At 47.9% G+C, this 129,434-nt stretch overlaps 4 protein-coding genes across 6 annotated transcripts; 2 read left to right on the plus strand and 2 right to left on the minus strand.

The window, feature by feature from the left end:
* The first annotated feature begins 9,429 nt into the window (after window positions 1-9,429).
* Window positions 9,430-60,658, plus strand: CSNK2A1 (casein kinase 2 alpha 1). The gene is given in 14 exon segments (XM_004612599.2): window positions 9,430-9,568; window positions 36,220-36,429; window positions 40,289-40,400; window positions 41,571-41,672; window positions 42,174-42,224; window positions 44,861-44,920; window positions 47,040-47,123; window positions 50,135-50,245; window positions 51,006-51,107; window positions 52,954-53,054; window positions 53,848-53,996; window positions 55,938-56,024; window positions 57,782-57,852; window positions 57,854-60,658. Coding segments are annotated over 13 exon segments (1,203 nt in total). The 5' UTR covers window positions 9,430-9,568; window positions 36,220-36,328; the 3' UTR covers window positions 57,926-60,658.
* Window positions 60,659-70,955: 10,297 nt separating this feature from the next.
* On the plus strand, window positions 70,956-91,444 carry TBC1D20 (TBC1 domain family member 20). Its single transcript, XM_055140128.1, has 8 exons — window positions 70,956-71,159; window positions 79,908-80,093; window positions 82,662-82,742; window positions 86,341-86,527; window positions 86,669-86,770; window positions 87,735-87,876; window positions 88,667-88,854; window positions 89,113-91,444. Exons 1-8 carry the CDS (start codon window positions 71,090-71,092, stop codon window positions 89,366-89,368), a joined length of 1,212 nt encoding a protein of 403 aa, XP_054996103.1. The 5' UTR covers window positions 70,956-71,089; the 3' UTR covers window positions 89,369-91,444.
* A 4,589-nt stretch (window positions 91,445-96,033) lies between these two features.
* On the minus strand, window positions 96,034-108,856 carry RBCK1 (RANBP2-type and C3HC4-type zinc finger containing 1). Of its 3 annotated transcripts, none has more exons than XM_055140105.1 (13): window positions 108,778-108,856; window positions 108,316-108,401; window positions 106,929-107,073; window positions 104,934-105,027; window positions 104,628-104,826; window positions 102,636-102,760; window positions 102,384-102,557; window positions 101,542-101,702; window positions 100,922-101,033; window positions 99,481-99,660; window positions 97,641-97,739; window positions 97,207-97,350; window positions 96,034-96,540 (listed from the first exon to the last, which is right to left on the minus strand). In XM_055140105.1, exons 2-13 carry the CDS (start codon window positions 108,335-108,337, stop codon window positions 96,460-96,462), a joined length of 1,536 nt encoding a protein of 511 aa, XP_054996080.1. In that variant the 5' UTR covers window positions 108,338-108,401; window positions 108,778-108,856; the 3' UTR covers window positions 96,034-96,459. The 3 variants fall into 3 exon arrangements, with proteins under 3 accessions (XP_054996080.1, XP_004612655.2, XP_054996082.1); XM_004612598.2 differs by having other exon boundaries at window positions 108,754-108,831; XM_055140107.1 differs by lacking the exon at window positions 108,778-108,856 and adding an exon at window positions 108,600-108,664.
* A 2,548-nt stretch (window positions 108,857-111,404) lies between these two features.
* TRIB3 (tribbles pseudokinase 3) lies at window positions 111,405-117,402 on the minus strand. The gene is made up of 3 exons (XM_004612597.3): window positions 117,103-117,402; window positions 113,621-113,913; window positions 111,405-112,443 (listed from the first exon to the last, which is right to left on the minus strand). The coding sequence occupies exons 1-3, from the start codon at window positions 117,391-117,393 to the stop codon at window positions 111,957-111,959; spliced, it is 1,071 nt and encodes a 356-aa protein (XP_004612654.1). The 5' UTR covers window positions 117,394-117,402; the 3' UTR covers window positions 111,405-111,956.
* Window positions 117,403-129,434: the final 12,032 nt, after the last annotated feature.

Here is a 129,434-nt window from a genome sequence, read left to right on the forward strand (position 1 = left end):
CTCTCTCAGCGGCAGTTACTTGGAGTTTGACTCCAGATAACATGGGCCTGTGCTGGGCATGGCTCCAGGCTAGGTCCCCTGTGTGTGTCTTTCATTCTTCTAGGTTCAACTGGCTTGATGATGGGATTTGGACAGAAGCTATTGCTTCCTTAGATTGGCACAAAGTTCTCTTCCTGTTTTGCAAAAGGTACAATTGAAAACCAAATTCTAGGAGCCAGAGAGAAAACTCGGTGACCGAGTGCATGGCTTTCTGTAGGCCACCCCAGGTACCACCACATAGTGCCCTGAGTGCCACCAGGAGTGAGGTCCGAGAAAAGAGTCAGGAGCATACCCCAAAACTTCTCGATATGGCCCGCCAAGCAAAACAAAAGCCCCAAACTCGACAATACAAAACAAAATTTGGGATTGGGGGATGTTTTATTTTCAGTGCTAAGAACCAAATCTTTCATATACGAGGCATCCATTCCACTCTACTACCGATTCCCTAGCTCCCAAATATTCCTTTTGTGAGGGGCCTTTTTGGTCCACACGTGGTGGTGGTATTCAGGACCTATTCCTGGTTCTGTGCTCAGGAGTGACCCCTGGCAGTATTTGGAAGACTAAGCAGTGGTAGGGATGGAGCTGCCTCCTGTACTATGATTCTGCTCCTCTGAAATGCTCTTGGGGCTAGAGCGATAATACAGCAGGTTCGGCATTTGCCTTGCCCTCAGCTGACCCAGGTTCAATCCTCAGCATCCCATATGGTTCCCTGAACACCGCCAGGAGTAATTTTTGAGTGCAGAGCCAGGAGTAACCCCTAAGCATTGCTGGGTATGACCAAAAAAAATCAAAAACAAAAAAAAATTCTTATCCCAGACTAGACTTTCTATAGCAACTTCCACTGGGATTGTTTCCAAGAATGCAAGCCACTAATGACTGTCTCATCCTTAAAGGCCAAAAACTCTTTTAAATTTTTTTTTATTTTATAAGGTAGTTGACAATATTTGATTACATTTAATATTTAAACACCAATCCCACCACCATTACACCTTTTCCACCACCAAATTTGGGATGTTTCTGTCCCAAGCCCCAATCCCTGTCCCAAAGCAAAACCGAAATAATATATTTTGTATTGTCGGTTATGAAAAAACACTGAAAATGCTACAAAAAAGTATCCATAGAGGAAACAGTGTGAAGATTGTTACCGCCTTGAGCATGATGGTGGTTGGGTTCTGGAAGGTTCTGGAAGTTTACGTCTGCTGGGGCTGGGTCCCTTCAGGTGGAAAGAGCTCTCACCCGTCCCCGCCCCCATCTGGGGTGCCCCACAGGCTGAAATTTCGAGAGTGATAGTTGAAAGCATGAGAGATCTCTTGAGTCCTAGGTTGAAACTGGCACATTGTGACATTTGTATCTATTCCCCTGACCAAAGCAGTTAAAAGGCCAAGGCTTATGTCAATGGAATAGAGAGTAGCAACCATTTCTGGATGGGGTGGAGGAGACATGGAAGTCATTCAATAGTGACCTTCTTTACCACAAGATTTGTATTATTATATTGGTCTTTTTTCCCTTCTGTCCTTCCTTTCTCCCTTACCTTCTTTCATTTCTCCTTCCCTCCTCTCTTCTTTCTCTTTAACAGATAAAGAAGCATGAGCTCAGGAAGGTCAAATATTTGTTCTACGGTTATACTGCTAGTAAATAAAATAATTGAAATCTAATCAAGTTGGAATGAATTTTATAGATGCTGGAACTGGGTTAGTACCCTATAGAGGGTGGGGCACTTTCCTAGCACTCAATGGCTTGATCCCCAGCACTCCATATGATCCCCCTCACGATCAGGTGTGGTCCCTATTCAGAGAGTCAGGATTAAACCGAAGCCAGGAGTAAGCCCTGAGCATCACCAGGTGTGGCCCCAAAACTTAAAAAGAAAAAAAATGCCATGTATACTTAGCCAAGAGACTTAAACTTTCCTCAAAAGCAATGCCCCTGAAAACTCTTAAGCAAGAAGGGAACTTGGCGGCTAATCAAATCTGGGGGTGTGCAGGGTCCCTGGGTGAAAGAGAAGAAGAGCACTGTCTACTAGTCCCAAAGCCCCAGGCCAAAATTGTTAGCATTTTGGTTTGGGAGCTACATCCAGAAGTGCTGAGGGCTTATTCCCAGATCTACATTAGGGGGTCACTCCTGACTCAGGAGTGCCAGGGATCAAACCTGGATTGGCCCTGTGTAGGCAAGTACCCTACCCACTGTCCTATCATTCCTGCCCTTCAGGCCAAAACTGATTAGGGGTCAGTATGGGGCAGCATCAAGGTGGGGGAAAAAATCAAGACAAATAAAGGGAAACAGTAAAAGGCAAACAAAAAGACAGGGGAAGGGGTGTGGTACCACCAACAGGTCAACTTGTACCCACAGGGGGAGTACATCAGCAGCCTGATGGTACCTGCAGGCTTCTTGGTATCCCAAAATTGCCGCTGTGCCACTGGCCAGACCCCAAAAATGCAGGACCAAGTTTCTTGAGAAATTAAATATATAAAAGTTATATGGGAGTCATGCCCACAACCCACCTCCAGCTCAGCTATTTAACCTCATTTATTGACCTTGCTTCAGAGACTCATAAATAAATCTCTAAAGAGATCAAAAGCAGAAATTAACCTTGGACCCATGCAAGGCTGAACAGATCAGGGTAAATCGGAGGGGTGGGGGGGTGTCAGCCTGTTGCTTACCCAAACAGAGCCCCTGCAGCCATTTGATTCCACAAACCAAAATTGCCACCATGCCCCGGCCAGACTCCACCATCTTAGGACAGATCTTACCCAGATATAATCTGCTGAAAATTCGGGTATGCGGGTTTTGTGACTGAAATCTCCAGACTTTTGGGGATCGGGATGGGCTACCTTCCACCACCTCCTTGTACTTCCAGAAGCCTCGGCAGTCACATCCACACCACAAAGCTGCCACCCAGTTAAAAAAGCTACTCTAGCCTTACTGTTCTGATAAAAATACTGAACACCCTGAGCAAGCACTACGACCTCTTAGTACCAATATTGCAAACCATAATGCACAAAAGGAGAGAGAGAAAGAAGAAAAGTGCCTGCCATGGAATGTAGGGGAGTGGTGGGAGGGAAATGGGGACATTGGTGGTGTTAAATGTGCTCTGGCAGAAGGATGGGTGTTGGATCATTGTATGACTGAAGCCCAATCCCCAGCAGCTTTGTAATGGTCTAACTCATGGATATTCAACAAAAAACTAAAAAACTGAAAAAAGGGGCAAAAAAAAGACAGAAGAGAAATTCTCTATTCTGGAATTGAGCTTTCCACCTCAAGGTATATCATTTCTCTTACCTTACTTTAAAGTGCTCTTGAGGGCTGGAGAAATAGCACAGCGGGGAGGGCGTTTGCCTTGCACGCGGCCAACCCGGGTTCAAATCCCAGCATCCCATATGGTCCCCTGAGCACCGCCAGGGGTAATTCCTGAGTGCAGAGCCAGGAGTAACCCCTGTGCATCGCCAGGTGTGACCCAAAAAGCAAAATAAATAAATAAATAAATAAATAAATAAATAAATAAATAAATAAATAAATAAAAATAAAGTGCTCTTGGGGGCTGAAGCGATAGCACAGTGGGTAGGGCGTTTGCCTTGCACGCAGCCGACCCAGGTTTGATTCCCGGCATCCCTCATGGTCCCCTGAGCACTGCCAGGAGTAATTCCTGAGTGTAGAGCCAGGAGTAACTCCTGTGCATTACCAGGTGGGACCCAAAAAGCAAAAAAATTAAATTTTTTTAAAAATAAAGTACTCTTGGGGCTGGAGCAATAGCACAGCGGGTAGGGCATTTGCCTTGTACGCGGCCGACCTGGGTTCAAATCCCAGCTTCCCATATGGTCCCCTGAGCACCGCCATGGGTAATTCCTGAGTGCAAAGCCAGGAGTAACCCCTGTGCATCACCAGGCGTGACCCAAGAAGCAAAAAATAATAATAATAATAAAATAAAATAAGAATAAGGTACTCTTTCCCTCTCCTTTCTCATATTGCCATAACAAAACTACTGATTTATTTTTGCCTTTTGGGGCAACACCCACATGTGCTCAGGAGTTACTTCTGTACTTGCACTCAGGAATTACTCCTGGCAATGCTCAGAGGACCATACGGAATGCCAAGGATCAAACCCAGGTTGGCGGCATGTAAGGCAAATGCCCTAACTGCTGTACTATCACTCTGACCCCTACTGTTTATTACTTTTTTGTTTTGTTTTTGGGTCACACCTGGCGATGCACAGGGGTTACTCCTGGCTCTGCACTCAGGAATTACTCCTGGCGGTGCTCAGGGGACCATATGGGATGCTGGGATTTGAACCGGGGTCGGCCGCATGCAAGGCAAATGCCCTACCCGCTGTGCTATCACTCCAGCCCCCTGTTTATTACTTTTTTAAGATAGGAGAGAAATAAGAAAGACAATTAAAAACAACTTATTGTTTATGAGTGTTGAAATTAAAATTCATATTGGTATCAAAAAACTCAAACAAAAATTTGCACAGTGTAGAAATATTTAAAGTAACAGTTTCCCCTCCTTCCTTTCTACAGAGATATGCTCCATTACTAGTTTGTGGTAAGCCCTTCCTGACTGGATCTTACTTTTATCACTTAACAGTAGGTCAGAATGAATGTTCCATATCAGAATATTACAATGTCCTCATTCCTTTTTTCCCATTATTGTTGCAATCCCAGATGAAACCCAGGCCTCACACAACTGAGGTATACACTCTACCACAAAGTCACATCCTTCACCCTCCATTCTTCATGACTTGGCTACTCACTAACCTTTTTTTTTAAATTTGGGCGGCCCATTCTTCATGGTGCTCAGAACTTATTCCTGGCTCTGTATTCAGGGATCACTCCTGGCAGAGTCGGGGGACCATATAGAATGCCAGAGATCAAACTTGGGTTGGCCTCATGCAAGGTAAGTAGCCTACCCACTGTACTATCACTCTGACGGTTGTTTAATGTCTTAAGGTGCTCAGCCTCTTCATAAAAGCATAAGTGCCACATCTTGTGCAGTGTCTGGCACATTCTAAGTACTCAAATAGATTAGCTCTCCTGGTTGTCCAAGTTTAGCTGCATCATATTTTATTTTGCTAGTTTCCCACATATGGTCACTTAATGTATGGTGTGTTTGTAAAGATTTCCACAATAATTCTACTGCTCTGCTGGAATCTGACTCTAAACTATCATTATGATGTTTCCACCATTAATAGACAGAGTGTTTCTACTTCTCTTGAATGTCATTTGGCCACAAAAATGACTTTGATCAATCAAGCATAGTGAAAGGGATGCTTTAGCATTTCTGCCTCAAGAGGTCATGCTACTTTTGTTTTTCCCTTTTAGAGGCCTGATATGAGGAAGCCTTGGCTGACTGACCGAAGAAGTTACATGGAGAAGAACCGAGTGACTCAAGCCAAAAGCCCAGTCAATGGCAAGACACGTGAATGAGGCCATCAAGGACCTGCCAGATAGCCAACTTGCTGACTGCAAATATAGGAGAACACTCAGCAGGAAAGGAGCCTGGACAGCAGAAAATAACCATCTCAGTGGAGACAGCTCCAAACTGCCAATCTACATATAAATAAATAGATGTTGATTTAAAGTTCTGTTTTAAGCAGCAACTGAAAACAATACATTTTGAGTGATATTTTTGTTTGTTTGTTTGTTTATTTATTTATTGTTTTTGAATCACTCTCAGCTGTGTTCATGCTTTCACCCAATTCTGCACTGAGGGATCAGTCCTGGCGGTACTCTGGGACTGTATGGGGTGCCAGGAATGAATCCAGGTCTGCCGAACCCTCGGTATGCTTAGTGCTATTTCTCCGGTCACATTTTGGTTTTCTGGCCAGTATGACTCTAGTGTCCTAGGCTGGAATGCAGCATACATTTCTGGCATGTGACCCTGAGCATATTCTGTAATCTTTTTGAATGTCAGTTTCCCAATCTGCAAAATGGGAAACGTTTTAGTTCTTAACTCATCAGGACAGACACAGGGCAAGGAAGGTCAAGACTTTTAGCAATATTTATTGTTATTGTTTAATTGCATACATTGAAGCAGATTCAAGGTTATTCTTTTAATGTCATCACCTCCCCACCCCCCACCTTTAGTGATGCTGGGACTTGAACCCAGGTCCTCACACACAGAGCAAGGCAAGCGTTCTATTACTGTGCTACATCCCTGGCCCATTGTGAATGAAGTCTAACCTGAGAGATATTATGTGGGCAAGTAGGATGAGTAAGTATTAAAGATAACAGCAATGGTATTTGGAGGCTCTGTAACTAATCAGTACTGAATACCAGAAACTTCTTGGGACTAGAGACCTAACCAGGCTGGCCTGGGAGGCAGTCAGAGTTGGGTCTCAACTATGTCCTATAAAGTTCAAAGATTGTATTACTGTGTCTGGGCAAGCACTCTTTTTTTTTTTGTATTGTTTTTGGGTCACACCTGGCGATGCACAGGGGTTACTCCTGGCTCTGCACTCAGGAATTACTCCTGGCGGTGCTCAGGGGACCATATGGGATGCTGGGATTTGAACCGGGGTCGGCCGCATGCAAGGCAAACGCCCTACCCGCTATGCTATCACTCCAGCCCCTGGGCAAGCACTCTTAATGAAGTCATGGGTGGAAGCTGGAATTGGGTGGAAGAATTAAGAACAGACACTACAGGAGGAGTGGAGATTATGGAAAAGCTATAAGGAAAATACCCCCCCTTTCCCTGATGAAATCACCTTCCCATTACCTGAATATCCTAACCACCATGCCCATCATATCACCTAACACTTTCTTCCTCTTGAGTGAGTCAACCAAACTGGTCTCTTTCCTCAAATTTATTAAGTTTCTTGTGCTGCAAAGACAGTACAGGGATTTAGGCACTTAGCTTGCTGATCTGGGTTCAATCTCGGCTGATCTGGGTTCAATCTCAGGCGCCACATGTGGTTCCCCAAGCACAGCCAGGAGTGATCCCTGAACACAGAGCCAGGAGTAAGACCCTCAGGATCTTTGTACTTACTTTGTTCTTCTTAAGAGGGCTCTCCTTCTGAACTAACGTTCTTCCCTTTTTTCTTCTTTTCCACAATTCTTTCTTTTCTTTCATTGCATTCATTACTACCTAAAAGTACATTATTGACTTGTTTACCTATTATTTGTCTTGGTGTTAAAAGGTGAGCTACAGGAGAAATTGGTATTTTTCTTGCTTATAGAAGTCCCCAGAATCTAGCAAGTTATTCATAGCTGTGAATTGAATATAAATAAAGGAGGGCGTGGGGTAAGAGCAACCGAACTGATAAGAAGACAGGCTTTTAATTTTTTCTATTTTTGGTTTTTGCACCACACCTGGCAGTGCTCAATGATCTCTGCTGGTGGAGTTCAGGAAGCCATGTGGGTTTCTGAGAATCAAATCTGGGTTGGCTGTGTGCAAGGCAATCTCCTTACCTGCTGCGCTATTGCTCCAGCCCCAAGAAGATAAAGTTCAAGGGCTGAGTGGAAGTCTAGTTCTTTCTTTGAAATGCTTCACAGGAAACTGTTATCATTTTGTGTATTTTGTTTGTTTTTAGGCCACACCTGGTGTGCTCATTGGTTACTCCTGGCTCTGCACTCAGGAATCACTCCTGGCAGGCTCGGGGGACCATATAGGATACCAGAGATCAGACTCGGCTTGGTCACATGCAAATCAAGTGCCCTACCTGCTGTATTATCACTCTGGCTGCATTTTTGTGTATTTTTGTTCTTGTACCACATTTAGCCGTGCTCAAGACTTACCCCTGGTTCTGTGTTCAGGGATTGCTCCTGGTAGTGACTGAACCTGTCAGCCACACGAAAGGCTACCCACTGTACTCTCTGGCCAATCCTTTTTTTTTTTCTTTTTAAATTTTTTCTTAATTGAATCACCATGATGCGGCCAAATATTGCCTCATCTCTTCAGCCCACAGGTGGGGGCAGCCAGAGAGCCATTTCTGTGAATTCTCAGTCCATTGGGCTCAAATGTCACAATCTATGAGTCTTCATGAGACTCAGCGAAAGGTCGCAGCCATCTAAGGCCACTGCTGTCTGTCTGAGGCCACAGACACCCCACAGGAAAGCTGTGTCTTTGGGAATAGAGGTGCCAGTCAACTGACATAGTGTGAAAGGAGGGTTGGAGAGGGATGTGGGAGCCCATCCCCAGGCCAAAGCAAGCAAAGATGATGGCAGGGACCAAAATAATCCAGCTTCCTCGCCCTTGTGAAGGTGAGGCTGACACCTGGGCCCCTCTCAGTAACACTTGAGTACATCAGTTTATAGCAAGGCTTGCAAGAGCAGTGGTGATGGTCAGACGCTGTCCTGTGCACTGGGGGTTCTGACAGGGGAAGCTGGGGAGGGGCAAGACAGGGTAGCTGCGTGTGGGGGAGGGGAGCAGGAAGATCCCTGGAGGAAACAACCCCCATCTCCCCCACTTCCAAGTCATCTGATGGACACAAAAAAGTGGGACAGTCCTAGAGGCGACAATAACAAAAGTGACCAACAGGTAATGGGAGGGAGGTAACGTAGCTCAGTTCCAGGAATAGCTATTCCAATGGGTAAGTATCAAGAATTTGAGCGGGGTGGAGGAACAGAATAGAAGATTAGAGGGCAGGTGGGAATCTGTCCAAATTGCATTGAACTTAGATGACAAGAACAGAGCGCGGGCTACCTTGGTTGAGCAAGGGAGAGTCTCAAAGTATTTCTCAAAGCCCCAATCAGCAGATTGAGGTAGAAAGGACCCCGAGGTTGGTCTGGACAGTTCGTACGTGAAAGCGGGGACGAACATCCTGAAAAGGAGAACAAGCTTTATTCTGGGACCCAGCACCAGCACTGTTGTAAGCAGCAGGGCTTTCAATCTCTAGAGAATTAGTGACGTCACTTCCTCGACTACTGAGCTACACCACTTCTTTTCCGCAACTTTCAGTCGCTTGTCCGGAACTCCCAAGTTTAAGCAGAGGGTAAAAAATGTGCCTCTAGAACCCCTAACCCTGGCCTGAAGGATCCGCGCAGGAGACTTCAACTCCCACAATGCCTCGCGCTGCTGCTCTGCAGGTCGCGCATGCGTTCTTCCGAGAAAGGCGAGGCCGCGTAAGGATGGGTGGGATTCGCCAGCTGGGAGAAGTGCGGGAAACTTAGGGACCGCCATCTTGGCTTTGGATCAAACCACTAGGATACTTGGCGGGAGATCCGTGTCCTCTCTTTAAAGAAGCTCATACAGGAAGTGAGGTAAAATGCACCTGATTGTGGAAAGTCTATTAATTGTGCTTTTCGTGACGAACGCCTTCCGTTTCGCGGCTAAGTTCCGTGACTGAACTCCCCCCCAAGTTACGATAGAACAGCCCAGTATGGCGGCCCTCTGCGAGAGTCCGCGAGGGGCGGAGTGGGAAGCGGTTTTGCCCCGCCTTCAGGTCGGAGGGGGTTTCCGCTTCCGGCAGCGGCGGCCGCAGCCTCGCTCTGGTTCCTGCGGCTGGCGGCCGAGCGGTGTGTCTCCTCCTCCGTCGCCGCCATATTGTCTGTGTGAGGAGAGGGGAGAGCGGCCACCGCCGCTGCCGCTGCCACCACAGGTACCGTCGGAGCCGCCAGGCCAGGTGGTTGGGGCGGGTACGAGTGGGTCCCGGATGGGACGGCGGGATGCGGCCGCCCCTTTCGCTTCCAAGCTGACTCCTCCACGGCCCGTCGCCTGCCCCTGCACCACCCCCCCTTACCACCCCACACACACCAGCGAGGTCCCTGCAGCCTATCGGGGAGGCCCCAGGGCGATCCCCCAGGGCGGGGAGAAGCTTGGGGACGGGGTGCTGGGAGGATGGGAGGCGGCCTGCGCGACTTGCGCGTATTGTGAGGGGAAAAGCTGAAGTGGGGCGGGGACTAGGGGACAACTTGGAGACGGGGGTTGGGGGGTCTCCATTGGGGGAAGGGAGCTGAGGGGTGGGGCCGCCCGGGGGTGCTGGGGGAGGTGGGAGGGTGCTCCGGGGATTGGTGACTTCTGGGTCGGCAGGGGGGGAACCCCTCGTGCGGAGCGTGGGCGCGGGGGTCTGCCCAGGTGTCCTCGGGGTGAGGCGGGCTTCGCACCTGCAGGCTGGTGCGCCCGGTGGAGGGAGCACCCCGGACGGAGTGGCCGAGGGGGGTCGGCGGGCGCGCGGAGTGGGTTTGGAGTCGGTGGCTAAGTCGGGGACCCCGGAGAGTGCGGAGGGGAAGCGGTCACGCGGGGTGAACGGCGGGGCCAAGTGTGCCAGTGTTAGTGGGTGACCTTTCGGAGCGGACTCGGTGGCGGTTTTCCCCGTCGGTCGGCGCGGCTCTGGACCTCTTTTTTCCTGGCCCTGGGCAAGGCTGTGGGGTGGCGGCGGTTTGGGGGTTTTATTTGGGGGGGGGTGGACGACACGCGGGGTCTCGGGATCGGAAGTTGCGGCGGGGCGGTGCGGGGGGCGGCGGGCCCGTCCGGGGGGTGAGGGCCGGGGGCGCGCGGGAGAGACGCGGACACGGGGGGTTGTAGGCGTTGGCGCCCGCGTTCCATCCCGGGAGAACGGGACGGATCCTCGGTAAGGGACCCGGCCGCCCCCGGGACTCGCGGTCCGCGCCACTGTCGCTGGTGCTCCCGACCCCCCGAGTTTAGACCGAGTGTAGGAGCCTTTGTGACGAGTAGTCGAACTCGTCGGCCGTGCTCCTAGTAAGTGCCTGGTCGGTCTGAATCTCCAGAAACTGTCGAAGGCACGTGTTTGGTGGGGGAGGTTGGGGTGGTCCCCCCACCCCAGGTAAAAGTTCTGGCCGAGAATCTGACCGTCGGGGACACTTCAAGACAGTCGTCGCAGCCTTTTCTTTGGTCATCCGTAGTCATGGCGGGCTTGGGGTGGGGGGCACTTGAGCAGATAACCTGGGGGGCGATGTTTGTTTTGCCTTCGTGCCCCTCTTTCCAGAGTTTGCCTCTGGTCGTCGTACCTGGGTAGGTTCGTCCTCTCGTGACTTTGAAATACTTGACTTTGGTTTGCTGTCAAGGTAGTGCCCGCATAGGACTTGGAAGAAGGGAAAGATTAGCGGTTTGCTTAGATTGGTGTATCCAAGGAATCACCAAATCGGGTCACTTTTTGGGCCAGGACTTGGCCTGAAAGCGTCCAGCCTTGCTTGGTTTTTTTTTTTTTTTTTTTTCTCGTGCTCAGGTTCAAGGGGAGCAGCAGTGGGAGCACTTCTGAGGGATGGGGGAACCGGGCTACTGTCTGGGAGCAGGAACATTGCACTGTCTACTTTTCGTTGCCCTCTCACTTACCACCACCCTCTCCATGGTTGAGTCCATGCACTATTCTCTCTCTGTATGCGTCTTCACACACCCTTGAAAAGGGGGGAAATTCTCTTTGGGAACTGACTTTTAAGCCGTACATAGTAGGCAGAATGATTCCCACAAAGATGTCTGTGTGCTAATCCAGAATCTAAAATGGTAAAAAGGACTTGGCAGATGTAACTAGGGTTAAGAATCTTAAAATAGGAAGATTATCCTGAATTGTGTGGGTAGGCCCAGTGAAATCACATGAGCCCTTAAAAGAAAGTACTTTCTTCAGCTGAGTCAAGAGAGATGAGGTAGAAGAGGAAACCAGAGATGAGTATCACTTGGAGCCATTGCTGGGGGGTGGGAGGGGTTACATGGAAAAATGAGAAAGTATTCCAACAACCCCTAATTGCAAAAACCAGGCCTGCTTGACAAGCCTGCAAGGAAATAGCGGCCTCATTCTTACCACAAGGAACCCAATTTAGCCAAGGATCAGACTGAGCTTGGAGTGGATTCTTAGGCTGTTTTTTTGCAAAAACATACCTTGATTTTTGATCTGGTGAGACCTAAACAGAAAACCTAAGACAAGCCCGCTCAACCTCCACCCGACAAACACTAAGAATTGCTTTAATCCAGCATTATGGCATAATATGTTATGGCAGGAGTAGAATCGTAAGTGTAGATTTTGATACTATGAGTCTAGAGCACTGTTAATTAAAAATGGGGGTGATGGTCAAATGAATGCGCTTGAAAGAAAAGGTTTCAACCAGGTCGTCAGAAGTATGGGTGTTGACTGCTGATGAGACAGATGAAGTGAAGAATTAAGTGGAGATGGAGAGTGGATCTCTTGCATATGATGGCAAACAAGCTTAGAATTGTATACTGTGGTAGAGCTTAGTTGTTGAATTTGGATATTTTGGTGAAGATTTCCAAAGTGTTAATGGTGCAGACTAATTTGTAGATGTGTTTACAGTCAACCGCTGTGAAATTACTGTAAAACCCACTAGATTCTTGAGGATTTTATATTAGCAGACAATGCCAATTGAACTTGAAGCCCCCTTTTTTTGGGGGGGGCACACCCAGTGATGCTCAAGTGTTACGTTACTCCTGACTCTTCACTCAGGAATTACTCCTGGCAGTGCTTAGTTACTGGGGATTGAACAGGGGTCAGTTGCGTGCAAGGCAAATGCCCTACCCGCTGTACTGTCGCTCCAGCCTCCTTGAAGTCTTTTGAATCTCCCAAATTCTACTGGCAGGAAAAAGGCTGGTGAAACTATTCAGATGTGACATGCTTGCTATTTTCAATAAAAGAAGGGAACTCGGGGTGGAGCCAAGAGTCCAGAGGGGTGGAACTCTGAAAGCCAAAATTTTTTGATGACTTTGAAGTGGAATGGAGTTTGCTCAGATTTTAAAACCACTTTGGGCCATTGGATCTGCTATTTCCCCTCTGAAGTGGAATGTTTTTCACGTTTCCCTGTGTTTATCAGTACCACCTGTGTAGGCTGAAAGCTGATTACTTGGGATGTTTCGTTTCTTAAGAATTATCCTCCAGGAGTTGTACTTAAATGTGCCTTAGGGTTGCATCCTCATCCAATTTAGATGATGAGATTTAGAACTTAATTCTTCTTGCTTTTGGGTGCTCCAGGAACCAAGTGGTGCTAGGATTGAACCCAGATTAGCCAGACATGTATTCTCCAGCCTTTTGAGCCATCTCCCCAAACCTTTAGCTCTCTCTTGTTTTTGTTTTAGTTTGAGTCTACACCATCAGTACTAAAGGGGCCACAAGTCTTGGTGTCGGGGATCAAACTGAACCTCACATGTGCTAAGTATGTGCGTAGCCATCTGAACTATCTCCCTGGCACAGTTTTGAGACTTTCATTTTTTTGTTATCTTTTGGGCCATACCTGACAGTGCCCAGGAATCACTCCTGGCAGGTCTCAAAGGACCATATGGTGCCAAGGATTGAACCTAGGTCAGCTGCATGCAAGGCAAGTGCCCTACCCACTGTACTATTGTTCACACCCCAAATTTTGGTTTTTGATGAAATTCAATTGAGATAGATTTATTTATTTTACTTTTGGGGTCACACTCGGTGATGCTGAGGGGTTACTCCTGGCTCTGCACTCAGGAATTACTCCTGGTGGTGCTTGGGGGACCATATGGGATGCTGGAAATCAAACCTGGGTCAGCTGTGTGCAAGGTGAATGCCCTACCTACTGTGCTATTGCTCCAGCCCCTCAATTGAGATTTTTGGACTTTGATGACCATGATTGGAAGAGACCTTAGCGTGTGCGCGCGCGTAAAAGGTCAGAAGGTGGACTCTGGCAGTTAGATGACATTCCCCAGGATGCCTGTATTCTTGGATTCTGAATATGTTAGCATTATGTGACAGAGTATTTTGTATATATAATTCAGTATTACTGAGAGGGAGGTAATCTGGATTTGTTGAATGTGTCCAGTCACATATCCCTTAAAGGCAGAAAGTTTTCTCTGCTTTCTTTTCTAAAGATGAAGCAGAAATCATAATGATGAAGAATGAGAGGGATTCAACCAGCCATTATTGGAGGGGACCACATGGAAGGCATAAGAAGGAATGCTGGAAGCTTTAGTTTTAATCAGTGAAATGGGGACCTCAGTCCTACGTCTACAAGTATCTAAATGAGACTAACAGTCTGAACAGGCTTAAAAGTAGATTGTCCCCAAATCTCCAGCAGGGAACGTGGTTCTAGAGAAACCTTGATTTGGGGCCTTGCTTACCTAAGATGACCAGCCCAGCCTCTCTAAATTTCTGGCCTGTAGAAACTTGAGATAATAAATTCTCAGGTTGTTTATTTTCAGTAATTTATTGTAGCAACAATAGAAAACAAGTAGAAGGGGGTTGGAGCCATAGTACAGTGAGCCAGTAAAGTGCTTGTCTTGCAGATAGCTGACCTGAGTTCAGTCGGCACCACGTATGGTCTCCTGAGCCTGCCAGAAGTAGGCCCAAGCACAGCTGGGTGTCACCCAAAAACTAAAACAGAAGGGTTAGTTTATTTATTTATTTAATTTTTAAAATCTTTTGCCGTGCTGGAGATTTATTGAACCCAATGTCTCACACATGCAAGGTGAGTACTCTACTGCTTAGCTTTGTTCCTGGTCCCTTGTTCATCCTAAGAATTGTGGGGGCCAGAGTGATAGTACAGCGGGTAGGGTGTTTGCTCTGCACGTGGCTGACCCGGATTCCATCCCGACACGGTTCCATCCCGCTTCACAACCCTGAGCATCGCTGGGCATGACCCAAAAAGAGGGAGGGAGGGAGGGAGGGAGGGAGGGAGGTCTTAGGAATTATTTTCTAGAAAACAAAGGCAGCAAGGAACATACCATAAAATGATTTGGTCCTAGAAGACTTCATGGAACAATGATGTTGAGTGATCCCTTTCTTGGTGTTTAAAATTTCCAGTGGTCCTTAGATGTGGAGTTCAGATAAATTGGGGGTCAGAGGAGATAGTAGTATACTAATATATTAAGTAAGGCACTTTCCTTGCATGCCTGGGTTCAATCCCTGACCTCCATGGTTCTCCAGCATTACTCAGGAGCCATCCCTGAGTGCAGGTGCTAGGAGCAGGCCCTACACACAGCTAGGTGTGGCCTAAAAAGATACTTGAAGAGGATGATAACCAGTAAAATGTAGATTTCAAAGCTCTTGAGTCATTTTGGTAGGGTTTTTATAAATCAGTGATACTTCATGTTTGTGACAAACAGCCTACTTAAATTGCATGAGTTCTTTAATATTTTTGGCAGAATAAAGCAATGCCATTATATCACAGCCTTCTAAAGACTCCATTTTTTTTAAACAGCTGAAGTGACTGGTACATTTTTAAGAATGATAACCATCCGTATATAGTGGTGATGGGTGATTGTCTGGTCTGTTCTTTCATGACTCCCACTCCACCCCAACTCAGAAGTTAAGATCTTTTTTTTTCCATTGTCATTTAAAGTTAAAAGGCATGTTTGGGAGTTGTAAATGCAGAACAGAATTCTAACTTTCAATTAGAATTTTATTTTATTTTTTTTTTAATTTTTTTTAATTTTATTTATTTATTTATTTATTTTGCTTTTTGGGTCACACCTGGCGATGCACAGGGGTTACCCTGGCTCTGCACTCAGGAATTACCCCTGGCCATGCTCAGGGGACCATATGGGATGCTGGGATTTGAACCCGGGTCGGCCGCGTGCAAGGCAAACGCCCTACCCGCTGTGCTATCTCTCCAGCCCCCTCAATTAGAATTTTAAATTAGACTAGTATTTGTTCTTAATAAATATCCTATTGTTAGATTCTCAATTTTAAGAGATTTATCAGCCCAACCGCTCTGAATCAGCTTTAGTTAAAGAATTTTTAGAGAATGGCAAAAGTGAGAGTTCCGTTTTGAGTTGGTTACCAATGCAATAGAAATAAAGTTTACAAAATTAAATAATCTTTCACTTTTGGGTTTGGGGTAAAGGAAATTGAACTAAACTACTGGAAGTCCTAACTTGAGGGGCCAGGAGATGGCTCAGTGGCTAAAGTGCCTGGTTGCAAATCCAATCTCCAGTGATTAAACACTTGAGCAGGAGCCCCAGCTCCAAAGCAAATGACTGCTGACTGTATTGCAATCAGTTATGTGTGAGATCCCCAGAGAGCACTACAAGACTATGAGCACTTCAGAGAGTTCGGTCCCTGGCAAGCATGAAGGTTGAATGTTTGAATACTACCACCAGATGTCTGAATGCCATGACTAAGCACGAGTTACACGACCCAACTAAGCATCCCATCATAATGCTCTCCTGGAATCTTGGTCTAGGAGATGGAGACTTAGAATTTTTGAATGGCACCGTCACTTTGCTGGCACCATCATCTTGCCCTTTCTAGATTTTACTATGCATAGATTCTTTACTACTCATCTTTTTGTGTTATAAGTTGAGATAAGCTTATAACAGCACAGTGCACAGAAGTACCCCCAAACATGTTAACTGTGCTAACATTTAAGGGAACTGTTTTGACTGCTGTATTACAACTTTTGCCTAAATGTTTCAGTACAATGTGTACAAGTTAGATACTAAGAACTGAGAGTTTGGCATTAGGATAAATAAGGGTTTTAGTAATAATAATGATTATGATACTTGATTTAAAATGAGAAATGATTTGATCCTTCGTCAGTCACTATTAGGTGATCTGGGCCAAGTTTGTTTCACAAGAGTGTTAGTATATTCATCTTCCTAAATTTCTTTGAACTCCTAGAATATTTTCAAAAATAGTATATCACTTAGTTATTTCGTATGGAAATGGATTTCTAATGGATAGAAATCTAGGCCACCTAGTTTTTCAGAAGATATTTTTATATCAGGTTATAGAAAATTGGTAGTTTTTCTTAAATATTGGTGTGCTCCCAGGGTAGATATTAGCCCTAGTCATTGTCCAGATGCCCTTTATTTCCTTTATCCTCACATTTTAAGCTTAAGGTGAAATAATTCACAGTGCCATGCTAGAAGTGGCATTTTACTGATTGCTATGCATTCTGTTTTTTAGTCTTAGACTTTCAAAAAAAAAAACCTACGTAGCAACAGTTACTATGGTGGGCAAGCTTTTTTTTAAAGTGTTGATTTTTTTTTTTTTTGCATTTAAAAATAATGTGTTATCTGAAGTAAAGGTTTTAGGATAAACACCAGGGTAAAACTCGGAAAATCTTTTATGATTCTTGGTGTCACTTTTTAAGAAGTTAATTTTGTGGGCCCCTTCCCAAGATGCTTGGCCTGGTGGTGTAAGTCTAATGGTTGGGTGCTTGGGAACCATGTGCTAGCGTCGAAGCCTCACAACATGGTAAGCATGTGTTCTACCACTTAAGCTGTCTCCTCGGTCTTGGCATAACATCACTTTGGGAGGGTTTTGGGCTACACCCAGTGGCGCTCAGGTATCATTCCTGGTGAGCTTTGGGACTAAGTGGGGTGCTAGGAGTAGAACCCAGCTCAGATGTGTGCAAGGCAAGAATCCTACCCTCTGTATTGTCAGACTGGCCCTGTGTATCACATCTTAAATACCTTTATATTTTTCTTCTGCACCCTTTTAAGTAATCATTTTATTATTTGGGCCGGGGGGCAGGGTTTGAGCACAGGCAGTGGTGCTCAGGGGTATTTCAGGCTCTGCTCAGGAGTAAACCCTGGTGGTGTTTAGGGAATGAAATATGGGCTAGGGATTTGAACTAGGGTTGGCAGATGGAAGGTGGACACCTTGACTTTTATGTACTATTTCTCCACTTGTATATATTTTTTTCTTATGCTTTCTGGTTTTATGGACTTTTCTGGGGTTTTGTTGTTCTTTTTTGCTTGTTTCTTAGCTGAAACATTTCGCTTGGAAAAGCAAATGCTTGAAATTTTTCTGAAGCTATGGCTAATGTGTTATTGGATGTTTCTCAATTTAGCTACTTCATTAATGTTCTTTAAGTTTTAAGAAAGCCATCTGTTTGGGCTGGAGAGATAGTACAGCTGGTAGGGTTCTTGTCTTGTACACCGTCAACCTGGCTTCAATCCCTGGTATCCCACATGGTCTGCTACTGTCTCTGGGTGTGGCCGCAAAACCAAAAGAAAGAAGAATGCCATCGGTTTGGTAGAGGGAGAGCAATGTGTGTTTTCCTAAAAATTGAATCATATCAGAAATACAAATGAGCTTTTATGAGCTATCAGTTTTATAACCATTTTATAATGAGCTATCAATTTTATAAAGAGGTTACTAATTTAATAGACCATCAATGTCTGCTTCTTTTTAGTTGTAGTAGTGTACTGTGCTAAGACTTGCCCAGTTTCCCTGACCTAAACCTTAGAATTGGCATTTGATAGTAACATATATCATTCCACAACTAAGTAAACTGAGTTGTTTCTTTATGAAAAATTTTCTTGACCTTAGGTATGGCTAGGTACAGTTTCTCTGAAAGAACTGTAGAAATTGGGGGCGGGGAGGTGACAGGTTAAGAGGGAGTTAACTCCAGACTTCACATACCAAGACATACGCTCTACCACTTAAGTTTATTCTATTTTGATGGGCACACCCAGTGGTGCTTGAGGACCTTGCAGTGCTAGAGATTGTTGGGCATGCCTCCTCATCCCTCATGCAGAGCATACACACTAGCCCTTTCATCTCTCTCCAGCCTGGAACTTTTAATTCTTAGTGAAATCCATGAGATTGCTGAGGAGCAGAAGGAGGTGGCAGAGCATAATGCTTGGGAAAAATTCAGCTTTGAAGTGCAATAGACAAAGTTTGGGGAAGGTTTCTCAACAGATGTCTCTTAAAAGTGGTTTTGTCATCTCATTAACTGGGATAACAACTGGCTTGGGCAGTTTGTTAACCTTTACTTTCTTCATCTGTAAAATGAGGATAGTTGCATCTGTTGAGCTTGCACCTCGGGTTTCTTGGCAGATAAATATACCAGATTATGTTATCTCAGGGTTGCTGTATGGATTAAAGGAGATAATTATAAAATACTAAATTCCTACTAATTCCTTGGTTCTCTTTCTCATTAGTCACAACAATGTTTTGGTGTGTTTATTGCCAATTCTGTTACTCTTTATTTCCTTTTCTGCTTCCACTGGCTCTTATTTTCTTTCCTTTTTTTTCTTTTTGGGTCACACCCGGTAACGCACAGGGGTTATTCCTGGCTCTACACTTAGGAATTACCCCTGGCGGTGCTCAGGGGACCATATGGGATGCTGGGAATCGAACCCGGGTTGGCCGAGTGCAAGGCAAACACCCTACCCACTGTGCTATTACTCCAGCCCCTCGCTCTTATTTTCTAATGAAACCTTTTGACTTGGCTTCTGTTTCTGATGTAGCCTGTGGGTGCGTGAGGTACTGCTGCTGTTTAAGAGTTGTATATACCACCGCCCAGTGTAGATTGCTTTGGTTACAGTGTACTGTGTATATTGCCAGAATACATTATCTACGTGTAGTGAATCTAGATAGTGAAGTGAATCTTCCCATCTATCTGGGGGAAAGTTCTCGAGGTTTGCTCAACTATATACATGTGATCCTGGATTAGAAGTCTTACATCCATGGATCTTCGATCATAACTTTGACAATTATTAGTGTATGTGTTAGGGATTTGTTTGGAGTAAAACTTTTCCAGCAGTTACAGCATATCTGTCCTCTCAGGAATCCACTTGCTTGCTTTGGTTTTGTTTTTTTTACATTCCTAGTGGTACTGGAAGGGGGTGGAGGGAAGATGGCTTTTTGACCCAAAGCATGCATATTGGGGGTGGGAAGCTGGGCAATTGGACCACATACAACAATATTCAAGGAGTGTTTCTATAGGTTTGGTTCTTAGAGGACCTTCTGTATTGCTTGGGGTTCACTGTCGGTGAGGTGCTAGACAAGCGCCTTAAAAAGCCTGTATTATCCTAAGGAATGTCTCTTCTGTATTATTATACTCCTTAAGCGGAATGGGCAGCTTTGTTTATCTACTCTTTAAGGTTGTTAAAGTGTTCTGTATATTTATAACATCAAGTAGAAATCATATAACCCATCTGCCTTGTGTTACTTTTGTTTCTTTTTCTTTATTTATTTTTTTTAATTTACTCAGATTTTTCCAAGGATAAGTTAAAATAAAACCTAAAACTAAGAAAATGCAAACTTCATCTGAGATTAACATCTTTCTCTCTTTCTCTTTTTTTTTAATATAGGAATATTGCTATTTATTCAGCCATTGATTAAGCTGTATTTCTTTTTCTTGGTATTGAACCCAGGACCTTGTCTATGCAAGACTTAGTTAACATCAGTGGCCCTCTTCCATCTTTAAGACTTGATTTTTGGGTAGAGGGCATTCAGAAGAATAAGGTTTTCAGATTGTTGAAACTCATTCTTCATCTTGCTTTCAAGTTTAAAACATCTTTTATTATAGTGTTTATGGGGGGGCTGCTTAATTTGCTGAGTAAGGAAAATAACGTTGAATTAATGAAAATATCCTATGTAGGTCTTTTGTTTGCTTGGTTGTTTTGTTTTTGTTTTTTGTGCCACACCCAGCAGGGCTCAAGGGTTACTCCTGGCTCTGCATTACTCCTGGCATAGCTCAGGGAACCACTGAAGCAGCCTATCACCCTGGCCCCAACCTACTGTTTTGAATCAGAAGTAGACTTGGATATAGATCTCATATGATACCTGGTTTATAAGCAGCATTCAAATGAGGGGCAGAAGAGAGAACTCAGTGTGCCAAGCACATATTTGGCATGCAAGAGACCTAGGGTTTAATCCCTTCTACAACATGGTCCCCTTATCACTTACAAAAGCAACCACCCCACCGGCACTTCCTAGTGTGACACCAAAACAAATAGAAGCATTCAAATGGTTGTAGTAATTACATACATAAGTGTTTTGTTACATTTTATTATTGTAGGTATCACTTGACAGCTTCCTGTCTTGATTCTTGATGATTGTGGTAGAGATAAAATGTTTCAGGTTATGGCTTTATTTTGCCCAGTATTCTGAACTATTGGAAACCATATGAACTTCAAATTTAATTTTGTTTGAGATAGTTTAAAATCTGTTAAGTGCTTGTGCAAATCAAATGGCTTATGTTTTCTTAACTTCATTGGAAGGTGTCCCATTTATGTAACAGTGATTCTTTTATTCATTTTTTGTCTTGGATCCACGCAAGCAGTGCTCAGAGCTTACTCCTGACTCTGCACTAAGGGGTCACTCCTGGCGAGTTCAGGGGGATCGTATGGGATGCTAAGGATCACAAACCTGAGTTGGCCGTGTACAGGGCAAACACTCTACATGCTCTACTATTGTTTCATCCACAGGTTCATTTTTTTTTTTTTTTACTTAAAAGAGGGGAATTAAATTCATACAGGGGTCCCAATTTTTGCTTACAAAATAAAACTATTATATAATAGAGAGTAGGCCACCTTAAAAAATTATAAGGGTAAAAAAAGAAGAATTATAAGGTAAAGAAGGAAAGGTAACTCTTAGTAATTTTTACCATTATTATTTTTTAAATGGGTGCTCTCAAGCAGTGCTCAGGGGCCTGGAGACCGCTCCTGGTGATGCAGTGCTGCTCAGCCTGGTGGTGCTGGGGGCCTCCAAAGGTGCCTCTGAAGCACCTTAGCAGTGCTGGTAAGGGATGGGGGCGGAAACCAGTGTACTGGGTGTACTGGCACCAGTGTACTGGGCGGGGCAGTTGGTACTAGAGAACACACTTGGAAATCCTGTGTGCAAATCACCTTGGGCCACTATCCTGTTTTCCTTTGGCTTAGCTCTTCATAGTTGAGGTTAGTTTGTGGGTTTTTTTTATTTGTTTGTCTTTGCTTTTTGGGTCACACCCAACAATGCTTAGGGGTTACTCCTGGCTCTGCACTCAGGAAATTATTCCTGGCAGTGCTTGGGCGACCATATGGGATGCCAGGGATTGAATCTGGGTCGGCCATGTGCAAGGCAAGTGCCCTACCCACTGTTCTGTCACTCTGCCCCCCCATAGTTTGTGTTGTTTCCTTTTCTGTTTTTTTTTAATGTGTACTAGCCAGTTACCTCCAGATAGTTTCTCAGAGGAAATGGTTCTCTATTCATGGTATATCTGGACTATATTTAAAAATTGAGAAAGATGGGACTGGAGCAGTAGCACAGCAGGTAGGGTGTTTGCCTTGGCATGCGGCCGACCCAGGTTTGAGCATCCCATATGGTCCCCCAGCACCACCAGGAGTAATTACTGAGTGCAGAGTCAGGAGTAACCCCTGAGCATAGCTGGGTGTGAAGGCAAAAATAAACAAATAAATAATCTCTACTAGTGATCTTAGGTCTTAAACACTTCTTTGGCTGGAGAGGTGGGAGGAGGGCAGGAGGGGTCATGTCTGGCAGTGAAAAAAAGGCAAAAATAAACAAATAAATAATCTCTACTAGTGATCTTAGGTCTTAAACACTTATTTGGCTGGGGAGGTGGGAGGAGGGCAGGAGGGGTCATGTCTGGCAGTGCTCAGAGCTTACTCAGGACTTACTCCTGGCTCTGTACTCAGAAATTACTTCTGGTGGTGCTTAGGGAGCATATGGGATGCTGGGTATCAAACCTGGGTCTGCTGTGTGCAGAGCAAATAATGCCCTACCCGCTGTATTACTGCTCAACCTCAGGGCTAAAACACTTTTTTTTGCTTTTTGGCTCAGACCCGGGGATGCACAGGGGTTACTCCTGACTCTGCACTCAGGAATTACTCCTGGCGGTGCTCAGGGGACCGTATGGGATGCTGGGAATTGAACCCAGGTCTGTCGCGTGCAAGGCAAACGCCCTACCCACCGTGCTATTGCCCCAGCCCAGGGCTAAAACACTCTTGATCAGTTGTGCCATACAAATGGTATTTTCATTTAAATGTTTGTTTTTTATGTTTAAAAATTAATCATGGTTTTGTTTAGAAAAGATCATTATTAAATTTAAAATTATCTCAGCCATATTATTATATACTACATAATTCTACATACAATTCAAGAAATAATTTAAGAAATTTTTTGGTGTCTGGATCACTCCTGGTGTGGGGGGCTCAGGGAACCATGCAGGGTACCATGGATCTAACCTGGTTCAGCCGCATACGAGGTGAGTGCTCTATCTACTCCAGCCCATCAAGGTAGACTTTAACATGTAGAATAAACATTTTTTTTTTTTGCTTTTTGGGTCACACCTGGCGATGTAACCTGGGGTTACTCCTGGCTCTGCACTCAGGAATTACCCCTAGCTGTGCTCAGGGGACCATATGGGATGCTGGGATTTGAACCCGGGTCGGCCGCGTGCAAGGCAAACGCCCTACCCGCTGTGCTATCTCTCCAGCCCCACAATTTTAAGGTTGGACTTGGGGAGAAGGTTGATTTCTTTCTTTTTTTTTCTTTTCTTTTTTTTTTTTTCCCCCCCATGCAGAAGTGTGGAAAAAAGTTCTGTGTGAAACTCTCACCTGACTCTTGGGTGCCACTGCATCTTTTCTGAGGTTGACATTTGTTTTCATTTGTTATGCTTTGATCTCATGCTGGAGTATAAGTTGAAGCCTAGGATACATTGTCTTCCAGGAATGAATTGGATATACTTTGAGAAACTTGTTTTAGTGTAAATGATTAGTTTGGGTTTTTTTTAAATTAATAATTAAAACATTTTCATCTTAGCTCACTGTAATTCTTAGTTCTACAATTTACGGATTCCTCTGAACTTATAGTAAATGTCAGAGACTTTCTTTCCCCCAGAAATGTGCCTACATGTAGATGGATTCCTCGACCTCTGTTCTCATTGATAAACTCCATTTCCAGTGCTATAATTTGTGTCCTCCAAAGAACACTGTCCTCTTTTCATTACTTTTAATACTGTAACGTTTGTCTGATTCATCATTTGTCACAGTATTATTCTTTCAATAAATATTTATGGGCCATATCCTCTGTTTTCACTTCTGTGGTAGATTACTGCAGATACAGATGCACTATTTATTTTCTGTCCTGGAGCTTTGTTTAGCTAGAGAAATGAATGTGTAAACATTCCATCATGGATTAAAAACTAAGCTTTTGGTGACAAGTTTGTGTATACGGATATAAATGTCCACATGAAACCTATAGTGTTAGGAACCATTGTTATATCAGTTTAAGAAATAAATACAAAATATTTTAACAATAATTATTAAAAATAAAACATAGGTGCTAGATGAAGAGGTAAGCAAAGAGGACTGTTGAGGTTTTTGTTTTGGGGGGTTATTACATGGCAGCCGTGGGCCAGGGATAGTACCAGAATTGCATTTATGTATACTGTGCTCAGGTGTTCATAGGATGGTAAGATACCAGAGATTGAACCTGGGCTTCCTGTGTGCATAGCATGCACTCCAGCTTGTTGAGCTATCCTTCTGACCCAACTTAGGGTTTTTATTTCTTGTGTTGGTTTGGTGATTTTTTTTTGTCCTCTTAAGAATTCCAGATTTACTGGCATTGAATTGTTAGTGTTATATCACTTTAATTAATCCAGTGTAAGGATGTAGCATGTGTGTGATCTTTATACTTCCAAACTTGATATGCAATGAAATTGATTCTGTTTTATGGGACAGGTATGTTGCTCAAGTATAGAGCACGTACTTTGTGTTTGTAGGGCTCTAGGTTTGATCACCTTCACACCTCACACTCCAAAAATACTTTTTTTGATATACAGTTCTATGAAATTTAACACATTGATTCTTTTAACTTTCAGCACACAGTACAATTATAGTACATTTCTCATCTTACTCTTGATTTTCTGGCAATATCTATTCTGTTCTTGGTTACTACAATTTACTTTTTCAAGATTGTTGAAGTTGTATATACTAAATGTTGGTATCATTTTATTGCATGGGTGGACCTCATTTTGTTTAGCCATATAGTTTACACGTTTGTTGATTATGAGTAGGGCTGCTATAAATCTTACGGGTTTATGGGACAGAGATAGTACGTACAAGGGTTAAGTTACTTGCCTTGCATGCTGACCTCCTGCACTGCACATGGCCCCCTGAGCACATTGGGTTTGACCCAGAAACTTTTTTTTTAGAAAAAGAAAGGGAAAAAGGAACAAAATACATTTTATAGTTTTAGATTTTTACTTACAGTGCTTGTGGTGTGCACAGGGATCAAACCCATGGTTTCTAGGGTAAAGTCCTTGTTTGTTTGGTTTGGGGTTTTTTTTTTGTTTTTTTTTTTTTCACTTTTCACTTTTTTTTTCTTTTTTGAATCACCCTTTCACCCTTGAATTACAAAGTTATTCACAATTGACATTCAGGCATACAATGTTCCAGCACCACTCTCTTCAGCTGTGTCCACTTCCCTCTTTCGGTGTCCCCAATTTCCCTCCTGTTCTCAGCCTGCCATAGAGGCTTCTTCCTCCCGCCGCTTTTTTTTCTTATTCTTTTAGACACTGTTACTGATAGGCTAGCATTCATCTCAGTGTAACTCCTTTCAGCATCCCAGCATCATCTAGAGTGACCCCTTCCCTCTATCATTGTCGTAGTTGTTCCTTCCCTGACCTGTCCTCTCTTCTCCACCCCCAGTGGCAACTTTCCTACTAATCATGCTGCACTTCAATTCTATTTCAGCATTAGATATTCTCCTACCATGTTTTTTTTTTTAATCCCTCGTATGAGTGAGATCATTCTGTGTGTGCCCCTCTGACTCATTTCACTCAGCGTTGATACTCTAAATCCATCCATGAAGTAGTAAATTGCATGACTTCATCTTTTCTTACGGTGGACTTGTATTCCATAGTGTGTCTGTACCATAGCTTCTTTATCCAGTCATTTGTTGGGGGTACTTGAGTTGTTTCCAGATTTTGGCTATTGTGAATAGTGCTGCAAGAACATAGGAGGACAGATGTCTTTTTTGCATTGTTTTTAGACCTTGGGGTATATTCCTAGCAGTGAGATAGCTGGATTATGTAGAAGCTCAGTTTCTAGTTTTTTGAGGAATGTTCATACTGTCTTCCAAAAAGACTGGACCATCGGTAGTGAAGGTTCCCTTCCCCTGCCCCCTTCTTACCCCATCCATACACTGGTAGTTTTTGTTCTTTTTGATGAATGCCAGTCTCTGTGGTGGGAAGTGATAGCTCGTTTGGATTTGCATTTTCCTGATTAGTGATACAGAGCACTTTTTCATTTGGCTTTTTGCCTTTTGTATTTCTTTGCATTTCTTTGAGGAAGTTTCTATTCCTCTTTTCCCTTTTTTTTTTTAATGTGATTGGATTTTTTTTTTTTTTTGGTAAAGTGATTTTCTGTACCTTGCATATTAAACCTTAGTCAAATGAATGATGGACAAATACTTTCTTCCAGAGTGTGGTGTTTGTATTTTATTGTTTCTTTTGCAGTGTAAAAGTTTCTTAGGTTGATATTCCATTTATTGATCTTAACTTCCATTTGCTTGGGCTATGGTATTGCCTTCATAAAGATGCCTTTAGCTTCTGTGTTATGGTGAGTTGTGCAGGTGTCTCACCTCTTGCACTGTCTGGCTCTTGCCCTCATATCCTCTAGTTATGATGCTCACTGAAGGGTCACACATTCTTTGTGCTTGCACACTCCTGACTGCAGTATGCTGGAGATTGCAGCACCGGGCATCGCATCTCGAATAGCAAAGCTACTGGGACTGCACTTGGAGCATGTGGATTGGTGCCAGGTATCAAACTAGCAATCTCATGCTTGCAGAACAGCCTCTTTGCCACTGAGTCCCTCATAATAGCTTCATTTTAGTGACTGTCAGGCTTCTTCTCTATAAAATTATTAGTTCCTTTTTCCATACTTTTCATTTGAAGGATATTCCTATGCTCAACAGTTTTGAAAACAAGATGATTGGGGGGCCTTTTGTGCTTAGGGCTTACTCCTGGCTCTGTGCTCTGGGGTCACTCCTACTGGGGTTCAGGTGACCATTTAAGATGCCAGGAATTGAACCCAAGACAGGCGCCCTACCCCCTATAGTATTGCCCTGGCCCCTGGAAATATGTTAAAATCACCACAATAGTTAATTACTATCCTGGAAGAGCTACTTAAGAATTCATGCAAATAAATTCTTGTTACTTTAATTTGTCATCCAAGTCCATTATCTGTGCCACTGCTGTCTCAAACAGCTCTTTCTGTGAATTTCCTCCTCCTCATGATGCACTCAATAAATGTTATTTTCTATTGTTAAAAAAATTGATGCAAATACCGTTTTTCCTAAAAGTTTTACTAAATAAGTTTAGTGTCCATCAGTGACTCTTGACCTGAAACAACTAATTATTATATTCATCTAATGGTGATTTCTATTTCTTCCAGCATGTATAAATTGGAATCTTTAGGGGATATTTAAAAAAAGTTATTGAGGGGCCGGAGCGATAGCACAGCGGGTAGGGCGTTTGCCTTGCACGCGGCCGACCCGGGTTCGATCCCCGGCATCCCATATGGTCCCCCAAGCACCGCCAGGAGTAGTTCCTGAGTGCAAAGCCAGGAGTAACCCCTGAGCATCGCTGGGTGTGACCCAAAAAGCAAAAAAAAAAAAAAAAAATAAAAAAAGTTATTGAATACTTTATTCTGGATCATGGCTATTTTGTTCTTTGGGGTTACATTCTAAATCTATTCCATTTTTTCAAACTTTGGCTTTCTGGTTGACTTCAGTATGTACCCTTTTTGTACTACATATGACTGGCCAGATATCTTGTGTATTTCCTCCCTTTATTGTGGAATCAGCCATATTTTCAAGAAACTGTCATTACTTTTATTAGAGAAAGGTATTCAGGAACCACTGTTCCTTGTTACTCCTCATTAATACTACTTCTAGCTGCTATCAGTGGATAGGCATAGGAATCAGTGGTGTACGTTTCTATGATTTTCAGTATGCTTAGAGTAATATCTTCATCTCTCTTACTGTATTTTTGTTTGTATTTGGTGGGAGTGGGGGGCACACCTGGCAGTGCTCAGGGGTTACTTCTGGCTCTACATTCAGGAGTCATTCCTAGCGGGCTCAGAGGACCACATGTGGTGCTGGGATTGAACCCAGGTCAACCACATACAAGGTAGGCGCCCTCACCATTGTACTGTTGTTCTGTCTCCTCTCTGTATTTTAGAGAACAGTTTTGCTGCCAGGGGGCAATCATTGATTTTTTTTCCCCCCCTTTGCTTTTATCTTTTTTTTTTTTTTTTTTTTCCTTTTTGGGTCACACCCGGCAATGCACAGGGATTACCTCCTGGCTTTGCACTCAGGAATTCCTCCTGGCGGTGCTCAGGGGACCATATGGGATTCTGAACCTGGGTTGGCTGCAGTGCACAAGGCAAACGCCCTACCTGTTGTACTATTGTTCAAGCCCCTCACTGATTTGTCTTATGGTTTTGCTCTTTTGGTCAACTTCACTTTAAAGTGTATTACTTGAATCAGTATCCAGTTTTCCATTGTGTGATAGTATTTTTTATCCACCTGTTCAAATTATTTGTTTTCTTTTTTTCACAATACGGTAAAGTTCATAACACGTATACAGGTTTGGCTCACAAAACTTATGATTTCTAAATACATAAAAGTGGGAATGCTGTGTTCCATGAGAAATGTAAGTTTAAATTCATAAAAGCCTTTTAAACTTTTTCCAAGATTGCTATATCATTTTGTGTTTTCATCAGGAACTAGGTGTTTCTCGGATTTTTTTTTCTGGGTTTTTGTGTGTGTGTGTGTGCGTGGGGAAGGTGGTGGTTGGGGCCATCCTGCTGTGCTCAGGGCTTCTTGCTCTGTGCTTAGTCACTCTGGAGGGGTTGTGGGACCATATGGGATGTCTGGGGTCAAACTACATCCACAACATAGTTACAGGTATGTCTGTGTGTTGCCAGGGATCAAACTCAGGACCTTACGGATGTAAGGCATGAACTCTCCTGAATCACACATTTTGGATATGGGGCTGGGGAGACCTGGATGTTGGAGGTGTGCTCAGAACTTAATCCTGGCTCTGTGCTTAGGATCATTCTTGGTGGAGAGCTCAAGGACTATATGCAGTGCCAGGGATTGAACCTGGCCGGATCAGCTTTGTTGGAAGCAGGCATCCTACCTGCTGTGCTATTCCATAGTAGGTAATGTTTTGTTGTTCCTTTTGAGGCCACTTTTGAGGCACCTGTGACACTCAGGGTTTACTTCTCACTGTGCCCTCAGTGATCGATCACACCTTATGGGGTGCTGGGACACCTCAATTCAAGTCAGCCACATGCAGTGCAAGTTGCCCCCTACCTGCTGTGCTGTCTCTCTGGTCCCTCCTTAATTTTCAAAGCGTCCTGTTCCCTGCAGGTTTTTTGACAATTTTATCTAGTTCTGTAAGCATGGACTGCCTCAGTTTTCAGTTTTAAGCCAGAAGACTATGGGTTATTTTGTATTCTTATTCCAACAGTGCTTACATTTGGAGTCTTTTCCTATAATAATAGTTTACTTTGATTATAGTAACTTGGCAGGGGGTTGGGAGGAGGGCCAGAGGGGTCATATCTGGCAGCGCTCAGGGCTTACTCCTGGCTCTATACTTAGAAATTATTTCTGGTGCACTTTAAGAACTCACTTCAGGCATTTCTGGATGTTAATGTCCCAAGAGATGAACATGAAACAGGTTCCCAAACCTGATTGGTTCACTACTCCCTTTTAAGGAAAGTGAAGACTCAGTGCCCCTCTTCTTCTTCTTCTTCTTCTTTTTTTTGGGTCACACTGGTGATGCACAGGGGTCACTCCTGGCTCTGCAATCAGGAATTACCCCTGGCGGTGCTCAGGGGACTATATGGGATGCTGGGAATCAAACCCGGGTCGGCCGCATACAAGGCAAACGCCCTACCCACTGTGCTATCACTCCAGCCCCAGAAATCATATTTTCTTTAAGTGAACAAAGAAGCAGTTTTTTGTTCCAGAGCAGGGGACTTTTATCACCCACTTTAGGAAACACTGACTTAAGATCAAAATATTTCTTCCCTAGGACTTTCACTATTCCCTACATCTTTCTACTTTCCATTCATTCTTTTTAAAGTTGAACCCTGTGTGGGCTGGAGAAATAGTACAGTGGATAGGGTGCTTGTCTTGCTTGTAACCAACCTGTGTATGATCTCCTGGCATCCCAAAAGGTCCACCAAGCCCCACCAGGAGTGGATTCTGAGTGCAGAGCCAAGAGTAAGCCCTGAGCACTGCTGGTGTAGCCCCAAAACAAAGGCAAAATTTCTGAATGTGCAAACTATAGCTGGAAAAACTGGTACTATACCTGTGTAGTCTAGGGACTACTGACTGAGCTTAAAGTCTTAAAGTGTACTGAGATTAATTCACATGAACCTCCAACCTTTCCAGGAGTGATCGTTCAGCACAGAGCCAGGAGTAAGTGCTGAATACCACCGGATTTGGCCCAACAACAGCAAAGCTATAGCCCTTTAAAGCCTTAGTCTTTTATGAAGAAGCTCTCCTATTAGGCTTAACTTTTTTGATAAGTGCCCATGGATTTGGTACTGCCTAAACACTTTTAATTTTCAGCAGTTGTAAAAAATCCTTTGAATTTCTTTGCTTTTCTACATTTATTTTTTTCTTTTCACTTTTGGCTATAGTTACTAGTCTAAGGAATATGAAGAGGAGGCTGGGGTGGAATGCATGACTTGCATGATTAAGGCAGGCCCTTGGTTTAATGCCCAGCACTACATTTCCCCTCCCCCCAGCCTCTAGTAGCACAGCTCCTATTCCCTATTCCCTCCTAACTGTTGCAGGGATTGGCCCTTGGGGCCTGAGAAACCCCAGGGAGCCCCTATTTTTTTTTTTTTTTAAAGAAGAGTATGAGTTTAAGCTATCCATTCCCTTTAGTTCTCATTGGAAGGGTTGACCTAGATACCTAGATTATTATTATTATTGAAAACAGAAAAACTGGGGGAAAAAAAGAAAAAAAACCTTGGTTTCTAGGTCTAGAGATAGCACAAAGGTCTGGAACATGTATCTGGCATGCACAGGGTCCTGGGTCCTATGCTAGGCACTGCATGGCTTCCATAGCATCTCACAGTATAACTTAGTGGATTCCAGCACCACTGTGGAGGCCCTAGAAAAATAACAGATATTTTGGTTACTTTAAAAACTGAGACATTCTAACACATATTCAGGGATCATTCATATTCTATACCCTCTTTCCAGCTGGCACCACAGGTGGTCCCCCAAGCTCCCAGGAGTAAGCCCATAGCACTGCCAGGTGCCTTATTTGCTGTACTATCTCTCTGGCCCCTATCTGAAATTTCTAAGCTTCACTTCAGGAACCCTCTGGTTCATTCCCTCATTAATTAATGAAGGTCAGCGATTTGAAACTTGTATAAAAGGGCTAGCTATAAGCAGATCATTTGGTATGCATGATAGTAAAGTGAAGCTCTGCTGAGCTACTGCAAAACATCTAGTTGTCCTCTCTGTGGAGAAGCAAGTTCACTAGTTCATAATTAATTCCCAGCTGATACACAAAGCTGCAAGGTCAGTCAAATAACTGAGATTCTCTGGAGTTTCATTAGTGATTGGTTTTGCTGTGCTCTTTACAAAGAGCTGCAAGGCCTTATACAGCATAGGAAATTTGGGTGATAACACTATGAAAGGTAACTGGATTTTTAAACGGGAATTTGGAAATATTTCTGTGTAAGCAAGTGAGGGAAAGTGAGGTCTCAATTTGTAATGTCATTTCCACATGTTGCTGTGTTTTTTATATTTTAAAGAAAAATAAAAATGGGACCGTGCCCCTTTAAGGTTTTTGCTTGGTAATTTCTATAAGGAGCTATAGCATAGTAAAGAATTTACATATATTTTGAGCCTTTTCAGTAAGATCATCTCACTTGATCTTCCCTTTAACCTGAAGTGCCATTAAAATGCTATAAGCAATTAATCTGTATAAGTGATTTATCTGTAAGTAGAAGCCTACTTGAAGGTCCTCTAGCCAGATTAGGGATTTGAACCCTGGACTACTCGGTTTTTCACTCTTTTGCATCTTGTTCACTCTTACTAAATTTGTGTTGGTTCCACCAACTTCTTTTTTTGGGGGGGATGGGGAGGAAGCCATACTTGGGACTGCTCAGGAACCAATCCTGTCTCTCTTCTCTCTTCAGGAACCACCTTTTGAAGGTTTACCAACTTGCTGGGTTTTTTTTTTTTTTTTTTTTTTTTTTGGTTTGGTTTGGTTTGGTTTTGGGGCCACAGGATTAAGCCCAGGGCTTACACTGTATTCAAGCATCACTCCTGTCAGCCCGGGGGACCATACGTGGGTCTGAGGATTGAACCTCAGGTTAACCTTGTGCAAAACAAGCACCCTCCCCACGAACAATCTCTCCAGCCTCTGTTTGCCTTTTTTTGTTTGTTTGTTTGTTTGTGTTTTAGTTTTGGTTTTTTAAATCACACCCAGCAGTGCTCAGCGATGTGGGCTCTGGGAACCAGGGATTGAACCTGGTTTCAATCAGGTTTGTGCAAGGCAAGCTCCCTACCTGCTGTACTGTCTCTCCATCCCCTAGTTTATCAACTTTTTAAGCTGAAAGGGGAAAGATTTTAAGGTCCACCAGTGAAACCAACCACCAAAATAAAATGCCTATAAATAAATACAGAAATTGAAGGGAAAGACCCTTTTACTTAGGAAAGATGCTAAGAATTTAGAAGTTGAGTGAGTGTCCTTGGGACTTGGGAGATAGTGGAGAGATAACGGGGTCCCTGGAAATAGTTTAAAGACAATTTTGGTTCAATCTTTAAGTCACCATGAAATTACAAAATTATTCATCATTGGGTTTCAGGTATATCATGTTTTAACATCAGTCCCTACACCAGTATCCACTTCCTCTACCAGTTCCCCACCCCAATCCCATTAGTCTCCTACTTACCAGTCTGCTTCTATGAGGTAAGGCACTTTTTTTTTGTTGTTTTGTTTTGAATTTTTATTTATTGTTTTTTAATTGAATCACCATGAGCTACAGCTACAAAATTTTCATGTTTAAGTTTCAGTCATACAATGATCAAACACCGGTCCCTCCCCAGTGTACATCTTCCACCACAGTGTCCTCAGTATCCCTCCCTCCCCCCCCAGGCACTTTTTTAAAATAAATTTTTTCATGGAGGTTCCAGAACTGTTGCTGATGGAGTTTCATACAGTACATTTCACCACCCTTGAGCACCACCTCCTCCTCCCACTTGAACACTTCCCTCCACCGGAGATGTTGCCCTGTTCTGTTCTCCAGCCCCTCAAGTGCCTTGTTTCCTACTGAAAACCAATTCTCATGTTGTTTCCACTGTCTTTGGGTGTTCATTATTCCACCATTATGTTTCTTTACATCCTGCATATGAGAGAGATCATTCTGGTTGTCTCTCTCCCTTTGACTAACTTCACTCAGCATAATACTCTGCAGGTCCCCCTCCATGTAGCAGCAAATTTCATGATTTTATCTTATGACTGAGTAGGTTCAATGTTTCTTAAGTATTTAAAAGCTTTATTGTTTTCTGGCCGCTTATATACTCATGGGCACCAGAAGGTTTGAGTTGAACAGAGGCAAGGTTTTTATGAATGGAAAATTCATAAGTAAACTCATGGTTCTATGGATCTCTTATGTATTGTAGGATCATTTAATGTGTTTGTTGCTCTTCTGGAGTACTTTAACCTCAATCTCAAGTCTCTTTACGCCATGGAAACCAGGACTTATTTTGGTGTGGTAAATAAGTTACCATTTACGTACAGTATTGGAAAGAGAAGCAGCTTGTAGTAAAGATGTCTTATAGCTCTCAAATAGCCATATTCTAACACTATATTTATTAAATCAGAATGCTTAAGTATATGTGGTAAATAGTTATCCCTAGTTTATAGTCTGATTGGATATTAGCTTGTGTCCATTCACAGTTTTAACCTTTCTTCAGTTTCTTCATCTGTAATCTGGGGGGTAGTAAAATTAGAATAATATAACTTTTACTTCTGTGTGATGAGGATAAAGTAAAATAATCCACATTAAAAGACATAGAGAGGGGCTGGATCGATAACACAGCGGGTAGAGCGTTTGCCTTGCACGCGGCCGACCTGGGTTCGAATCCCAGCATCCCATATGGTCCCCTGAGCACCGCCAGGAGTAATTCCTGAGTGTAGAACCAGGAGTAACCCCTGTGCATCGCTGGGTGTGACCCAAAAAGCAAAAAAAAAAAAAAAAGACATAGAGAATATGCCTATCTGGCACATATTATTTGTAGTTACAGTTTATGGTTATATGGCAAAAAAAGCAGGTGATAGGGTGCCTGTCTTGGATGTGTTTTAAGAAATGTGTTTCAAGGGGGCTGGAGCAATAGCACAGCGGGTGTGGCGTTTGCCTTGCACGCGGTCGACCTGGGTTCGATTCCCAGCATCCCATATGGTCCCCTGAGCACCTCCAGGGGTGATTCCTGAGTGCAGAGCCAGGAGTAACCTCTGCGCATCGCCAGGTGGGACCCAAAAAGCAAAAAAAAAGAAATGTGTTTCAAGGTAAAGGGCACATGGGGCTTAAGTTCAACACCCCTTCCCACCCCCCCCCCAGCGACCACCCCACACACAGCCAGTAACCCTTTGCCCAAATTTACCTGCTGTAGTTTGGGCGTTTTTGGTTGGTTTGGGGTTTTTGCCCATGAGTGTGCTTTGTGTGCACTTGAGGAATTGAACCCAGGTCTTTCATGTACAAAACCATGCACTCTACCATTGAGTCACATCTTCATCATCTATTGTAGAACTTGACCTTATTTGCGTATCTTGTATGATACCCACATGTGTGCATGTCTCCACTAATCTCCCATCTAAATTCCAGGGTTTTTAATTAATCACATTGTGTCTATATTACAGCTCTTTCTTCATTATATAGTCTAGGGTAGGACATTGCATTTAGTTGTCATATCTTTTTTACCTTGTTTTGTCTTTTATAATACTGACGTGTTTTTGAGAGCTCAGTGTATTTCTCCCCCACCACCATTCTTTTAATAAAGCTTCCTTGTTTTCTGTTTGTCCAATGTTTTCTTTTAATTAAATGGTTACATGCAGTTTTGTTAAGAAAATGGCATGTGTTATGTATCCTCAGTTTGTGGCATCTGGAGGCATTGCATTTTCAATTAAATGCTGAGTGAAAGGAATTAACAAATGCCATGGGAATTTCATAGAATGGAGAATAACTGCATGTGTTATAAAGAAGACTTACTCTACTGATTTTTCTTAAATAGGTGATATTTCTAAAAGGTTGCCACTTTTGCCTCAGATTTTGTATTTCTTATTCAGCCAAAATAAATGTTAATGTTTTCTATCCATAATTATGAAGCTTGTTCCTATAATAATGAAATCAAACATGTTTTTTAAATGGTCATGAATGTTTGTTGTTGGTTTTTTTGTTTAAGATTTGTTTTTTGTGGGGGCTGGAGTGATAGCACAGCCGGTAGGGCGTTTGCCTTGCACGCTGCCGACCTGGGTTGGATTCCCAGCATCCCATATGGTCCCCTGAGCACCACCAGGGGTGATTCCTGAGTGCAGAGCCAGGAGTGACCCCTGTGCATCACCGGGTATGACCCAAAAAGCAAAAAAATAATAATAATATGTTTTTGGGGCACAATACTCAGGAATTACTCCTGACCTGACAGTGCTCAGGGAATCATATGATGTGGCCAGAGATCGAGCCCAGTCAGCCATAGGCAAGGCAAGTGCCCTACTTGCTGTACTATCTCTTCAGTCCCTAAAAGGTCACATCATAATCAAGGGCTTTGATCTCTACATGAAGTTCTGCAAATGATTTGGATTTGTATAAAATGACATTGGCTTTGATGTATGATAACTTAGTCTTTATTTCCTTTCTGGTTTCATCAAAGTTCAGTCAGGCTGATCATTTGTACTCAGGTTTGCCACATCCTAAAACTTTTTAGCACCTCTGCTTGAGCTGTGGAAAGATGCTGACAGAAAAATACTGCTCTTGCCAATACTTTCCATAGAACGGTAATATTTATAGGTCTGTCCTCAATGCCATTTTCTCATTTTGTTTTGCTACAGGATTTTTGGTTTTGGGACCAATATTGCTGGAGGATTTATTCCTGGGTCTGTGTTTGGGGTCTCTCATGGGCAATATTCAGGAGATAATGTGGTCTCCAAAGTTGAACCCAAGCATCCCACATAGAAAGCATGTGCTCCAACTTCTTGAGCTCCAGCCCCCATCCAGTCTATGTTTAAGAGGACCCAAACTTTTCATGGGGAAATAGCAAACTACAGAATAAGATTACATCAATACCAGTTTACACTGTGGGTTTGTGGGTTGTGTGTGTGTGTGTGTGTGTGTGTGTTTGTGTTTATGTATATATGCATGTGTGTATATATATATATATGCATATACACACATATAATGGGAAACACTGGTTGACATCGTTTATATTCATTAACAGGAGAGTATAGATACAGTTAGGGCCATTTAAATTATAAGATGACTTTTGTTTTCTCTCGTATAATTTAAGAAATAATTTCTTGGCCTTTGTGAATTTTGTTTTTGCAGTTTGAAGAAAGCAGGTCTGAAACAAAGTCTAACCCCCAGCTGCCTCTCAACACGGTGACTGCCAGATCTCCAAACATCAAGTTTAGCTTTGTCCGCCAACCTGTCTGACATGTCGGGACCCGTGCCAAGCAGGGCCAGAGTTTACACAGATGTTAATACACACAGACCCCGAGAATACTGGGATTACGAGTCACATGTGGTGGAATGGGGGTAATTGTTTCTGTTTATTTCGATAATCTCCCTTCATCCAAAGGTCTGTGACACTTCTGGGTTTGTTGAGTAATATTTTTCAGAAAGCCTTCCAGACTACATTTATCAGTATCATTACTGGCATATTAGTGGTTTCATTTGAGCTAAAGAGTCTCTTCTCTCTTCCATTTATAAAGCTGGTAGTTAAGAAGCTTGTCTGAGCTCAGGGCTTTGCAGTTAGTTGAGAATTAATAAAGTATTTCTGAGGTCAAGAGAGTAGTATTGAAGCTTGGTACTACCGAATTCAAGTTTTTCAGAAAGACTGTTTATGAGAAGAAAATTAAACCCTTTTAAAAATGAGCCCTCTGTCATAAGACAAACCTTATGCAACAGAATTTAGCCCCAATTTTATCTTGAATAGTTGCAGTCTGCCTAAATAGCTGTGTGTGTTCTCCTAATTCTCTGCTGTCTCATTTGGAGGTTTGCATTTCTTTCACACGTATTTCCCTCCCCCTCCCCTCGCCCTAGATTGTATATTAAATTGGTCACAAATCATGCTTTATGATAAAAGCATTTGAAAATGATTTGAAACAAATTGAAAATTCATACTCCGTCACATACAGTATAACTGTCTTGAAATAATATTCTTAAGCCTGTAAATGTTTAAAGTGTCTCCCAAAATAGTCAGTTGAATATGTTTTTATCCTCTTGGTCCATGATTCTTAACACTGTGTATATCACCTCTACCCAGACAGCATAATTTGCTTCACAGATACAGGATCAATAACCAGTGGTATAGGACTTTGAACATGGCTAAAAGAGCTGTTGTGCATGCACCACCTGTGGGGACCCATAGGTTTGATCCCCAGCACCCCATGGCTTCTGGAGCACTGTCAAGTGACCCCAAATTAGAAAGAAAACACTGGTGGGGACCAGATAGTATGCTTCTGGTGATTTCTCTAAATCACCAGTGATACAATACCAGTAAATGTTGATAACCTAACAATATTCCTCTTAGATTATAGGTTTAAGAATACTAGTGTTTTACTACAGAAATATTTTTTTTATTTGTTCTTTTATTGAATCACCATGTGGAAAGTTACAAAGCTTTCAGGTTTAAGTCTCAGTTATACAAATGCTTGAACACCCATCCCTTCACCAGCGCACATATTCCACCACCAAGAATCACAGTATACCTCCCCCTCACCCCACCATTACTACAGAAATATTAAGCACCCTTTTAAATTTAGCCTTTTGCACTAAGGTGTACAAAACACATGGTACTAAACACTCCTTGAATTTTTGACATGGGGGTGTTTGTTTATATTTATTTTGTGTACCCTTCCATAGGAACCAGACATGCCGTGGTTATTACATTATGCATTGTCCTTGGTACCTTTTTGTCTTTGTTCACTTACTTTTTAGTTGTACAAAGGAAATAAGTAAAAATAGCTGGATCAGTTGAATTTAGTTTTCAGTTATCCTTCAGAACAAAGGACAGGAGGAAAATGTTCACATTTCTCTTAATTTTTTTTTTTTTAAAAAAAAACCTCTAATGCAGGGTTGTAGTGATAGCACAGTGGGTAGGGCGTTTGCCTTGCACACAGCCAACCCGGGTTCGGTTCCCAGTGTCCCATATGGTCTCCTGAGCACCACCAGGAGTAATTCCTGAGTGCATAAGCCAGGAGTCACCCCTGAGCATTGCCGGGTGTGACCCAAAAAGCAAAAAAAACCCTCTAATGCTTATTGATAATGGAATATGGATTAAAGTAAAAGAAGAGTGCCCCTCACCAAAATTATCTGTAGTTCCTGGTCTGGAGTGTAACTTGAAAATGTAACTGTATCTCATGGTGATCCAATTTTTAAAAAGAAGAATATGAGAGGGGGGGTAAATTACTTTCCTCAGAACTTGCCTTGAGGTATAAGTGACAACGCAGGCATTCATGTTTGAAGGCAACTTGTCTGCATAGAAACTCATTTAAAACAAAACAACAGGGACCAGAGTGATAGCACAGCGGGTAGGGCATTTGCCTTGCACTCAATCTGGGTTTGATCCCCAGCATCCCATATGGTCCCCTGAACACCCCCAGGAGTAATTCCTGAGTACCGAGCCAGGAGTAACCCCTGAGTAAACAGCTGCTTCCAAAGTGTGGCTGAATTGTATTGACTTTCTGCTAGGTACCAATATGGAATCAAGCATATGGGCCAGGATTATATAAAAAGGACCAGAGAGATAGTATGTGGGTAAGGATACATGCCTTGCATATTCTTTTTTTTTTTTTCTTTTTGGGTCACATCTAGCCATGCTCAGGGGTTACTCCTGGCTTTGCACTCAGAAATTGCTCCCGGCAGTGCTTGGGGGACCATATGGGAAGCCGGGGATCAAACCCGGGTCGGCTGCATACAAGGCAAACGCCCTACCCACTGTGCTATCGCTCCGGCCCCACCTTACATATTCTTGAATCCTCTTTTCTCTAGTACTACATGGCTTCTGAACATGACTGGATGTTGCCCAGAAGTCCCTGAGTACCACCAGAGTAGTAGCCCTATTGCTCCTTGGACCCCAGTGTCTGGGCAGCTGTATATCCTTGGATTCTTGGGCCCTAGCTTTGAGTCATCAGGGTCAGTTGACTAAGTGTAGCCAAATAGCAAGCCCTAAATTCCTGAGGACCATTTGAGAGCCCTATCCCACCCACCTAGGTAAAAATTTTTGTTTTCATTTATTGGTTTTTGAGCCATACCCAGCAGTACTCAGGGATAACCCCTGGCTCTGCACTCAGGAATTTCTCCTGGTAGGACTCAGGATCATATGGTATGCTGGGAATTGAACCCGTTTTGGACATATGCAAGGCAAGTGCCCTACCTGCTGTGCTATCTTTTATCTCCAGTCCTACCCTTCTTCCCCCCCCAAAAAAAAATACACATATATACATATATGTATACATAATAAAATTTTAATCTCTGGAGATAGTTCAAGGGCTAATGTGCATGCTTTGCATGTGAGGAAACGAGTTCAATCCCATCTCTGCCACTGTATGGTCACCCAGCACCACTGGAATGCTCTCAGCATCGTTGACTGTGGCCCAAAACAGAACTGTTTTAACTAACTATTCTGTGGGTCAGGGAATTACTGACATTAATTACTTACATAATTACTTACATTACTCAGTGTAAGGTACTTGCCATACGTGTGGGAGGCTCATGGTTCAATCCTCAGCACCACAAAAGGAAAAAAAAAATTCTGAGGTAAACGTGTTGTTGGAAATTGTGTGTGTGTGTGTGTGTGTGTGTGTGTTTTATATATATAATCAAGTGGTAGAACACTACGAGTCAGAACACAGCAGGTAAAACATAGCAGATAGGACACAGCCCCGCATGTACAGGACCCTGAATTTAGTCCCCAGCACCAGATGGCCTTCTGAGCAATGCCAAGTATTGTTCTGCTGGACCAGGAGCATTAATGGATGTGGATCTTTTGACAGTGAAAAAAAGGATGTTTCAGACTATCTGATGTGCCAATAGAAATATAAACAATTTGGACTAAAAGTTCTTTTTTTAAAATCCTAGAAATGAAATTTGATTTTTATTAAATTATATGGGGACCAGAGAGATAGTACAGCATATAGGGTGTTAGCCTTGCACATGGCCAACCCAGGTTTGATCCCCTAGGCTCCATATGGTCCTCAAAGCCCATCAAGGGGTATTCATTGAGCACAAAACCAGGAGTAAGCCCTGAGCATCGCTGGATATGAGCCATAAACCAAAAAATGCAAAAATTCTATGAAGCTAATATGGAAATCCGTTCCTGACAGTAGAGTTGAACTGGTGCTTGATAAACTGAAATTTCTAAATCATTGTGACTTTGACTTTTTGTTTGCAGAAATCAAGATGACTACCAGCTAGTCCGAAAATTAGGCCGGGGTAAATACAGTGAAGTATTTGAAGCCATCAACATAACAAATAATGAAAAAGTTGTTGTTAAAATTCTCAAGGTGGGTAAAAGAGGACTATTTTTTAAGTGCTTTGTTTTACTATATTCCAAAAGTGAAGATAATATTGACAGATATGAAAACTTAACAAAACATGTTACTCAAGACATACCTAAATAGTGGCAGAAGAGAGAAAAGATTTAGTCTCCTTTCTCCTAGTTCTTGCCTACTGATTACTGTAACTTTAGTTATAGTCAGTGCTTTTGTTTTCAATAAACTGTTACCCTCTAATGTGTAAGATGAAGGAATCATGGGGCCAGAGAAATGCTTTTGCATGCAGGAGGCTGACAGTCATTCTGCAGCATCACATGGTCTCCAGAGCACCTCCAGGAGCACCAGGAGCAACCCATGAGCATCACCGGGTGTGGCCAAAAAACAAATATTAGTAAGCAAAAATACTATCAGGAGTCACAAGCAAAACTTCAGAGTTTAAGCAGAGGATATTCATACGGGTATCCTGTGAGTTGCCTTATTTGAAGAATATGAGTGATGGTTATTGCAGCACATGTTCTGGCTTCCTCTGATTCTTGTACTGCAATCCAATATTGGTTTAATATACTTTTGGAAAGAGAAACTAGAAAATGTGTATGTGTAAATATATATATTTTTAAATTTTTGTTAGCATTTGTACTGGAACATTTAGAATGCATGTGTCACTTGTAGGTTATTTTGTTTCTGGTTTTGGTGGCCATACCCAGCAGTACACAAGCCTATTCCTATCTTTGTGCTCTGGAGTGACCCTTTGTGGTGCTTAGGAGGGGAAAAATTTTTATTTTATTTTATTTACTTATTTAATAAAAAAGAGTAGTGGCCCATATTTCATTCTCTTTTATTAAGAGGATTTTACAACATCAGCATTGTTATTATTGCCCACTCACAGTTCTAACCATACTAGTCTTTGTATACTTTTTTTTAATTAACTGAGGATTGGAATTAAGAGCTAATTGTACGGAGATTTTTTTTCTTCTTCTTTGGAATGGGTTTTTTTTTTTTCCCTCCCCCTCTCAATTCAACTTTTGCTAAGTACATATAGAGTACGTGGGACTAGTGGAAGGGGATTCAGAGATGAATCTTGACATATTTCCTTCCTTCAAGGAGCTCATAAGTAAGACATTTATGTATTACATTTCTTGTTAGAATATCTGAAATTGTTTCACTACTGTAATTTTTCAGCCAGTGAAAAAGAAGAAAATCAAGCGTGAAATAAAGATCTTGGAAAATTTGCGAGGTGGCCCTAACATCATTACATTGGCAGACATTGTAAAAGACCCTGTGGTAAGTACAGTAGGTGCTCACAAGGCCCACCAGGGCTGAATCTTGACTTTGAGCACAACAGCCCTCTCTTCCCTCCTCCACTTTTAAGTGCTGCTTTGAAAGTGCTTGATCACTTATACGTTTAACTAGATTGGGTCTTTCTTTCAAAGAGACCTCCACCCACGGACTATTTCTTATTCTTCTAGGCTAAGAGACTGATAGCACTGGAAACTGAAATGTGTTAATCCATTTTGCAAACTCAGGTCCGATGCCGATGGGCGATGGGCGCATTGTCGGGCTGCCTAGAGCCTGGTGAGACTTCAGCTCCATGTCTTCTGTTTGAAATCCATCCCCCCAAAATGATTAAGTGTGGTGATGACTAGAGTGGGGAGGGCTTAGAGTCATAGGGGGTTTCCTGCTACTGAAGCAAGGACTGCCAAATACACCATGTAGCATCTCAGACATTGTGCCCACCAAAGCTACAGGGCTCTTGCTAATGTGTTTTCTTTTTCTTTTCCCTAGTCACGAACCCCTGCCTTGGTTTTTGAACACGTAAACAACACAGACTTCAAGGTATATATCTATCTTAACAAGTTCAAGCTGTTGAGGTTTGAAGCCTTAAGTTAGAAAGCTCTATAGAAGCAGGACCAACTTTCATACCTAGTTTTGCCCTTTATTTTAATACTCTTTAATAAGGAGCACATTTATTTCTCCCCATATTTAACATTCATTTGATTTTTCCACTGAGGCCAAACCTAATAAAAGCAGCAGCACATGTTGAATTAAAATCTGGTTTTAGGACATTTTGCTTTTAAAAATAAATGTATTCTGTATGAAAAAGTATGGACTGCTTATACCGTAGGATTGCTTGGAAATTCTGCTTATAGATCTTAAGGAGGTGAATTGGGAAAGGGTAATATAAAAAACTGCTGTAATAGAAATCTACACAATTTATGTCTCTGACTTCCTGCCCATCTAGTGTCCTACTTCAGACAATTCTCAGGCCCAGTACAACAGAAGAATGTGGGCACTCTCTTGAGTTACACGTTGCAAAGGTATTTGACTTGCCTTTGTACCAATCCAATCCAATACCAAAAATAGTTAGGTCTCAATATATAGGTAGATTCTTATGCTGAGAGAAGCAAAACAAGGAAGAACTATTTTAAACTCAAAACAGTAACTTTCCTGGGGTTAGAGCAGTGGTATATAGTGGGTAGGGCCTTTTCCTTGTATATAGCCAACCCGGGTTTGATTCCTGGTGTTGTGTATGTTCCCCTGAGCTCCGTCAGGAGATTCCTTAAGCTTCAGAGCCAGGAGTAAGCCATGAGAACTTCTAGATGTGGCCCCAAAACAAAACAAAAAAAAACTAACTTTTGGGCCAGAGAGGTCATTCAGTAGGCAAAGTACTTGCCTTGCATGTGACCCACTTGACTTTAATCCCAGCACCCCATTCGGTTCTTGAGCCCACTCGCACAGATCCAGGAGTAAGCCCTAAGCACCACTGGTGTGGTCCCAAAACAAGCAGCCGGTTACTTTTAGAGGACATCAATAATGGCTTAATAGTAAGGACATTTTTAAGTCAGCAGCTCTTTGGAAATGGGGAAGGATACATAATGGTTTCCAGAGTTTTCTCTAATAGGGACAGGAATAGTTAACATTGACTCTATGCCAAGAAAGTACTGGGTTGGGAGATAGTGAACCTCCTCTGAAGACTCAGAATCATAATAGAAACACTTGTTGAACATTACAGTGACTAGATTATGATTTTGACATCCACTTGTGAGTAAGCTAATCAGAAGGACCTTTATAATACGGGGGACAGGGGGTGTCTGTAGGAGATTGTTGTCAGAAGCAGTAGTTAGCCTCATGGGCTACCAGCCATCCACTTGGGAGTCAGCCTCATGCAGGAAAAAGCTACAAAGTACAGAGAAAAGTGGTGTAGGGCTCCAAGAAGCCTCAAGAGAAATGAGAAAGAAATGCAAACATTGTTAGAAGTATGTAAGGTCTAAACTTAAGAACATCTAGCTATAAGAAGATAGCATCAGAAGAACAAGCTTGGGGCCGGAGCGATAGCACAGCGGGTAGGGCGTTTGCCTTGCACGCGGCCGACCTGGGTTCGATCCCCGGCATCCCATATGGTCCCCCAAGCACCGCCAGGAGTAATTCCTGAGTGCAAAGCCAGGAGTAACCCCTGAGCATCGCTGGGTGTGACCCGAAAAGCAAAAAAAAAAAAAAAACAGAAGAACAAGCTTCGGGGCTGGAGCAATAGTACAGCGGGTAGGGTGTTTGCCTTGCACGCAGCCAACCTGGGTTTGATTCCCAGCATCCCATATGGTCCTCTGAGTACCGACAGGGGTGACTCCTGAGTACAGAGCCAGGAGTAAGCTTTATATAATTTAATAGTGGGGTGCTATTTTGTAATTAGGGTAATTACAAAATTACCTGTTCTATGAGTTTTTATTTGTTTTGAGTTAAGGACAAAATTCTTCCCTTCTAAGCTTAGACATGAGAATTATCTAAGAATAGCTGTCACAACTTCTGAAAGACAAGTTAAATTTAAGTTAAAAAATAAAGGCATTATGAACCCCCCAAAATATACAGATTTGGCAGCAAGCTCTCTGCCTGTCTCCTGGTGATCAGCAACACCTGTAATTTTGTAAGCCAAAGATGGAGTTAGCTCCCTACTAAAAGTGGCTTAGACAATCTGGATGTGGAAGCCAGAGTGATAGTACAGGAGTACTTGATGTTGCATCTTGCATGCAGCTGACCCAGGTTCAATTCCTAAGCTCTGTTGGGTATACCAAAAAAAGCAAAAATAAAAGGCCCACCTTATCATCTCATCAATGCAAAAAAAAAAGTCTGAAGGTAAAGAGCTTTAAAAGGAGGGATTGCAGGAGAAATGGTATAGCTTTCCTTGAACATGGCTGACCATGGTTCAATCCCCAGCAACCCATATCATTCCCTGAGCCCACCAGGAGTGGCTCCTGAGTGCAGAGCCAGAAGAAACACCCAAGCAACGTGGAAGGGAGGGGGGAAGCAGTCAGTCAGTGAATCAATAAAATGTATGTTAGAAAAATAGAATCCAGTAAACAGATAGATCTTGAAACGGAAAATGAGCCAAGTCTTAGTTTGAATTACAACATAGGATGAAAAATTGCATTTCTATCAGTATTATTTTATGGCTTAAATATTTTATTTATCTTTGACAGCAATTGTACCAGACATTAACAGACTATGATATTCGATTTTATATGTATGAGATTCTGAAGGTAAGAGAATATAGTTATAACTTGATCTTCTCTTTGTTGAATAGCTTAAGTGACGTAGAAAATCAGGTGAATTAACTTACAGTGTTGAAAGAAGGGACCTCCTTATGATTTTTTAGTTAAGTCAATAGCATCAAAATCCTTGTGCTATTATAAGGGTTATGAGGTAGCATCTAGTAGGAATAAATTCGGAATGCTTCGTAGGGTTTCATTTATAATCTCCATCTTGTTTCTACAGATGTTATCAAAACTTGTAAAAAAAAAAATTAGCTTCTGGGGCTGGAGCAATAGCTCAGAGGGTAGGGCGTTTGCCTTGCATGCGACGGACCTGGGTTCGATTTCCAACATCCCATATTGTCCCCTGAGCACCATCACGGGTGATTCCTAAGTGCAGAGCCAGGAGTAACCCCTGTGCATCTCCAGATGTGACCGAAAAAGGAAAAAAAAAATAGCTTTTAATGTGCTGGATCCTGGTATACCATTTTCATTTAAAATTCCACAGATAAAGCAGTCAAATTAACTTTGCCCTCGAAAGGTCATTGCCCTGATAATTTATGTAAGTCACTTCTTAAGCATTGCTGACTTAGATCAGACTTTGATTTCTAAACTGGGATCACAAAATACTTTTCTTCTAGTCACAAGATCAGCCTTATAGATGAGAAAATTGCTTAGTGTTGGCTAAAATTTCTTATTAAATGAGCATTGGAAAGCCTGCCTTTGAACCTTAGAAAAACCCTAAGGAGACTGCTAACAGATATTTGCTCTGTCTTTTGGCTCGTGTTATCTTGTGGTTAGCATGTCTTAACAAAAACAGTACTATGCTTTCTAATCCTACAAACCTTAAAAACCTGGTTGCGGGGCTGGAGCAATAGCACAGCGGGTAGGGCATTTGCCTTGCACGCGGCCGACCCGGGTTCGATTCCCAGCATCCCATATGGTCCCCTGAGCACCGCCAGGAGTGATTCCTGAGTGCAGAGCCAGGAGTAACCCCTGTGCATCGCCGGGTGTGACCCAAAAAGCAAAAAAAAAAAAAACAAAAAAAAACAAAAAAAAAAAACCTGGTTGCCCTTCAGTAAGGATGGGGACATGACCAATGACATCTGTTGACTTAGAGTGTAGAATTAACAAGCCCAAGGGTTATACCACTCAGAGAATGGACATAGTTTTCAAATTGAATTATAAGTTGGCAAACTTGAGATCAAACCTAAAATGTTCTAGCTTTGTGAGCTATAGGGTTTTATTCATGCTTTTACTGGATAATATGCATGCATGTACTATTCACAAAAGACAATCAGCAATTCTTACTCAGAGTGTAGGCCATGATGGACATCCTCTCAGTAGACTCTTGCTGCTAAAAATAATAGGAGTAATTCAGGGGATATAGATGGAGCATGAGGCCCAATGTTTGAGTCCTGCACTGTGTATTCACAGCACTACTAGTGTTGTCCTGTAGTGGGCCCAATACATTTGGCCCCAGCGTAATGGATCACCATGCCATGTCCCTGAAACATCAGGCCTGCACTACCAGGCCAGGTATTTCTAAGAACAGCCCTTTGTACCACTGGAGAGGGACCCCTCCCTATCCCCCATATAATATGTGATTGAGAGGTCTGTGGCATAGGCAGGTTTATTTCTTACCCCTCCCCCGCCGCTGCCCCTCTCAAGGGACCTATTTGTAAAATTTTTAAGTTTTGGCTAAGAGAGAAGTAGCAGAAATAATGCGATTGATGTGCATTGGGTCTTTTCTGTTCAAAAAGAAACACACTGTAAGAAAGAATAGAACTTGAAGTTGAGGGAACTGCATTTATTTGATTGGGATTTTGAACAACTGCTAAAGAATAGTTGGTGGGGCCACAGCAATATTTATTACAGGAGCAGGGAGTTTGTCTTAACACGTTTGACCCAGGTTATAATTCCTATCATCCCATATTGTCCCCCGAGCACTGCCAGGAATAACCCCTAAACATCGCAGGGTGTGACCCAAAAACAAAATTAAAAACCACCAAGGATAGTTGTGTGATTTAGGCTAGAAAGAATGCTCGGAAGAAAAATGAATAGAGCTTTATTGTAAAAATCATTTAAGTGAGCTCACACTCTTATTTCTTACCTCATCTTTCCACAGGCCTTGGATTACTGTCACAGCATGGGAATTATGCACAGAGATGTGAAGCCCCATAATGTAATGATTGATCATGAACACAGAAAGGTAAAAGCAATACAGCATGTCTTGTTTCAACATGGATTTAACGGTCTATCTCCAGTACTTCCAAGGGTTATGTTTTATAATCCTTGGTACATATTAGGCACTTGATAAATACTTGAGTGAATTAATTTACAAATCACCCTATTGAGGGGGCCGGAGCGATAGCACAGCGGGTAGGGCGTTTGCCTTGCACGCGGCCGACCCGGGTTCAATCCCCGGCATCCCATATGGTCCCCCAAGCACCGCCAGGAGTAATTCCTGAGTGCAAAGCCAGGAGTAACCCCTGAGCATCGCTGGGTGTGACCCAAAAAGCAAAAAAAAAAAAAAAAAAAAAAAAACAAATCACCCTATTGAGGGTATTGAAGAAATAGTACAGCAGGTAGGGCTCTTTCCTTTCATGTGGCCAACCTGGGTTCAATTCCCAGCACCCCATATGATCCCCCGATTCCACCAGGAGTGATTGGTCCCTGAGCAGAGAGAGCCAGGAATGAGCCCTGAGCACCACTGGGTATGACCCCCCCAAAACAACAAATTACCCTGTTTTTAAAAATTATTCATATTATATGACTGAAACCCAGTCATAAGCAACTTTAACTGTATATCTCATGGTGATTCAATAAAAAATAAAATTTTAAAAATTACTCATATTTAGAAGATTTTTATAAGAATGGTACATTGAGGGGCTAAAGTGGTTGTAGGGTCAGTAGAGCTGCTTCCCTGAGTTCAATCTCCAGCATTACATACAGTCCCCTGAACCTTGAGCCAGGAGTAAGTTCTGAATCCTGCTGGGTGTGGCCAAAAAGAAAGAATGCCACAACGAAGAAAAAAGACGTGGCCAGGAAACCTGGCTTCTAGATTGATTTATTGAATAACTAGTTTCTCAGAAAACTCCTTCCTCATTTGCCAATTTATTCTGCTTTTTAAAAACAAAAGATATGGTAACTTTCACTCAGTATAATACTAGGCCACTGGATTACTGAGTATTAAGTGAACAGTAGTAAAAGAGACAAAATATTCAGAAAATGCTGCTGCTTGTTAGCACAAGTTCCTGGAGCACTAAGTGCTTTTAACGGTACTGCACTGACCATATGCTTTATAATGTTTCGTTTTCCAAGCCCACCTTAGAAGAAAAGGATGACTGTTGCTTGGCAGGACAGGATGGCAAGGGGTGTTGGGGTTAAGGTGATTTATTCATTCAACTTTTTTTTTCCTCTTCAGCCAGGTATTGAACCCAGACCCTCACTTGCAAGGCTCTACCATTGAGCCATATGCTTGGCCCAACAACTAACATTTCTTACAGTCACAAACTTTGTAATAGTTTTTGTTAAGTGGGTGAAATACTGACTTGAGACAACTAGACAAATGCGTGATGTGGAGAAAAAGAACATCAACAATAAATAGTGGGAGTGTGTTAAGAGTTTCCAAAAAGGTGAACAAAGGTATAGGTTCATTGGAAAGGTGACATTTTAGAGACTGTTTAAAGGATCTTGGGAAGAAGTCCTTGTGAAATTGGGAAGAAGTGTTTCATACAGAAACCCTTCGACCAGAATATTCCTGGCATGTTGAGGCAACAGCAAGGATACAGCTGGGATCAAAGGGAAGGAGGAAGAAAATGAAGTCACAGAGGTAAAGAGAACCAGATCAAAGAAAACCTTGCCAGGACTTTTCTCTGAAGCTGCAAATCTTTTGCTGGGTTTGAGCAGATTAGCATATTCTTACTTACATTAAAATTTTTTTTTACTTCACATGTATTAGAAAAGCTAAAATTTAAGAATAATGGGCCAGAATGTACAGCAAGTCAGGTGCTTGCCTTTCATATGACTGACCCTGGCTCAATCACCAGCATCCCATATCCCCTGAAGCAGACCACTGGGCATGATCTCTTGAGTGTAGCACCAGAAGTAAACCCTGAACACTGCTCAGTGTGCTTGAAACAAAAACAGAAAAATTCAGAAAGAGCTCTGGAGTTCTAGTGTAAAGGATTTAAGGGAAAAAAATGTTAAATATTTTCATGTTTATGCCTGTCTGCTTGCATGTGCCAGAGACCATAGCTCAGACCTCACACATACAAGTGCATGGATTCTACTATTTTGCTGCATTCTCTTTTGGGGGCTGGGGGTTAATGTTTTTAATCTTTCCCTTTGTTGTTTAAGCAAGATACTGCTTGTTAAGAATGCTGGAGTAGTTAGGCACTACACAGGTACTACTGTTCATTCTTTAAATCATGGCCTTGCTTTGCACAGTGCATAAGTAAGTTGTTTGCTGTTGCTAGTACTTTTTCTACTTTCAGGATATATTTTGGTAAGATCTGTTTTGCGTGGCTTTTTAATTTCCCCAACAAATTATTTTTCTGTCTATCCCCTGTACTGGTCACAATGTTAAGTGAATAAAATAGTCCCTATCCTAAATGAGCTTATAGTCCACATCAAAAAAAGAAAGGCAGAATATAATATATAGTAAAATAATATAGCTGAGCTTCTAGAGAGCTACAGACAATGGTTCAGTTCACTAAATTAAAAAAGACTTCCACTTGGTAGGTGTCAGAAAATGTAATGTTTGCCGATAGGAGTATAAAGTTGGATTTTGGGGATTTTGTTCTCAGAATAGCAGCTTCAGCAATATTTTTGTTTTCATTCTTAGGCCACAACCCAGCAATGCTTAGGACTGACTCCTGGCTCTGTGCTCAGGGATCACTCTTCACAGGCTCTGGGAACCATATACTGGGGATTGAACCCAAGTTGGCCACATGCAAGATGGGGTACTGTACTGTCACTCCCACTTCAGCTTCAACAATTTTTAGAAGCACAAAATGAAATTATGTATTTTATCAGAACTTTGTCTCACAGATGCATAGCAGCTTGATCATTGAGAGCCTTGTATGTTGAGTTTGATTTTCATCCTATCCTCACTGAAGAATTTGAATAGAGTGATGTGGATATGTAAGAATACTTAAGTGGCAGTGTGAGGGATTATAAAATTGTTTATAATTCTTTTTTCTTCCCCATCTCCCTTAGTTACGACTAATAGACTGGGGGTTGGCTGAATTTTACCATCCTGGCCAAGAATACAATGTTCGCGTTGCTTCCCGATACTTCAAAGGTCCTGAACTTCTTGTAGACTATCAGGTGAGTATAAAAGTGGCATGAAATTCTGAACCCAGGGCTGGAGCAAACAGTACAGTGAGTAGGGCGCTTGTCTTGAATGTGACTATTTATCTGACTTCAAACCTCAGCAACCCTTATCGTCCTCCAAATCCATCAGGAGTGACCCCTGAGCACAGAGTTCAGTGTGACCCCCCCCCTAATTATTTTTCTGTTTCAGACTTGGGGGATGTTACTCAGCAATAGAGCACTTGTCTCGCATATGAAACAAAAATAACTTTTCTAAATGAAATTTTCCTTACTAGTTGAGATTGCTAGCTATAAAAATAGTAGTTTTGGTGCCAAGAATGTGGCTATAGTAGAGCACATGTTCTGGACTTGGTCCCTATCACTTCATGCCCTCATCCCCTCCAAGTATTGTTGGGCATAGCCCTGATGACCCACCCAAGCATTAAGAATGCCTCCTGCTCTGGGGCTGGAGTGATAGTACAGCAGGTAGGGCGTTTGCTTTGCACGAGGCCGACCCGGGTTCTATTCCCAGCTTCCCATATGGTCCCCTGAGTATCGCCAGGGGTAATTCCTGAGTGCAGAGCCAGGAGTGACCCCTGTGCATCGCCGGGTGTGATCCAAAAAGCGGGAAAAAAAAAAAAAAAGAATGCCTCTTGCTCTAAACAAGAGATACTAATATTTGGATAATCAATTTTATAGTTGAAATTACCGGCTTTTTTTTTTTTTATATAGTGACTGACTTTTTTTTCTCTCTCTCTCTTTTTTTTTTATGCAGATGTATGATTATAGTTTGGATATGTGGAGCTTGGGTTGTATGCTGGCCAGTATGATCTTTCGGAAGGAGCCATTTTTCCACGGACATGATAATTATGATCAGGTGATATAGGTTGTTCATGTTAGATCAGATCTGTCTCATTAGAAACTTCAGGGAATCTTGTTAAAACTAGAATTTCCCGGGGCTGGAGAGATAGCACAGCGGGTAGGGCGTTTGCCTTGCACACAGCTGACCCGGGTTCAAATCCCAGCATCCCATATGGTCCCCTGAGCACGGCCAGGGGTAATTCCTGAGTGCAGAGCCAGGAGTAACCCCTGTGCATCACCAGGTGTGACCCAAAAAGCAAAAAAAAAAAAAAAAACTAGAATTTCCCATGAGGCTAGAGAGAGTACAGCAGATAGGCGCTTGCCTTGAACCCAGATTCAATCCCTGGTACTCCATTTGGTCCCCTGAGCACTGCCAGGAGTAATTCCTAAGTGCAGAGCCAGAAATAACCAAGTATCACTGGGTGTGGCTCAAAAACTGAACAAACTAATAAAAGTCCTAGAGATACCTAGCCCACTTTGGAGACCTACAGAATCTCTGAGTGTGCTAAATTCAGAGTTTGTTCTGCCAAGCTGACAGTAGTCCTCAGATTAGGATTTTGTGAGGTGCCTTATTATAAATGATCATTGCTTATTTATTGCAAAATATACATTTAAAACATTTTATAAGATAACACGAGATTTCAAGAACAACAGTATAATAGGTCTTTACCTTAGACTTTCTTAATGTGAACTTTTATAGCTGAGAATGATTTTTCAAACATGTTTTTTGTGCTACTTCTGTGATTTGTGTATTTGTACAAATTAAGTTGAATATAGATATTGTTTTTTTGTATGAGTTTTCCTTCCTTTTGAAGAACAGAGAGGGGCTGGAGCAATATTACAGCAGGTAGGGTGTTTGTTGAATGCAGCTGATCCGGGTTCAATTCCCAGCATTCCATATGGTCCCCCGACCACCACCAAGAGTAATTCCTGAGTGCAGAGCCAGGAGTAACCCCTGTGCAATGCCGGTGTCACCCAAAAAGCAAAAAAAAAAAAAGAGAGAGATCAGAGAACATTTTTCCAAATGTTTCTAAATTGTTTCCAAACCTTATGTTACTATTGCCTTGCTTGAGCAGAATTGATAGCAGTTGAGGGCAAGGAATACCACCTGAATTCAGTAAAAATCAGCAATTCTGGGGATGGAGAGATAGTATAGTGGGTGAGGCACTTGCCTTGCTTGTGTTTGACCCAGGTTCAGTTCCCCAGCACCACATGCAGTTTGTTTACCACCCCCTCCCCACAAATACCCAACAAGAGTGATCCCTGACTGTAGAGCCAGGAATAAGCCTTGAGCATTGTGGCCCAGGTGTGGCCCAAAAACAAACAAGGGGAGGAAATCCAGTAGCACTAAGGAATGAGAAATAAAGAATAGTTATTCCTCAGATAGCTCAGTAAGAGAACTGAACAATAAATAAGAAACTACAAGCAACAGGCAATTGCAGGAATGGTCTTATATATACAAGGAGTTTACTAGAAGTGATAGCTTTACCTATGTTGTGAGAGGTTTTTTTTGTTCGTTTTTTCTTAAAAAACAACCTTCACCAAGGTGGTAAATTTAAGGAAGTAATCAGGTTGAAAAGCAAAGTTTCCTGGGACTGGAGAGATAGTGCATTGGGTAGGAGTCATCACCCAGTGTTGAACCAGGTGTAGCCCCAAAATAAAAAAAGGCAAGGTTTCCCTTTTTTGATGCCTTCAGATCAAGTGGTAATAGAAGGAGTTTTATTAGAAATAACCCCGTTGTGCACACACATTTGAAGTAAACTGAGTTGGGAATCATGATTATCCCATTCTGTTACTCTGTCATGTTTGTTGATTTAATCATGTAATATGTTTGTGGTGTGGGTTTTTGTCTTTAATTCTAGTTGGTGAGGATAGCCAAAGTTCTGGGGACTGAAGATTTATATGACTATATTGACAAATACAACATTGAATTAGATCCACGTTTCAATGATATTTTGGGCAGGTAAGTCATAAAACAATCTATGCATCTGTGCCTTAAGCAGTTTGGTTGTAAGCCGATTCTTTGCTCAAAATACCTATCACCTATATTCAAGCTCTGCTGAACTATCAGTAGTCCTTATGCCATGGGATGATACATGGGCAGGCCTAATATAAACGTTGAATTGAGTGGCAATTCTAGTTAGAAGGATTACAATTTTGTCAAAATAAATTGACAGTGACTGGAGAGATAGTACAGTGAGTAAAGTGCTTGCCTTGCACGCATCCAACCTGTGTTAGCTTTTCAGCACCCCATATGGTATCTCAGGCCCACGGGAATGAACCCCAAGCACCTCATGGTGTGCCCCTGCCCGCAAAAAAGGAAAAGAAAGAAGTTGACAGTAGATGCTTAAAGACTTGAATGCAGACAGCCAGATTCTGAAAATAGTGACGAGACAAATTATTCATTTACTGCTTATCAGGAAAAGGTGGACTTGTCTGATGCAAATTTGCTGGACAAGAGGCAGAAGTGCAGTGAATCTCCATTCTTGCTACATAGGAAAATTCAACCCTATAAAATATCCTGAATGGCATTTTATAAAATTGTGAGAACCCAGATTTATTTTTATCTGCTGCACTTTTTCTCCTATTCCAGTCTCTTCAGTGTAGCTTTTTTTGCCTTCCCAGTGGCAGGATTGTACATGGCTTCTGAGGTTTTAGTCCTTTTCTATTTATTGCCTAGGCTCCTAACCACTAACGAAATGTAGCAGTGAAATATTAGGCTTCTCTAGCCTGATCCTTCCTTCTTAACTCTGCAGGCACTCCCGTAAGCGATGGGAGCGCTTTGTCCACAGTGAAAACCAGCATCTTGTCAGCCCAGAGGCCTTGGATTTCCTGGATAAGCTGCTACGATATGACCATCAGTCACGGCTCACTGCAAGAGAGGCCATGGAGCACCCCTATTTCTGTAAGTTCAGCTGTTCCAGAGCCTGTTGAGGCTTGCCCAATAGACTGTACAAGGCAAAGATGAATATATGCAGTGAGAAAGGCTCTCGGCCCAGAGCCCTTCAGAGAAGATTTGAGTCCAGCATTATAGCTCACTTCACCCAAGAAGGTTCTCATTTCTTTCACATGGGGATAGTTCTGGCACCTGTCCTATAGAATTGTTGGGAAAATTCATGTCTCAGAATTCCTGAAACATTTTTACTCCTAAAGAAGCTGCTGGGGGCTGGAGTGATAGCTCAGCAGGTAGGGCATTTGCCTTGCACGCGACTGACCCAGGTTCGAATCCCAGCATCTCAGACGATCCCCTGAGCACCGCCAAGGATAATTCCTGAGTGCAGAGCCAGGAGTGACCCCTATGCATCGCCGGGTGTGACCCAAAAAGCAAAAAAAAAAAAAAAAAAAGCTGCTTTTGGGGTGGCGGGTGGGACTGGAGTGATAGCACAGCAGGTAGGGCGTTTGCCTTGCACTCTGCCCACCCAGGTTCGATTCCCAGCATCCCATATGGTCCCCTGAGCACCACCAGGAATAAGTCCTGAGTACAGAGCTAGAAGTGACCCCTGTGCATCGCCAGGTGTAACCCAAAAGAAAAAGAACGAAGCTGCTTTTTTAGGGACTGGAGCAATAGCACAGTGGGTAGGGCATTTGCCTTGTATGTGGCCGACCCAGGTTCAATTCCCAGCATCCCATATAGTTCCCCAAGCACTGCCAGGACTGATTCCCGAGTGCAGAGCCAAGAGTCAGCCCTGAGCATCGCTGGGTGTCACCCAAAAAGCAAAAAAAAAAAGAGGAAGAAGCTGCTTTTCTTACAGTGTGAGTGACATTTGTCAATGGCCAGTTTGATTTGGTTTTATTAGAACAAACAGTCCTATTTTTCTCCTGTCTTTGACAAAAGATATGTGAACATCTTGACCTAAGTTTTTGAGAGTTATGCTCTCCTGGAAAAAGCAAGTGAAAATGCCTCTTGGACGCACCCTTTTCACACTGATGTTAGCTTCAACATTAAGTCAATCTTGATTGGAGGGGTAGATTTGTTTTAAATCAGTTATACTCTTGCCTGCTCTCCTCCTTCTGTAGCAAACTGACAGATTGCTTGAGATTGAGACTGGTGTCTGGTCATAGCACTAACCTGCACAAACTTTACTATTCTTGATGACTGAGCTGTGAACAGCAGTAAAACAGTTCACTGATAATCTGTTACTGTTTGACCAAATTCAATTATATATATATATATATATATATATTGTCTACATAGAACTTAATGGGATTCCTTTTAACTATACTATGCATAATTACCTCAGCTCTCTGCTTCAGAAATTTAGAAGTTGACCTTTACCACAGTTTAAAAGGCAAGATAATTCTAATTTATATTACTTGTTATATTCATAATAAGGGTTTACTATCTTAGCATGCTTTGGAAATAATGCAGAATATAGGGGCCAAAGAAATAGTACAGCATGTAGGGCGTTTGCTTCGCAGGTAGCCGACCTGGCTTTTAACCCCAGCACCCCATATGGTCCCACAAGTCTGCCTGGAGTAAACCCTGAGCACAACCAGTTGTAACCCAAAAACACACACACCACACTATATATATATATATATATATATATATATATATATGTGGGGATGATTGCTTTAAGGTCCCAGATCACTAGTTTAATCCTTCAAGCGCATAAAAGCTTAATATTAAAGCTTAACCTTCTGGGGGCCAGAGAGAACAGCGGGTAAGGCTTGCACATGGTCAACCTGGGTTTGACCCCTGGCATCCCAATATGGTGCCCCAAGCACTGCCAGAAATTATTTCTGAGCACAGAGCCAGGAGTAAGCCCTAAACATCACTGGGTATGCTCTCCATCCTCCCACTCTTCCCCAAAAAAACAATTTAACCCTTTTGTTTCTTTTCTAGACACTGTCGTGAAGGACCAGGCTCGAATGGGTTCATCTAGCATGGCAGGAGGCAGTACGCCGGTCAGCAGCGCCAATATGATGTCAGGTCAGTATATTACTTAAAAAAAAATGCATGTAGCAATCAGTTCTTACTAATTTAGTTCCCTCTATGTGATCCAGTTTCTTCTGTTGGACTTTCTATTGTCTTCGCATGTTTGTGCCCTGTACCAGCAGTGGCTCCCATTGAATGATCACATGGACAAACTATACCACCAGATATGTACTGTAGTTTATTAAATTCGTTTGGTAAGCAGAAAAACCATCATATCACTGGGGGTTAATTTACTTACTGATAATTTCTAAATTTTAATCAATTCTAGACTAACATTCCAAAATCTTCTCACTGAGAAATTTACAAGTCTCAGTTTGCCCTAAAGAGTAAAAAAGATTCTTTATCAGCTTAAAGTAACATTAGTTGCCTGATCTTTATTCATTTGGGTACCTTTTTAATATTTGCATTTTATTTTTGTTTTGGGGGAACATACCAAGCAGCCCCCAGGACTTTACTCTTAGTGATGCTCATGGGACCCTTCGTGGTGCTGGGATCAAACCTGTGTCAATTAGTGTGCAGGCTAACCTGAGTTTAATCCACGGCACCACATGATCCTCTGAGCACAACTAGATGTAGTCCAACCTCCTACCCCCCCCCAAAAAAAAAAAAAAAGGAAAAAGAAATTGGGGGCAGTAAGGTAGGGTTTGTACAGGATACACAGTTATTCTAAAAAACACATAGGCCCATCTTCTATGAATTCAACACGTTGGCAACAGCCATGACGGTATACTTGTGGTAGTGAGGCCATTCATTTACCCAAACACTCAAAGAACTTCAAGGATTAATAACTGTTAGGTGAAGTATAGGGCATCCACTTAGTAGGGTAATTTAAAGCCAAAGAATATTGTTTCATGTTCTTCTCTAGCTTCAATTCCAAGATAATGTGACGTTTAAAAGGCAATATACATAACCATGTCCAAGATCACAAAGAACATATAACTAAATCTTTAATTCTTGTGTGCATATTCTTATAAAAACTGTGCTGGTGTGTATGCATAAAACATTTCCAAAAGGGTATTCCCCCAAAATAGTACCATCAGTTGGCCAAGCAACATGACGAGGGAGATTTTCCAATGAATGCTCTTTGGAACCTTTGTAATTGTTGAAAAATGAAGAACATTGGGGCCAGAGAGATGGTACAGCAGGTAAGGCACTTGCCTGAGTTTGTTCTTCGGCATCCTGTATTGTCCCCTAAATTCACCAGGAGTGATGGCCTGAGCATAGCCAGGAGTAAGGCCTGAGCATTGCAGGATATGGCCAAAACAATTATCAAAAAAAGAAAGAAATTTAAAGAACAGGCTGGGGCCAGAAAGATAGTACAGTGAGTAGCACCACATGAGATTCCCTGAACAGTGCCAGGCGTGATCCCTGAAAATAGAGCCAGGATTGAGCCCTGTGCACAGTGAGGTGCAGTCCAAAAAACAAAGAAATGGCTGCTTGAGAGCAGTCTTAACAGATAGTGGAAGAAGCCAAAGGAAAATAAATTCTCAAACACTATTTTCGCTTAGAGATGGAAGTGTTCTTTCCCACTGATAATGGCTTTTAGTGTAGTGCTAATGCCTTACATATGATTTTCCTTTTCATGGTTTCAGTTACACAGGGTCAATTACAGTGCAGGAGTATTGGGTACAATAAAGTATTTTGAAAGAGAGACCACAGTTGCATCACTTTTGAGATTTGTAGCATGAAAAACTAATGAGTAAGATTGTCATAGTGGATGTGTCTGGCTCACGGTGAGTTGTTTCTTTCAGGGATTTCTTCAGTGCCAACCCCTTCACCCCTTGGACCTCTGGCAGGCTCACCAGTGATTGCTGCTGCCAACCCCCTTGGGATGCCTGTTCCAGCCGCCGCTGGCGCTCAGCAGTAATGGCCCCTTCGTTTCTCCTGATGCCTGAGCAGAGGTGGGAGGGAGTCCACTCTCTCCTTGATGCAGCTTGCGCCTGGCGGAGAGGGGTGAAATACTTCAGAAGCACCGTGTCTGAACCGTTGCTTGTGGATTTATAGTAGTTCAGTCATTTAAAAAAATTATAATAGGCTAATTATCTCTCCCTGCCCCCCTTTTTTTTAACTCGAACTTTTCATAACTCAGGGGATTCCCTGAAAAATTAACTTGCAGGTGGAATATTTCACGGACAGATTTTTCTCTCCCCTTCCAAATTCAGTTCCTTATCACTAAAAACAAAGGCAAACCAGTCCCGATCCCAACTGCTGCTTCCGGGTAGAGACTTCTTCCCATGCCCATTGCTCCCCCACTGTTCCATGGTCTGAGGGTTTGTCTCTCATGCTCTTCTCCAGAGATTACAAAACTGGAGCTGCTCAAGGGAGGTTGGGAGGAACAAAAAGAAGGGGAGGACCCAACCTATCAGAGCAGTGTCCTGCTAATCACTCTCACTTTACTCCAGAAGTGCTTCAGTGGGGTTATCCTGGCAAACCTGGTGGATATCTGTGTTTCATTGAGATGCTAAAAGTCTACCCAAAGTGCAGACAGATCCTGAAAACTTGTTAGGTATGAATCATGTCTTACTGACCTAGCCCTCAATCCTCCTCCTCACTGATGATTTGAGTTTCCATTTAAATTTTTACTATTTTTTTTCTCCCACGCTTCTTGCCATGGTCTTTTTTTGCCCCTTAGATCTCTTGACATGCTCTATAGCAGATAGGAGGGGGGGAAGGCAAAATTTTTTCTGTTTTGATTGGCCATTTTGAATTCAGTTAGTTACTGGGTATAACTTAATGCCTTTTATGAAAGAAACAAGTATAGCGTGTAAATGCTAGCCACTTTTTGAAGAGAGCTATTGGGAGATGTGGCCACACTGATTTCTTTTAAGCTTTCTGCATACTTTTCTTCCTGCCTTTCCCTTCCCTCACTTGCCATCCAGTGAGAAGGCCTGCCCCTCACTCTGATAAGTGTATCTGAGAGGTAGAAGCAGAGCTGCTATCTCCAGTGAATCTGAAATGGTAGACCTGTAATTGTGGGGAAATGATAAACTCTCTTGTTACAGCCCTGCCATCCCTTGCTGTGTGTATATATAATACTTTGTTATTCATATGTGAAAGACCCAGTGTTGGAATTCTTTGGTGTAAATAAACGTTTGGTTTTATTTATCAAGGTTAGGTTTAAGTTCCCTCTGTAAAGGTCTCGCTGGGTGGGTTTCTCATGTTCGCATCTGAGGGGCCTACAGCCCAGTACCGTGGAGGCTTCCTAAGGCCCCTATTTTTATACACCCTTCGTTCAATCCATGGTACTGGGCAGGGCAGAGAGGCCTTAAAAAAGCACCACAAGCCAAAGCGTCTCTGGGGATTAAGGATCCTTTGCCATAAAACTCGTTTTGTCTCTCAGCAGTGCAGGGATTGGGGGTTGGGGGTGGGAAAAGTCGCCAGTTTTGTGTGTTTATGTGTATGTAAAGTGGATTTTCCACTGTAATCCAACCACCTAAGTTTATCAGGTGCTTCACTGAGGAAGCCTAGTTTTTTAAGCACAATAGCAAAACCATCAGCTCTGTATTTTCTCCTTTTATTTCATTGCAGTAGCTGCTTATGGGGACTAGGAAAAATTCTTCCAACGTGTTTTGAAGTCTAACATCTTAGTTCCCCATTCTGACTTAATAGATTCACAAGCCCTTCTCACCTGGCGTCATAAAAATAATTGTTTGAGGAATTGAACTTAATGAACCTTAACTGTGTAACCCATCTTGGCTTTAGTAATAATTCTTATCAAGGTGGTGGCTTTGGTGAAAATAATGGCAAATTTAAGAGGAAGCTGTAGCCTCCTGTAGGGAAAACTGAAGGGAAAACATTTGGACTGTGTGGCAGGGTTTTTTTTTTTTTTCCTTGTGGCCACTGACAGAGGGTATTTATTGTTCTTGACCCTTTTTGCCCTAGAATGCTGTGAGGGTTATGTTGAATTTGTGCAAAAGCTAAAAGCACCAGATGTGCCAGAGATGCAATTTGTGATAACATTTGCACTGGATTGTGATTTGAACAGAACACTTACAACTAATGAATTACTTCTCTTAAGGTGGGGAGAAGGGTTTAAATCGAGACTTCAGATCCTACCATTGTAGCTCAGAGAATTTAGGTGTAGCTGGGACTGATGTGGGGAAACGCTTCAGACCTTGCAAGAAACTGAAGGTGAATGAATGCAGAGGACTCTGAAATGCCACCCGGGAGCCTTTTAAAATAAAATGAAAGTTTTTTTAAAATGCTACTTAAGGAGTCACTGCAGAAGCATGAAAAAGCAAAAGAAAACAACAATGGAGGGGGTGGGGGGCAAGGGTTTACAGAGTAACAACTTCTGTGTTGTAAATTACCTCATCTGTATACCTTGTATTGGGACACTTTCTCAGCACTTCAGATGGCTGGAACCGGATTGTCACTATTAGACAGTTCCATTGGCAATTACTCAGAAAGTTTTTTAAAGTATTTTTTAACTTTGTTTGAAGTAGGGCACCTAACTTTTTTTTTTCCAAGTTTGAAGTCAGACATTCCCTTCACCCCACCCCTTGATTTATTGGTTGTAATTGTATTGTAATTGGTATAACTAAAACAACTGTGCTGGGAAGAAGTTGTGCCATGAAGGTCTTTAATTTTTTTTTTTTTAATAAAAACATTTAAACAAATTAAATGTCCCTGCAGTGTGAGCAGTATGGTTCTCCAACGACACCGTGTGTGATGGATGTCTTAAAAGTTAAAATGTGCTTTGAATTTAATATTTGGTTGATAGAAATGTGAAGGAGAGTGGATTAAAACTGGCTAAGGAAAATGGAAACCTGCAAGTGTTTGACATTGAGCTACAGTAAACAAAGTGTGGTATCAATGAACAGGATTGGTTTCATTCCTGCCCTTATCACATGTATGGCTTCTTCTTGGGTTACTTAACAGTTAACAACTTTTATTATTGTTACTTTGTTTTCAGGGTATTCCTGGCTCTGGGCTAGGGATCATTTTTTGCAGGGTCCAGGGGGCCATATGGGATGCCAGGGATGGAACCCCAATCTGCTATGTGCAAAGCAAGCACCCACTCCCTGTACTCTCTACACTTCTACAACTCTGTTGAAATCTCTACAACTCTATTGAAATCCGAGAAAATGCCATTATCCAATCATCTCATTTCATTTGAAAGTTTACTCTTCATGCATACTTTGCGGGGAGGGGGTGCGCCACACCTGGCGGTGCTCAGGGGTTACCCCTGACTCTGCAATCAGGAATCACTCACTCCTGACAGATACTCAGGGAATCGTATGGGATACTGGGGATCAAATCCAAGTCAGCTGCATGCAGGGTAAGCACCGTACTCACTGTACTATCTCCCACCCCATTCATGCAGCATATTTTTTGCCCTTTTTTTTTTTCTTTTTTTGCTGTTTGGGTCACACCCAGCAATGCTCAGGGGTTATTCCTGTCTCTGCATTCAGGAATTACTCCTGGCAGTGTTCAGGGGATGGTAGGAATTGAACCTGGGTCAGCCGCATGCAAGGCAAATGCCCTACCCACTGTTGTATCACTCTAGCCCCTCATGCATATTCTTAAGACATCAAGTGTTTTTTTTTGTTTGGGGCCCACATCCAGCAGTGCTCAGGGTTTACTCTTGGCTCTGCACTCAATGATCACTCCTGGTGGGCTTGGAGGTGCCATATGGAATACTTGGAATTAGATCAGCCGCATGCAAGGCAAAGAAACAACCTTTACCCACTGTATGATCACTCTAGCCCCCTATCCGTGTGTTAATTAATATTGGTATATTGATAGGTGAAAAGCGATTTAGATAAAAGGACCCATTGTGTGTGTGTGTGTGTTATATGTGATTTATTCCCACAGTAAAGACAAGTAGGAAAACTAAATTGTTAGAGCAGGGCCCTTAGACACATACCTTGTAAAACAAGATCTCCAGGGAATAACTTGCTTCTAATCCTAAAATTATGAAGAAAATTGAAGATTGGTTAATAGGTTCAGGTTTTCGTTTCCTGTACTTACTTACCTGTTGTCATGTATGGTTATAAATAGAACTGATCACTTACCATCTCTTAAAATTGCTTTCGCCACTTCCTACAACTAACCCCTAGCAGTCTCTGAAGATTAGAATAGAGTAATTGTCAGCCCTTGCCTACTTCCCTGCTGGTAATTTCCTCTTCCCTTATCTTAACTTTAAGTATTGTCTAATTATTGGCGATCTGTGTCCTACAGAGGTTTGCCTTCTCAGGGCCTTTTCCTGTTTGAGGAAAAAGTTCAGTTAACTAAAGTATATGAGTAAATTAGTCCTTTGTCCCCTAAAAAAGATCTAAAAGTTAACATCTCAGAGCTTGAGTGATAGTACAGTGGGTAGGGCTCTTTCCTTGCACACAACCGACCCAGGTTTTATCTCGTGTCCCGTATGGTCCCCCAAGCACTGCAAGGAGTGATTTCCTGAGTGCAGAGCCAGGACTAACTCCTGAGCATTGCTGGGAGTAGCCCACAAACAAAAAAATCATCCCAGCTAATACTGTCATCATGTCTAAAGTTACTTGCTGATGGTCTCACCCTGTCCAAAGTTACTTCTTGCTCTCCTCCAGTACATGATGATTCCTCTGCCCTTTTCCTCATAAGACCTGAACTTTGAATTACTATGTATTGTTTCCCAGCCATGGAGACTCGTATGTCTTAGAAATCTGTACATCATCATAGAATCCTTTTTTATTTTTATTTTTTTAGTGAGTCACAGTGAGGGTACAGTTACAGATTCACACCTTTTCGTGCTTGTTTTTCCCTCGTGCAATGTTCAAGAGCCAATCCCTCCACCAGTGTCCATTCTCTACCACCAATGAACCCAGTATCCATCCCATCCCCCCACTCCACCCCGCCTCTGTGGCAGGGCATTCCAATTTGTTCTCCTTTTGGGTGTTGTGGTTTGCAACAGGGGCATTGAGTGACCATCATGTTCAGTCTCTAGTCTACTTTCAGTACGCATCTCCCTCCCCGCGCAGTATCTCCAATCACATTTTACTTGGTATTCCCTTCTCTATCTGGGATGACTTTCCACCAACATGTGAGGCCCGCTTCCAAGCTATGGAGCCAACCTCCTGGCATTATATACTATTATTCTTGGATGTAAGTCTCCTACTCTGTTATTTTATATTCCACAGATGAGTGCAATCTTTCTATGCCTGTCTCTTTCTGGCTCATTTCACTTAGCATGATACTTTCCATGTTGGTCCACTTATATGCAAAGTTCATGACTTCATCTTTTCTAACAGCTGCATAGTATTCCATTGTATAGATGTACCAAAGTTTCTTTAACCAGTCATCTGTTCTCGGGCACTCGGGTTTTTTCCAGATTCTGGCTATTGTAAACAGTGCCGCGATGAACATGTAAGTGCAGATGTCATTTCGACTATACTTTTTTGTTTCTCCAGGATATATTCCCAGCAGTGGTATTGCTGGGTCAAATGGGAGCTCAATTTCTAATTTTTTGAGAATCGTCCATATTGTTTTCCAAAGGGGCTGGACCAGTCGGCATTCCCACCAGCAGTGTAGAAGGGTCCCTTTCCACATCCTCTCCAACAGCGGTTGCTTTTGCTCTTTTGGATGTGTGCCATTCTCTGTGGTGTGAGGTGGTATCTCATGGTAGTTGTGATCTGCATCTCCCTGATGATTAGTGATGCAGAGCATATTTTCATGTACCTTTTAGCCATTCGTATCTCTTTCTTGGAAAAGTTTGTTCATTTCTTCGGTCCATTTTCTGATGGGGTTGGATGTTTTCTTGTAGACTTCAACCAGTGCTTTGTATACTCTTGATATCAACCCCTTATCAGATGGGTATTGGGTGAATATCCTTTCCCATTCTGTAGATTGCCTTTGTATTCTGGTCCCTGTGTCTTTTGCGGTGCAGAAGCTTCTTAGTTTAATGTAGTCCCATTTGTTTAACTGTTTTTACTTGTAGAATCCTTTCTTAAAGAGTGGACCAGTAGGGGCCAGATCGATAGTACAGGGGTAGGGCATTTGCCTTGCACACGGCTGACCCAGGTTTGATCCCTGGCATCCCATATGGTCCCCCAAGCACTGCTAGGAGTAATTCCTGAGTACAGAGCCAGGAGGTACCCCTGAGCATCGTAGGGTGTGACCCAAAAAACAAATAAAGAGTGGACCAGTAATCCTCAGGGCTGATGGGGGTTGGAGTTATACAAGAAATGCTTGGCTCTATACCTGGCTCAGGGGCCGTAGTGATAGTACAGTTAAGGTACATACCTTTCACGTGGCTGAAGCAGGTTGGTCCCGGCATCCCATATGGTCCCCTGAGCATCACTGAGTGTGGCCCAAACACAACCAACCAACCTGGCTCATATATACATACGTAGTCACTGATAATTTCATCCTCAGTTCCCACTTCTACCTCTCCCTCCCCTAACCACCATGCACTGTTATAGGAAGAGTGTCTGAAAGTAGGAGAATCTTGCCCTGCTTTGCTGCCATATTTATAAACACAGGTCAGCGCAAGTTACCAAAGAAACTTTATTAACCCATTAATGAAGCACTAAGTGGCTGAAGGCTAAGCAGTGATTCTCAACAATTTAGTAAACACAGGTTTTGGGAGAGGGGCAGATCAAAGCTCTGGCAGCGGCACTCACTCAACAACTACCACCATGTCTGGACTCCGTCACCACGAACGAACTCCGAAGACACATGCCAGAAAGTTCAGGTACACGGGTTATTTTTGGCTGAAAATTCAGGCCGCCTCAGAGTCAGAAAGGGTGACCTCCCCCACCTCCCATGCTTCTGGAAGCCCGAGCACCCACATCCACATCCCCCTGCAGCAGCCATAGAAGTTCATCTACTAGCCCTCTCCCAAAGACTCATCAATTAATCTTGAAAATGTACCCACAAAAATTTCTCAGATATCTGGGGCTGGAGCAATAGCACAGTGGGGAGGGCATTTGCCTTGCATGTGGCCGACCCGGGTTCGAGTCCCAGCATACCATATGGTCCCCCAAGCACTGCCAGAAGTAATTCCTGAGTGCAGAGCCAGGAGTAACCCCTGTGCATCGCTGGGTGTGACCCAAAAAGCGCAAAAAAAAAAAAAATTTTCTCAGATACCTGGTCTCCCTGGCAACCAGGCTCAATCCAACAGCTGCTACTATGCCTCTGGCTGAACTGCCTAGTTAAATACCCTGAATTATGGAAGAACATCTCCAAATTCTGCAATACTAACGTCCTAGTAGGAGCACAACAGATTGGATGGGAATGTAGAATCCAACTAATCTTGACTAACAACATCACAGAAAGGCTTAACTAGCAACAACTGCTTTAGTAAACCTAAACAAAGAACCTTGTGAACTTGAGAATAGTTACAGAAACTCCGATGATGAAACCTAAACACAACTCGGCACATTGGGTGTGCACCTGTCATACTTTTTTTTTGCTTTGTGGTCACAATTACTTCAAAAGTAATTATATTCAAATAACCTGACATGCTTTTGCAATTACAGAACCATGATTTTGACATACAACATGATTTTGACATGACACGTTTATAAGTTAGGCAAATGTGAAATGCTGAAAGATGTACACACCTAATGTACACCTCATTCTGTCCCTCGGCCGTGCATCTAGTCTTGTCTCATCCCAGAATTCCTAATGTATTCATCTTGGATGGTCTTTCCTAAATTCGATTGTTGGATCCAAGATGCCCTCTAATATTTTATAGTGTCTTTTAGCCTGGCCCTATGCTAAACATAGTTTGAAGACATGAGAGTAAGACCATGGGAAGTATATTGTCAAATAAAATTGAGAAACATGCATATGAAATAATTTCAATTACAGGGGCAAGGGGTGGGTATCCCCAGTGGGTAAAAATCAACTTGCCAGTCCACCTGGTAGATAGAACTACCTACTAGATGACACCTATCTCTTGCTGTAGACGGATGAGGATGGTGACTTAAGTTTCCTTTCAAGGAAATGGGTGCTTTCATAGAAGTGGGAATTCCCAGGTAGCATCCTGAAGGTAAGTGGATATGGAAGTTCCTATGTTGGCTGGACTTCAAGTTGCTCCCCGTGAGTCCTATGTCTCCATTCAGCTCACGGGGCATGTTCTCATCTATTGCTGGAGCACACAAGACTTCATGACAAGAACACTCCAAGTATCTGTGTCATATGTGTTGTCATTCCATGTATTACAGAGAAGTGAATAACTGAAACCAGTGATTTAGTCATCCATATTCAAGTAGGCAGGAAGACACCTAGATGTGTGCAGAAGATTATACCAATTGTTAACTTTATCACTAGGCTAGAAATTGTGGGTAATTGGTTTGTTTTATAGATCACACCTGGCAGTGCTCAGGACTTACTCCTAGGTCTGCACTCAGGGATCACTAGAGCAGGCTTGGGGACCAGAAGAGGTATCAGGGGTCAAACCCAGGTCAGCTGTGTGCAAGGCAAGCACACAGTACCTTCTGTACTTTCACTCTGGTTCTGTATTGTTTATTGACTTACATAAAACAGTATAAAATATTCTGCATATAGAGAGTCCAGAGGCCTCCCACTGTTCTGTTTATTTTGGTGGTGGCTAAGTGAATGTTTGCTTTATTAATTTGCTAAATTCAGCCTTTTGGGGAGGCAATATGGACATCCCTAAAAAAGTTAGGAATTGAGAGGCTGGAGCAATAGCACAGCTGGTAGGGTGTTTGTCTTGCATGTGGGCGACCCGGGTTCAAATCCCAGCATCCCATATGGTTCCCCAAGCACCACCAGCAGTAACTCCTGAGTGCATGAGCCAGGAGTAACCCCTGTGCAACGCCGAGTGTGACCCAAAAAGAGGAAAAAAAGTTAGGAATTGAGTTTCCATACAACCCAGCCTTGGAACTGGAGCGATAGCACAGCGGGTAGGGTGTTTGCTTTGCACGTGGCCAACCCGGGTTCGATTCCCAGCATCTCATATGGTACCCCCAAGCACCGCCAGAAGTAATTACTGAGTGCAGAGCCAGGAGTAACCTCTGTGCATTGCCAGGTGTGACCCAAAAAGAAAAAAAATACAACCCAGCATTCCACTCCTTGCAATTCCACTCCCTAAGGGCCCAAAAACAATGCAGAAGAGACATCTGCACTCTTAAGTTCATTGCAGCACTATTCACAAAAGCCTGAATCTGGAAACAACCCAAGTGCTCAACAACAGATGACTGGATAAAGAAGCCGTGGCACATAGACACAATGGCATACTACACAGTTTTTTTAAAAGATGAAGTCATGAAATTTGCTGATAAATACATGGATCTGAAGATTATCATGAAGAGCAAATTGTATTGGAGGGAGCCCAACACAATTATCTCACTGATTTTCAGGATATAAAGAAACAGCAGAGGAACAACTAATGCCCAAAGACAATAGAAAGAGTAGAACTGACCCTTAGTCTTGCTACTAGCAAGACTACTGTGTGTGTGGGGGGGGGGAGGAGACAGGCAAGGGACCACTACAACGATAGAGGGTTGTGGTCACTCTGGATCAGAACTGGGTGCTGAAAGGAGGTAAAGTGATATGCAGGATACGCTATTGGTAACCGTACTTGAACCACAGTGCCTAAAAGGGAAAAAGGGGCCAGAGTGATAGCACAGTGGGTAGGGCACTTGCTTTGCACACAGCTGACCCGGGTTCAATCCTCAGGAGTGCAGGAGGGAAGCAGGACATTGGTGAAGGGATGGGTGCTCAAACACTACCCTTGAAACTCAATCATAACTGTAACCGTGATTCAGAATGATTAATTTTTTTAAATAAAACATAATGTGCTAAACTCTACAATTATGTTTGGAGTGCTTTATTATATTTGTTAGAGTTCAAATGTTTAAACTGAAAAGTCAAAGGGCCAGAGATCTAGTAAAGGGATTAAGGTGATGCCTTGCATTGGCCAGTTCGTTCAGACCCATTTGCTGCATCTCTTGATTACTAATTCATCCTATACCTTACTAGTAAGGGAGTTAGTTCCAAGCAGGTGGGGCTAGGGTGGGAAGAGAAATAGGAAAGTCCCCTGTGCTTCTATGTGACTTGAGGATTTTGGCAGTTTAAAGGTGCACGCGAGGTCTTTGGGAGAGCCAAGCTTCAAAGAGAGTTAACAAATAAAAAGGGTGATGGGCAAAAACCATAGAGCTAAAATGCGAGCACTTATTCACCTGTTACCTGGCTTAAGCTAGTGTACACCAGGTGAGATTAAAGAAGGCAGGTAAACTGTCTTCATCCTCTTAGAGGTTTTTCTCCTGCCTGGAGCCCACAGAAAAACGGTCACAGTTTTAATGCCTTTTAGGGAAAAGTCTAGAAAAAGGGAAACACAGCTGCTGTAGACACGAGGAAACACCCCCTATAATCTGCACAAAACTTTCCCCAACACCCACAGCAGACAAAAGCCTCATCTGCAAAGGCCAAGGCAGCTCACACAATATCTTTGTGGTGCTGTTATCATTCACTTGCAGGGCGCTGAAGTGATAGTACAGAGGGTAAGGTGCTTGCCTAGTACTCTGCCACACCGAGTTCATTGCCGGCACCGCATTTGGTCCCCCAAGCACTGCTAAGAGTGATCCCTGAGCACAGGGCCAGGAGTAAGCCCTGAGCACCATGGGTATGGCTCAAAAGCAAAAGTCCCTTGCAACTGGGAAATAAAATAGGGGTGAGGTAGAACACCAGAGAAAGACTCACCCCTGGCAGGAACTGGAATGCAAACTAGGCCCAGAAGTACAAGTACAGCTACAGTTGGAACATTAAGGACTCTGCCACACACACACACACACACACACACACACACACACACACACACACACACAGAAACCAAGAACCTGGTTCCTGAGAAGATCGCCTTCCTCCTTTACCTACTAATTTAGGCTAACCTCAACAGCCACAGTAAACTCAAGCTGGGGCTTAGGCTCACTCAACTGTCAGCTTAACCCTGACCTTCTAGCAAGGAGCTCAGAAAAGGGATGCCCATTTCCACTCACAAAAACCCTTTGTAGGGGCTGGAGCGATAGCACAGCAGGTAGAGTGTTTGCCTTTCACGCGGCCAACTCAGGTTCGATTCCCACCATCCCATATGGTCCCCTGAGCACCACCAGGAGTAATTCCTGAGTGCAGAGCCAGGAGTAACCCCTGTGCATCACCGGGTGTGACCCAAAAAGCAAATAATAATAATAATAATAACAATAGTAAAGAGCAAACAGGGCTGGAGCAATAGCCCAGTGGGTAGGACATTTGCCTTGCACGTGGCCAACCTGAGTTTGATTCCCAGTGTCCCATATGGTCCCCCGAGCACCGCCAGGAGTAATTCCTGAATGCAGGGCCAGGAATAACCCCTGAGCATCCAAAAAATTTAAAAAAGAGCAAATGTAGGGGCCCAAGAGATAATACAAGCAGATAGGGCACTTGCACACATCTGACCCAAGTTCGATCCTGGGTACCCAGTATGGTCCCTCCAGCCCCACCAGGAGTGATCTCTGAGCACAGAGCCAGGTGTAAGCCCTGAGTCCCAACAACAACAACAAAATACAAGGTCAGGGGCTGGAGCAATAGCACAGCGGGTAGGGCGTTTGCCTTGCACTCGGCCGACCCGGGTTCGATTCCCAGCATCCCATATGGTCCCCTGAGCACCGCCAGGAGTAATTCCTGAGTGCAGAGCCAGGAGTAACCCCTGTGCATTGCCAGGTGTGACCCAAAAAGCAAAAAAAAAAAAAAAAATACAAGGTCAGATGTGTAATTCAGCAAAAAGGTGGAAACAAGGTTGAAGTGATCATATAGCAGGTTAAGGTGCTTGAAATGGCCTACACCATATATGGTTCCTCAAGCACTGCCAGGAGTCCTGAGTACCACTGAGTGTCCCCCGCACCTCCCACCCCCCCAAAAAAGACAATGTTGGGAGCTGAAGCGATAATGCAGTGGGTAGGGAGTTTGCCTTGCACGTAGTTAAACTGAGCTCAATCCCCAGTATCCCATATGGTCCCTGATCCCTGCCAAGAGTAATTCTTGAGTGCAGAGTCAGAAGTAATCCCTGAGTATCGCCAGGTGTAGCCCAACACAGCGCCCCCTCCCAAAAAAATAACCCCCTGAGCACTGAAGGATGTAGCCAAAACCAAAACAGAACAAAACAGAATGATAGGGTGAGGTTATTTTAGTACCCTAGGGATGTGACCGAGTGAATAGGTGTCTGGAGAAAAAGGATTCTCCTTGGGGATAAGAGGAAAATCAAGCACTCGACCACCCAAAAGCTCCCTTTGGGTGAGCAGCCAGTTTTGTCTGACTCAGAGGGCGCGGGCCAACCTCATCGGCTGTGAACGGCTCCTCCTGGTTCTGTTAATCCCCGAAGCCTGTGAGCAAGTGAAACTGAAGGACAAAAAAAATCCTTCGTAAAACAAAGAGTTTGCGGGCCGGAGGGATAGGAGAGCGGGTAGGGCGTTTGCCTTGCACACGGCCCACCCGGGTTCGATCCCCGGCATCCTAGACAGTCCCCCGAGCTCTGCCAGAGTGACTCGTGAGTGCAGTCAGGAGCAACCCCTGAGCACTGCCGGCTGTGGCCCAAAACCAAAAACACGAACAAACCAAATATCCCAACTGCTCCATTCTTGGCAGGATGCGGAGCATATTTCAGTAACTGAGCAGGAAACTTTTATCCTCATCAGATAAGAAAAGGATACGGGGTGACAGACCCAGCCTGCCTGTGGGGACAGGCCCTGCAAGTCCCCACAGCGCTCCCGGGCCGCGACCCGGGTCAGCGCGCTCGCCCGGGTGCCGGGTTCCCGCCCCGCCCCGAGCCGCGGCGGGTCACACGCGGCGCGGGGCGGGGCCTGCGAGGACCGGGCCCGCCGGGGACCGGGCTGGCGGGTCACCTACGGCCCGGGGGTGGGGCCTGCGAGGAGGGGGCGGGCCCGGCGGGTCACGTGCGGCGCAGGGGCGGGGCCGGCGGGACGCTGCGCGCAGGCGCGCCGCGGGCTGACGGAGCCGAGCCTGCCGGGCGGTGCGGGCGCTCGGTCCCGGGGCCGCCGCCGCCGCCGCCGCCGCTGCCGCCGCGTCCGGTCCATTCCGCCACCAGCCGGGGCTCGGGCCCGGGCCCGGGCCCCCGGGGCATGGCCCTCCGGAGCGCTCAGGGCGACGCCTCCACCTCCAGCCGCTGGAGCGGCGGCTCCGAGAAGCCAGGTACGGAAGCCGGCCGGGGCGCGCCGGGGCGGCCTGCCCGAGGGGCCCGCGACAGCTGTCGGGCCGGGCTGAGGGGGCCGGGCTTCTGCCCGTGCGGGGAGCGCGCTGTCCCCGGGAGGGGGCCCGTGGACGTCCCCACGTCCCCGCGGGGAGGACCGGGCGGGGTCTCCGGCTCCGGGGCGGCTCTCCGGGACCCCCGCCCGCGCCCGGCCGGAGGACGTGGCCCTCGGGAGCGTCCGCGCCGTCGCCGCCGTCCGGCCCGGCCCCGCAGCCCCAGGCCGGCCCCCCGCGTGTGCAGGTCACTTCGCCGCGTGAACGGCGACCCTGTTTTGTGGCTGTCCGTCCTGGGTCCCACGAAGCGGGAGGGCGGCCGGCGGGGCGGTGAGTTCACCCCGCGTCGAGGTCGCCCCTCGGCTGGACGGACGCTCGCCGGGCGCCCGCGCGGGTCTGTGTCCTGGTTCTTTCCGTTTGTTGCTTTCCCTGTCAGAACCCCTGGGTGGAAGTGAAACTCGGCGCCCCTTGTTGACTAAGAGAGGCCCTTTGGCGTTGTCACCCTTTCCGGGTGATTGTGTGGTATCTGTCCTCGTGGCATCATAGTGGCCCGGGAGGTGTGGGGGGGGCGGGGGGTCTTGTCACTTGCCCAGGCTGACGTCCCCCCCGTCCCAATCCCCACTTTTCATCTTTTTTTTTTTTGCTTCTCCGGTTAAATGGGGGACCGATTAGCCATAAGTTTTAGGGCTGGGCTTTGGCGGGGAGAGGTTTGGGTTTGCCCTGTCATTATTATATTGGAGAATGATTGACGGAGTTCAGACGCTCCTCTGAAGAGTTTCTCATCGGCCCCGTTTGCTCTCGAGATTTTTCCCCGGGCTTGGGGGAAAGCGGTCTTTTTCATTATTATTATTATTTAAATGGGTTTGTGTTTCAAGTCGTTAACGAATTTCTGCTAATTTGGGTGCTGTTTGTTGCAGCTAGCCAGGGCCATCCAGAACAGAGGCTACTTTGTTGTACTTTGTTTTTTAATAGGAACTTGCTCAGATTCAGGTAAAGTTTTCCTCTTCCTTTGGCTTCGGCTAGTCCGATTGTCATATAAGGAAGGGGAGGCTCTGCTGTTCAGATTTCCAGGGTCATCCTCAGCGGGGAGTGGGACCACTGAGGTAGGGGTGTCTGTGAAGGGACATCAGTTTGTCTCTCACTCTTTACTGACCAGCTGTCACACTTGTATTTTGGTGTTTGGGCTACACCCATTGGTGCTCAGAACTTAATCCTGGTGGGATTTGGGGGGCCATATGGGGTTCCAGGGCCTTGCAAGACAAACATCTCCTTACTAGCACCATCTCTCTGGTCCCTCTTGCATTCTTTCTGATTAAGGTAATCGCTGATTATTCTGAGCTTAACTTCTGTTTAAATATTGTGAAAGCTTTCTTGGGGGGTGGAGGGTACGCCCTACTGTTCTCAGGGCTTTCTCCCGACTCTGCACTCAGAGATCACTCCTGGCAGCACTCAGGGGACCATGGTCGGGGGCAGGAATCAAATCCAGGTCAGCTGCATGCAAAGCAAGTGTCATACTCACTGTACTGTCACTCTGACCCCCTATATGCTTTGGGGGGGGTGTCACACCCAGTGATGCTCAGGGTTTACTTCTGGCTCTCCACTCAGGAATTACTCTAGGTGGGACTCGGGGGCAGTGGGGGTGGGGGGGAACCATCTGGGATGTCAGGAAATGAACCCGGGTGGGCCACGTGCAAGTCAGGTACCCACTGTCCTGTCACTACCCCCCCACCAAAAATGCTTTTTTGATATGCAAGTTAAGTCATATACTCAGCATGGAATTTTGTCCTTGTAAGATTGTGATTGGGGCTGAAAAGATAGTACAGTGGGTAGGGCACTTGCCTTGTATATGCCCAACCTGGGTTTGGTCTGTGCCATCCCATATGGTCCCCCAAACACTGCCAGGAATAATTCCTGAGTGCTGAGCCAGAAGTAACTCTGAGCACTTCTTGGTGTAACTAAAAAACTTGGAGAGAGGGGCTGGAGCGATAGCACAGCGGGTAGGGCATTTGCCTTGCACACAGCCAACCCGGGTTCGATTCGCAGCATCCCATATGGTCCCCTGAGCACTGCCAGGGGTAATTCCTGAGTGCAGAGCCAGGATAACCCCTGTGCATTGCCAGGTGTGACCCAAAAAGCAAAGAAAAAAAAATACAAGTAAAAAAACTTGGGGAGAGAGAGAGAGAAAGAGAAAGAGAAAGAGAAAGAGAAAGAGAGAAAGAGGAGAGAGAGATGTTGTGATTAGTGGGGCTAGAGAGATAGCCATGCCAGTGTTCAGCCCAGCTTTGATCCCTTAGCACCCCATATGATCTTTCAAGCCCTCCAGGAGTGCTCTGAACACAGAGCCAGGAGTAAATCCTGAACACAGCCAGTGATCAAAAAAAAAAAATTATTTGATTAAGTATGTAGATCCTTTACTTGATATACAGCCATAATGTTTATTGAACTGATTTGTTTGAGCGGGCACCAGTAACGTTTCCATTGTGAGACTTATTGTTACTGTTTTTGGCATATCCAATACGCCACGGGTAGCTTGCCAGGCTCTGCTGTGCAGGCGCAATACTCGGTAGCTTGCCGGGCTCTCCGAGAGGGGCGGAGAAATCGAACATGGGTCGGCCGTGTGAAAGGCAGACACCCTACCGCTGTGCTATATCGCTCCAGCCCATTGAACTGATATGAAAAGAAAATTTATTATTATTATTATTATTATTATTATTATTATTTTGCTTTTTGGGTCACATTCAGCGATGCTCAGGGTTTACTCCTGGCTCTGCACTCAGGAGTTACTCCTGGCACTGCTCAGGGGTCCACATGGGATGCCTGGATTGAACTCAGGTCGGCCGCCTGCAAGGCAAACGCCCCACCCACTGTGCTATTGCTCCAGCCCCGAAAAGAAAAATTTTTAAGTGTCCATTATGCTCACTTTTGGTCTGCATTCTTCCCTGGGTATTAAATTCCCCAAATCCAGGTGCTTTGAGAGATACCTGTTGCTTTGAGGCAGAAATCTTCACCTGGATTTTCAGCCAGAGGTGGGAAAGCTTTGAGTCAGTGGGCTCAGCCATCATTTTTTTTGTTTTGTTTTGTTCTTGGGTCACATCCAGCAGTATTCAGAACCTATTCCTGTCTATGGCTCAGGGATTATTCCTGGCAGACTGGGGGGACCATACGGGGTGCCTGGGATTGAACCTGAGTCAACCATATATAAGGCAAGCATCCTACCTGCTGTTCTATCTTTCAGCCCTCTCAAGCCATCTTTATCTGAAGGGTTAAGAGTAAGTACTTTAGTGCCCTGTATTCTTCCTCCTAAGTATTTTTTTTTTTTTTTGCCTTTTGGGTCACACCCCGTGATGCTCAGGGGTTACTCCTGGCTCTGCTCTGCACTCAGGAATTACTCCTGGTGGTGCTTAGGGGACCATATAGGATGCTGGGAATTGAACCTGGGTCGGCCTCGTGCAAGGCAAATGCCCTACCCACTGTACTATTGCTCCGGCCCTGAATATCCTTTCTTTCCCTTTCCTCTCTGCTAGCTATTGAACCCCGGTTCTATACATATTTGCACTACTACTGCACTACATCCCCACCCTCTATTGTACCTTATTAACATGATTATTTTAATGGAAAGAAGACCAGGAAGTCCCTATATTATTTCTTTCATCTTTGTTGAATGAATTACTTTTCAGGCACCAGCAGTTTATTTTTATCACTGTCCTATATTTTTCAGCCAGCTGTAGGATAGTTGTTTCATTCTGTGGTAGTTATGATATCCAAGACATCTCTGCTATAAAAGAATTTGGACAGTATCACCTTTGAAACATAGTAAGTCTCCCTCATAAGTGGACAGTGAAGAAATGAAAAAATAGTTCAGGGGGGGTTTTTTGGTATTTTGGGGGGGCAGGCAAGGTTTATTGGGCCACACCCAGTAGTGTTCAGGGGCTATTCCTGGCTTTGTACTCAAGGGATCATTCCTGGCAGTACTCAAGGGACCATATGCTGTGCTGGGAATGGAACCAAGGTCAGACGTCTTACAGGCAAGCAGCCTACCCCTGTACTATCTCTCCAGCCCCAGTTCAGATACTTAAATGTCGTATATGCTACTTTTTTTTTTTTTTTTTTTTTTTTAGCTTTTTGGGTCACACCTGGCTATGCTAAGAGGTTACTCCTGGCACTGCACTCAGGAATTAACCCTGGTGGTGCTCAGGGGATCATATGGGATGCTGGGAATCGAACCCAGGTCGACCGTGTGCAAGGCAAACGCCCTACCCGCTGTGCTATTGCTCCTTTGTATGCTACTTTCATATGAACTTTGGTCCTGAGCCTGCATATAGCATTCTCAAGTTCACCTCCACAATCCACTTTATAAGAATTTTCAATAAAATGCAGTAGATATTAACTTTAATCTTTAGTGTCCAAAGAATAGTTTTTTCCCTTTTTCAGGATGAAGAAGATAGATGTAAACTAGTTGTTTGGCTGACAGTCTGCTAACTTCCCTTTCCCTCCATTTTGTCATTTATTAGTTAACCTTGTTTCTTACCTTAGAAGGTGAAGCAAAGGGAAAGAACAGAGGCTGAAAGCACTGTAACTTACCTGAGTTTTCTCCTCCTTTTCTGTAACATGACGGACTCTCTCCTTTAGGTGCAGTAAAATTGTGGGCATGGTTACCCGCCTTTCCCACTGACATTAAATCCCTAGAATGGGGGGACAGTTGAGAAGGTGCTGCTGGAGCTGAATATACACCCCTACAATCTACATTTGGACCACTCTAGCTCTAGGAAGCCCTGGTGCTTTTTTGTTTTGGTTTGGAGACCACACCTAGCAGTGCTCAGGATTTACTCCTTACTGTGTGCTCAGAATCTTTCCTGACAGGACTAGGGTGCCAGGGATGAACCTGGATCAGCCGTGTCCAAGGCCCTACCTGCTGTACTATCTCTTCAGTACTCTCCCACAGGTGGTTTTTTTTTTTCTTTTTGGGTCACACCTGGCAATGCAGAGGGATTACTCCTGGCTCTGCACTCAGGAATCACCCCTGGTGGTGCTCAGAGGACCATATGGGATGCTGCGAATCGAACCCAGGTCAGCCTCGTACAAAGCAAACGCCCTACCCGCTGTACTATTGCTCCAGCCCCTCCCAGTATTTTTTTTTTCTTTTTGGGTCACACCCAGCAATGCTCAGGGGTTACTCCTGGCTTTGCACTCAGGAATTACTCCTGGCAGTGCTTGGGGGACCATATGGGATGCCGAGGATCAAACCCGGGTCGGCCGCGTGCAAGGCAAACACCCTACCCGCTGTGCTATCGCTCCGGCCCCACCCTCCCAGTATTTTTTTTTTCTTTTTGGGTCACACCCAGCAATGCACAGGGGTCACTCCTGGCTCATGCACTCAGGAATCACCCCCGGCGGTGCTCAGGGGACCATATGAGATGCTGGGATTTGAACCCGGGTCGGCCGCGTGCAAGGCAAACGCCCTACCCGCTCTGCTCTCACTCCAGCCCCCTCCCAGTATTTTTTAAGAGGCCAAAGTGTCTGGGAATCTACAGAGAAACTGTACTAAGCATATTCTAACAGTAGGATGGGAAAGGTAATGCAGTTTACTAGATAGACCAGTTTTTTCAGAGAAACAGTAGCGAAATTACTTAATTTTGTTCTTCTTTATTTAATACCCACAAAGGGCCATGGAGAAGTTGGTTGTAGATTTTGAAATACAGGATTTAAAATAGAACCAGAACACAGTATTAAGAGAAGTATTAAAACTGTGCTATGTGTTGTAAGTGAGGTAAACTTCTGGTGTTATTTACCAATACCTGATGGCAAGCCAGCTGATTGCAACGAGTCTTTCCCTGGGGACAGGCGCAACACTTTCCTTTCCCCTAGATTGCGAGTAGGTGACGGGCTGAGAAGCAGGATGGGTATATATCTAAACAAATGGAGGAAATTTTTCTCTCTTTTTTTTTTTGCTTTTTGGGTCACACCCAGCAATGCACAGGGGTTACTCCTGGCATTGCACTCAGGAACTACTCCTGGCAGTGCTCGGGGGACTATATGGGATAATGCTGGGAATCGAACCTGGGTTGGCCACATGCAAGGCAAACGCCCTACCCACTGTACTGTCGCTCCAGCCCCGCAAATTTTTCTCTTAGCAAACAAGCTAACAAGGCTTCTAAATATCAGCTTATCTGAGGTGGTATTATTTACATACCATGTAAGTGCTCTTGCATTGTGGAAAGTGCAAGGACACCCTGAGTTTAAAAAACAATTAAAATGGTGCTAGACAACTCAGAGGGCTGTAGTGCATGCTTGGCATGCGGGAGACTTGCTCCCTCACTGAACTTTAGGAGAGACCCCCACGCCACAGACATGGGTAGCCTCAGGCACCTCCTGTTGTTACTCAGAAACATATAGATGTAATGTGTGTATATATATGTATATATATCACAAATGTTTTTCTTTTTTTTTTGCTTTTTGGGTCGTACCTGGCGATGCACAGGGGTTCTTCCTGGCTCTGCACTCAGGAATTATTCCTGGCGGTGCTCAGGGGACCATATAGGATGCTGAGGATCAAACCCGGGTCGGCCGCGTGCAAGGCAAATGCCCTACCCGCTGTGCTATCGCTCCAGCCCCTCTTCTGTTTTATTTTTTTGGCCGCACTTGTCAGTGCTCAGGGCTTATTCCTGGCTCTGTGCTCAGGGATAACTCCCAAAGGGGCTTCAGGGACCATATGGACTGCCAGGGATTAAACCTGGTTTGGCTGCATGTAAAGCGAAGCGCCCTGCCCACAGTACTATCGATGCAGCCCCAGAGAAGTTTTTCTTTCTTGCAAAGTAATTCAGTTTCTGCCTGTCCTGTTCTATAAAAAACCTTGATCTGCCTGTGAAAACACTGTCTTCGAGAGAGTGGCCCTTTGGCCCAGAGTTAACACCGCCCCACTGCTCCTTCTCCTGAGTGCAGGATAAGCCCCACACCCCGTCACAGCGTAAGGCCAGCCCAGACTTTCTGTTCGCCACCTTTACTGCAGTGCTTTCAGCCTCCCAGAGTCTCTCTGTGTTTTCTGGACAGGGTGTTTCTTTCTCCTGGCCAGATCTTTGCACATACTCTTTCTTATCCCTGAAATCTTGCCCTTTCAATCCACTCTTCTATATGCAGTTCCCTTTTTTTGTTTGTTTGTTTGTGGGGGGCACACACTGGTGCTCAGGGCTTACGCTTACTCCTGGCTCTGTATTCAGGAATTTCTCCTGGCTCAGGGGACTATAAGCAGTGCCAGGGTCTTGGATTGGCCTCCTACTTGCAAGGCAAGTGCCTTACCCACTCTACTATCTCCCCAGCCCAGTTTTTGAAAATGACTGTGAGGGCAACAGAGAGATGTTAGTGGGCTAAGCACAGGCTTTGCATGCAGGAAGCCTCAGGTTTAATCTCAGCCCCATGGGGCTGGAGCAATAGCACAGCAGGTAGGGCGTTAGCCTAGCACGCGGCCGACCTGGGTTTGATTCCCAGCATCCCATATGGTCCCCTGAGCACCGCCAGGAGTAATTCTCTGAGCAGGGGCAGGAGTAACCCCTGAGCATCGTCAGGTATGACCGCCCCCCCCCCCCAAAAAAAAAAGCCTAAACAGACAAATAAATCAAAATAATCTCAGCCCCATGTGGTCCCCTGAGCACTGCTTGGGAGTGATTAAAACAAAGGGGGGGGGGAATGTAGTGAATGATTTTGGTGTTTGTCATTGTATTAGCAAGTTTCTGGAGACTTCTTCCAAACAAGATTTTTGTCTTAAAGTTTTGTATTGACTATACATTGCTGGAAGTCAAACTCTGACGAGCTGTGTGCTGGGTAAGCACGTCACTTACCCCTTTACCATCTCTCCGCCTATTTGTTTATTTTTTGTATGGTTTGTCTCCTTACCAGTTTGTACTTTATGTGTTAATTATTTATTAGTTAACTCTAGAAATACTTACCCAGGGGCTGGAGCAATAATGCAGCACAGGTAAGGGTCTTGCCTTGCATGCAGCTGACCCAGATTTGATCCCTGGCACCCCATATGTTTTCCCCAGGCATGCCAGGAGTGGTCCAAAAACCAAAACAAAACCAAAAGCCAAGAAATATTTGTCTGATAGAAAGATTGCACTCATTTGTGGAATATAAAGTAACAGAATAGGAGACTAACACCCAAGAATAGTAAAGATAAGTACCAGGAGGATGACTCCACAGCTTAGAAGCCTGCCTTGCATGTTGGGGGGAAAGGCAGCTCAGATAGAGAAGGGACCACCAAGTAAAGGGTGCTGGGAAGGCCCAGTCGGGATGGGAAATGCGGGCTGAAAGTAGACTATAGACCGAACATGATGGCCACTTAATACCTCTACTGCAAACCACAACACCCAGAAGGAGAGAGAAAGCAAAAGGGATACTCTATCACAGAGGCGGGGTGAGGTGGAGAGGACGGGGTGGGGGTGGTGGGAGGGATGCTGGGACCATTGGTGGTGGAGAATGGGCACTGGTGGAAGGATGGGTTCTCGATCATTGTATGACTGAAACGCAAGCATGAAAGTTTGTAAGTCTGTAACTGTACCTCACAGTGATTCACTACTAACAAATTTTTTTAAAGAAAGAAAAGAAGTTTTTGTACCTCAAACCAGTCGTAGACCAAGTTCTGAAAAGAAAACATACACAGGCAGAACATGTGCCTAATGATGCTCATTCCTCTTTGTTTTGCAGACTTTAGTGCCAAAAGAAAAAAGAAAGTGGCAGAGATTCAGCAGGCTCTGAACAGTGACCCCACGGATGTGGCTGCACTCAGACGCATGGCGATCAGTGAGGGGGGCCTCCTGACCAATGAGATCCGGCGCAAAGTGTGGCCCAAACTGCTCAACATCAGCACCAGTGACCCTCCACCTACATCAGGTGAGAGCTGGCATGGACTGCGAGGGCAGCTTTTTGGGAGACACACTAGTTTCAGAATCTTTTCTTTCTGTGCTCTATTTATTGCCCAGGAAAAGTGGGGTGCACTCTGGCTCTGTGCAGTTCTGTGCTGGAGACCACATTCAGTACTGGGAGTTTGTTTGTTTTGGGGGGACACACCAGGCAGTGCCAAGGGGTTACTCGTGACAGTGCTCTGGGGACTATTTGGGATACCTAGGATTAAAGCTGGGTTGTCTGCGGGCAAAGCAAATGCCTTGCATTGTACTATCACCCCGGCCCACTACTGGGAATTTGAATCAAGTTCGCAGCATTGCATGCACTCTGTTCATTGAGTTGTCTCTCTGGCCTTCTGTGGTTCTTTCTAAATCAAGAATAAAGGAATTAGGGACTGGAGTGATAGCACAGCGGGTAGGGCGTTTGCCTTGCACGCGGCCGACCCGGGTTCAAATCCCAGCATCCCATATGGTCCCCTGAGCACCACCGGGGGTGATTCCTGAGTGCAGAGCCAGGAGTAACCCCTGTGCATCGCCAGGTGTGACCCAAAAACCAAAAAAAAAAAAAAAGGAATTAATCTAAAGCATTTTAAGTTATTGTTGAGCCTACCTTGAAAATAAGATCAGACTAGGTTTTTTTTTGGGAGGTGGGACATACTTGGTGGTGTTCAGGGCTTACTCCCTGCTCTATGCTCAGCTGTGCTCTCTCTCTCTCTCTCTTGGCCCCAGTAAGTAGAATTTTATTCAAAATTGTCTTTTGTTAGATAGGTAGCTTTCATTGTTGAGCCTGGGGAGTGTATTAAAAAAGCATATTCCAGGGGCTGGAGAGATAGTATAGTGGGTAGGGCGTTTGCCTTGCACATAGCAGTCCTGGGTTTGGTCCCTGGCACTCCGTATGGTTCTTAGCACCTTCAGGAGTGATCCCTGAGCACTGCTTGGTATAGCTAAAGAGACAAAAAGAAAAGAAAAAAGTGTATTTTCTGGGGACCAGGTATGAGACTCAACCGTAGAGCACAGACCTTAAATTTGTGAGACCCTGGTTTAAGCTCCAGTACCAGGGTCGACGGATGGGGAGTGTATTCCAGTCTACCTTTGCTTAGAAGTAGATTGTGGAAATTTGTCTCTTAACAAGCACCCTAGTTAATTACGATGCAGATGGACTACGTTTGGAGAAACATGAGGCTACAGGGGGAGTTTATCCTTTAAATATACCTTTTTATTGGGAAATTCTGAGATCCTTTTGTATCCCAAAGTTTCTTAATTTTGTGAAGAGCTTGCTAACTGATTTGTAAGTCCTGTGTAGTAGAAGGTCTTTCTCAGAGCATGGTACAAAGTGAAAGACTTTTTCAAGTACTGCAGAACAAGGAGATGGCTTTGTCATTCATTCACTCAACAGACGTTGAGTGCTTTCTCAGTATGTGTGGCACACGTCCAGGCACTGGGGACTTTGCCATTCATTTAGCAGATATTGGCTGTGCTCTCTGTGCCAACTGCTGGGCAGATGAAAACAGGACAGTGTCGTGGGGGAGACTGTCGGTGTTAAGTTGCTGCCTGTTGTTATCTTTGGCACCAGCGGCCCGAGAGCAGCCAGTTTTTTCGGGGGAGAAAGAGTTACCACACTCCCATTCTAAGTCTGCTCCGTTGGATCCCCGTTTCCCACATCTCTGCAAGATGATGGGGGTGTTGTGCAAGGACCCTGGTGGTGTGGTGGTTTCTCCTAGAGGAGATGTGCAGTTGTTATGTAACACTCCACGCAGCTTCAGGGAACAGCGCGGCACGCCTGCTGTATAGTGTAACAGAGAGGCTCGGTCTCCTTCGTGTTGTTTAGGCTCCACAGCTGAACACAGATGCCGTCTTTTGTTTGTGGTGCCTGTCTTTTAGACTTTTGGGACCTGGAAAGGTTCGACATCTCTTCCTTCATGTGAATTGGGCTTAATACACATCAGGCTCAGTCAGTCTCCCTGAACTGTACAGAGGTCGGAGTTCTTGTTGAGAGTTTCCGCATCTGGGACTTTTGTTTGTTTGTTTGTTTGTTTGTTTGGTCACCACAGCCAGCAATGACTCAGGTCTTCCTCCTGGCTGAGTAAGAGATCACTCAGGAATCACTTCTGACAGGACTTGGGGGAACCAAGTGGGGTGCCGGGGATGGAACCTGTGTTGGCCACATGCAAGGCAAGCATCCTACCCACTGTGTGATCGCTCCGGCCCCTCCATGCTCAGGATCTTCTCTGACCCTCACAGTAGCCTGGCAGGTACCCAGGGAAGGGACTCTCTCCGTTTACCATTGTGGACCCTGAAATTCCGAGTAGCTCCTGGGACATGCACAGTGGCCCCCTGACTTGCTCAGGCAGTCCCCTCACGCCGTTGCCTCTCTTCAGTCTGCACCCTCCTCTCCTGAGGAGGCAGCAGGTTTGGACCTTCAGTAGATTCTATTGTGTCTTGAGTCGGGGCTTCTTTAGGGTAAATGCAGACTTTGTCTGCCGGGTCTTTGCTGTCAAACTGATGTGTTTTGCTCCCAGCCAATCCTTCGCTCACATGTTCCCTTTCCCCCCCACAGGGAAGGACTTACGACAGATGAGCAAGGACTACCAGCAAGTGCTCCTGGATGTCAGGCGGTCTTTACGGCGCTTCCCTCCTGGTGAGAAGCTCTCCTGGTCTTGTCACACGAGGGCTTCTCGGCCTTTTTGCACTTACTTTCCTGTGTTTGCGCGTGCTAGAGTCAAGACTCTTTGACCCCAACACTCATTGAGGCCCAAAAGGCAGGAGACCCTGCCTCACATTACAGAGTTGTCCTTTTTCTTTTCTTTTCTTTTCTTTTCTTTCCCCTTTTGGTCTTTGGGTTACACCTGACAGTGCTCAGGGGCTAAGTCCTGGTGTACTCAGGTAACTATATGGGTTGCTGGGAATCGAACCTCAGTCAGCCATGTGCAAGGCAAACACTTTATCTGCTGTACTATGGCTCCGGCCCCTGCCGAGTTGTCCTTTGGCAGACTCGGGTATACTCAGAGCCTGGGACAGAGCTACTTTCCCTTGCCTGAGAGTTGATGAATGAGAGGAAGAGGGTTTCCAGCCCCCTCTACCCTTCAGAGCCACAGAACAACCTTCACTGGAGTCACTGAAGCCATCGGTCTGGCTTCATTTATTATGTGTATGCAGAGGTCTGCTCTGGCTCTGTTCAGGGGGTCTCTCCCAGTAAGTAGTTCTGGGGGACCCTGCAGTGCCAGGGGTGGACCCTGGGCCTACACGCAGAGCATGTGCTCAGCCTGGCTCTCTGGTGTGCCACTGTGGTTTTAAAGGTTGATTGAGAAGTGCACACCGTCAAGAGCTATTAATTTCCTCATTCGGTGATAGATGTGTTGGATACCGTGCTCTGGAGAGGAAGCCATTCTCTGCGTGTTGAAAGAGTCTGTGTCTGTTGTGCTAGGGGCGTCAGAGGAAGTACAGTGGGCAGGACACTTGCCGGGCCCACTACTGATCTGGATTCCACCCTTGTACCCCCTGTGCTCCCCTGAGCACAGAACACCTGGAGTAAGCACCACCAGATACCGCCCGAAACACCCTCTCAAAAACAATCACTGTATCACTGTATCAGTGTCATCCCGCTGCTCATTGATTTGCTCAAGCGGGCACCAGTAACGTCTCCATTGTGAGACTTGTTACTGTTTTTGGCATATCGAATACTCCACGGATAGTTTGCCAGTCTCTGCCATGCAGGTGAGATACTCTCAGTAGCTTGCCGGGCTCTCCGAGAAGGACGGAGGAATTCAACCCAGATCGACCGTGTGCGAGGCAAACGCCCTACCCGCGGTGCTATCGCTCCAGCCCCATAAAAACAATAATATAATAAAATTAAATATGTTCTCACATTGCCTTACCACCCTCAGGAAAAATTAGCAGCATGACTATTGTCTTCATTTTCTTTTTCTTTGGCTGTGGCATCATGTTAGGGCCACACAGGAAGGAGGTTGCAGGAACAGGAGTCTGTGTGCTCTGTAGTTCTCTCTCTCAGACTGGCTTGGGTTTGATCTGCTAAAGGGCCCTCTGGCCTGCTCCAAGCCGTTTCCTGGAAAGACCCTCCTGATGCCAGTCGCCTGCCACCTTGATTTGATAAAAGCAGTTCCTGGTTCTGGCTCCTTTTTCTTTCCTTCAACTTGGATGAGACTTCACAGGACAAATTTTATGCCATTTTGTTTCTTACATTGTCTGTTTTCCCTTAGAACCCTTTTTTCCTCTTCTATTTTTATGACATCCATCTGTTTCTTATAGTCTTTCTGTGAGCCTGACTTCTCTTGTATTTCATACTTTGCATTTGAGCTCTTCTCAGCTTCTCTGATCCCTATTGTATAAAGAATTCTGGCGCTGGAGTGGTAGCACAGCGGGTAGGGCATTTGCCTTTCACGCAGCCGACCCGGGTTCAATTCAAAATATCCCATATGGTCCTCTGAGCACCACCTGGGGTAATTCCTGAGTGCAGAGCCAGGAGTGACCCCTGTGCATCGCCAGGTGTGACCCAAAAAAGAAAAAAAAAGAAAAGAATTCAGTTTGTTTTCACATTACCTTACCTGCCACAGTACTTCAATTATTCCATTCTCCTCCTATCTCCTCTCCCTCCAGCCCCCCCCAGTCCCCACCTTTTAAGACTTTGCTTTTTTGGAAAAGGGAAAGTAACTATGGGCAAGAAATTAACTTTTTTTTTTGAGGGGGTGGCATCCCCTCAAAAAAAATATATTAATTTTGTTCTCATTTAAAACCCTTTGTGGATTTAGAGTGGGCTCTTAGATTAGCCAGTTGCTTTCACGATGTCTGTCTTTAACTCCAAAAGAAGAAGGTATAGAAGAGTTGTGCTCTGTTCTGTTCTTCTAAGAGGCCCATAATGTCAGGGTTTGGCATTTTTTGTACTAAAAGCCAGAAGAATTCAGGTACCCCCTGCTCATCCCCAGAACCAGCCGCAGCTCTGAAAGAGCTCTCAGGAAGGCTCTCTCAGTCTAGCCCCGTCTTTGCGTCATCAAGATCAGTGTTCAGTTTGGAAGGAGCACTTGATGCCTATTTCTTATTTTTGTATAATGGCATACCTATTCAAACATGGAATAAAGAATTCCCTAGATAGCTTTTATGTAAATTTTTCTCTCTTTAATTTGACAGAGGGGCCGGGTTCAGGCCACACCCTGCATGCTCAGGACTTTCTCCTGGTTCTGTGCTCCGGGGTCGTTCCTGGAGGCTCATGGGGTACATATGGGGTGCTGGGGACCCGGGTGGGGTCGGCTGAATGCAAGGCAAGTGCCCTGCCCACTGTACTGTCTGGCCACTGCCCATATTTCTTTACTAATATTTCACCATATTTTAAAAATTCCTTTAAATTTTTTTATTCTCTGACTACATGAAAAAATTTTCCTGAATTACTTAATACATGTTTCCTATTATCCCTAAATATTTCAGGATATATTTCTTAAAAACAGGGCTCTTGCATAATCACAGCTACACTTACTTAATCAGTTACAATATTCAAAAGTACTGTTACCCAATCTGATTTCATTTATATTTCATAACTTATTCTAGTAATGTCTTTGTAGGAAAAGGAAATGAAAATTTATGTATTTCCTGCTGAACTGTATATCTCACTAGCCTGTTTGTCTTCGGGAAACACACGGTGGTGCTTGGGGCTTAACTGAGCTCTGTGTTACAGGGTCACTCCCAGTGGGTCTCAGGGCAGATGGGTTGTGGGGATCGAACTGGGTCAGCTATGCAAGGGAAGTGTCCTACCCTCTGTATTATCTCTTCTGCCCCCCATTACTTTTCTTTAACCTGAAATCATTCCCGCATCTTTGTGCCTGTTAACACAGTTGCATTCGATTGGGGTCTATCTAGTACCTTCTTGGTGTTTGCTGGGGTCCCCTTGGTCCCCTTGATAGCAGTTCCACGACGGTGCCAGTGTTTGCAGTGCATCTCACTGGGCACAGGCTGCCCAGTGGGCACTGCATTTGCAGGGTTGTGAGCTGCAGTAAAAGAACGTCATCTGGACTCCTCCAGCCCCACCCTGCCTTGTCAGGCGCCAGTCTGTAGCTCTTCCCGCTGTTCCCCGGTGGGATCAATGGCATGTGTAACCTTGATAGGAATTTCCAGATAGTATCTCATTCTCGCTGAGCAGACTCTCCTGGGAAAATCTGGTGCTGCTCTACTGGCCTCTGTGTCTGAGACTGCGTGACGTGTTCCGTGCCCCTGCCCACTCCTCTCCCTAGGTATGCCGGAAGAGCAGCGAGAAGGGCTGCAGGAGGAGCTCATCGACATCATTCTCCTTGTCTTGGAGCGCAACCCGCAGCTGCATTACTACCAGGGCTACCATGACATCGTGGTCACGTTTCTGCTGGTGGTAGGAGATGATCTGGCGACATCCCTGGTAGAAAAATTGTCTACCCATCACCTCAGGTACCAGTGCGGGGTGGTCCAGGACAGGGGTGTCACTCCATTGTATAGTCAGTTTGTCTAATGCTTTGGGCCCTGCTCCTACCCTTACCCCTGATCTAATTGCGTGGTCTGATCAGGGCTCACTGAGTTTCCTCCCTCTAGGGATTTCATGGACCCAACAATGGACAACACCAAGCACATATTAAACTATCTGATGCCCATCATAGACCAGGTGAATCCAGAGCTCCATGACTTCATGCAGAGGTATGTATGTGTCTGCATTCATGTGTACATACACACATACCTCCTGCAGTTTTCTTCTGGTCTGTATCTCTGCCTTCTTGAAGCTAAGAAACCAAAAGTGCCTCCCAGTTACTCCTGAGATGACTGTATCTCCCGCACCCGCAGTGTTACAGGGCACCTCCCCCCCCCCCCCCCCCGTAGAGGGTCCCACTTTGGGAAACCCCGGATGGTAGAGGCAAGGAAGACAAAGTCAATGATTTTAGTCACCAAATGCAAAGGATAAGGTATGTTTCGTGAAATTGCTCGTGTAATTTTTTCCCTCTTCCATTTAGTTGAAAATACGTCTTTTGCCAATGCCTCACTTGTTATTTAAAAAAAATGGCCATGTCTAAAGATGTGCCTAACAACCTAACACAGATGTATTTTCAAACCCCTGAGGATATGTGTTTATGCCCCCAAAAGGTCCTGGAAAGCTGGGGTGGGTGGACAGGTGTGTGTGTTGTGGTGGTTGTTGAGCTACACCCAGGGTGCTTAGGGCTTACTCCTGACTCTGACTGAACTGGGAGGGGGAGTGTGTGTGTGTGTGTGTGTGTGTGTGTGTAAAAGAAGTTGTGGTGATTGTTGGGCTACACCCAGGATGATCAGGGCTTACTCCTGACTCTGACTGAACTCAGGGATTGCTCCTGACAGGCCCTGGGGACCATATGTGGTGCTGGGGATTGCAGACAAATGCAGGCAAGCACCTTTCCCCTGGACTGTCTCTCATGTTCCTGTAATGGACATCGTTTGGCCGCTAGGAGAACACTCAGTGAGAGAGGCCCCCAGAATTCCCCTTGTGTATCCGGATCTCATGTTTTATGCAGAGTTCCTCGGGGGCTGACTTTCCAGAGGAGATATTTCCCAGATGCTTCCTCCGCACATTGGAAAGACAGAAGTCCTGGCTGATGAGGTGGGGACCCTAACATCTGCCTTTCCTTGCTCCTAGTGCTGAAGTGGGGACCATCTTTGCCCTCAGCTGGCTCATCACCTGGTTTGGGCATGTCCTGTCTGACTTCAGGCACATCGTGCGGTTATACGACTTCTTCCTGGCCTGCCACCCTCTGATGCCCATTTACTTTGCAGCTGTGGTAGGTTCAGGCCCTGAGCCAGCAGATAGACTAGCCCTCCCCAATTCTAGCCTGATCCTATCCCCTGCCCCAGGGGTTACACAGGTGTGAAAGACAGAAGCGCTTTCATGTCTGAACATGTTTCACTGTGTCATTCATTGGTGGGTCAGAGGTGGAGAGGAAATGCTCTGTGTAAAGTTATGGAAATGCCAGTCAACCAGAGTTAAGCAGATGTATTTATCAATTTGATTATTTTGAGCCTTTTTAACATGTTCTTATGAATTATCAGTGTTCATATTGATAGCTGCTGGCACACTTGGGCAAACTGCCAAGCACCAGATTTTAAAAAGAACAGGTGTGGTGTTGGGGTAGAAAATGGGGGTGGCTTGTGGTTGGTTGGGATGGGGCTGCTGAAGGTATAAGAAGGGTCTGGATATCAGAGTGGGACGTAGAGTGGGGGCTTTGGTGGCCAGGCTGTTCTGACTGTTCGGGACCAGTTCGTCAGTACTGGAGTTCCAACGAGCTCCTAGTAATCCCTCTCCTTTCCTTCCTCCTGAAAGATTCTCCTCCGTTTAAGGATCAGCTTTAAGTATTGCAGGAGGGAACTTTGCCTCTAGCGGAAAGGGCCAGGCCAGTTGGAGAAGCCCTCAGATATGTACGTTCTGACTTCTTAGGTGGACGCAAGAGCTTGTGGAGCGTTGGGGGGAACCCTGTCTGGTGCCGGCTTGAATCCATCTCTGAGTAGGATGCGGTGCAAACGGCGAAGGCCCTGTATGTTCTGGTCTCTGATGTCAGGCCTTGCTCCCCATAGATCGTGTTGTATCGAGAACAGGAAGTCCTGGATTGTGACTGCGACATGGCCTCAGTCCACCACCTGTTGTCCCAGATCCCTCAGGACCTGCCCTATGAGACGCTGATCAGTAGAGCAGGAGACCTCTTTGTTCAGTTCCCCCCCTCCGAACTCGCCCGGGAGGCGGCTGCCCAGCAGCAAGCAGAGCAGTGAGTGAGGGCAAGGTGTTGGTTGAGCCGGGGGCGCCCCGACGCGGGCAGTAGTGATGCAAGACTGCGTGTGGCGGGGCTAGGGCTGAGGGATGTCGCCAGACGTCTGAACACCCACTCCTCACTCCCGCCTTCCCGGGTCGTACTCAAGAGACACTTGTGGCCCCGCCCTCCGCCTGTTCGCTGTAGCTCTCCTTCTCTTCTTTTCTCTTCTCCGTCCAGACCATCTCCTTTCCTCTGTCTCCTTCCCCTCTGCAGAACGGCAGCCTCTACCTTCAAAGACTTCGAGCTGGCCTCCGCCCAGCAGAAGCCCGACATGGTGCTGCGGCAGCGGTTCCGGGCACCTCTGCGGCCTGAGGACCGAGCAAAAGATGTCCTGACCAAGCCCCGGACCAGCCGCATTGTGAAACTGGCGGTGATGGGACTGACGGTGGCACTGGGAGCGGCCGCTCTGGCCGTGGTGAAGAGTGCCCTGGAGTGGGCTCCTAAGTTTCAGCTGCAGCTCTTCCCCTAGGGCCGGCGCGGACGCCGCCGCTGACCGACCACGGCGAGGTCTCGCCCTTCCACCTGGGGCAGGGAGGGTGGGGGCTCCTTTATTAAAGGGTCTCTGGCAAGGGTCTTCTCTTCCTGCCCCATTTCCCCAGTGGCCCATGGTTTCCTGCCGCGTGGCAGCTGGGTGTGGCCCCCTCTCCTCCGCCCAGGCTGTCTCCTTGCGTGTTGGGGGTCAGCAGTGTTTGAGACCCTCTGCGCCTGGCGGCTGCCCAGCAGTAGGGAAGCCGGACCACTGGCTCGCCCCTCACGGCGCCTCCTGCTCCGTCTGCATCGGCCAGACCAGGGGGACGGGAGCTTTGCCAAAGAAGTGGGACCTGGGGACAAAGCCAAGGGGCAGGAGTGCTCACCCAGAACCAGGTGACCCCCTCTCAGGAGCTGCTCCTTTTGCTGGTCGAAATTGAAGGGACATGTGAGCTAGATGAACCTGTTTTCAACCTAGAACTCACTTGGGCATTTCCAGCCGTATGGGAAGGAATGTTCATTTTAGGGCACAGACCTAGATTGGTTTTGCTTGTTGTTCCCCTCCTTTTCTTTTCCTTTTCACCTCTGTATTCTTATCCACAGCCACATGACGTTGCTTATGAAAGGTACCTTTATTACTGTTTTTCAGACTAACATATACCTAAGATGTAAGTATCTTCATTTTTAAAGAGTTCCTTTAGAACTCCTCAGAAGCATGAGGTACTGACTCAGAGGTTTTTGGGGTTTTGGTTTTGTTGTTTTGTTTTGGGGGCCACACCCGGTGATGATCTGGGGTTAACTCCTGGCTGTGCACTCAGGAATTACTCCTGGCAGTGCTCAGGGCAGACCATATGGGCTGCCAGGGATTGCACCCGGATCTGCCACATGTAAGCTTGTGATATTGCTCCGGGCCCACTCTGAGGTTTTCTTTCTTTTGACACTTTACTTAGCCAGTGTTGCTGTTTGTAAAACACCCTACCCTTTCCAGAGTGCCCACAGCTTGTTCGGTTTCCCTCCCTTCCTTCATTTTTTCCATTTCCCCAAATCATCCCTCCTGCTCCTGCACGGACACCCACTCACTGCCTTGGTTGCTCTGGGGGGGGGGGTTGATTTCTCTCCTTAAGACTGGTCTCTCCTTCCTGGTTGGAAATGTTGGGGACCCGTCCCTCACCCAGAAAGGACGCCCGCCGCATGAAGAGCTGCCGCAGGCTCCCCAGGACTTAGGGAACAAGACAGATCATTCATTCCTTCAGGACACCTGCTCCTGTAAACCAAGCCAGATTTGTTTCATTGTTTCAGATGAACTCTGGCTTAGGGGAAAAAAAACAAAGTGCCTTCCGCTGCGTTAAAGAATTGCGCCTACAGTAGAAGCAGCTGTATTCTTTTTCCCTGGTCTCTCCTGGGCACTGTTCTCTGTTGGCAGATCCTTTCTTCAGGGGAAGCTGTCAGAAGCACTCCGCTCACCACACCCAGACCTCAGACCTCCCACATGACCACGGCGCAGAGCAGGGTCATGGCGCTAGTGGCCAGCCGGCCAGCGCAGAGCACTCAGGCCGGCTGTCGCCACGGAAGTCCATGAAGCACTTTAGAATCTGGCGCTCGCAGAGTGACGGGTACTCTCCTGGGGCGAGTGTGAGGTCGTGGGTGGATGACTTGAGCATGGTGGGGTTAGCAGAACAGACTCTCCGGAGCTGCTGCTGCTGCCCACACTCTCCCCACATGCTTGTCCTCCTGTCTGTCATCTCTACAAATGGACACGGCCACACTCCTCTGGCCTCCGGCCAGGGACCCAGGCATCTGGACATACCGAAGGGAGAGGAAAGGAGGTGCATGTGTTCAGGGGCCAGAGGCCACAGCCACAGATCCCAGCAGCAAGTGGCATTTGCTTCTGATGTGGCCAAAGGAGAAAGTTCATTTGTTTTACAGCTTTGCTGACATCAGGATTCTTCCCTGCCGAAGAGAAGAGAGCATTATCTTTTTACCTTCAGCTGGTTTACTATTCTGTAAAGAATATGTGTAAATATTTTGTACAGAGCCCTCTATGAAATAAACAGCCATATGTGGTTACTAAGCTCGAGTCCTTGTCCTCTGCTTGTTGGGAAATGGACCCTGCTCAGCATCTGACCTGCGGGCTGCCTCGCCCCAGGAAGTGTGGCTGCAGCTGCTGCCTCTGCTCAAAGGTAGGTAGCAAAAGGGGTGTTCCCATTGGACTGCGGGTGCCTGACTAGTTCTCCGTGTCCCATGCGTCGTTCTGGGCGTGCCTGTCTCTGTAAAGGCTGACACTGGGTCTGGGACCCCACTAGGTCCCAGCGTGTCATCTTTCTCCACAGGGGAACTGTGGGGAGCCGTTGGTCGGCACTCACCAGTCGGCCACACTCCTGGCTGTATTCTGTGGAAGCTCAGCGCGGGCCAGGTGCCTGTGGCCTCTGCCTTGGATGCGTCTGGCCCCAAGAGGAAACTGTTGTCTGGGGTGTGTGTTACTTCTGGGCCCAAGGACAGGTTCGCAGGCATTGCTGGCAGAGTTATACTCGGCCCTCTGACCGCATTCCAGACATGTTGTTGGTTAGGAATGGTTTGGTAGTTGAAACAGTGAAGGAAGGGTGTGCGTGATACGTTGACTTTGTCTGTGGTTAGTGGTCTGGTCTGGGGCCACGCCCAACAGTGCACGTGGCTGTGGCCTTTGCGCTCAGGGATGACCCTTGGTGGGCTCAGAGGCCATATGAAGTGCCTGGGAAAGGTTTGCTGCCTGCAGCGCAAGTGCCCCACGCCCTGTAGTAGCTCCCTGCCCTTTGTTTGTCTCCAGTCCCTAACTCTGGAATTTGTCTTTGTTCTGGGCCCCACCGTGTAGGGCTCAGAGGCGACTCCCAGCTCTGTACTGGGGAGTTGTCCCTGGCATTGTTGGGGGGCCGTGTTTGATCAAACCCCACCTCCACATGGAAAGCCTGATCTTAGCCTTGTGAGCTGTGTCCCTGGCCCCCCTGGGCCTTTATTTTTTCAAATCATTGGCTTACAAACCTCATAATACAGTTGCTAAAGGCTTTCAATGTTCCTGCAACAGTCCCACCACAAGTGACCTCTTCCTGTCTCCCCAACCATACCCCAAGCCTGCCCCCCTAGCAGGCCCACAGTAATTTATTTTATATTGTTTGTTACCACCAAAAGGCTAATGGAATTAACAAAAAAAAAAAATACTTAAGTAAAAGAAAATTTGTGAAAATTGTTGTATCTCACCGTGGGAAAAATAAGTTTTTATCTGAGTGTTTACTAAACTATTGTTGCTTGTTGAGCCTTCTGTGTTAATGTTTCTATTTATTGAGCCTCATTGGCTTTACTATATCCCCATCCAATCTGGTGTGTTCCTACTGGGATAATAATATTAGTTTGGAAACGTCGCTTCAGAAAATCCAGAGCATTTAACTGGGCCTTGAGCTTGCACGGTGGCAGGGATGAAATGCAGATGTGGCTCTCAGGGCTTCTGGAAGTGAAGGGAATAAGGGGTCTGAGGGACATTACCAACCACCAATGCAAGAAAACCCAAAGTTCTATTGGTCCAGCCTTTCTGGACAACAATATGGACAGTCCTTCAAAAACTAGAAATTGAGCTTCCATATGACCCCACAATACCACTTTGGGGAATATATCCTGAGGATGCAAAAAGGCACAGTAGAGGTGACATCTGTACCTATATGTTCGTAGCAGCACTGTTCACAATAGCCAAAATCTGGAAACAACCCGAGTGCCGTAGAACAGATGACTGGTTAAAGAAACTTTGGTACATCTACACAATGGAACATGATGCAGCTGTTAGGAGAGCTGAAGTCATGAAATTTGCTTATAAATGGACAAGAATGGAGAGTATCATGCTAAGTGAAATGAGTCAGAGAGAGAGAGACAGACATAGTGGGACTGCACTCATTTGTGGAGTGTAGGGTAGCATCACATGAGGCTGACACCCAAGGACAGTAGATACAAGTGCCAGGGAGATTGCCCCATAGCTGGAAGCCTGCTTCATGAGCGGAGGGGAGAAGGCAGATGGAATAGAAAAGGGATCACTAAGAAAATGATGACTGGAGGAATCAGTCGGGATGGGAGATGTGTGCTGAAAGTAGATAATGGACCAAACATGACAACATGACCTCTCAGTGTCTGTGTTGCAAGCCATAATGCCCAAAAGGAGAGAGAGAGTATGGGGAATATTGTCTGTCATGGAGGCAGGGGGAGGGTGGGGAAGGGGGGGTATACCCAGGATATTGGTGGTGGGGAATGTGCACTGGTGGAGGGATGGGTGTTTGATCATTGTGTGATTGTAACCCAAACATGAAAGTTTATAAGTATCTCACGGTGACTCAATACAATTTAAATAAAGCTATTCAGAAAAAAAAAAAAACCAAAGTTTTCAGTCTAAAAAACTCATGTACCTGAAATTTTCAGCAGTTTGGCATCTCTGCAGAGCTCAGTCTGCCCATAGGCAGCTGTTGCGGCGTGAGTGTGGCTGCCAGGGCTTCATTAGGGCGGGGACTCAGTCTGTCCCCCTCCCCAGGTCACCCCTGAGATTTCAGCCAGGACTGGTCTATCCAAGAAATTACTTTAGCTAGTCGATTTCTTTCGAAATTTGATCATGCGTCTCTGAAGCTGGGCCAGTAGATGAACTTACCTGGAGGCAGTGGAATGTGTTTTTGTTTGTTGCGTTTAGCTTCTGTACTACTACCCAGTGTGCACCTACTACAGTGTCAGTATTGCGGCATTTGGAGGTGTTGCTCAGCTCATATGCAACCGAATGGTCCAGAGCTTTCGGACCTCTGGTCACTGGGCCATGATTGAGGTGGTGGCTGCGGGAGTGGGCGTGGCTGCGAGGGCTTACTGAGTATTGGGGTGGGGGGAAATACCCACCGACACTCTGAGAAGACACCAGAGTTCTCAGCCTGAAAAACTACCTGAACCTAGAATTTCCTGTGTGGTGTTTCTGCAGATTATTCATGACAAGTAGAATTGGGCTTTTGGTGTAGCAGCAGCTGTGGGTTGTGGGTGCAGGTGTTGGGGCTTCAGCAGGATACTCAGTCCGCCCCCACCCCCCAGGGCACCCCGGAGTCATCAGCCAGGAGACCAGTATCTGTTCATTGTAGCCACTTGGCTTCCATCTCAGAGATTTAGATGTGAATCCAGAGAGCAGGGCTAATGAAGGCTCCTGTGGCATTTTATAACAGGAGTGTCCCACTCCGGAAAGATCAAATGATTAAAGGGGTGACCTTCCAAATGACACACTGGTCTCAAGCAAGGGGCAAGGAGGCTGGAGATTGAGCTCTCTGGGTCCTCAGAAGATCCTGGTTTTCTGGGTTCTGAAATAGAGGTGCTGGAAGAGCTTCCTCTTCTCTGTCACTCCCACTTGACCGAGTTGGGGCCGCTATACACGAGTAACCCTAAGGTCTCTTCCCGAGTTCTCTGAACCCTCCCTCAAATGAACCGAAGGGGAATCCCTAGTTCCGACTTGATGGGATGGGTAAATGCCCCACTGTGGCCAACCTGGAGATGCACCATTCTGGACGGACGCTTATGGCGTTGGTTAAATCTGGGCAGCCTGGATTGTCCCGTCTGGTGTGGAAGAATCGGGAGGTGCTGCCAAGACTTAAGATGAGTTAAGCAGGGGCTGGAGTGATAGCTCAGCGGATAGGGTGTTTGCAAGTGGCAGACCCGGGTTCAATCCCCAGCATCCCATATGGTCCCCTGAGCACCGCCAGGGGTAATTCCTGAGTGCAGAGCCAGGAGTGACCCCTGTGCATCACCGGGTGTGACCCAAAAAGCAAAAAGTAAATAAATAAAAAGATGAGTTAGGCATTGGAGCAGAATTCCCGCCGATCATAAGGGGATCTCCACACAGTGGAACCCAGGACACTGCTCTCGGGCAGGGCGGTCTGGACAGGTGAAGAGGTTGTGTCGACAGAAGGGAACTAGGGCTCAGCCATGAGGGCGGGCCACGACAAGACGGACATCCCAGCCCATGCTTTATTCACTTCTCTCTTCTCCAGTGCTCAGGGCTTGCTCTTGGAAGGGCTTGGAGTACTGTATGCAGTGCCAGGGATCAAACTGGGATCTGCCATGTGCAAAGCAAGCCCCTTAGCCCCTTGTGCTCTTTCCAGCCTCCCTCCATGCCTTATTCCCGGGCACAGATTTCAAATCATCAAACATTGCAGGACTGATCTGCGCCGTCCTGCCTAAGATGACCTTCGCCTGCTTCCCAATGGAGGGGCCCAGAGAGAGGCTAGCGGGGAGTGAGTAACCAGGGTCCAAACCTGCAGCCCCGGGTCTCCAGGCCAAGCTGCAGGCCCTGACCCTCAGAACACTGCCAACTCCCTGTGCGGGGGCTACTGTTGACCCAAACAGCTTGCTCCTCACGCCGGGCCCCGGGCAGTCTGAGGCCTGGATTCCACGCTCAGTCACACCCACTGCAAGAGGAAGCTGGGTCTGGAGTACACACACAACACCTGCGCACACGCAGCCAGGCAAGCAAACAGTGGGTTCCGATCTGGTGTCGCACGCGCTGAGCGTCATCTTTGCAGCTGCCATCTGTCTGTGAAGCCCCCCAGCCAGCCACGCCCTCCCCCACACACACTGCTGGGGGTCCTGCCCCGGCCTTCCCATGCCCTCAGAGAGACCACGCTCATCCCTTCCTCAGGAAAAACCGTTTAGTTTGTTTACGATGGCGGCAGACCTAAAAATCGCCAGGTCTCCCTCCTGGCTCTGGACAGAATTAGCAGCGACTCTTAAGAGGCCAGGGGCTCCTACCAAAGGCAAAGGCAGAGAATTCCCCCCCAAAGCTGACACTCGGCGAGGGGGGGGGGCGTTAAGGGTTCCATGGTCTGTAGCAAGTCAGTTCAGAGCCATGCGGGCCTCTGGCCAGGGCTGGGCTGTGGCTGGAGCAGGGAAAAGGAGGGCAGCTGCAGAGAAGAGATGAGGGGCTGGCCAGCCAGCCGCAGGGAAGGTCGAAGGCACCAGGGCAGGGCGTGCGGGTGGTCCACCTCAGTCGAACACAGGGGTGTCCACAGCGCCAGAGAAGAGGTCAGAGCCTAGATCCCAGCCCCCGGGGACAGCCTCAGCTCAGTGGCAGTTCTGACAGCTGGGGTGGCAGGAAACCCCATTCACCCGGCAGCGGCAGCCCCCACTGGTGTCTCCTGGGCCCTAGAGGGCGAGAAGAAAAGGGCAAGGCAGTACGGTCAGAACCACGGAAACAGAGCGCCCAACCTGGGCACCCCACTCTAGGCCTGCCGGGAGACCTCCTCTCCCAACAGAGGGGCTCCATGTTCTCCAAGTAAAGGGAGGTCAAGGATGAGCAGCTGCACTGTGGACAGAACTAACCCGCTCCACTGGGCCCACCAGGCTGGCCTCCTACCCACACAGGATTCCACTGGTGGCTGGTCAGTTTGGGCAGGGCAGGGCAGGGCAGGGCAGGTGGTCATAAGGCCTTTTGCACTGCCAAAGCAGCCGCAGAGTTTGCGGGAAATAAATGCATCCATTAGTGCTCCCAACACACCTTACTAAGGGCCACTCCATTCTGGGTCCCCCGGAACCATCAGGAATGACCCCTGAGCACAGAGCAAGGAGCAAGCCCTGATCACAGCCGGGTGCGGCCCAAAAGCCCACCACAAAAAAAAAAAAAAAAACAAGAAGGGCCAGGCGCTGGTGGGTGGTGCAGGGTTTGCACGCAGGAGGCTGGGGTCCATCCTCAACACCACATGGTCCCCCAAGCACCCCAGGTATAGTCCCCAAACTAAACATGCGATGGTTCTGTCCTCGAGCAGCACAAGTACAGTGGGCGGGGCCCAGCCCTCTGCTTCCGGCACTCACCTCGGGGCCCCAGCGCCGGCCCTTGGTGACCCAGCAGATCTCTGTGTGGCAGACGGTGCAGCGGATCCAGTCACAGCCGTCCTTCTTCTGCACCACAATCTGGCACTGCGGGCAGTGCATGGCCTCGCCCTGCTGCAGCATGGCCTGGAGCAGAGCAGACACTGACCTGGGCAGGGGCCAGGCGGGGGACCCCGAGCCCCTCCACGGGGCAGAGGGCCACTGGCTGCCCCTCGGCAGTGGCAGGATCACTCGCCTCTGCTGCTCTGCCTAGGCCAGGCTGCCGGCCGCCGACAGGCTCGTCCTGCCGCTCACCGTCACCTCCCCTAGCCCCATCGCCGGCCGAGGGGGACACCAGAATGAATGAGGCCGGAGCTCTGGCCGGGGAGGGACCGCGACTCCCCAGCCGAGCCGTCTAACACCCGGCCCTGCCTCACCTTAAGCATCTCCGTTGTCTGCCGCGCAGCCACATCGTTCTGGGCGCGCAGGGCAAGGTCGTCCTGGTACTCCCTGCAGTTCATCTGCTCGTGGATGGCCTGCGGGGGGCAGAACTCGAGGTGGGAAGGTTCCCCGGGGGGTAAAGGAGCCAGGGAGCCAGGGAGCCACGATCTGCACGTGTTGAGCGCATTCAGAGGTCTATCTAAAATTGCTTCTGCTTTGGGGGCCACACGAGCGACACTCGGGCTACTCCCGGCTCTGCTCTAGGAATTGCTCCTGGTGGTGTTCAAGGTGCCCTATGGGCCTGCGGTGTGCAAGACAAACACTGTACTATCACTCTGGCCTTCCTATTTTTTTTTTTTTTTTTTGCTTTTTGGGTCACACCCGGCGATGCTCAGGGGTTACTCCTGGCTGTACACTCAGGAATTACCCCTGGCAGTGCTCAGGGGACCATATGGGATGCTGGGAATCAAACCTGGGTCGGCCGCGTGCAAGCCAAACGCCCTACCCGCTGTGCTATTGCTCCAGCCCTGGCCTTCCTATTTTTTTTTTCTTCAAGAAATTTACTGGGGGGGCTGGAGAGATAGCACAGTGGGTAGGGCGTTTGCCTTGCACGCGGCCGACCCGGGTTCAAATCCCAGCATCCCATATGGTCCCCTGAACACGGCCAGGGGTAATTCCTGAGTGCAGAGCCAGGAGTAACCCCTGAGCATCGCTGGGTGTGACCCAAAAAGCAAAAAAAAAAAAAAGAAATTTACTGGGGCCAGAGTGATGGTACAGTGGGCAGGGCGCTTGCCTTGCACGTAGCTGTCCTGGACTTGATCCCTGGCACTCCATATGGTCTAAGCACTGCCAGGAGTGATCCCTGCACAGAGTCAGGAGTAATTCCTGAACACAGCTGGGTGTGGCCCCAAAACAAATTTAGAGAAGTATGAGGGAAGAAAAAGAGATTAATACATGTTTAAGAGAACACAGGCTTCTCCAGAGTGGAAAAAAGCCGACATGTCATGTTTGTGACCTGTATACTATATACCCATTTTACAGAGGAGGACACTGAGGCCAAGGAAGGGAAGCCAAGGCCATCACATAACAATGTTTATCCTTTCTTTTTATTTCAAGCCACTCCCAGTAGCGCCCTGGGGCAGCTCAGCACTCGAGGCCTGATCCAAATGCTACTAGGGAGCATGCAGAGTCCAGGGACCAAAACCTGCATGCAAATCAAGTGCTTGGCCCACAGAGTGGTCTACAGCCCTGATCGGTCCGTGTTTTGTTGTTTTTTCAACTTTACTTGCTTTTTTGGGGGATCACACCCCGTGATGCTCAGGGGTTACTCCTGGTGGTGCTTGGGGGACCATATGGGATGCCAGAGATCAAACCTGGGTCGGCCACGTGCAAGGCAAATGCCCTCCCCGCGGTACTACTGCTCCGGCCCCTCGGTCCTTGTTTAAAGGTGGGCGGGGAAATCCCTTCCCTCCTGCCTCCTGGCAGGTCCTTCTGGGGTTACAAGTCCAGGCATGAAGACGGGGCTGGCTGGGGCTGTGTCCAGCTCAGCCACGGGGCCTACTGCAGCCCAGTCTCTCAAGGGCAGCTGGTACGATGCTGGGGGCAGGGCTGGCCTAAGAGACAGCATCATTCCGGAGCAGGGCTGACCGGCCGGGCCAGCGTGGGGACGGGTCTGTGATGGGAATCGGCACTCAAGGCCAGGGCACGGCCCAGCGAGGCTGAGGCCACATGTGCCGTCTGGGACGGGGGCTGTGTTCAGTGCAGGGTCAGGCTCTCCCCGATGCCCAGCAGAGTCTCGGCAGAGGCCAGGGCCCCGTGCCGGGTCTCTGCACCCACCTGGCAGAGCAGGCAGTTGGTGTGGAAGCACACGGGGCAGGTGAACTCGTTGACGTCGTCCTCGAAGATGCACCAGCCCTTGCAGTCGGGCGTCTTGCAGTGGTAGCTGCAGGAGCTGCGCTTCTCAGCGATGGACACGCTCAGGTCCAGGAACCGCTGGTAGTCCTCAGGGCTCAGCAGCTGCCACGCACAGCACGGCAGCGTGAACGCGGCACCACAGCCACCAGCCCCGGAACCCGCCCAAGCCCCAGCCTCCTTCCTTCCTTCTCTTACTTCTGGGAGGGGGGCACCCCTCTCCCACCCCTTAAGCCCAGGGCCTCTCATGGGTGCTGCCACCTGACCACATCCCTGGCCCTGAGGACCTCATTGAAGAGGATGGGGCTCACTCACGCCTAGCAGGTGTGGGGCCGGGGGTGGCTGACCCCAGCAGCGCCCAAGTGCTGGTCCAGTTTTCACTCTCACTGACCCCCCTCCCCCCAGCACTGCAGCAGGGCGTGTACCCCATACACCGGCAACCAGGAGCAGCTGCCAGGTGCCCCCAACAGCCACCAAGGACAGAGCAGGGGAAACAGAAACAACGAAAATCAGAGGAGGCGGGGCTGGAGCAATAGCACAGCGGGTAGGGCGTTTGCCTTGCACGCGGACGACCCAGTTCAATTCCCAGCATCCCATAGGGTCCCTTGAGCACCGCCAGGAGTAATTCCTGAGTGCACAGCCAGGAGTAACCCCTGTGCATCGCCGGGTGTGACCCAACAAGCAAAATAAAAAAAACAAACTGGCTGCAACAGGGGCCCAGGAGACGCTCAACAGGCTGGGGCACAGACTCTGTGTGCAGGAGGCCCAGATTCGGCCCCGCATGTCCCCCCAGCATCACAGGGACAACCCCCAACCCCCAATCACTGCATACATGTCGGCTACACACAAGCCCAGCGCTTCACCTTCTGGGCCTCTGACCTGAGGTTACCTGAGCCAGGTGACCCCAGAGCCCCCACCTTTTTGCTTCTTGTTCTGGGGCCACATCCGGCCGTGATCACTCCGTGAAGGTGTGGGGGATCCCACGTATATGGAGCAGGGGATCAAACCCAGGCTGGCTTTACGGGGCTGTACTATTCCTCCCGCCTCCAGAGCCCCACCTTGGTGTTGTCTGGGGGGAACATGCAGTGATGCTCAGGGCTTACTCCCGGCTCTGTGCTCCGGGATCACTCCTGGAGATCTTGGGGGACCATACGGGAGGCTGAGGATTGAGCCCAGGTTGGCCGTGTGCAAGGCAAGCGCCCTCCTGCTCTACCAGCTCTCTGGCCCCGGAGCCCCCCTTTAGAACACTTCACTATCCTTCCTTCACCAGCCACTCCCCCATGCCCCTGGCCTGCCCACTGCCCGGACCCCACTGTCCCCCGCAGGACCGCCCCCGGCCGGCCCAAGGCCCGCCCACAGGCCTCACCGCGCGGATCTCTCTGTCCAGCAGCTTGCCCGAGCACGAGTAGGTATTGTCAATGAAGGGGCAGCAGACCTCCGCCTCCTGGCTGTTGCGGATGGTGCCCTGCAGACACTCCCTGGGGGTCCGTGGGGTGGGCAGGAGTCAGTGCAGGTGAAACCCCGCCCACCTCCCCGGGCAGGAACCGGCTTCCCCTTCGGCCCCTCCCACCACCCACTTCACCAAGCCAGCCTGCACCTCTGCCCACCCCAGTGCTCAGGTGGCCAGGCTCCCTCGGGAGGGCTGCAGGCGCCACCTCCTGAGCTCCCCAGTCCATTCGCAAAGCAGCCACCACGGCCTCCCACCCTGACTGTTCAGCACAAACCTGAACCCTCGCCTGCAGAAGCCCAGGGGACACCCCCTGCCCCACGCCCCTCCATCCGTCCCTCTGCTCCCACAGACCCAGTCAGCTCCAGGGCTGAATCCCTTGGGGCTGCCCAGCCTTCCGGGTCACCAGCACCGCCTCCCGCTCCAAGGGGCAACTCCACGGACCCTCCTGTCCACTCCGGCCACAGGCCGACAGAAGGGCCAGGAGCAAGCTCAGGGAGGGGCTCCGAGGGCGGCCGGGCCCCAGATCCCGCTCGCACCTGCAGAAGGCGTGCAGACACTCGCGCAGCACCACCGCCTCGCCGGGCGCCAGCGCCGCATAGCACACGGGGCACTCGCCGGGCTCCGTGCTCAGCACCAGGCTCCGCTGGTCCAGCTGCACGTGCTGCAGGTAGTTCCCCTCCTGCTGCTGCTGCTTCCGCTGGGCAGACGGGCGGTCGCGGGGCAGGGAGGGTCAGGCTCTCGGGGCGGGTGGGGCAGGAGGGGGCAGGGCTGAGCGCGGGTCTGGGGCGTCAAGGACCCCCGAATGGAGTGGGGCTCAGGGCACTGGGCAGGAGCCCTGTGGGAGGGGCTGGGGGCGGGGCTGCCACCAGCCAGCCGGACAAGGGGCCGGGGGTCACGTCCCTGGGGTCAGGAAAGGCAGGCAGAGAAGGAGGCAGACGACTGGGGTGCAGAGCAGGGGCGGGGGTCAGAGAGGCAGAGTCTGGCCAAGGTGGCAGAGGGGACCAGGAGCGGGGCCTGGATGTCCCAGACAGAGAGGGCGCACCCCGGTTGCTAGGGTCACGGTGAGTCAGGGGTGGGCCACAGCTGGAGAGAGGTGGGGGCAGGGGAGGGCCGGGAAGAGCAGGCCACAGAGAGAGAAGTGGGGTGGCAGGTGGGGTCAAGGTGGGGGGGGGCCCCGTAGTGTGGGGTCCCCTGGGGCAGTGTCAGTCAGAGCAAGGGGCAGAGTCTCAGCGCCAGGAGGAGCTCCTGAGAGGGCGGGTCGCAGCCAAGCGCGGTGGCCCTGGCCAGCACAGAGCAGCGGCGGGCGGGCAGAGGAGCCTCCCTTCCTGGCCTAGGCCTCCTCCCCGGGCCAGTCCTCGGCTGCGCCCGCGGCGCCCACCTGCTGGTACTGGCGCAGCGCCTCCTCCTCGCCCGCCAGGCGCAGCCGCTCCTCCTCGTCGGGCTGGTGTGAGGCCGGGACCTGGTAGGCCTCAGGCCGTGCCCGGCAGCACATGGCACAGCCCGGCCGCGTGGGCTTGTTGATGAAGGTGCAGCCTGGGCACTGCCAGCCCACCTGGGGGTAGAGGGGCGGTGAGCCAACAGGCAGAGGGCAGGGCAGTGGGTCCCGGGGGAACGCATGCGGGCGGCTTACCGGGGCAGGATCGGGCGCCGAGTCCGGCTGCACTCGGGCCGGCTCCTGCACGGCGCCGGGCTTCGGGGGTGCCGCCACCTCCAGGGGGCCCCGCGGCTGCAGCATGAGGTCCTTAAAGCCCAGATCTGGGAAGGGAACGAAGGTGCCCACCCTGTCCTCGTCCATGCCCTGAGCCAGGTTCCCCCAGCCCAGCCACCCCCTCAGCCTCCCCTCCTGACAGGCCTCCAGTGGGCCCTGCCAGTCTCGGCCTGGCTAAGTCCGAGCTCCCTCCAAGCTGGGTCCCGTGTCTGCGCCACAAACAGCTCGTGGGGCTGCGTGCGTGGCTCTGGGTTTGCCCCCTGCTCCACACGGCTGTGACCCCCGGCCATCACTGGGTGTGGCCCAGAAACCCAAACCTCTGCCTTAAAACAGGACCCCAGGGGGCCTAAGCAAGGTGGGAGCCGCCTTACACACAGCCGACCCCAGCACCCATGTGGCCCCGAGCCCCCCAGGACAGCCCCTGAGTGCAGAACCAGGAATAATCATGAGCACTGTTGGGTGTGATCCCAAAACAAACAAACCTCACAAAAAAAGAAAAAAAGAAAAAACCAAAATAGGATCCCAAGACATAAGAGGACACAGGGCAGGGTTTGAATCCACTCACAGCAAACCAAGTGAGTTTGGCCAAGAAGAAAAAGGAACCAGAGTCTTTAAGGCCCTGTCAGGGCAGGCGGAACCCGAAGGCTCTGGGGCCTGGCGACCCGCTCTGCTGGAACACCGAGAGGGCTGGGAGCACCCCCACAAGAGCTAACGACTGGGGTTACGCCAGACCCAGCGGTGCTCAGGATACTCTAGGTGGGACTGGGATTAGTTTTATATGCATATAAATGTTGTGATTATACAAGTATATAATTATATGCAAACATAAAATTATAATTTATATGCACATAAATGTGATTTATATGCATATAGCTTACATATGCTTTTACACACATATAAAATTTTTTATTCTGAACTGTTTTCAGGGGCTGGAGAGATAGCACAGCGGGTAGGGCGTTTGCCTTGCACGTGGCCGACCCGGGTTCAATTCCCAGCATCCCATAGGGTCCCCTGAGCACTGCCAGGGGTAATTTCTGAGTGCAGAGAGCCAGGGGTGACCCCTGTGCATCGCTGTGTGTGACCCAAAAAGAAAAAAAAATTGGGGTCAGGGGCTGGAGCTTTTTTTTTTTTTTTTTTTTGCTTTTTTGGGTCACACCTCTGGCAATGCACAGGGGCCACTCCTGGCTCTGCACTCAGGAATTAGCCCTGGCGGTGCTCAGGGGACCATATATATGGGATGCTGGGAATCGAACCCGGGTCGGCCGCGTGCAAGGCAAACGCCTTACCCGCTGTGCTATCTCTCCAGCCCCTCAGGGGCTGGAGCAATAGTACGGCGGGTAGAATGTTTGTCTTGGACACGGCCAACCCGGGTTCGATTCTGACATCCTACATGGTCCCCTGAGCACTGCCAGGAATAACTCCTGAGTGCAAAAGCAGGAGTAACCCCTGTGCATTGCCAGGTGTGACCCAGAAAGGAAAAAAAAAAAAATCGGGGTCATTTTATTACATTACTTCACACAACTATCACAATTAGAAAATTAAAACTATCAGGTCTTGGGACAGAAGAGATAGTGCAGTGGGTTAATGTATTTGCCTTACACATGGCTAACCCAGGTTTGATCCCTGGCACTACAGTTGGTGGCCCACGCCCTGCCAGCAGTGATGCCTGAGCAGAGTCAGGAATGGGCTCTGAGCATCACTTAGTATGATCCAAAAACTTAAAATAAATAAATAAATAAAGTTTAAACTTCAGACAGATTCTCAGTGTTTCCTCAGAGCTGACCCGGCTCTGGCTCCTGCTGTTCTGCAAAGGCTTCCCGAGGCCTGGCCGTTCCCTGGTGATGCCCTGACCGCGCCCCGGGACTCAGAGGGTGTGTCCCGCAGCCTCGGATGCGAGGTCCGGCCGGTCCTCACCCGCCAGCATCCGCAGCTGCCGCTCCCGCTGCAGCTCCTGAGGGTTGAGCGAGGTGTTGCGGGCCGACAGCAGGTAGAGGTAGGCACTGTCCCCGTTCTGCCGCACCCCGTGGGAGCGCAGGGTCTCCTGGTCTCGGGCCAGCCGCTGCCCGATCACCCACTGCTGCAGCGTTGGCGGGAAGCCGTAGTCCAGGAAGACCTGTCCGGGGCACGGAGAGAGGGCGCGAGGAGAGGGGGCGTGGGACAGGGGGGCGCCAGGGCAGAGAGAGGACACGGGTGCGGGCGGAGAGGAAGGGCCTCACTCACCATGTCCTTGAGAGAGGCCACGGTCATGTCAGGGCGCACCGTGAGCCAGACGGTGACGGTGTACATCTGCGCATCCTCCACGCTCACCCACAGCCTGCGAGAAGGGCAGAGGCTGCACACGCATCTGCACGCGCCTGACCCCCCAGTCTGGGGCCCGGGGCTCCCCCTCAGTCCCGCACCACCCCCACTCAGCGCGCCCGGAGGCAGCACCCTGCTCTCAGAGTAAAGCCCATGGGGGGGAGTTAGGAGAGGGATGGGGGGGGGAAGATTCGGTGTGGTTTCTGAATGAAACAAACCAATTCTAAAATGCACCAATAAAATCATGGAAATCTGAAACAGTATAAGGAGATTTTGGAGGAACTGTTGACTTTTTTTTTTTTTTTAGGTGAGATCACTGTATTGAGATCACTTTTTAAAAGGCCTACCAGAGTACTTACAAAGAAAATGCACCAAATATTTTTCTTAAAATTGTCTAGAAAAAATATCCTCAAATTTACTCTGAGGCAATTTTTTTTCCAATTTTCTGTTTTGTTTGTTTTTGGACATCCCTTGGGCAATGCTCGGGAGTCACTCCTGGCTCTGCATTCAGGAATTCCTCCTTGTGGTGCCTGGGGGACCAGATGGGATGCCAGGGATTGAACCTGGGTCAGCGGCATACAGGGCAAGAGTCCTACCTGCTGTCCTATCGCTCCGGCCCAAGGTTAATGATCTTAGTAGTCACGGCACTTGATGCTACTCAGGTAAAATACAGAAATGTGAAACTCCAAAAGAATACAAGGGACAACTGCTGGGCCTAATGCAGACTGGAAGAAAATTAAACAGAAAGTAAAAGAAAATCCTCTTGGTTTTTCTCTTCCAGTTTGGTTTTGGGGCCACACCCAGCAGCAGTCTGAAGCCGAGGGCCATTTCCAAGACCCACGGAGAGTCTCTTCACCCCAAAAGGAACTGGGTCTTAATCCTCAAAACATCCTTCTTCAAGCCAGGGAATCAGGAAAAGTGAGAGATGATTGTGTTGAGTTCCAAGTTTTCTTACCAAGAAGTCTGCAGGTCTTTATACTTTTTGTTTGCTTGGTTTTTATTTTGGAGCCACACCCAGCAGTGCTCAGGGGGCCAGATAGTACAGCAGGTAGGGAGTTTGCCTTGCTTGAGGCTGACCCAGATTTGATCCCTGGCATCCCATAAGGCTCTCCCAAGCACCGTTACAAGTGGTTCTTGAGTGCAGAGCCAGGATTAACCCTGAGCATTACTGATGTGCCCCCAAAACAATAACAGAAAAGAAAACATAGGGAGAAATCTGAATAATCTTGGACCTAGCAAGATAGTACAGCAGGTACGCTTGGCCAACCCAGGTTTGAGCCCCAGCACCACACAGAGCCTCACTGTGGCCCAAAAACCACAAGTAGCAGGTCTGAGGTTGAGTTCCTGGTCCCAGCACAGGAGAAAAAAAAAAAAAGACAAAAGACAAAGAAAAAAAAAAAAGATGTTGCTGCAACTGTGCAGCTGGAAGCCTTCCCAGACAGCTGGGAAGGGTGGACATAATCATGAAGCAGTTCTGAAAAGTAATCTGGCAGTTCCTGGAAACGTTAAGCATAAGCTACCATCTGCTTCTGGTGACCAACACCCTGCCTGGCCCCATACTCGGGCAACCCCCAGCACCATCAGCGAGGCCCGTCTCCAGCACCACAGGTCCTGGTACTGAACCAGGCAGCCTGGCTGGCCGTGGGTCACTGTGTGGGGTCCCCTGAGCCCCCCCAAGAGCTGAGGAGATCTCTCCCTCTCCAAAATAAATGAATGCATTAAAAAGAACGCCACATCCTCGGGCTGGAAACTGGGCCAAGTGGTAAAGCACAGACTCTGCATGTAGGGGCCTGGGTTTCCTCCCCTGCACCTCAAAACAATAAATAGATTCCCCAAGAATTCCTATTGTGTGGGCAAAACTCCGCTGGGCCTCTGGGTTTTGGAGGCCCTATGATCCCGGGCAGCCGCTGGCCTCACCTGATATCCTGTGTCGGGAGCACTTCCGGCTTGAGCTGCACCGTCAGAGGCACCCGCTGCTCGGCCAGCCACATGGCGCAGTCCATGGCCGCCTGCTCGTCCCCGCCAGCCACCGCTCGGGCAAGCCGCAGGGCCATCTCCTCAGCTGAAACCCAGCACCGGGGGTGTTTCTCAGAAGCTGGGGTGGCGCGGGCGAGGGACTTTCGGGCTCCCTAACAAACTCCTATACAGCCGTCAGCACCTGGTTTAAAGGCTCCTTTCTCCGGGAAGCCTCTCGCACACTCCCTGCCCCCAGCTTGATGCCCCTCCTGGCCCAGGCTGTTCCTTCATATACACTCAGGGCTCCCCCGTGCTTCCATCCCCTTTACTTGCCAAGTTCTTACTGAGTACCTGTCTCAGAAATCGGGCTTGAGCAGTAAATCAATGCACAGAGTCCCTCTCCTCAGGACCCCCCACCCCACCCCACCCCAACACACTGGGAAGAGAGAAAATGAGCTAAATGGAGGGGGAAAAAAAATTCAGACTGCAACCCATCCCGGCAAGGAATCCGGGGAAGGCCTGCAAGTGGAGGCGATGCTGACGCTGAGAAGTGTGCAGACCCAGCGAGAGCAAGTGTTCCGGGCGGGAGGGAGGACAGGGGCCAGAAGGGCTCGCATTAGAGGCGTCTGGGAGACAGGGCGCCAAGGGCCCAAGTGCATGCTTGGGATGTGGGAACCCCACGGTTCAATCCCCTGGGCCATATGGTCCCTAAGCAGAGTCTCCTAGAGTAGTGCTCATGGTGCTATACGTTTTTTGGTGACCCCCCCAAAAAAAGGGGGGAAAGTAACAGGAAAACATGAAAAAGAGGGAAAGCAGGGAAGGAGGGAAGGAGGGAAGGAGGGAGGGAAGGAAAGAAAGATAGGGAGGAAGGGAGGGAGGGAGGGAGGGAGGAAGGAAGGGCGGGAGGGAGGAAGGAAGAAGGGAGGGAGGGCGGGAGGAGCTGAATTAGAATAGAGAGAAGCGTCCTGAGCGGTGCAGTTCTGAGGGCCCAGTGGGGCCCTGCGCCATGAGCTCTGGGCTTGGTTCTAAGCACAGGGGGGCCCAGCGGGGAGTCCCGCAGGCTCTGCCATGACCTCATGAATGTTCCACTAAGCTGCGAGAGGGCGAGAAAAGGCGACCCCGGCCGCCCCGCCAGCCCGGAGGCTCTTCCAGCCCTGACCCCATCTCCTCCCAGGGGAGGCTTGGGGCAAGAAGCGAATGACAGACGCCTGGGACTGGAAGCAAAGGGGCCCCCCCCGCAAGGAAACGCTGGGGCCGAGGCAGGAAGGCACTAACCCCCCTGGACCAAGCACTTTCCGCACCGGACAGTCACCCGCCCCCAGGTCACCGGTCACCTCGCAGCACGCACCTTTCTTGGTCTTCTCGTCCATCTGGCTCCCATCCCCTCCCCCCGGACAGGGGCCGCAGCTCGGAGAAACGCTACTCTGGGGTCACCTGGGAAGGGACCAAGGGGAACTCAGCCCCGCCGGCCTGAGGCCTCCGGCGCAGCCCGAGACCGCTTCGTGCCGGAGTCCACGGGGGCAGCCGGGGCACATCACACGCGAGGCCAGGGGCGGGGAAAGCACCGGGATGGGCCCGGAGAGCGCCCGCGGTTCCGGCCCCTCCGCCCCTTACCGGCAGCCCCGACAGTACCTGGAGGGGGGCGGCTGGGGCCGGAGAAAGTGAAAGTGGCCGCCCCGGAAGTGGGCAAGCTTGTCGCCGGATCCTGCGCCCGCCCCCACGACCCATCAGGCCCAGGAGACCCCGCCCCCGCCCTGGGGTAGCGGCGGAACCCGGGGCACCCCACCTCAAATCGCCGCAGCAAGCTGACCTGGATTCCCCGACCCTCCAGCACTGGTAGCCCCGCGCCACGCCTCGGGACGTAGAAGGAGAGTGGGCGGACACTGACCGCGTCCCGGTAGGGACTGGAAGGGGATTGGTTCTCAGTGAGGAGGAGTGGGCGGGGATTGCGCCGCATTGGGCGGGGACTGGGCGGGTATTGGGCCGCATTGAGGAGCAATGGGCGGGGATTGGTCCCCGGTGAGGAGGGCTGGGAGGGGATTGGTCCGTGTACGGGGAGTGGGCGCGGTTGATCCGCGTTTGGGAGAGTAGGCGGGGATTAGTCCGCGTGGTGGCGGGGAGTTGGCGGGGATTGGTCCGCATTCTGAAGAGTGGGCGGGGATTGGTCGGCGTTGGGGCGGAGTGTGAGCCGGGACGGGGATTGGGCCGCGTTCGTACTGCCGGTGCTTGCGTAAGCAGGAGGCGGAGGGAAGGTCGCGCTGTTTGTGACCTACCCGAGGCCACTTGAGCAGATTTGATTCTGAAAGCCACCTTAGCCAGATCTCTTTGACTATGTCGACTCTACTGCTTGAGACCTTTTTGTTTTCTTCAGTTTTTAGGGAATTAAATATTTTTAATTCATATTTTGAAATTTTAACTTAGGTTATTGTATATTTAGAAGTTCCATTAGGTGTTGATTTACCTATTTATCTGTTGAATTTTAGGCTATACTTGGCGGTAGTCGGAGGCTGCTCACAGCTTGGTGTTCAGGGGTGGTTCCTGGCAGTGCGGGAGGACTGCTCCAACCAGGCCTGCATGCAAAGCATGCACTCCCACCCTCCTAGCCCTGTGATAGGTTTCTAAATCTGTTGCACTTGATACGATTTCCTATACTTTGGCAGTATTTTCAAGGGTTTTTTGTTTGTTTTGGTTCTGGGGGGTTTTTTTGGACCACACCCCGGGGTGCACAGGACTGACTCCTGGCTCTGCGCTCAGGGATCACACCTGGTAGGGATCAGGAAACAAAATGGGGTGCCAGAGATGGACCAGGGTCAGCTGCCTGCAAGCCTACCTGCTGTAATATCTCTCCAGACCTTTTTTTTTTTTTACATACGTACGCCTTTTTTGTCTTAAAATCTGTATCTGACAACATTGCTATCTGAAGTTTCAGTGTGTTTCTGTTGACCTTTAATGGTGGTGTCTTCTTCTTCCTGGCCTGCCAGTTTATGATGGTCACCTTCCCTTCAGATCTGAGGTCACCTGCACAAATCTGTATTTGGGAGAAAAATATATTCCTTGGGAGAAGGTCACACCCAGAGATCCGTGGGAGCTCCTCTATGCTCTGTGCTTGGGCCTCAATTCCAATGATGCCGGGGATCAAACCCAGGCCTCCTGTGTGCAAGGCACTCACTCAGCTCATTGAGCTCTCTCTCTCTGACCCCAGATATATTCTCTCTTCTGTTCTAGTCTTAGCTTTGACTATTCCAGGCATTCTCCTTGGTTATCTCTCAGGCCAATAAGCAGAGCATTTCAGCCTGGGTTTTAGCAATGCATTTCACCATCTGTGTGGACCTGGTCTCAGCTTCCCTTTCTGTGCAGTAGTGCTCATGGTGGTCCTTGAGAATCTGTACACGTTACCACTCCAATTTGTGAATGAAAACACTGTGGGGAAAGATAGTGTAGGGGCTATGTCACTTGCCTAGCACATGGCTGACCCAAGTTTGATATCCTGGATAACCACCCAGAGTAAGCACACAGCCAGGAGTAAACCCTGAATATCTGTGGGTGTTGCGGAAGGAGGGAAGGGAAGGAGGAAGGGAGGGAGGGAAGGATGGAGGAAGGGAGGGAGGGAAGGAGAGAAGGAAGGAAAGAAGGAAGGAAGGAAGGAAGGAAGGAAGGAAGGAAGGAAGGAAGGAAGGAAGGAAGGAAGGAAGGAAGGAAGGAAGGAAGGAAGGAAGGGAGGGAGGGAGGGAGGGAGGAAGGAAGGAAAGAAGGAAGGAAGAAAGAAAGAGAGGGAGGGAGGGAACTTGCTAGCTGAGAAATAGCAAGTATGGCACCAGGGTCCCATTTGAGACATCCTGAGTACAGAGCGACCCGAAGCCAGAATCCTCAGCTTGACAGCGTCACTCTCCTGCTTCCTCTGCCGGAAGCACTCTCAGCTGTGACACAGGGGACTGCTGTGGCCATTGTGGCAGCCACCAATTGCCAGGGACAATGGGTAAAAAGATGCTTGAGCGGGAGGCGAGACCTTGCTAAGAGCTCTGAGAGCTGATCCGTGGCCCCAGAAGCCCCAAGTCTGGTTTGGTGGCAAAGAAAATGAGTAAGAGGTGGGGAAGAGAAGAGAGGATAGATACAAGAGAAGCCCAGGACAAAGGGAAGAATGTGTTATTCCTTTATTAGGCACAAAGTAAAAAATAAGCACTTGTGGCATCCAAAACCCAGTGTCATGGCGTCTTGGATCCTCAGTGTCCCCATAAAAGAGCTTAGAGCTTTCCAGAGAATTTGGGGGAGAGCTCTGTCTGAACCTGACCCCCAAATTCTAGTGCTCAGGTCAGGTTTCCTGAAGATGAACAGACCATGTCCCCCTGGTGGATGCACTCCTTGAGTCAGATGAGGACCAGCCTCAGAGTTCGAATCCTTCCGTCCCTCCCCCCACCCACCCCCGCCCAATGCTTGACTCTGTCAGGCCTGGACAGAGAATCCCTTGACCAAGAGGGCAGAGCTGCCGGGAACCCAACTCCCAGCATGCCCTGGACTCTGAAGTCCTAGCTGCAGCGGGGAGGCGTTGGTGCGTTTGGCACAGGGTTGCTTCCCTTTCTCAGAAAAGGCACAAGATCCAAAGGCAGCCGGGTGTTTGAGAGGGCCTGTCCCAAGGCAGAGACGACCACGACAGAGGTGACCAGCACGGGGAGATGCGGACACCCGTATCCAGTGTGTTCAGTGGAGACACTGACCCATGACTATGGAAAAGTGGTGTCGGCTCAAAAAACATGCTGCCCACGCCTCTCTTGCTCACGGCTGTATTCCCAGCACTTAGGGAAAGGCCTGACCTGCGAGCTGCCAGGTGTGGCACCCACAGGCCCTGGGCAGAGCTGTGAGAACAGCACGGGGTGCTCCATTCTCCCTCCGCCAAGGCACAGGAGGTTCGGCTCGGTTCAGAGAGGTGGGAGAAAGCTCAGAGACACCCCACACTCACCCCACAGTTGCCATCTGAGAGTCCCGAGGCTGGGCCTAGCCGTAGAGACCCACTTCTCTTTCTTCCGCTTCCTCGGCCTCCAGCCCCAGCCCATGCGGGACCACCTGGTCAGCCTCCCAGAGGGGGGCCCGAGACGGAACCGAGGGAACGGGGTCCTCCCGAAGCCAGGGGTGCAGCAGGATGCCAGAGGCGCTGAGCCGCTCAGCCGGCTCCTTCCGAAGGAGGCAGCGGACCAGGCAGCGAGCAGGGGCCGAGAGGCCGTCGGGGAGGGCGAAGGCCCCGCGGCGGATCTTGCCAAAGAGCAGGGCCGGCTCCGTGTCCTGGAAAGGGTAGTGGCCGGCCAGCATGGTGAAGAGCGCCACGCCCAGGCTCCAGACATCCGCCGCCTTGCCAGAGTACGATGCCCGGGAGCTGAGGATCTCGGGACCCACGTAGGCTGGGCACGCGTGCTTGTCCCACAGAGAGTCATCCGGGCCCGTCAGCACAAAGGCATCTTCCAGGTTCTCCAGCACCAGCTGCGTCCTGAGACAGGGAGAAAACACGGGGAGCGGGGCGTGAGGTCCTAGCGGGATGCCCCTCCCCCCGCCCCACTGCCATCACCCCCACTCTATCGCCCTTCACTGCAACCCACTTCCCAAGTGACTGCTGGCACCCACCTCCCAGAGACATGAGCCAGCTCTTACAGATGAGGCTCAGAGAGGCTAAATCATTGCTCAAGGCCACAGAGCAACTGAATGTGTACTATAATGCTGAAAGGAACAACATGCTTCCTGACAGGCCCTCTGGAGGGGGGAGTGGGGGGGGAGCAGACTTAGGGTCTCCTAAGCCAGGGACCAACTTAGAGTCCAAGTGGTAGGGACTAGAGAGAAATAGCTCAGCAGAAACTCAACCTTAAAAGTTTACCAATGGGGGGGCTGGAGTGATAGCACAGCGGGTAGGGTGTTTGCCTTGCACGCAGCCAACCCAGGTTCAAATCCCAGCATCCCATATGGTCCCCTGAGCACCCGCCAGGAGTAATTCCTGAGTGCAGAACCAGGAGTAACCCCTGTGCATTGCCGGGTGTGACCCAAAAAGAAAAAAAAAAAGTTTACCAATGGGAAGGCTAGAGTGATAGCACAGCAGGTAGGGTGTTTGCGCGCGGCTGACCCGGGTTCAATTCCCAGCATCCCATATGGTCCCCTCTCCCCCCCCCCCAGTACAGCCAGGAGTAACCCCTGTGCAACGCTGAGTGTAACCCCCCCAAAAAAAAAAGTTTACCCCCTAACAACAATACAGTCAGTTCCACCTGTTTTGTCGGTTGCCCCCGGGGCTCTGGAATTCCGGAAACATTTTGACAATCAGGCCCTTCCCTGAACCACTGGGGAAACTGAGGTCCAGAGACCCTGGGTCCACCCTGCGACAGACCAGCCCGGCCTGGCCACGCCCCTTCCAAACCCAGTGTTTTAGGAGCCAGACTCTCGGGTCACTTCAGGCTTCGGATCCCGCTGACCCGACCAGCCTGAGCCCTGGGTGGCACGGGGCGCTGCAGGTAAGTGTCGCGCAGGTAAGTAAGGCTCCATTCACGCTGCCCCCCACCCAGCCGACCCCTCCCCCAGCCTCCAGGGGTTCCCCACTGCGCCCCTGGCCCATCGGTGGCCCTAGCCCAGGCCTCCCCGGCTGCGGCACGCTCTGCCCCCCTGCGCCTCCAGGTCCCACTCACCGCTCGGCGTCGGCGAAGACGAAGCGGCGCAGCTTGAGGTCGCGCAGGACCAGCCGGTGCTGGTGGCAGTGCGCCAGGGTGGCGGCCATCTGGCGGAAGAGCGCGGCGGCCTCGGGCTCGGGCAGGCGGCGGCGCCGGCGCACCAGGCTGTGCAGGTCGCCGTGCGGCCGCGGGAAGAAGGCGTAGAGGTGCCGCGCGCCCGCCACCAGCTCGGCCGGCCGCGCCACGCGCCCGGCGGGGGGCAGCCGCGAGTAGGGCTCCAGCACGGCCGGCGCGTCGCTCAGCGGGTACACCTGCGGACAGACACGCTGCCAGCTGGCACGGAGCGAGCCCGCCACCAGGAGCCGGCAAGGGATCGGGAAGATGCCTGCGCTCGCTCCAGCGCCTCTGCTCTCTCATTATTTGGGAGGCGGGGTTCGGGGCACACCCGAAAATGACCAGCGCTTACTCCTGGCTCTGCGCTCGGGGATCACTCCTGGAGGAGCTCGGGGGACCATATGGGATGCCGAGGATTGCTCCGTGATGGGCCCTGTGTAAGGCAAGTGTCCTACCCGCTGTATCATCTTTCCAGCCGGATGAGTCCTTTTTTATTCCCGTCTTTTTTTTTTTTTAGGGGTCAAGTATTCCTGGATGCTGAGGTTTGATGGGTCAGCCGCGTGCAAGGCAAGCACCTTAACACTGTACTAGCTCTCTGGCCCCTCACATCTATTCTTTGATTTATTGGACTTTTGGGTCACACCCATGATGCACAGGGTTTACTTCTGTCTCTGCACTCGGAAATTACTCCTGGCAGTGCTCGAGGCACCATTTGGGATGCCGGAGATCATTCTCGGGTGGACTGTGTGCAAGGCAAATGTCCTACCTGCTGTACTAGCTCTCCAGCCCCCTCTCTTCTCTGCTCTTAACTGCACTTTATTTTATTTTTAATGTTTGGCTATTTGGTCACAACCAGTGATGCTCAGGGCTCACTCCTGGCTCTGTGCTCAGGAATTACTCCTGGTGGGGCTCGGGAGACCATATGGGATGCTGGGGATCAAACCAAGGTCAACTGCATACAAGGCAAATGCCCTACCCGCTGTACTATCGCTCTGGCCTCCTTAACTGCACTTTGTAAGGCTTAAAACGTCAGAGTTGGAAACTAACAGATGCCCCCAACAAAACTGACCCTGAATCAGGGGAAATCCGGACAGCAGGCCCAGGAGAAGCAGCTGTGCCCTCCCTGGGACCTTCTCCCCTCCTCAGCCCTTCTCATTCTTTCTCTGAGCAGCCTGGAGTGGTGGTGTGGTTGGAAATAATGCCGTGGGGGCTCAGTGGAACCCTGAAAGGGGAGTCCTTCTCACTGAGGGGCTGCTCAGGGCAGCAGGCACCTGGGACTCCACACCACGCACGCACACTCATGCACAGGCACACAAAACACACAGACACATGTGTGCACACATGCACACTCATGCACAGACAAAACACACACTCCAACACACACACATGAACATTCGTGCACACACTCATACAGACAATCATGTTCACACACGCACACAAAAATACAGACACTCATACACATGTGCACTCATGCACACACAAACACACCCCAAAATAAACACATATTCATATATCCACACACTCATATACACACAAACACATTCACACATGCACACACTCATGCACAAATACTCATACACAAATACACAAAACATACAGGTGTACTCACAAACATACAAAACATAGGCACTCAGACACTCATTTACACATGCATATCCAAAACAGATACACATTCATATGCGATGTACACTCACACACATTCATACACACTTAAGCACAAATACAACACAGACACATACACAAAAGACACACTTTCATACACTCACATACACAAAACACTCGTGCTCAAACATGCACACTCACGCACAGACATACACATGCACAAATACACAGAACACAGACACACAACAACTTACTCTCACACACAACCCAGACATTCATACTGTCTCACACACACACTCACAAACACATTCACACATTCACACACATTCTCACACAATCACACATGCCAAAAGCAACAAGGGCCCCCTCTACTCTCCCTTTCTACCTGAGTCTCCCCCATTTTCCTTCCTTTTGCGAACCAGGAGCAAACCTTCCCTGTAAGTGTCTGGACTCCCTCCCCCAGCATGCAGCACTCAGCCAGGGCTCAGGCTCAGGTCAGCAGGACACTCCCTGGCTCTGCGACAGACAAGTAATTGCATCCTTCTGAACCTCCATGTCTCATCTGTAAAATGGGCTCAATAGTACTTGATTGACTATGTGAAATTAGAAAAAAAGTATGCACAGGAAGCAATCACCACAGTACCTGATACTCAGGAAACACCCATTGTTATACTTTTTCTTCTCATCTGATCCGTTTTCCTTCCTTCTTCCCTTCCTTCCTTTTTTTTTTATTTTTTATTTTTTGTGGTGGGGGGTGGTGGTTAGACTACATCTGGCACCGACAGATCACTTTTGGCAATGCTCGCGGGACCATATGTCATGCCAGGATTGAACCCAGGTCAGTTGTATGCAAGGCAAATGCCCTGCCCACGGTGCTATTACTCTACCCATCAGCCCTGTCCTCTACGCCTGGGACACGCCAATGTCCTAGGTGGACCTGACTCAAGTCTTTTCCCAGTCCCTGCCTGGAATGCAGGGCCTTGTCCTAGAGCCAGCCGGATGCTGCGTGGTTCTGTGCATAACCCTTCAACGCTCTAGACGGAACCTGTCTTCCTCTCAATAAAACAGTCACAGACTAGACCCAGTGACCTCCAGGACCCTAGCAGTCGTGAAGCCCACCACTTCTCACCGTCCCCTTGTGCAAATACCCTCTAAGGCTCTCTCCAAAGCTCTATGCAGGCCCCCTGCCAGCCCTGTCCCTGCTTTCTTCCTGTTGCACCCTCCGTGCCCTCCAACCGTAGGCAAGTCTTTCTCTTGTTTTTGCAAGTGCCTTACCTGATGTGCTATCTCTCCAGCCCCGACAAGTCCTTGCCTTCTTTCCTGAGCTCCTACCCCGCTGGGCTATCTCTCTGGCCCCTCGAGTCCTTTTCCTGTTTCTGCAAGCGCCCTACCCGCTATCTCTCCAACCTTATCAAGTCCTTTGCTTATTTCTGCAAGCGCCCTACCCTCTGTGCTATCTCTCCCACCCTGCTGAGTCCTTTTCCTTCTCTGCAGCGCCAGACTCTCCCTCTCAGCCTCTGCGCCAGCTCCTTCCCTGCCTGGAACTCCCTTCTCCGGCTTCCTCCTGGCTAACCCCTGCTCAGCCTGTCCCCTCGGCTGCATGAGAGGCTTCTCCCTGTGAGCCCGTGGCACCAGCCTCTTCTCCCAGCACTTTTCCCAAGAGGCCCTGAGCTGTGATTCCCGCCTCCCTTTCCCCAACACACACAGAACTCATTTCAGAGGAGGACCCCTACGCCCTCACCCCCGGGGCTCCTGATGGGCAGGACGACACCCTGTGGACGTACCTTACAGGTGTACTCTGTGCCTGTGGGGCAGTGCAGGGCGCGGAAGGCCCGGCCACCGTCCTCAGGCTCCAGGAGGACATAGGGCCCAAGCTGGGAGGCAGCGGTCACTGCTGGGGCATGCACTGGAGCAGGGGCCGCGCTGAGGGGCAGCAGGCAGGCAGGCGGCCTGCGCTGGGACCCACTTCGAGCTTGTTTCCGGCTGGGACATTCTGTGTCAAGGTCATCGTCCAGCTCCAACCGCTTCTTCCTGGAGGGGGCGCCCACAGGAGAAGCTGCAGGGGTGGCTCGCATCTAGAAAGAAGGGGAGAAAATTCTGGTTGCAGGTTTTGTGACTGAAATCTCCAGGCTTTCTCGGGGTCGGAATGGGCCACCTCCCCCCACCCCCTCATACTTCCAGAGACCTCAGCAGTCACATCCATACCCCACAGCGGCCACCCAGTTGAAAAGCTTCTCCAGCCTTACTGTCCCGATAAAAATACTGAATGCCCTGAACAAATACCTTAGCACCTGTATTGCAAACCGTAATGCAGAAAAGGAAAAGGAGAGAGAGAGCAAGAAGGAAAGTACCTCCCATAGAGAGAGGCTAGGGGTGGGGCTGTGGGACTGGGGGACTGGGAGATGGTGGTGGGGAAACGGGGGACATTGGTGGTGGGAAATGTACACTTGGTGGAGAGATGGGTGCTGGATCATTTTATGACCTAAACCCAATTATAAACAGCTTTGAAATGGTCTATCTCATAGATACCCAATTTAAAATTTTTTTTAAAAAAAAGTAATATGGAATTCATGCTGAATTCAATCAGCTTAATCAATGGCTGAATAAATAGCAGTACTCCTACATTAAAAAAATAAAAGGTGGGGCTGGAGCCATAGCACAATGGGTAGGGCATTTGCCTTGCACGCAGCCGACCCGGGTTCGATTCCCAGCATCCCATATGGTCCCCTGAGCACCGCCAGGAGTAATTCCTGAGTGCAGAGCCAGGAGTAACCCCTGTGCATCGCCAGGTGTGACCCAAAAAAGCAAAAAAAAAAAAAAAAAAAGATGGGGGGAAGAAAGCGCTTCCATAAGAACACTGAGGGCCCCTCCTTCCCCTGCCGTCTGAAAGGCATGCAGACAGCCTTCCCAGAGGGTGATTCAAGGTGTGTATTAAAATCAAAAAGGTGTTGAGGGGCTGTATTGTACAGTGGGTAGGGTGTTTGCCTTGCACGTGGCCAACCTGGGTTCAATCCCCAGCATCCCATATGGTGTCCCGAGCACTGTCAGAAGTAATTCCTGAGCACAGAGCCAGGAGTAACCCCTGAGCATCACCGGGTATGGCCCTACAGCCAAAATTTTTTTTTAAAGTGTTGAGATTGGAGTGATCGTGCAGCAGGGAGGATGTTGGCCTTGAATAGGGCTGACTTGGCTTTGATCCTGGCCTCCCATTCAGTCCCCCGAGCACCTCCAGGAGTGGTTCCTGAACACAGAGCCAGGGGTAAGCCCTGAGCACTGCCAGGGCCCAATAGCAACAACAACAACAAAAACAAAATAAAAATCTCAAAGGTGGGGCCAGGAAGAGCTCAACCATGGCAGAGTGTGCTCTAAAAGGGGGAAGCCTGGCTTCAGTCCACATCACATGGCTCCCCGAGCACAGAGAGAGCCCCCCGAACACCAAGCTGGGAGCAGCCCTTGAACACTGCTAGGTATGACAACAAAACCTAGTTAATTAAAAATAAAATTAAGTGGGGCCGAAGCGATAGTACAGCAGTGAGGGCGCTTGCCTTGCATGCATCTGACCCAGGTTCAATCCCTGCCATCCCATATGGTCCCCTGAGCCCACCAGGAGTGATCACTGAATGCAGAGTCAGGAGTAAGCTCTGAGCACCACTGGGTATGGCCCAAAACTCCAATAAAATAAAGTGATAAAGGTGCAAACCTTTGATGTTTCACTTTTTGGAATTTATCCTCCAATGAAAATGACCACAAGGAAACTAAATAAATGAACGGTTACTCATCACAGCCTTGCGTCTGACAGGAAAAGACAGGAAACTTCTCCCATGTCCAGCATTAAGGGGTTGGTTCGTACCTCACAGTGATTCACTAATAAAAAAAAATTTTTTTTAATGCAAAAAAAAGGGGGGGCTAGAGTGATAGCACAGCGGGTAGGGCGTTTGCCTTGCACACAGCCGACCCAGGTTCGATCCCCAGCATCCCATATGGTCACCCGAGCACCGCCGGGAGTAATTCCTGAGTGCAGAGCCAAGAGTAACCCCTGAGCATCGCTGGATGTGACTCCCCCCCCCAAAAAAAAACAACACTAGAGTTACATAACAGAATATCACAGCTTTAAGAAAACACCAGGAAGGATTCTAAATGCTACTGTGGACTGATGGATTAAGCAGAAAAAAAAGCAAAACACAGAATTATGTAGATGTAAAGCTACTGCGTCAAATATATACATGAAAATGTACATACAGAGAGGCAAGGAGATGGTTCAGTGGGCTGACGCGCATTTTGCATGCAGGTTCCCCGGGAAGATCCCCGGCACTATATGGTCCTCTAAGCACCACCAGAAGTGACCCCTGTGTACCGAGTCAGGAAGAGTACTCTGCCAGGCATGGCTCAAAGTTGAAAATAATACACTTTTTAAGTGCTGGGCTAGAGGGAGCGAGTACAGAGGGACAGGCATTTGCATTTGAGTCTATCCGATGTACCACATAGGGTCCCCCCCAAGCCCTGCCAAGAGTGATCCCTGAGCACTAAGCCAGGAGGAAGCCTGAGCACCACTGGGCATGACCCTAGAGCCAAAAAAGAAAAAAGAAGCATGAGTGGGAAACTGTCAAAGGGCTGAACTGCTTGCTTTTCACGCGGGAAGTCCAGATTTGATTTTTCTTTTTTTTGGTTTTTTGACTTTTTCAGCCACACCCAGAGATGCTCAGGGCTTACTTCTGGCTCTACACTCAGGAATCACTCCGGGCGGTGCTTAGGGGACCATAGGGGATGCCGGGGATCAAACCCGGGTCGGCCGCTATGCAAGGCAAACACCCTCCCCACTCTACTATCGCTTGGGGCTCCCCAAGTTTGATTCTAGTTTGATTCAAGATTTGATTCAGGTTTCTAAAGCACCACCAGGAATGACCCCTAACCATCGAACTAGAAGTAATGCCTGAGGACCACAATGTGACCCAACCCCCCACCCAAAGTGTGTTTATATGTATGTACGTAATGATGAATGTATATGCATAAATTATCTGGAAGAATACAGAATCAGGTTGGAAGGTGACTTTTCTTTTTTTTTGGTTTTTGGGTCACACCTGGCGATGCACAGGGGTTACTCCTGGCTCATGCACTCAGGAATTACTCCTGGCAGTGCTTGGGGGACCATATGGGATGCTGGGATTCGAACCTGGGTCTGCCTCGTGCAAGGCAAACGCCCTACCCGCTGTGCTATCACTCCAGCCCCGGAAGGTAACTTTTAAAGTCTTTTCAGGGCCAGCAAGATAGTACAGTGGGTAGAGCATTTGCATGGGACTAACCTGGGTTCGATCCCCAGCGCCCCATATGATCCCCAGAGCACTACCAGGAGTAATTCCTGAGTTCAGAGCCAGGAGTAAGCCTTGAGCATCGCCAGGTGTAACCCAAAAGCAAAAACAAAAGCAGGTCTTTTCATCTTGAACCAGGTAAATATTTTCTTTTTTTTCTTTTTTGCTTTTTGGATCACACCTGGTGATGCACAGGGGTTATTCCTGGCTCTGCACTCAGGAATTACCCCTGGCAGTGCTCAGGGGACCATATGGGATGCTGGGAATCGAACCCAGATCGGCCGCATGCAAGGCAAATGCCCTACCCGCTGTGCTATCACTCCAGCCCCCACCAGGTGAATATTTTCTAATCAGAATTTTACATTTAAAGCAAGTCCCTATTTTGAAAATACAGCTTGTTTCTGAAAAAGAAAAAATCATGATAAAGAAAATCCAACTGTTTCCTAATCCCTGAATCTGGCACAGACACAAGAGAGATGCTTGTCTCATTCATTCATTCAGGCAGTGCTAACGGGCCCAGCGGATGTCCTGTGCCCGGCCCTCAGCAGGTGCCAGGGACACGAGTATATCCACACAGTGCCTCACTCTGATCATCTAGTCCATTGTGAGGGCAGAAAAGTTATCACGAAATCATATACCAGGAGTCAGAGAGATTGGACCTTGCACATGGCCGAGCTGGGTTCGAATCCCTGCACCACAGAGGGTCCCTGAACACAAAGCCAGGAGTAAGTCATGAGCACGGCAAAATGTGCCCCCCGCCCCCGCCAAAGAAAACAGAAAGAAAAAGAAAAGAGGTTCAAAACTATTCTTTACCCACACCTGGGGAAATTCCTAGCCATTCAAAAGACTGAAGAAAGAAGCCGGGGACGTGGCTCAAGGGGTAGAGCACACACGTTACATGTGTGCAGCGTGGGCTCCATCACAGGAACTGCAGAGCTCGGGAGCCCTGCAAGGGGCCCACCAGAAGCCCTCCTAGCACTGCCAGGGGTGGTCCCCACAGAAAGACATTTTTTTAAATATGTGTAAAGGATTTTGAAAAAAAAAATGCATTCATTGGGAAAATTTCCAGAGGGAACTGCTGAGTGAAAAAAAAAAAGTTGGGTGAAGATGGGGGAGGGGGAAAGGGAGAGATAGGGGAGGGGGAGACAGCAGAGGAGAAGGGAACCACACTGTCTGCTGAGGCGGTCACTGGGCCATGGGAGGGAGGGAGGAGACGGGAGAGAGGGCAGGGTGGTGGCTGAGTGAGGGGTGTCCCGCAGACACCCTACCGACTGTTCTGGGGTGATACAAGGCCAAGTGGACAAGCCCTCCAGGACAGTCTCACGCTCAGAAGGATTCCCAGAGCACACAACGCTGGAGCCAAGCACATGTGCACCGTGAAAATGCTTGGAGCCAGAGCCAAGGGAGCAGTGGGGCTCCTGGCCTTCTGGGAGGCCTCTGGGAGGAGAGGGGTTGGGGAGCGAGGCAGGGAACTTTCCGTTTCAGTGTTTTAAAATGAAAGTCTACTTTTATGAATTGCTCAAGTGGTTTTTTTGTTTGTTTGTTTTGCTTTTTGGGTCACACCCAGCCATGCACAGGGGTTACTCCTGGCTCTGCACTCAGGAATTACTCCTGGCGGTGCTCAGGGGACCCTATGGGATGCTGGGAATCGAACCCGGGTCGGCCGCGTGCAGGCAAACGCCCTACCTGCTGTGCTATCGCTCCAGCCCCATGCTCAGGTATTTTTTTAAGTAGTGACTTAGACGCTAGAGAGAGAGAGGACAGTAGGTAGGTCGGTAAGAGTACTTGTCTTGTTCACGACAGACTCGGGTTCAAGTCCCCGCACCCAATATGGTCCCTCTAGCCATCCGCCAGGAGTGATCTCTGAGCACAAAGCAAGGACACCCTGAGCGCTGCCCCTGTGTGTGACCCAAAACCCTCACCAGAAAAACAGTGGGGAGTCTTTTTGGTTTTGTTTTTCAAATGTCAACTCTATGGGCTACTGCCAGTGGCCCAGAAGCTACCAGAATCACAGGTAGCTTAGAGAGTGTGTCCCCCAAAACAGGGAGGCGGGGAGGAGCATCTTTCAAGGTCCGCCTCCCCCCTTCACTCTGCTGGGAAGGACTCACATCTGCGCTTCTGTGTGTGTGGGGTGGGTGGAGGAGAGGAGGGCGGAGGCCTGTCAGGGGAGGGAGGGTCTCTCGACCCCAGGGCCCCGCCCCTCAGCCTCGAGGGGAGAGACCAAGAGCCTAGGTCTGAGACCACTGAGGAGACAGGCTTTTGCTGTTTTTTGGTTCATGCCGGGGTATGCTCGGGACTCTGGCTCTGCCCAATGAGGGGCCATGATCCCCTCCTGGAACCCGGCAGGGGTTGGAAAGAAAGTCCCGGCAAGTGCTCCAGGGCTGCTTCCAGCCTGGTGCTCAGGGGGTCACTCCCACTGGTAGTCAGGGGACCATGCAGTGCCAGGAACCGAACTAGGACTCATGTGTGAGTCTTAACCCCAGGTCCCCAGGTCGTGGCTTCTATACCTGGTGAGGACACTTGCGGGGTGAGCCCTCGGCAAGTTCTTCCAGCTTCCCAAGCCTCAGTTCCCTTCCCTGTAAAGTGGGGACAGGATGCCATTCCCCCCAGGAGTTTTGGAATGAGACCATGGAAACACCCATAAGTTAGGGTTTGTTGCAAGGGAGCTGTCTAGAAGGGGTCAGGGCTGTTGTTGGGTGGCCGGTTCTAGACTCATCATTATTCTTTGCTGAAGACACTCTAGAACAACCCTGGTGAATTTGGGCAAGGTCTCCCCAGGGACAGGCCGGGGTGACAGAGCTGGAGACACAGGCTGCTCTGCAATGCCCCTATGCTCGGTGTCTAGCCAAGCATCAGACTCCCTGGAGGGTCGCCCCTGCAGCCACATCAGCGCTCTGTGCCCCGGTGCCGCTCCACGGACAGGCAGGTCACTGAGTCTATGTGAGCCAAGGCTACCGCCACCAGCAGGACTGGAAGCTCCAAGGCACGAGAGGGTGGACGCTACCGAGCTCACTCGCTCTTTCTCTCTCTATGGCTTGATTGATGGATTGACTGATTGGTTTGGAGGCTCAGAGCTTTCTCTGTGTGCTCAGGGACCATTCCTGGTGCTGTCGGGGGGAACCGATATGTGTGGTACCGGAGGTCCGAACTGAGGTCGGCCACGTGACCTCCTCCAGCCCCTAAGTCTTACCTGTTGCTGTTCCCTGACACCCAGGAGCAATCAAGTCACACTTAACACACACTCACACCACTCAGGGCAGACAGGTGTTCACACTCCCCTCAACAACACACTTCAGAGAGATGGGCCCGGGGTAAGGCACTTGCCTTGATTGTGGCTGACCCTCTCTGATCCCCAGCACCATCTCTGGCCTGCTGACCACAGAACTAGGAAGAAATCCTGAACCAGTTTTGGGACTGCCAGTTGTGGTCCCCAAACAAGCCAAAAAGCAAAAAAACCCACCCGGGGCCAGGAGACAGCTCAAAGGAGCCTGCCTTGCGTATATGCGCGTCCAGAGTTCCCTCCCGGCACTGTATGGGCAGAGCTGGTGGTCCCCAGCACCCCGGGTCTGGAGAGCCTTGAGTACTGCATAGGGTACTCCCCCTCCAGTCCGCAGCACTTCTTGGAACACTCCCCCCAGCCCCCCAAAAATGTATATTGTGGGCCCAGGAGAGAGGTCGATGGCAGAGAACATGCCAAGATGTGCCAGGCTCTGGGCTGAACCCCAGACCTCAGAGCACGGAGCCCCCGGAGCACTGCTGGGTACAGCCCCTATTGAAAAACACTTTTCCCAAGCCAAGCATGGAAACAGGGAGACGACCAGCGCCGACACCTTCAGTGTAGCCCCCCGCCTCCCACTGGAGCCCCATACACGCCCCAGCGGCGAGGCAAGGAAACCCCACAGTGGGACCCCGACTCCCGGTGCCCGCAGCAGGGCCCCTCCGGGCGACAGCGCAGCTGAACCCAGGGGAGGCTACAGGAAAGGCAGGAAGGTAGAGGGAAGCGGGCCGAGCCCCAGGCAGGGAGAGGGGAGCATCTGGGTCCTGGCACCCCAACCTCGGGGTCTGCAGGATCAACACACATTCTCGGAGGGAACAACACAGGCACCCCACCATGGGTAGCCGCACCCCAACACCCCAGCCTGCCCGTCCTGCTTCCTGCACTCCAGCTACCCCGTCCCCCTCACAGCTCAGAGACATCCCGAGACACCCCCACACATACACAGCCCCCCAGACTCTCTAAGGGCCTCGCACACACCCACACAGCCTCTTCACCGCAACAACCTCTCATAGGCCCCTGTTCCCCCTGGCCGGGGGCACAGCTGCCATGCCCTGGGGGCCTGCCGGGTTGTGTCCCCTAACCCCATCAGGAATACTCAACCCAAGAGGGTCCCTACCCAACTTGGTGTGGGGGCTTGTTAAGAGGGGTGTGTGTGTGTGTGTGTGTGTGTGTGTGTGTGTGAGTTTGCGTTTGTGTCCATGTGTCTCTGTGTGAGGGTGTGCCTGTCTACGTGTCTGTGTGTGAGTTTGAGCAAGTGTGTGTGAGTGAATGGGTGTGTGGGCCTTTGTCTGTGTCTCTGTATGTGTATGTGTGTGTAAGTGAGTGTGTATGCCTATCAGTGTGTGAGTGTGTGTATGCCTGTGTGATGATATGTCTCTCTGTGTGTGAGGGAGTGAGTGTGTGTGTGTGTGTGTGTATGTGAGCGAGTGTGTGTGCCTGTGTGATTAAGTATCTCTGTGTGTGTGAGCGGGTGTATTTGTGAGTGAGTGCGTGTCTCTGTGTGAGTCTGAGCAAGTGTAAGCGAGTAAGTGTGCCTGTGTGTCTCTGTGTGTATGAGTGAGCGTATGACCGTGTGTGTCTATGTGTCTATATATGTGGGTGTGTGATTTGTGTCTGTGTGTGTATGAGTGAGAGAAAGACAGAAAGATGTGGAGAGAGAGAGGAGACTAGGAGAAAGTGAGCCGGCAAGAGGGAGACAGAAAAGACAGAGACTGGTAGGGGGACTGAGAGAGAGACTCTGTCTTCTGTCTGTCTGTCTGTCTGTCTGTCTCTCTCTCTCTCTCTCTCTCTCTCTCTCTCTCTCTCTCTCTCTCTCTCTCTCTCACACACACACACACACACACAGACACACACACACACACACACAGAGGCAACCCACCGGCCGTCCCCCCCTCCCCCCCGCTGCCCCTCCGTCCCCGGCCGCCGTCCCCGCTGGGACCCCCATCCCGCCCTACCTTGCCCTGCGCCCCGCTCCGGGGGCCGTGCCGGGTGTCGCGGGGCAGCTGGCGGGTCGGGGCCCCGCGGCGGGCCGGCGCGTGCGGACCGTGTGTGCGCGGCGGGCCGGGTGATGTAAACCCAGCGTGCGGCGGCCGGTGCCCTCGGCCCGGATTGCACCATCCCCGCCCCGCCCGCCGGGTCAGCGCGGGCGCCCCGCCCCGCCCGCCCCGCCCCGCCGCACATGGGGGCGCGCAGGGGGTCGGGGAGGTGGGAAGCCCAGCCTGCCTGCTGGGCAGAGCGGGCAGGACCGGAAGACCCCGCGTCCTTCCCCGAACTTCCTCCCCCGTCGGGCGCTTCCCACGCTGCTGCCCTTAAAGACCCTGGACAGGATGGGGTTCCCCCGGTTTTAGGTGGGGGTGTCGCGGTTCTAGATGGGGTCCCCTCGGTTCTGGACGGGGTTCTCCGGGTTCTAGACTGGGCTTTGCCTGAGGCTGAGCAGAGCCAGAGCGGCGCAAGAGACCTCAGACTTAGGAACTGTTCGGAGCTCAGAATGCCGGGGTGTGGGGTACCCAAGTGGGGCCGCAAGAGCAGGGCAGAGTAGCGGCCAGCCAAGCCCCCAGATGCCCCTGCCCGAGTGCCCCGCTGCCCCTGCTCCGAGCCCCCACCCGGCTTCCTCCGGAAAACATTTAAAACTCTGTTTTAGGGCAGGAGAGATAGCACACGCGTTTAAACGCTTGCCAAGCAGGAAGCTGACCTTTGGTTAGACCCTGGGCACAGCAGATGGTCCCCCAGTGCCTCCAGGAGTGATCCCTGAGCCCAGAGCCAGGGGTAAGCCCTAAACACCACTGGGTACGGGCCACAGCCAGTAAGAAATAAACACAACCAAAACACAAAAGTCAGCTTTCCCAGGAGGGCTCAACGGGGATGGGCGGTGCTTGCATGCAGGAGGCCAAGATTGCATCCTGGGACCTGCTTGGTTCTCCTGAGGTGCTGATCCCCAATCACGAATGATCCCCAACAGCACCCAACTGGGAAGTAGCTCCTGAGCACAGCTGAGTGTAGCCCCAAAACCAGGAAGAAGAAAAAAGAAAAGTCACCAAAACCCTAGCACTGCTCCCCTACGCGCGAACTTCTTCAACCCGTCTGTGGCTCATCCTAGTGATACAGGAAACAGTGGCCGCTATGCTGGCTGGCCCAGGGGCAGGCGCCTGTGAGCTGAAGCTTCCCTAGGCAGCCCCAAGGGCATCCACACCTTCCTCGGGAAGCCCTGTCTGGTCTACCTGTCTGTCTTTACCAGAATCCAAAAATAACTCCTTGACAGGGGGCTGGGTGGCAGGTGGTTGGAGAAGGTTTGTTTTCCTGGTTCCAAATCCCTGGGGACCAGGTCACCTGTGTCTCAGAGCCTGCAAAACACACCAGGGATTTCGGGGATCTTGTTCAACCCTCAGACAGCGACACAGGCTTTTCCTTCATCGGGACACTCGACTCAGGTGCGAAGGTCCTGCGCTTGCAGGAGGCAAAGGCAGAGGGTGTCTTCCGAGTTGTTCTAGAAAGCTGGGCCTGTGCGAGGTTGGCTCATACACCTATTCCTGAACGTTTCATGTCCCACCCTGTCCGAAATGCTGGTGATTCAGTGGCCATCAGACTGACCTAGCCCTACTGTCCTTTCTCTATCTTCTAAGATCTTATAAGTCAGTGGAGAAACAGATCATTATCCAAAAAATTAAATTAATAGCCAGAATAATACGGGATAGGAGCCTTCAAACATTGCTCAGGGGGCAGAGGCCAATTGGGATGGATAGTTCAATGCTTGGGTTTGCTAACGTGATGCCACTGGGGCCCAGCGGTGCTGAGGGTCACCAGGACTACATTCAAAGATGCCGCGGGGGCCAGGGGGAGGGCAGAGGGGTGAGTGATTACTGAGGATTGAGCACAGGGTCTCGGACACACAGGCAGGCACTCCAGCTCTTTGAGCTATCTCACAGCTCCCCATAATCAGTCAAAATACAACCTAAAAACGAATTAAAGACCTAAAGATTTGGGGCTTGGGGCTGGAGCAATAGTACAGTGGGTAGGGCGTTTGCCTTGCACTCGGCCAACCCGGGTTCGATTCCCAGCATCCCATATGGTCCCCTGAGCACCACCAGGGGTAATTCCTGAGTTCAGAGCCAGGAGTGACCCCTGTGCTTCGCCGGGTGTGACCCAAAAAGCAAAAAAAAAAAAAAAAAACCCTAAAGATTTGGGGCTGGAAAGACAGCATAGCGGGTAAGGCACTTGCCTTGCACACAGCCAGTCTGGGTTCAATCCCTGGCACTGTATCTGCTTCTCTAAGGCCCCCAGGAGGCATCCCTGAGAACACAGTCAGGAGTAAATACTGGATGTGGGGTAAAAAAACACCTCAAAATTAGAACAGAATTCATAAAATGCATAGAGGAAAAAAATAGGGAGAACTCTCCAGAATCCGGACCTCAAAGATATCTTTAATGATTCGATTCCATTGGCAAATAAGTCAAAAATAAACAATGGGATGACATCAAATTTTTTAAAAATGGCAAAAAAAATTTGGGCTAACATAAAAAGGCACCCTGCTGAATGGGAGAGATTTGAATACCACAGTCAGATAAAAGAATTAATCTCCAAAATACATAAAACACTCCCAAAATTCAACAATAACAAAACAATAACCCCATCAGGAAATTGGGAGAGGAAATGAACACATACTCCCCCGAAAAGAACATAAGACACAGAAAAAAGTCAGAAGGCGAAGGGAACACCAAGTAAAGGATGTTGGGAGGCCCCATTTGGGTTGAGAGATGTGTGCCGAAAGTAGACTATAGACCAAACACGATGGCTGCTCAATACCTCTATTGCAAACTACAACACCCAACAGGAGAGAGAACAAAAGGGAATGCCCTGCCACAGAAGCAGGGTGTGTGTGGGGGGGGGGGGGGTGGGGGGGGAGGAATGCGGAACCATTGGTGGAGAAGAATGGGCACTGGTGGAGGGATGGGTAAACGATCATTGTATGACTGAAATGCGAACACAAAAGTTCATAAGTTTGTAACTGTACCTCATGGTGATTCACTAATAAAAAAATTTTTTTTAAAAAGTCAGAAGGCAGGGCTGGAGTGCTAACACAACGGGTGGGGCGTTTGCCTTGCACGCGGCCGACCAGGGTTCGATTCCCAGCATCCCATATGGTCCCCTGAGCACCGCCAGGAGTAATTCCTGAGTGCAGAGCCAGGAAGAAGCCCTGTGCATTGCCAGGTGTGACCCAAAAAAGCAAAAAAAAAAAAAAAAAAGTCAGAAGGCACTGAAAAAAGTACTCTTCATCACTTATTATCAGGAACATGCAAATCAAAACAACAGTAAGACAATTCACCCCTGTGGGAATAGACTACACAAAAAATTGAAACTGAGCAGTGTTGGTGGGGATGTGGTGTAAAAGGAAATTGTTGGTGGGAATGTCATCTGGTTCCACCTCTATGGAAAACAGGAAATTTCTCCAAAAAATAAATATTGCTGTAGGCCACAGCTATAGTAGAGTGGACGGGGCACTTGCCTTCTGCACAGCCGACTCGGGGTCAATCCTGGC

The sequence above is a fragment of the Sorex araneus genome, chromosome 5 (assembly GCF_027595985.1).
Source record: "Sorex araneus isolate mSorAra2 chromosome 5, mSorAra2.pri, whole genome shotgun sequence".
Lineage (NCBI taxonomy): Eukaryota > Metazoa > Chordata > Mammalia > Eulipotyphla > Soricidae > Sorex > Sorex araneus.

Excerpts from the sequence above, each read along its gene's own strand:
- TRIB3 (XM_004612597.3), bottom strand. The coding sequence starts at position 117,393 with ATGCGAGCCACCCCTGCAGCTTCTCCTGTGGGCGCCCCCTCCAGGAAG. Across the intron at positions 113,914-117,102 it reads GCACAGAGTACACCTGTAAG|GTGTACCCGCTGAGCGACGC; the intron begins GTACGTCCACAG and ends GTCTGTCCGCAG. Across the intron at positions 112,444-113,620 it reads GTCTTCGCCGACGCCGAGCG|GACGCAGCTGGTGCTGGAGA; the intron begins GTGAGTGGGACC and ends TCCCTGTCTCAG.
- RBCK1 (XM_055140105.1), bottom strand. The coding sequence starts at position 108,337 with ATGGACGAGAAGACCAAGAAAG. Across the intron at positions 105,028-106,928 it reads CTCCCGACACAGGATATCAG|GCTGTGGGTGAGCGTGGAGG; the intron begins GTGAGGCCAGCG and ends CCCTTCTCGCAG. Across the intron at positions 97,351-97,640 it reads AGACAACGGAGATGCTTAAG|GCCATGCTGCAGCAGGGCGA; the intron begins GTGAGGCAGGGC and ends GCTCTGCTCCAG.
- TBC1D20 (XM_055140128.1), top strand. The coding sequence starts at position 71,090 with ATGGCCCTCCGGAGCGCTCAGGGCGACGCCTCCACCTCCAGCCGCTGG. Across the intron at positions 86,771-87,734 it reads CTCCATGACTTCATGCAGAG|TGCTGAAGTGGGGACCATCT; the intron begins GTATGTATGTGT and ends CCTTGCTCCTAG. Across the intron at positions 88,855-89,112 it reads GCCCAGCAGCAAGCAGAGCA|AACGGCAGCCTCTACCTTCA; the intron begins GTGAGTGAGGGC and ends TCCCCTCTGCAG.